The sequence below is a fragment of the Furipterus horrens genome, unplaced genomic scaffold (genome assembly GCF_987537825.1).
Source record: "Furipterus horrens unplaced genomic scaffold, mFurHor1.1.pri manual_scaffold_6, whole genome shotgun sequence".
In the NCBI taxonomy this organism is placed as follows: domain Eukaryota; kingdom Metazoa; phylum Chordata; class Mammalia; order Chiroptera; family Furipteridae; genus Furipterus; species Furipterus horrens.
The window spans coordinates 84,599,701-84,716,783 of NW_028327176.1; the positions used below are offsets into that span (position 1 = coordinate 84,599,701).

Below are 117,083 nucleotides of genomic sequence, written 5' to 3' on the forward strand. Positions count from 1 at the left end.
TCTCTTGCTGCTTTTAAGATTTTCTCTTTATCTTTAATTTTTGACATTTTGAATATAATGTGTCTTGGTGTGGTTCTCCCTGGGTCCAGTTTTTTGGAACTCTCTGTGCTTCCTGGACCTGTAAGTCTATTTCCTTCCCCAAGTTAGGAAAGTTCTGCTTCATTATTTTTTCACATAATTTTTCAATTTCTAGTTCTTCTTCTTCACCTTCTGGCAATCCTACAGTTCGAATGTTTGCCTCTTATAGTTGTCCCAGAAGTTCCTGAGCTTCTCCTCATTTTCCTCACTTTTTGTTTCCTCTTTCTGCATGGGTTGACTGTTTGTTCCTTCCTATGTTCCGATTCGTTGATTTGCTCTCTAGTTCTCCTTCCCTCACCACTTGTTTCGTATGTGTTTTCGTTCATTTTAGCAGGATTAGCCTTCATTCCTTTCCCATCTTGATTAAGTCCCGCTGTTAGGTCTGTAAGCTGTCTTATAACTATAGCTCTGAACTGAGCCTCATAAAGGTTATCTATGAGTTCGTCTGTTAATTCATGTATTTGCTTTCTGGTTAGCTGCGTGATTGGGATCTCTATCATTAACCCTGCCAACCTGGCAGTTTTTTGCTTCCTGGGTGGGCTGTGACACCTCCTACGCTATAGGGTATGGAGCCCCATGCACTCTTCACTACCAGGCGACCCTTCTCACCACACTGTGGCGCTTTACTTGGGGGCGCGGGTCCAAGATGGATTCCTGCCATTCTTTCCCCACTGAGAGACCGGGAGCCTCCTTCTCCATCCCCACGCCCTCTAGGCCTCACCGTCCGAGGCATTGGGGGTCTGCCTTCCCCAGCATTGAAATCATGAGCTGATGGGTTCGGTCTGCAGCCAGGGGTGCTCCCAGGCGCTTCTTGCCTCCCCTTAAATACGGGCATCTGTGCTTACCACAGTCCTGCTGTCCCGTCGCTGCAGCTGCCACCACCAGCACATCTTGACCTCTCTGCCCTGACTTTGCCTCTCCTACCAGTCCAGATGAGCACCACTTGTTTTTAAAATCATACTCTGGACTCCCATGTAGCTTTATTTTCTGGAACTTCTGGTGATTTCTGGTTTTGCAGTAGTTGTAATCCTTCTTAGTTGTGGAGGGAGATGGAGCATGTCATTCTAGGCCTCCATCTTGACTGGAAGTCTCTGATCCATTTTTAATTAATTTTTAACTGTGCTGTGAAGTACGGGTCCAACTTCACTTATTTGCTTAGGGGCATCCAGTTGTCCTAGCATCATTTGATAAAAAGACTATTCCTTCCCCATCTTGATTAAGCACCTTCTTTGAAAATCAATTGATCACAAATGTAAGGGTTATTTTTGGACTCTCATTTCTATTCTTATTTAATTTTTTAAGTATATTTTATTGATTATGCTGTTACAGTTGTCCCAAGTTCTTTTTCTTTTGCTCCCCTTCATCCATTTACCCCCCTTCCCTCCAGCAATCCCACCCCCTTTAGATCATGTCCATGGGTCATGCATATAAGTTCTTTGGCTTCACCCTTTTTTATATTATTATTAACATCCTTCTGTCTATTTTGAGCCTACCAATTATGCTTCTTAATCCCTGCACCATTTCACTCTTTCTCCCCCTTCACCTCCCAGCTGATACCCCTCTAAATGATCCTCATACCTATGTTTCTGTTCCTCTTATGGTTGTCTGCTTAGTTTTATGTTTGTTTGTTTGTTTTGTTTGTTTTTTTAGGTTCTGTTGTTGATAGTTCTGAGTTTGTTGTCATTTTACTGTTCATAGTTTTGATCCTCTTTTTCTTAAGTAAGTCCTTTTAACATTTCATATAATAATGGCTTGGTGATGATGAACTCCTTTAGCTTCACCTTGTCTGGGAGGTACTTTATCTGCTCTTCCATTCTAAATGAGAGCTTTACTGAATAGAGTAATCTTGGTTGTAGCTCCTTGCTTTTCTCCACTTTGAATATTCTTGCCATTCCCTTCTTGCCTGCAATTTCTTTTGAGAAATCAGCCGATTTTCTTATAAGATAGAAATCAGCTTATATTCTTATAGGATAGTTACCTTTGTAGATAACTCCGTTTTTCTCTTGTTGCTTTTAAGATTCTCTCTTTATCTTGAATCTTTGGTACTTTAATTATGATGTGTCTTGGTGTGGGCCTCTTTGGGACTAGCTTGTTTGGGACTCTCTGTGCTTAATGGACTTGTATGTCTATTTCCTTCACCAAATTAGGGAAGTTTTCCTTCATTATTTTTTCACATGTTTTCAATTTCTGCTCTTCCTCTTCTCCTTCTGGCACCCCTAGGATTCGAATGTTGGCATGTTTAAAGTTTTCCCAGAGGTTCCTAAGCCTCTCCTCATTTTTTTTCAATTCTTGTTTCCTAATTCTGTACTGATTGACTGTTTATTTCTTCCTTATGTTTCAAATCATTGATTTGAAAACCCCAGTTTCCTTCCCTTCACCATTTGTTTCATGTGGATTTTTCTTCATTCCACTTAGTATAGCCTTTATTTCTTCCCTTATGCATTTGCTGTGCTCAATCATGTCTGTGAGTGTTGTTATCACCAGTGTTTTGAATTCTGCGTCTATTAGGTTGGCTATCTCCTTATCGATTAGTTCTCCTTCTGGGGCCTTGATCTCTTCCCTCTTTTGGGCCATACTTCTCTGTCTCCTCAACTTGACAGGCTCCTGTGTTTGCCTCTATGTCTTAGGTAGAGTTGTCACACCTGTTACATTGGAAAGGGGGGCCTTAGCTATTAATCAGTGCTGGATGACCCGATTTACCACCTTGTGGTGCTTTATGTAGGTGAGGGGTCAGAGAGGGAATAATGCTGCTTTCTCAGCACTCGCCCCTTTTCCAGTCTCTTCACCCACTTCCTGTAGGCAACTGGTATTCCTCTAGCTGTTGTTCTGGTGATGGTTCCCAGAGTGGGTGGGTTTACAGATGTTCTAGGACCATGGTGGCCCTCTAAGCTGACTCTCATTTTTAGGGAGAGGGAAAAAGAGAGAAAGAGAGGGAGAGAAACTTTGATGTGAGAGAGAAACATTGATCAGTTGCTTCTCACAAGCACCCTGACCAGGGAGCAAACCTGCAACCCAGACATGGGCCCTTGACCAGGAATCAAACTTGCAACCTTTTGATTTATGGGTGGATGCCTAACCAATTGAGTCACACTGGTCAGGGATAACTCATATTTAATACTACTCCTTATTATTATATATGCAGCTACTTCCTTATTGATATTTAGGTGATTTATTTTATTACTACAATGAATAAATATCCTGTAGATATTTTTTACAAATATATTCTTATACAGCCATCCCAAAGTCTTTTGATTTCACATAACACTATACCGTGGTAGCTGAACTGATGGTCTGACTGAATAGCTAGATGGAGTGACTGATTGAATGAAATCCTATTTCTGTTGTGTACGATTTCAAACAATAACTACATTTGAAACTCTGATTTTACAGCCCCGGCCACACTTAATCTTTCTCAGTATGAGAGGTTCCCTTTCTGTCTCTAAACTTCTCTGTCCCTTAAACGACCCTTATACTCCAGTCCAAAAGGTTTCTAGTAAGTCCTCTGACCCTAGTCCTACACCTGCTGGCTATGTAACCTAGAGAAGGGATTTACCTCCATTTATTTCACATCTAGTTATCAACTCTCCACATATCTCTTGCAGGTTGCATTGAAAATATGTTTGTGCTTCATATTTCTAGCTATTGTATACACCATCATAGCATTTTTTCATATCATCTACTTAAAGATTTAAGTTCCTGTTGTCCAGATAATCTACATTCCTGAGCTCCTTGCACCCTACAGATCCAAACTGCCTCCCACCTGGGGAATACATTTCTGCCACTAAAATCTCCTCACCCTCCCCTACTCATGTCATATTTTTCTCTGCTTTGGTTCTCTGTTCATTCTGACCCTCTTATCAATTCTCCAGGGTCAGCAATGACCTCTAGTTTTAAATGTAATGTACTTTCTTATCTTCATTTCCCTCAACTTCTCTAGGCCTTTCTCCAGGCTAAAATCCTTCTTCTTGAAATGCTTACCGGTATTTTGGCCTGAATACTATTCCACTGTAGGTAGATCGCCTGGCAGAAGAGAGGCTCAGTTGAGTTATTGCCTCTAGGATTCAGTTCCTCTTCTGCCTCAACTGGCCTTTCTATTATAGTGATATCATGGTCAATAAAGTATTGGAACGAGGGAGATGCAGTATTTGAGATTGTGATTGATAACTTTATTTAAAATCACAATTGCATGACAACTGGGATTTATCATAAACTCCAGCTCCCTACACACAACAAAGTATAGATCTGTCCATGGTGCTGAAAGACTTAAACTGGACTGTTCCACTAATTCAATGAATGGCATTCTTATTTTGGAAAACTGCTAATACGAACTTTACATTTGAATTTTTACATTTATTACTTATAAACTTAGACCATCTAAGCTACTGAAAAAACTAGCAATAAGTCAGAAATATAACTTATAGAAAGACCCACAAAATATTCTCTTTATATTCCCTATACTAAAATGTACAAACAAAACAAAACAGAAGTGAGAAGTTTTTTGAATTTTTATCAGAATATAACAAAGTAAATCTAGTATTATGGAGAACAGATATAAATAATCTAGAGTTTAATTAACTCTATCTTATCCCAACTTATATACTATCCTTTTTAACCTCACCAGACATTTTTTCCATAGTTAATCTTCATTCAGTTTCATTCACACATTTACCCTTTTTAAAAAAAGTTTTTGCCCTGGACGGCATGGCTCAGTTAGTTGGAGCATCATCCCATAACAATAAGGATGGCTGGTTTGATTCTCAGTCAGAGCACATGTCCAGCTGGGGTGCGTGCAGGAGGCAGGTGATCAATGTTTCTCTCTTGCATTGATGTCCCTCTCTTTCTCCCTTCTCCTCTCTCTTGAATTAGAATAAAATAAACCTTTTAAATTTTTAATTTTTATAATTTTTAAAGATTTTTATTTATTTACTTTTAGAGAGAAGGGAAAGGAGAGAGGGGGGGAGAGAAACATCGGTGTGTGAGATGCATCAATCAGTTGCCTCTTGCCTGCCCCTAACTGGGGACCTTGTTGGCAACCCAGGCATGTGCCCTGATTGGGAATTGAACCAGCAGCCTTTTGGTTCACAGGCTGGCACTCAAACACTGAGGCACACCAGCCATGACTGAAAATTTATTTAAGTATAGTTGGTATACAATCTTATATTGGTTATATTAGTTTGAGGTGTACAATATAATGACTCAACATTTTTATACCTTACAGTGTGATCACCCCACTAATTCTAGTAAGTATCTGTCAACATACAAACATCACAAAATTATTGACAATATTCCCCTACCCCTTTTCATTCTATGCCCCCTTCATTCTGGTAAACAGCCTTTCGATCTCCGTTTCTATGAACCTGTTTTTGTTTTTTTGTTTTGTTTGTTTTAGATTTCACATATAAGTGAAATCATACAATATTTATTTGTCTTTCTTTACCTGCCTTACTTTTCTTAACATAATACCCTCTAGTTCCATCTATGTGTGGCAAATGGTAAGACTTCATTCTTTTTCACACTGGTCAGTGTGGCTCAGTTGGTTGGAGCATGTCCCATAACCAAAAAGTTGCTGATTTAATCTCCAGTCAAGGCACAGGCCTGGGTTGTGGGTTCAATCCCTGGTCAGGGTGTGTGCAGGAGGCAACTGATTGATGTTTCTCCCTCACATCAATGTTTCTCTCTCTCTCTCTCTAGAATGATAACAAAATAAACTTTTAAAAAGTATTTCCTTTTTATCACTGCATGATATTCTAGTGTGTGTGTGTCACATCTTCATACATCCATCAACAGACATCTAGCTTGCTTCCATATCTTGGCTATTGTAAACAATGCTACAGTAAACATAGGGAAGCATATATCTTTTCAAGGTAGTGTTTTCATTTTCTCTGGATAAATACCTAGAAGTGGAATTGCTGGGTAGTATGGTATATCTATTTTTAATATTTTGAGACATCACCATACTGTTTTCCATAGCGGCTGTACCCAATCCCTCCACAGTACCGAAGTATTCCCTTTTCTCTACATCCATGCCAACACTTGTTATCTGCTGACTTTTTGTTAATAGCCATTCTGACAGACATTTCCCTGATAATTAGTGATGTTGAGCATCTTTTCATAAGGCCATATGTATATCTTCTTTGTAGAAATGTCTTTTCATGTCCTCATGCCCATTTTTTCATTAAGCTGTTTATTTTACTGTTTTTGAGTTGTATGAGTTTCTTATATATTTTGGATATAAACTCTTTATCAGATATATCATGTGTGAATATATTCCCCCATTCAGTAGGTTGTCTTTTGTTCTGTTGAATATGTCTTTCACTGTGCAAAAGCTTTTATCTGAAGAGGTTCCATTTATTTTTGTTTTTGTTTCCTTTGCACAAGGGCATGTATTCAAAAAAAAAAAAATTACTCAGACTGGTGTCAGTCTACTTCCCAAGTTTTCTTCTAGGTCTTTTATGGTTTCAGGCCTTACATTTAAGTCTTTAATCCAGTTTGAGTTTATTTTTGTATATGATGTAATAGGTAGGACCAGTTTCCTTCTTGCTTTTTTTTTTTTTTTCATATACCTTTCCAGTTTTCCAAACACTATTTGTTGAAGAGACTGTCATTACTCCATTGTATATTTTTACCTCCTCTGTCATAGATTAGTTGACCATATAAGTGAGTGTTTATTTCTGGAATAGCTCTTCTGTTCCATTGACCTATTTGTATATTTTTATGCCAGTACTATGTTGTTTTGAATACTATAACCTTGTAGTTTGAGTTCAAGGAGTGTGATACCTCCAACTTTGTTCCTTCTCAAAATTGCTTTGGGTATTCAGGATCTTTTGTGGTTCCAAATAAATTTTAGGATTATTTGTTATAGTCTTGAGAAGAAGGCCATTGGTATTTTGATAGGAATTGTATTGAGTCTGTACATTCTTTGGGTAGCAAGGTCATTTTAACAATATTAATCCTTCCAATCCATAAACATGGTATATATTCCCATTGATCTATGTCTTCAATTTATTTCTTCAATGTCTTACAGTATTCAGAAAACAGGTCTTTCACCGCCTTGGTTATATTTATTACTAGGTATTTTATTCTTTTGGATGTGATTGTAAATGGGATTATTTTTTAATTTCTCTTGATTGCTTGTTATTAGGGTATAGGAATGTTGACAGATTTCTGTATATTTTGTATCTTGCTACTTTAAAATTATTTTATTAATTTTATTTTTTGGTGGATTATTTAGGGTTTTCTATAAATAACATCATGACATCTGCAAATAGTGACAGTTTTACCTCTTCCTTTCCTATTTGAATTCCTTTTATTTATTATTCTTGCCTGATTGCTGTGGCTAGAACTTCCAGTACTGTATTGGATAATATTGGTGAGAGTAGGCATCTTTGTCTTGTTCCTTATCTTAGAAGTTTTCAGCTTTTCACCACTGAGTATAATGTTAGCTGTGGATTTGTCATACATAGCCTTTATCAAGTTGAAGTAAGTTCCTTCTATACCCATTTTTTAAAATCATAAATGAATGGTGAATTTTGTCAAATGCTTTTCTGCTTCTAGTGAGATAATCACATTACTTTTATCCTTAATTTTGTTGATGGTATAAATCACATTGTTTTATGGATGTTAAACCACCCTTGCATCCCTGGTATAAATTCCATTTGATTATGGTGTATTATTCTTTTAATGTCTTGGTGAATTTGATTTGGTAGGATTTTGTTGGGAATTCTGGCATCTGTGTTCATCAGGGATATTGGCCTGTAGTTCTCTTTTTCTTGTAGTGTCCTTGTCTGGTTTTGGTATCAGAGTAATGTTGGCCTCATAGAATAAGTTTGGAAAGGTGCCTTTCTCCTCAAGTCTTTGGAATAGTTCAATAATAGGTAATAATTTTTTCCAATGTTTGGTAGAATACATCTGTGAAGCTTTCTGGTCAAAACTTTATATGTAAAAAAAGTTCCTCAATTCCATATATATTCTCCTCCATTTTTCTTTTGTTGCAAGCACACCCAAGCTTCTTGAAGATTATAAAATTTCCTCCTCTACCTCCACTTCCTTTGTCCATATTCCTCAACCCCCTGACAAGTAGGATTTCTGACCTCACCCGTCCAGTGGAACTGCTCCCACTGAGATCATAAAGGCTCAGTGTTGCCAAATCCAATGGACACTCTTCACTATTCATGTCATTACTTCTCAGCAGCATTCCACACTGTGCCCTTCCTTCCTTCTTCCCCTGGCTCTCATCTCACACTGTCTGCTGGCTTCTTTCCCTGCCCTCCTTTTAACGTTCTCCACTTTCTTCCTCAGCTGTCTTTTCTTCTCATGTTACACACTTCCTGTGGATGATGTTATTCTCCTCCTCCTCTATGTTAATAACACCCAAATCAGTGTCTGCAGCCACCACCTCTCCTCCCCCAAGCTCCACTTGTATAAACCCTGTCTCAGGAAACAGCCCAGCACCCACTCTGTTGCCTAGCCAGAAACATGTGGTAGACCCTTGACTTGTCCTCCCTTACCCACACAGCAAAAACAATCCCCTAGACCTGTCAAACTCTACCTGCTAAGTACCCCATAAAATTATTTCTCTTCTCTCAATCCGCTACCACCTTCATTCTGTTTTCTAGTCTTTCCCTGGGATTGCTGCAAAAGCTTCTGATCTCTCCCCTTTCCAAACAAGTCTCCACACAGCAACCAGAATAGTCTAAGGCACAAATCTCTTCTTAGGTTTGGGCTTAAGGTTCTCTAACGTTCCTCTGGGTAAAGCCTGCATCTTTAACATGGCTGAAAAAAACAGCAAGAGCTAGCCCAAGCCTACACCTCCAACTCTACCTTTCCCCATATCTCCCTTTTACCCTCTGCCCCAGCCATGCCTACTTTAGTGTGCCAAAACCGTCATGTGCTTGTTCCTGGACCTTTGCTGTCCCCTCTGGAACGCTCTTCCCCTCTCAATGCCTGGCTGACTCCAGCTCAGTCTTCAGGCCTCAGACTCCCTGGTCAAGTATCCCCATAGTGGACGTTACCAAGGCAAGAGGTGTGTGAGGACAGGGTCCTGCCTGGGTATTTCAGCATGGAGGGGAGCTAGGCCCCTGATTTCCTTTGTCCCTTTCAGTAAGTTTCGACCTGAGCCTCAGGCCCTGGTCTTGGGGTATTATTATCCTTTCTTTTCCTCCCAGACATTTGTTGCCAAGATAGTCCTTCTCCTGGTATCCCTTTCTTACAGTCAGTAAGTCATTGGCAGGAGCCAGGAATGAATCATTTAGTCTAGCCCCTTAAGGATGTTAAGAGTTCCTGCTTCCAGGTTTTCAGTATGAACATGCCCCCACCTCAACTTTCTCTCCTGCTCCATTCTCAAACCTTCATCCCCACCCCAGACACTCCCCAGGGCCCCTTTTGACTTGAGACAGCAAAATACAAAACAAGGGAAGAGAAACTCGTTTTTCTCCTTTTCCATGTTTTGAGATGACTTCCCTTAAAAGAAACTGAGCTGAGACCCCCTTTCTTCCATCAAAAGACCCATCCCTGAGACTAAAGAGCCCCAACGGAAGACAGGTTTTTCTCTCAACCTGGACTTTTTCTTTTATAGCACATTTTGGGCAGCCTTCAAGCACATTACAGAATGGGGGGGTCCGGGGGTCCCCAGAGCCTGTAGGCTGGGGAAAAGAAAGCAGCTTTAAAATGCCTTTGCATGCCTGGGGCTAGTGTCTAGTGTCTTTATTATGCAAATGGCTTTGATACTTCCAAGGCCCAAGAAGATGGAAGGGGTCTTGGACCTTGGGATGGTATGGAAAGAGCACACAGAGCCTGTGTGAGGTTCTGTGAATGGTCAGAACTGGGTACCATGCCCACTGTGTCACAGGACGCAGTCAGGGATTTAAAAATAAGCGGCAGACATTTTTAACCGGGTACACCATGCGGTTTTGAGAAGGGGACACCGTGTGGTTTTGAGAAGGGAGAACTCCATGCAGTTTACAAGGAGGCTGGGAAATCCACACGGTCCTGGATTAAAAGCTGGCGAGCACCATAACAGACAAGGCCTCCCCAATCAGAATCGAATGATTGGCAGCTACCGGTAAAGCTTAACTGTGCCTAGGAAGTAGGGAAATGGTATCTCTATAACTTTTCTAAAACTAGCCTGGTTTGGTAGGGGGAGGCAGAAATATGTTTGTGGGTGTCTTAAGGAACATAAGACTTAACGGTAGAAATCCGCAAATAATCTAAATCTATATAACTATTAAATAAACAATTCTTTTTCTTTTCACTAAACTCTGGTATTGTTATAATTCTGGCAGCAGGCAATCGGGCCCCTAACAAAAGAGCCTGTGGGTTCTGTTTCAATCGGAGAGCCCAGGGGTTCTGTTATATATCCACACATTGGTAGTATTTAAACTTGGCACTGGAGTGCAGATCCAAGGACTTATGACCTCATGGGGACCAACAAAGGGCAGGGCTTGAAGGAATGTGTGGCCCCAATACCTCAGCCTCTTTTGCTCCTGGGTTGACAGGGTCTTTGCTGGCATTCTGCCCAGAGACCTGAATGAGATGCTCCAGTGAAGAGAGGGAATCTGGTACTGCCCTTTAGCCTTACCCTTACACCTAATGGTCAGCCCATCAAACAACACTTTTTGCTACCACCCAACCCAGACAACACTATAGCAGACAATAAAGCAAACATTAAATCTTGGCATCCAGCTGCTTGCTTGACAAGGGAGACATATAGCAAAGCCTTAGGTGCCCTGACTCACAAGAGAGTTAATTGCTGCTGCAATACACACACCACCTTAATACAACTCATACCCTGCACTGAGTCACCTCGGCTGTATCCTCAAATCAGGGAAAATGGGATTCAGGAGGCTGGTTCTGTGTCCTCCCTCCTGAATCTCACACACCCTTAGTGCATATAGGCTTTTAAATAATAAAACTTAACACTGTACTTAAAAGGCTGGTCTGCTCAATCATAAATGTGCACACTATTGCCCTGGCCAGTGTGGCTCAGTGGTTAAAGCGTCATCCCATAACCAAAAGGTTGAAGGTTCGATTCCTGGTCAGGGCATGTACTTAGGTTGCAGGTTTATCCCCGGTCCAGACGCATACATTCCCCAATCCCCGTGTGGATCCTGAGTCTGGGTGCGTACAGAGGCAACTGATCAATGCTTCTCTAGCATCAATGTTTCTCTCTCTCCCTTCCTCTCTCTCTCTCTAAAAAAAAATAAAATAAAATAAAATAAAAATAAAAATATCCTCAGTGAGGTTAAAAAATTGTAAATAAAATATGCACACTATTTGTTGCCAGTAATTAAGACTAGTTGGACACATTTAATCAACATTTTCATAAGCATTTAGTCTTAACTAAATATTTTCAACAACAAGAAGTTCTAGAATTATACTGTATGAGCCCCAAGAATTTGGAGAACAGTACACGCCCTTTTTAATCCAAAACTTCGGATAACTGATAATGGGGTCTTGGTCACGGACAGGCTGCAAGTTCAAGTTAGACCCTATTTGTGCATTGTTATGTGCTCAGTGCTTAGCAAAGGCCCAAACACACAATCAATGCTAAGTAAATATTTGCTGGATTTGAATAAATCTTGTAAAAATCTCACTTGGAGATATCAGGATGTAACACCTCTTCCTGCTTCTCCCAGGAGCTTCTGGTATAACCCAGGCCTGGCAGCAGGGGCCACCCAAGGCTGCTGCTCAAAACTGAGAGGGTATGGTAGGAACTCAGATAGAGGGCTGTATGAAGACCAGGCTTCAAAAGCCTGATGTGCCCTACACTCTCCATGTTGATAATGGGATTCCTAAGGTGCACGTAGCAGAGTGGGCAGAGAAAGCAGGTCTCAGGGCCTTAGAACCACTGAATTAACTCCTAAGAGGACTTTACCTTTGCAGAAAGAATGCACAAAAAGAGAGAAGAGAAGCCTCCCACAGCTGTCAGTCTCAAAGAGCCGCTCTCACCTCAATCCATGTGGGGAAGGGGCTACAAAGCAGACAATCTTTATTCACAGTTGGGGTGGCAGAGCAGAGATACCCCCAGGTCAGTCCAAAAGCAAAGACATTGGATGGGAAAGACAGCACAGGACATGGCCTCAGCATTCATCCTCGCCCAGCAGGGCGTAAGGGTTTTTCGAGGCCAGGCTGGACCCTGGAGCTGAGGTTGGGGTGTCCTCATCCCCTTCCCCCTCCTCATCCGCATCCCGGTCCTCCTCTCCTTCCTCCTCACAGGAGCTGCTCAGCTCTTCTTCCTCCTCCTCTTCCTCCTTGTCACCTGCTGGCCCCACCCTGCCCTGCAAAACCACCAGCTCCATGGTCTCCGGATGGGATTCCCAGGTGCCTAGGGAACCAAAAACAAGAAAAGAACAGAAAAAAGTTTTGAACCAAGAATTAAAGCCAGAAGAATATGGCGAAGAGGCAAAGACTAAAAATAACAGTAATTTTTGTAACTGCTGGCATGCATTCCTTCATTCATTCATTCAACCTCCCACGTGCTGGGCATTGAAGAGCTCTACACACATTAACTCTAATTTTTGTCACCACCTTGCCAGGGGGCAACTAGCAACCTGATTTTGTAGATCAGGAAATGACCTCAGAGACACTTGAAACACAGCACTGGCTGACAAGTGCAAAATCCAGGCCTACCCCAGCTCTGTGTAGCCACAAGTCCACGCTCTCTTGCCTACATATAGCAGGGCTAGGAGGCACACTGGCAGGCTGACCTTTCTGCTCACTATAGCCTGGGGGATGAAAGCACAGGCTGAGGCGGCCATCCAGCGCCAGCCGCAGGAGGCTATTGGCCGCTCTGTACACATCGTTCCGCGCTGCCTTGGCTGTCTTGTAACCACGTTTCTCTGCCCAGGCTGGAGAGAGAAAAGCATAATGGGGAGGGAAGCCCATTAACCCCACTTCCCTAACACAGTCCTTCCAGTTTCCAGAATATTCCAGGTCAGAGATCTTGCTGCCCCATGAGAGAAATCTAGAGGTGGCCAGCTATTGGGTCAATGGCAGAACCTCTCAGGAGAGGAGAGGGGACAGGATAGAGTAAAGGGCAAGGAGAGGAGCCAGGCACATGGAACTCACCTTCACAGATGTCCCAAGCACACCAGGGGTGTTCTGCCGAGGGGTCCTCAGCCTCTGGATGGCGCAGGTGGAGCAGGACATGCACAGGGATTCGGGAGGCCAGGTAGCCCACAGCAGTGTAGGGCTCCTGGATCTGAGCGATAGGGAAGATCCCTGCCAAAACCTAAGGGGAAACAAGAACCCTCAACTCCTTCATTGATCTCCTGCCTTCCCCCTCCCTCCTCACTCTGCCCTCATACCTGCAACTGCTTAGGCAGAAGGGAGGGAAATATGAGGCCCGGGCAATCACAGAGCTTCACAGAGGGTGTCAGAAAGTAGGTCTGAAAGTATCGAGTGTGACCCGGGGTTCTGGAGACACTCACGACCTTCCTCCCTACCAGCCCATTGATCAGAGAGGATTTTCCCACATTGGGGAAACCTGAGGAAAGCAAGGAAAGTTAACACTTGACAGGTCTTCACTCTGTTACAGGGAGGATATGGTGCTGTACCTATAGATGAAAGGGGAACTAAGGCTCAGAAATTAATGAAGTGGTTTAACATTGCAAGTTACAAATCAAGCTCTATACTTCCAGGGTTGAATCCTGGCCTCTCCACTTATCAGCTTTGTGACCTCAAGGCAATTGACTTAACTTTCTGAGCCCCTGTTTCCTCATTTTACAGTGCAGATGCCTCCAATCTCAGACCAGTCAAGATTAAATGAGAAACAAATACAACTACATAGGTCAGTGCCTACAGTGGACTAAGCCCCCAATTCCAGTGAGACCCGCATCTCATGATTATCCTAAGTTTTCCAAGGAGAAGCCTGGAGCCCTTGGGCTCACTGCCACTCTTGTTATGACCACCACCTTCATTCTGGCCAACTTCAGTATCTGCACAGATCTCCTGTTCAGCACTCTGGCCTCTCAGTGCCAGGATGTCCCTCCAAAGGTTGTTTCCTCCACCCCACCTCAGCATGACCTGGAGCTTCACACCTTCAAAATCTCAACTACAAGCATCCTCCTCTCTGACTTGACATCCCAACTTTCCAGATCACTTATCCTGATTCCTCCATTTTAATCGAACTTTGACAATGACTCTAGCATGGGAATACAATTCAACACCCAAATCCCTCACTTCCCTCTTTCCCAACTTCTATTTCATGATCCCACTCTACAGCCAATCCCTGTCATAGACCTTGAACTCTCTGGTCCTACCTCTCCCCTCAACCTTACCTGGCAAAACCCAGCCCTATAAAATACAACTTTCTGTTCAGCATCTGCTCCTGTCAGCTGGCTGTGGCTGGGGAAAGGTGCTGCCTGCGCTCTACTTATGACCCCAAAGTATCTCCTTTCCAGAGGAAGGAGAGAGGGAGAAACAACCCTCCTCTGACGACACCCACCAGCCCCATTTCTCCTTCCCTTTTATAGTGAAACTCCTACAAATACTTGTCTTTTTTTGGTCACCACTTATTCACACCCTGTTCTTTATGACTATAAACTATTTAACATACAAATCTCCTCCTTCTTTGTCTCTCAAGGTACATTTCTCTCTCTCCCCCTAAGCTCCAACAAGACTTCTTTTGCTGTAACTTGTTTCCTGAGCCCATTTATTCTATGGCCCACTTCTACCTCTGTGACCTTCTAAATAAGTTTTCTCTTATAGCTTGAAAAAAAAAACCTGTAACATACACAAAAATGCATAAAATATAAAAGTGCCAGATGAACCCCTTATCACTCACTCCTGGGCCCAGATTGTGATGTGCGTCCTCAGAGGCCCCATTGGTTCCTTCTTGATCATAACCCTCTCCCTCTGTTAGCCTTACCCTGAGTTGTAAGGGATTCTGTTGTTTACATTTTATTTTCGATTTATGATCTGTGTATCCCTGAATGATGCAGTTCAATTTTGCAGCTTTTAAACTTTACACAAATGGACTTATGTACTATGGAGCCTGTTGTGTCTTGCTCCTGTCTCACACAATGTTACACAAAGCTCTGCCATATTGTTCTCCATTCTCTCATGGGCCTACCCCAATCTAGCTTTCTCTCCTCCACTCCACTGAAACCATTCATGTTCACATTGCCAAGTCCGCTGAGCAAGTCTCTGCTCTCATCTCAGCTTGTCAGCAACATTTGATACAGCTGAGCCCTCTTTTCCCCTCCAAAAACTTTTCACATTTGACATCTAGGGATCCCTGTTCCCTCTTTCTTTGCCCATCCTCTAAATACCAGTTTGGCCTCCACTTTCCACCTACCTCCTCTCCCATGTCTCATCCAGTCCATGGCTCTAAGTACCATTTATACCAGCAGTCCCCAACCTTTTTGGTACCAGGGATGGGTTTCATAGAAGACAATTTTTCCACGGAGCAGGCTGGGGGGGACGATTTTGGGATAATTCAAGTGCATTACATTCAAGCTCACCTCCTGCTGTGCAGCCTAGTTCCTAACAGGCCCGGACTGGTACAAGTCCGTGGCCCAGAGGTTGGGGACCCTTGATTTATACTCACCATTGGTTCCCCAATTTTAAATCTGTCCCAAATTCAAATCTCCAATCCTCTTCCCTAAGCTCCAGGCTGGTATACCCACTACCTATTCAATATCTCCACTAGGGATATATTTTTTTAATCTAAAATTTTAATGTCTGAATCCCCTTCTCTTCCCAACCCCTCCAACCTGCTCCTCTCCCAATCTTCCTGTCTCAGTGTTCCCAGTTGCTCAGGACAAAAGCCTGGAAGTCCATTGCAATAGCCTCTAATGCACACTCTCTGCTTCCTTCCTTGCCTGCCCCCATTTATCATACATTCTCTTGCTCAAAGTCCACCCCTGGTTTTTTATCAGACTTGGAATAAATCCTAAACTCCTCTTAGCCACGGCACCTTACATGATGTGGTGCCTGGCAGCCTTTCTGACCTCATCCCCATTTCTCTTTTCTGGCTCCAATACTCTAATCCCCCTGGCTGGTCCCACGCTCAACAAGCTTATTCCCAACTCCAGACCCTTTCCCCACATCTCCACAGCCACTTCTCTTCATCATTCCAGGCTTTTCTCAGTAGTCTTTCCCGAAGGACCCCTCCTCTTTAAGTCACTCTCTATCCCCCTTTCATTGTCCCCTAAATAATGATTTCAAATAATGACTCAATTCAGTCACAAGAAAAGAGCTCCATAAAGGCAGGGGCCTTTCTGCCATTTTCATGGCAGTATCTCCTCCCCCTGCACAAGCACCTACTCCTGGTGCTCAGGAGTGGATGAGTGAGAGCAGCATGGCAAACCCAAACCCCAGTGGCCTTTGCCACACCACCCTGAACACAGGCTGCCAAGAGAGGGCAGGGGGCCTCCAAGGTGGAGAGCTGGACTCAGAGTCAAGGGAGCGGAAGTCAAAGGGAAATGATTGGAATGGGGAACAATCTGTCAGCAGTCAGGCAGATTTTCTCCAACACAAAAAGGAGACTGAAAGCTAAGTCAGGAGCATTTCCACGAAGCCAACTATTCTACTGTCCCTAATTTCTTCTAGGCTGGGCCTTTTTTGGTTTCAATAACACCTTAGTACCACATCTTTGCTAAAGTCACTTCTCACCTCTCCCTCCCAAAATGAATAGGGACCCTGGGCCCCTTTCTCCCCAACCAAGACCAGAGACAAATCTCTGGATTAAGGGAAGATTCTCCTTGGCAACAGACTTAAAGGGTTAAGATTCAGAAAGAAACTAACAGTTACTAAGCTCCTACTATGATTTAAAGACCACTCTACTATGGACTAATTTCTACAACTGAAAGAGTTAATACATGTAAGTCACTTAGAACAGTGCCTGGCACATAGTAAGACCATATAAATTTTAAATTTTAACAATTATCATTCTTATTGTCACTATTTGTCAGGCTTTGTTAAGAGTCTCTATATACTCTCCCTTCATTCCTTACATCTGTTCTTTTACTTGGGTATCACTGTCCTCATTTTTAAAATAAAAGTACCTAAGACTCAGAGTGAGTAAATACTTGCTCAAGATCAGTAACTACTTAGAAGAGGTGGAATTTAACTCAGGCATGCCATGATCCTTCCACTACAGCAGAGGGCCTCCAGAGACACTGGAGCCTAATGAGACCTGATTGGCTTCCCTCTTCCAAATATTGACACTGCCCTGTATGGGCCACCACTTCCTTACCCACACAGCCGATGGTCACCACCCCGTCCTTGTAGCGCTCTCGGGTTGGGCCGGCTGGCTCCATTGCTGAGTCTGACTGCTGCTCTACCAGGACTGCTGGCCCATCATCCTCTTCCTCCTCCTCACCAGAGCCATTGCCCCAGGTGGCCCCAGCCACATCCCGGGCAATCTTCTCGCGCCAGCTGCTCAGATCCACTGCTCAGGGAAGGAAAAGACGAAGAAGGTTCCAGGGCCACCTTATATCATGGCACAGACTATAATGACACAGCTGGTATAACCAATGCCCTCTGGAGTTGGATAGTGCGAACCTGCACCACAGACAAGTTTCCCCAGTCTTCACTGGACCCCACCCTGGAATCACATGCATTTCTCGGTCCAAGTTTCCTGAAAAGTTCTGGGAAGCCTGAAGGCAGCTACACTAGGGCTCCTGCCCTCTCTGGTCCCACCAAGTCAGTCTTCCATCCTTCCCCCGGCCTCTCGCCTGTGTCCATAATAGGGGAGTTGATTTCGACAAAAATGAGCAAAATAACTCTGGGCCTTGACACACCCATGGCCTGACACACCTCCCTCTAAGGGGCACAAACCTTTCCCTGCAGTGATGGCTTCACAGGCTCTCAGCAACTGCTCTGGCCCCAGGGCCCGAGTCCATCCTCTCCCCCGCCTCCGACGCTTCTTCAAGACTGAGATCCAAGGGTACAGAAGGGTTAGCACACCCTATCTCTGCCACCATCCTCAGGTCCAAAATCAGGTACTTCTTTGTCAACAGGCCTCTCTCTTCTCCCCTTTGTCCCCTGCCATGCCACCTCTCCCATCCTGCCCTCCTCATTGCCCACTCACCACTACTAGGGTCCTGTGGGATGCGGGGGTCCCGAGGGAAAGAGGTGAAAAGGACGACATGGAGCTGGGGAAAGTGCTGGTGGAAATAATGCTTCCAGGCAACCACGAGAGCCGGTGGGGCCAGATCCACCTTGTTCAGGACCAGCACCAGGGCCAGCCCAAGTTCTCCAGTCACATACTCGTAAAGTGCTGGTGGGAAATTCACAACCTGGGATAGGGTTGGTAAGGGGATGAGCAATGAGAGGTCAACCCAGAGTTCTCTGCCTCTAGCTCCCCACTCAGCAGGCACAGCTTGGAGACAAGACCCTGGTGGTAGCAGATTCTGGGACAAAAAGGGTAAATCAGCCAAACTGAACTACAAAGACAAAACAGGAGTAAGTTATACCTATGGACTTGTGTAGAAGTGTGTATACAACTCATTAAGGACCGCAAACCTAAACGTCTTTCATAGACCTCCCTTTCTCCCACTGGAAGACAGTAGTGATGTGGCAAAATAGGTACACACAAGGGCCATCCAGCAACAGAGTCTACAGCCTTAACCACCACACCACATTCCTGGTGAGTCCTCTGCTCACTGATGTGGTAGGGCAATGGGAAGCTCCCAGCTGCCTTCATGACATCCCCAAGAGCTCCACTCTGGGACTTTCTATTGGTTTAGCTCAGCTGGGCTGGGACACAGGATATGGAGTTTTCCTTTTCTTTTTTTCTTTCTTTCAATTTTTATCCTCACCTGAGGACATGCTTATCGATTTTAGAGAGAAGAGAAGGGAGAGAGGAAGAGAAACATCTATGGGGGACCAAACCTGCAACCTAGACATATGCCCTGACCAAGAATCGGACCTGCCATCTTTTTTTGGTTGACAGGATAACCAACCGAGCCATACTGGTCAGGGCAAGCTATGCAGTTTTTCATCAAAGGAATAACAGAAAGGAGAGTCAGTTGGCCAGGGAAGGAGTGACAAGCTATGACCCTGATGAATAAAAGGACTGAGCCCCTGACTGCAGACAACAGCACAGGATAGAGGAGACTAGAAAGGAAGGTGGATACCTCTCTGTGCCCCAGCTCCTGCCTCTGCCCTTTATCCCACAAGAATCTTTCTCCCTCTTCCTGCTTGCCCAGCCTCATCCCAATACTCACTGGATGTCGGACATCAGTGATAAGCAGGACAATGTCAGACATCTCTAACACTCGCCACAGTTGCCTCCACGTCTGAAAAGACAAAGTCGGTGGCAGAGAACCTGAGCCTAGAGTCCCTTTCCTGCCTTATCCCAGACCAATTTGACCCTGGGTCACTATGCTCCACTCCTGTCCCCTTTCCATTCTCACCTCCAGATTGTGCTCAAAGTAGCTGAGTTTCTCTGAGGAGTAAGCCCCATGAATCTTCCCAAGATACTCCTGGAAACTCCGTTCCTCCTGGCTCATTAGTTGCTCCTTAGACATCTCATAGCTCCAAGGGGGACGTCGGGGAAAGTCCAATACTGCGAAATCAAGAAAAATCCAAGTAAGTTTGAGAATAGTTTCAGGACTCCAGGATGCATCCCAGACCCCTCCTTCCTCACAGTTTTTACTCTTCCACATTCCTTCCCCAAGTCCTGTGCCTGTCCCAAACATCCAGGTGTTGAGTTCTCACTCACCTGAACCAAGTTGGTAGACCTCCTGGATGTCCAGCTCCAGCACCTCAGCACTGACCGGCTGTAGCACTTGCTCCCGGGCTGCTCTCTTTCTCTTCTCCACCTCCTCCCGGCTGTCCCGTTCAAAATGCAGTCGGTATCTATGGGGACAGGGACAAGGCATCCATCTCAATCCTGTGGCCACAAACTCCCCTCTTGTACAGACAACTTCCCTAAGATTTCTCTCCAAGGTTATTTGCGTCCTCTCTGAAACAGCCCTCCCCCAAGTCCCTCTTTCATGTAGTATTCTCACCCTTCTACAGGCCAAACTCTCTCCACCCCTGCCCCCCGCCAAGGGAAGATTGTGGCCCGCTCCCGTGAGCCCAGCGGCCTGCGGAGAACCATGGCATCCCAGTCCCACCACCTCCAGTTTCAAGCCTTCACCAGCCGCAGCCAGCTTTCCCCCCACGCTCTGACTTCCTGGTAAGCGGGGAAGGCCCACTCTCACCGATTTGGGTCATAGCTTCGCGGGCCCAGACCCTGGGAAGGCTGCTGGTTGAGCCTACGGATGTGATGGGTCACAGACTCCCCGTCCGAGGTGTCGGTCTGCTCCTCCCGCCGCTCCCGGCTCCCGCTGCGGCTGTTAGAACTGGATCGCAGCCCATCTTGAAGTCCTGCGGGGAGGAGCCGGTGACGCCAGCGCTGGTCGGCTCTCAGGAGCCAAAAGAACCCCTCCCCCTCACCCCACACCCACTTCTTTTGAGGCCCGATCTCTCAGACAACCTGCTCAGGACCCTCCCGGCAGTGCATGGGGGTACTCACTCCTCCTCCAAGGATCTCGGGGGATGGAGCCCGTTGGAGCAGGAAAAATCCCCTTCCCCCAACTCTCCATCCTTCCCCACCCCTTTCATATAGAGGTGTTGGGGTGAGAGAATCCCCTCCGCAGTCGCCCGCCAGCGTGGGCGCGCTGCCACCGCATCCTCCCACGCCCCCCAGAGGTGCAGTGAACACACCCCTCCTTCCAGCTGTGCCGGAGCCCGAGCCCCGCCCCCTCCTATTACCCCACTGACCTCGCTTCCGCTCCCGCTTGTCCTGCAACTGCTTCTTCTTCTGCTTCACGCTGAAGGGCTTCTTCCTCGGCATGGCCCGGACCAGTCACCTGGCCCGCCCTCCTCCGAGCTCCCGCCGCCTCAACTGATTCCCCCTCCGGGGGCAGCCCGGCCGCCGAGGCCCGGGACCCTCCAAGGGGCGGGGCTATGCGGTGACGTCAGCGGGCGGTCCCGGCCGATTAGCCCCAGTAGCCAGGCTGGAAGGCTAGCGGATGGAGGGGAAATTCAGTCACTTCCCTCCGGGAGCGAGGCAAGAAGATGTGGGGCGGGCTCCCCAAACGTGAGAGTCAGTGGCACTGAGAGGACGCAGCGGCGGCGAGGAAGGAGGCGCGCGTGGGAGGATTGTGCTCACTTCGTCACGGACGCTACCACCTCGCGATCGGAAGAGGGGCGACGCGTCTCAGAAGTACCTTGCGCGCCTTGGAGAAGCTACCACTCACCTGGAGGGGCGGCGAAGCGGCAGGCGGGTCTTACCACCTGGGGAGAGGGGGCGTGGACAAGCCAAAGCTGCCTTCTCAGCCGCTGGGCTTGACATAAAAGGGCTGAGACTGCGCGTCCGGGGATTGGAGCCCAGTTCTGCCTTACACTGTGGGTAGGGTCAGAGGTCTGAAACGGTGGTAGCGGTCTGAATCATCCTGGGAGCTGCCCTGCCGGGACCCAAATTCCTGGTGGGAAGAATGAGAAGGAGCAGATTTACAGATCATAAGGGCAAGCGCGGGCGAGGAGGGAAACCCAGGTGTGACTAGGTCTTTGGGAGGGAGGTCAGAGATCACGAAGTTGTGCCTGCAGCTGTTACCACAGTAACCAGGGGCCGGATGTGTCGGTTTTAGGGTGCGAAAGCCCTCTTCTCAAACCTTCTAGCTCGAGAGTCTGACGACTCTAGTGCACACTGAGAAGCTGGTAATGAAGGGTTTTTCATCGAGAAGAGAAGAAAGGAATTTTTAAAGCACTTATAGAAGCGCAGCGAATGGAAGGTTTGAGATTGCCGCTGTGCCTGGCAGAGACCGAGGGAGGCAGTTGACGTGAGAAAGAGCCGCACAAAGGCTCCCACATCCTTCCGGAAGCTACATGGAGGCGCCTCAGCCTCCCGGTCTACCGCCCCCCGGAAGCGGAAACACAATCCCAGCGTGCCCCTTCCTCACAGCCCTCCAAATCCCGCTGCAGCCATTGCAGCAACCACGATGCCCAAACGAAAGAAGCAGAATCAGCAGCCGCCGCCGCCGCTGGACCCCCAAGTGCCAAAGCGGGAAGAGACCAGAAACGAACACGATGGGAGTCCTACGGGTGAGGAGCCCGGGAGGAATGTGCACATGCCTGTCAGCCGGTGGTGGCGAGGACTTAAGGGCTGAAAGATGCGGGGGAGGGGGCTCCAACGTTAGGAGGAAGGGTGCTCCAACGTTAGGAGGAAGGGTGCACGCACTGATGTGGGGGTGTGGCGTTGAGGGCCGATCCGAGACGGAACCCTGAAAGAGTTCTCGTACTTGAACCCTCAACTTCAGTCCGGCCCCTAAACCTTTCTAAGGAAGGCTGGGGAAGAGAGGATAAAGAGCTCCTTTGCGCAGCCGCAGAACGGCAGCGGGTGGGGCACTAGAGAGGTTGCAGGTTTTGATGACTGGGTGGGATAGCAATTTGTGATTTGTGACCAGGCGTTCACAGGTAAGGTGGAAGTGTATCCTCTAAACTACTGGGGGCAAGGGGAAGCTATTTGGCCAGCAGTTAGAAAGAGGGGTTGGATTACCTCTGGGTATTTTGGATAGCAACAGTGTCAGGGAAAGAGAAAATTGTAGATATCCCTTCCGCATTATCTCCCTTGACTGAGTCTCCACTTTCTACAAATCCTGAAAACTTGCAAAGGGAAGAGCAGATAGATGGGGTGAAAACACCTAGCACTGCCAAAAATGTACCAGGTTTTACTGGTTGGATTACGAAATGAGTAATACAACCAAAACATAAGAACACGATCATCAGTCCTTTAGTTCATTATAATGATCATATTTTTGTGTCTCCTCTTAGGACAACCCAGCCTTCTGGGCCCTCCCCCCATGGCCAATGGAAAGCCTGGAGACCCCAAGTCAGGTGAGGAGGAAGGGACCCAAATCCTTTGATTGTGTCCTAGAGAAGGGAGCAAGGGAGGAACTAAAACCCAGGAAGGACTTAAAAGCAAAAGATCAGGGATTCAGTACCTAAAAGGAGAGATGTTGTGTATTCACAGCTTGGAAAACTCAATGTTGTAAAAATGTCAGTTCTTCCCAAATTGATATGTAGATTCAATGCATTCCCAGTTATAATCCTTATATTTTTTTGTGTGGAAATAAACATCCTGCATTATTATATGGAAATGCAAAGGATTAGAGTGAGAGATTACAAAGATGATCTTGAAGTGGGAGGGCTTGCTCTGAATATCAAAACTTAGTGTAAAGCTAGTTATAATAATGTGATGTTGTTGCAAGGATAGACGTATAAGTCAATAGAACAGCATAAAGGGTCCAGTAATAGGCCCACACATATCTGAAATAGTGGTCTTTTCAGTTAATGGTGCTAGATTAATTGGATATTCATGGGAGAAAAATGAAATTTGATTTCCTATTCATACCATATACAAGCGTCAATTCCAAGTGGACTCTAGATTTAAGTGTAAAAGGTAAATAATTCTAGGAAATAAATATATTACATCATCTTAGAGTAGGTACAAGTTCTTACACAGGAAACATACACTAACCATAAAGGAAAGATTTATAAACTGATCTACATTAGAAAATATAAACTTCTATTAATTAATGACACCATTAAGAAATTAATAAAGTAGAAGATACTTGCAAGAAATGTAAACAATAGAGCTCATATCTAGAATATAAAAAGAACTCTTATGAACAGGCTGTTAGAAAAATGATAAAAGACTGGAATAGCCCCCTCATAAAAACTGAAATCTAAATGGCAAAAACAAGTGAACAAAACCATCATTAGTTGACAAATAAACGCAAGATAAAAACATACCACTTTGAAATGGAAATGCTTGTGTGCTGTTGGTGAGATTATAAAATGATACAACCACTATGGAAAACAGTATGGAGGTTCCTCAAAAATTAAAAATAGAACTATCATATGATCAATTCCACTTATTAGTATATATACAAAAGAAAGGAAAGCAGAATCTTGAAAAGACATTTGTACACCCATGTTCATAGCACTATTCACAATAGCCAAGAAATGGAAGCAACCCAAATGTTTGTTGACAAATGAATAAACAAAATGTGACATATTTATACAATGGAATATTATTCAACCCCCCAAAATAAGAAAATTCTGTCACATGCTACTGCATGGATGAACCTTGAAGCCATTATGCTAGCGAAAACAAGCCAGTTACAAAAAGACCTATACTGTGTGTTGACACTTTATATAAGGTATCTAAAATAGTTTAATTCATAGACACAAGGTAGAATGGTGATTGCAAGGGGGTGAGTAGAGTGGGGAAAGGAGTTGTTTAGTAGCTACAGAATTTCAGTTTTACAAGATGAAAAAAGTTCTGGAGATGTGTTTCACAACAGTGTGAATTAATTAACACTACTGAGATGTACACTTAAAAATAGGTAAGTCTGGCCCTGACAGGTGTGGCTCAGTGGATTGAGTGTCAGCCTGTGAACCAAGGGGTTGCCAGTTCGATTTCCAGTCAGGCTGCGGGCAGAATCCCCAGCTGGGGGTGTGCGAGAGGCAACCACACATCAATGTTTCTCTCTTTCTCCCTCCTTTACCCTCTCTCTAAAAATAAAGTCATTTAAAAAAATAGGTAACGTGGCAAGTTTTATGTTACATGTTTTACCACAAATTAAAAAAAAAATCCACACTCAGCAGAATTGCAAAAAATGAAAAAGATTGACAACACCCAATGTTGTCGAGGCTATGGAACAATTGCTAGTTGGGGTACAACCACTTTGGAAAAAGTTTGACTTTATTAAACTTGAGCATACATACACTCTAGGACCCAGTAATACCTCTACTGGGTATATACTCAACAGAAATGCATACATAGGTGAACAGAGATATGTATAAAAATGTTCATAGCAGCATTTTTCATTATAGCCCCAAACTGGAATCCGCCCACATGTCCACCATTGGTAGAATGGATAAAAAAAGTTGTGTGTGCATGCAGTAAGACACTATGCTGCAATGAAAATGAAATCCTGGGGCAGGTAACCTGGATGAATCTCACAAACATGATGTTGAGCAAAAGGAGCCAAACACAAAAGAATGCAGACTGTATAATCCCACCTATGCAAAGTTCAAAACCAGGCAAAAGCTAACTTATGGTGCTAGAAGTCAGGACAATGGTTACCTTTCAGGAAGAGGGTGGAATAGTGAGGAAGATGGGACTTCTGAAGGTCCTATTCCCTCACCTGGGTGGTGAAAACAAATTGTTTACTTTGGTGATAAACGAGTTGTGCACTTGAAATTGGTGTATTCTTTTGTGTGTGTGTATAATGTAGTACTTCAATAAAAAGTAAAAAAAGAAAAATTTTGGGCTGCTTTATCAGATTTAAGTTAGCCATTGATCACCTTTCCATGGTCTCTCTCTTTCTCTAGCTCTTCACAGAGGTCCTCCAGGATCAAGGGGGCTGATGATTCCACCACTGCTGACTCTCCCACCTCCTCCCCGAGGCAGAGGCCCAATTTGGGGAGGCTTAGGCCCCAGGTTTGGCCCATATGGTCGTCGTTGGTGGGGGATCAATGCTGAACCTCCTTTTTCCGGACCAGGGCATAGTAGTCCCTCCAGGGGAGGCTTTCACAAAGAACAGAGACATCCTCGAAGGCTCAAAAGCTGGTCGCTTGTCAAGGATACCTGTCCGCCCAAGGATGAACCCCAGGTTGTGGAAGGTGAGACCCATTTTTTTATGCCTGTATAGACTTAATACCCATCACTCCCAGAGTAACCATGACTATTCTCCTTTGGGCTGTCCTTTGTCCTTTTGAAGTGGGAGTAGCCCTGAATGTTTCTTTCCCAGGAGGAACACTACTGTTCCAGAGTATCTGGAAATGGTAGGGAGTAGGAAATCTAAGCACCCTCTCTTATCTCTACTTTTTGTTACATTTATTTTCTTTCTTACATTTTAAATTGCCCAATTTTTCCTTGCTCACAGACAAATCTGATCGCCCTGTTTGCCGACACTTTGCCAAAAAGGGCCACTGTCGATATGAGGACCTCTGTGCCTTCTACCACCCAGGCGTCAATGGACCTCCTCTGTGAGACTGCCTTTCCATCCAAGCTGGAAGGAGCTCTCTGTGACCTAGCAGCCACATATTTCCCTGTGGCCCTGTGACAGCTACTGTGATGCTGTTCCACCCACCACCCCCAGCCAGTGACACCCACCCCTGTCCACCACCTCTCGCATTTGGAGTCCAGAGTTGTGTTTCATCACTGGTGCATAGTGTGCACTATTCTGATCAGCCTCCAGAGCCTTGTCTTCAGGATCCCATCTTTGCTCCCTTCAACTGCCTCCTGGATCCTCTCTCCCTCACCAGCTGACTGCTGAACAGGAAATTTATTTGGTGCTGTTTCTTGTGCAATTGTCCATCCAGCCCCCAGTATTGCCCTCAATTCCTGAGCACTGGAGCATTCCCTTCTTCTAGCTGCTTGTTTTAAGTCCTTTTTATGTGATACCTCCTACCCCCAATATTGGCAGCTGCTCTGTGAAACATCCTAGGTTGTCTGACCTGGGGTTAATATTGAATGACTGGTACAGAGTCACTCCCTGAAAAGCTATTCTCCTTGCTTTTGGACATTGTAGTTTCGCCATCAGTAGCATAGCCTCCACTGCTGTGGTCTGTGATCACTGTGCTTTGTGAAATGTGCATCCCCTCATAGCCTTTCTCAGTGTCCATGGCATTTCTGTGGCTTCCCAACACTGGAGTATTTCTGCCAAAATGAGTGAGGCTCTTGGTGCCCTCTAGACTTTCCCCACCTCCCAACACAGGATGTACAACAGGATGACTACTTTCCTGGCCTCTTGAGATGTCCTCTAAAGCCTCTGGTGGGCCTGCCCTATCCCTTCCACAGCCCATTTTAGTTAGACTGCATCATTGTGAGGCCATTAGGCCTCCTTGTTTGAATTCTGTGAATCTCCACCTGACCTATCTTTGGGTGGAACCTGGACAGTACTGTCATCCTCACTCAGCCTCTGTCCCCTATATCTCTGGCACTGGTTGTTTTCTGTGAAAACAACAGTGAACAGGCTCAGTTTTGAACTGGCCCTGAGGAACTGTGTCAGGATTTGTTTGGGCAAGAGCGAGGGATGAGAGCTGTTGAAGAACTAAAAGTGAATTTTTCTTTTTAACATTTTATATTAGTAATAAATGCAGTAGAAATGAGCACTTTCTTTAATTCTGACGTTCCAGTAATCTCTGGAGGTGCAGATGCTATTCTTGTTGAAGTGATTTATTCTTTTAGTTCATACACAGTGGTGATGGAGAAAGGGAAAGCTTAAGTTTCTTCCAAGCTGAAGGAAGCAGTAGGGAGTCATTAACCAGACCAGCCTGCATTATGTTAAACATTTTATCTGTGTGTGTAGAGTGCCTGTAGGCCAGGCACTATATTAGGCACTAGAGATAACAGCCAAAACCAGTAAATTGAAAATCCACATGTTCGTCCAAAAAATCACAAATACATGTAAAGTCAGATTTTTCAATAGTGCTATAAAGAAGTAAGAAATGATGAAAGGGGGAGTATGTGATAGAGGGAACCTCAGAAGCTGACAGCTGAGGCAAGCTCTGAAGGGTGAGTAGGAGGGAAGATAGGAGAGCTTAGTCTAGGCAAAGGTGAATGCCAAAAGGTGGGAGAGAATAAAATTGCAGGAATATAAAATCAATGTACAAAAATTCAGTTTTCCTATATACTAACAAAAGTTCAGAAAAATGAAAAAAATTTCCTTTTGCTACCAAAATAATAAAATACCTAGGAATAAACTTAGCAAAGGACATGAAACACCTATACGTATACTGAAAACTACAATGTATTAAAAGAGGGCCATGACTGACATGGCTCAGTGGATTGAGCACCGGCCTGTGAACCAAAGGGTTGCTGGTTCTATTCCTTCACCACTTGCCTGAGTTGTGGGCCAGGTCCCCAGTTGGGGCCGTGCAAGAGGCAACCACACATTGATGTTTCTCTCCCTCTCTCCCTCCCTTCCCCTCTCTAAAATGAAGTTTAAAAAGAAAAGATAACATGGAAAGGTATTCTGTGTTCATGGATTGGGAGAATGCAATATACAACTTTAATGCAATCCCTATCAAAATACCAATTTTTTTTGAAGAAATAGAACAAAAGATCGTCAGATTTATATGGAACCACACACACACACACACAAATTAGCCAAAGCGATTCTAAGAAAAAACAAAGCTGGAGATATAACACTACCTGGCTTCAAGTTATACTACAGAGCTATGATAATCAAAACAGCATGGTATTGGCAGAAAAACACAGATAAGAGGAACAAAATTGAGAGCCCAGATATCAAACCACTTGTATATGGACAGGTAATTTTTGACAAAGGAACTAGAAACACACAATGGAGGAGGGAAAGCCTCTTCAAAATGATGCTGGGAAAATTGGAGAGCCATATGCAAGAAAATGAAACGACTACAATTTGTCCTCGTGTAAAAATATTAATTCAAAGTCGATCAAAGACTAAGATCTGAAACGATATACAGAAGAACACATAGTTACTAAATGTATGGACCTTGGTTGTGGAGAACATTTTATGAATTTGACCCCGAAGGCAAGGAAAGTAAAGGCAAAAATAAGCAAATGGAACTATATCAAACTAAAAAGGTTTTTGCACAGTAAAAGAAACGAACAAAACAGGCAACTGACTGAATGGGAGATGATATTTGCAAACAGCAGCTCTGACAAATGTTTAATATCCAAAAAGAACTTAATAAAACAATATCAAACAATCCAATTGAAAAATGGGCAGAGAACTTGAACAGACTCCTCTCTCCAAAAGACATACAGTGAACAGATATATGAAAAGATGTTCAACTCGACTAGCTATTAGGAAGATGCAAATCAAAATTACAATGAGATACTACCTCATACCTGTTAGAATGGTTATTATCAAGACAGGTAATAACAAGTGTTGGGGAGGTTATGGAGAAAAGGGAATCCTCCTTCACCGCTGGTGGGACTGTAGACTGGTACAACCACTGTGGAGCATAGTCTGGCGGTTCCTCAAAAAATTAAGAATAGAGTTACTGTATGACCCAGCAATCCCTCTCCTAGGTATCTACCAAAAAAACCCTCAAAAACATGCATTTGCAAAGATATATACTCCCCTATCACTGAAGCATTATTCATGGTGGCCAAGACCTAGAGACAACCAGTGTCCTTCAATAGAGAACTGGATAAAGAAATGTGGTAAATATATACAATGGAATACTATTCAGCCATAAGAAAAGACGAAACACCATTTGCGACAACATGGATAGACCTTGAGAATATTATGCTAAATGAAATAAGTCAGAAAAAGCTAAGAACCATATGATTTCAATTATATGTGGGATATAAAACTGAAACTCATGGACACAGACAGCAATGTGGTGGTTGCCAGAGGGAATGGGTGGGGTGGAGGGTAGGAGGTGGAGGAGACCTAATATATAGTTACAGAAGATGGATTGACTTTAGGTGATGGACACACAGTGCAATACAAATCTAGTATAGAAATGTACATTTGAACCCCATATGATCTTGTTAACTAATGTCCCCCAATAAACTTAGTTTTTTAAAAAAAGAAGTGGGAGGGGTGTGAGGTTAGGCAGAAGAAAGGAACTAGACCACCTGGGGCCTTGCAGAACAAGGGTTAGGGGCTTTTAAGAATGAAGCCTTAGAAGAGCTTCAGGCAGGCCAGTATCACAGGTTAGATTGTTTTTTTAAAAATATCAAGTCCAATGTAGGGAGTTGGCCAGGCTTGGGGGTGGAGGTTAAAAGTTACTTCAGTAATCCAGGTGAGTCACAGTGGTGGCTTTGACTATGGTTGTGGAGTTGGGGAAGAGTAGAGATTTGGAAATAAGAGGTCAAAATGAAAGTATGTTGGGTTTTTGGGGGTAGTTTGGCTTGCATTACTAAGTGCCATTTAAAAGGAAAGGTATTGAAAAAAAAAAAAAAAAAGACAAGCAATACCGCTAATTTCCTTTTGACAGGGTTGTGTCTGAGTTGGCTTTTTAAAGACAGGGAAGGATGTTGTTGGATATACAATTTTGGTATTCAGATTAAAATGCATAAATCTGAGTTATCTGCATCTAGGTGGTGGTTGAAGCCATGAGCATGGATACATTTATTCACTGTAAATATTAAATACTATGGCCCAGTTTATCAACTTTAAGTTCAATTGTAACAAACCAAATAAGATAGAAGTTTACTTCTCTCACAAGTCAAGAAGTACACAGTCCAAGGCGTGTGTGACAATCATGCTGCCACAATCTTGGGTTTTACCTCCCAGATTTCAGCTCCACAATTCCTGGCATCAGACCCTCCTATTCACAGTCCAAAGCAAAATTCCAGTTTGCTTATCCATGCTCCAATCCTCAGAATTGAGGAAGGGCAGAGCACACCAGCTGTTTTCAAGGAAATTTCCTTGAGGCTAACATACAGCTCTTCAGTTTATATGCCACTAACCATACCTTAGTTCTGTGGTCAATACTAGTGGCAAGTGAGGCTTGGAAAAGTACTCTATTCAGGCAGCCACGTGCTGAGGAAAATGTTGGACTTCCAGCAGGTGAAAACGGTGTAAGATGAGCACCCTCTACCAGCCACTCCCTGCTAAAATTTCAGGATGCAACAGAAAATAAGACAGTAGCCCTGGGTGATGTGGTTCAGTGGACTGAGTGCCAGCCTGCAAACTAAAGGGTCGCCAGCTCTATTCCCAGTCAGGGCACATGCCTGGGTTGAGGGTCAGGTACCCAGTTGGGGGTGCACAAGAGGCAACCACACATTGATGTTTCTCTCCCTCTTTCTCCCTTCCCCTTTCTCGAAAAATAAAATTCTTTTTTAAAAATAAAAGACAGTAATAGTGACAATGCCCTTCCATCTAAAGACCACCAGGAACACACCTATAGTCAAACAGAGTTGGGTTTATTTAACTCTAAAGACATTATCTCATTACAAGAGAGTTAGAAATGACAGGATTAGTGTTAGGTGATTGGGGGGAAGGTTCAAGGAAGAGGGGATTTGTTCTAGATTGGGAACTGTTGGGAAGTAAAGGCAATTCTATGATTGTACATCTTAATAAATCTCATCTAACCCTGGCTGGTGTGGCTCAATGGATTGAGCGTCGGCCTGCGAACCAAGTGTCGCTGGTTCGATTCCCAGCCAGGGCACAGAACTAGGTTGCACGTCAGGTCCCCAGTTGGGGGTGCGAGCAAGAAGCAACCACACAGTGATGTTTCTCTCCCTCTCTTTCTCCTTTCCCCTCTCTCTAAAAATAAAGAAACGAACAAACAAATAAATAAGTTATAAAAATAAATAAATCTCATCTAGAAGGAAAATGAAATGAAATATGACTACAGCTGTAACTTAATAAAAAATAAAATTAAAAAGCAGCCATCACTCATTGTATCCAAGAGGACGCTGTTTACTATTGTTTAGTATTTATAGTTTACACAGTGACCTTGTTTTTGTCTGTGCTTAGAGAAGATTATGAACTTTGTCTTTATCACTGTCACAGAATGACTTTACCACTGGTGTTCTGTGAGGTTCATGATGAACGTGAGAGTACATGGCCTAGCTGTGAGAATCATGCCATTTCCCAGTCATTAGGGCCTATTTTTGTTTTTGTTTTTTGTTTTTCAAAAACAAAAACAGATTGTGATTAATGATATAAAGGAAATAAATGGGATATTGCACAAAGAATAATGCTTGGCTGCTACTTGAGACATAGCGATTAGGAAAGACCTGTTTGAAGAACCTGTAGCTAGTCACCAGGAAGGAGAATATCAGATAGAAAGAAGAGAGGGCCCAGAATGAAGCCTTGAGGAAACTGATATAATTGGGCAAGTTGGGATGGACAAGGATGAGCCAGACAAGGAAACAGGACGGATGGCCAGAGAGGCGGGAGAGATCTCACAGTGCAGTATCTGGTTACTCTGTGCCAGGTACCATGTTAAGTTCTTCATATGTATTGTCTTATTTAAGCCTCACATTCATTCAATGAATACGTTAGTGCCTTCTCTGAGCAGGCACTGTTTTAGGGGCTGGGGGTGTATCAATTAAAAAGACAAAATTCTTGCTCATATGGTGCTTACAGTCTTTTGAGGGGGATCAACAATAAGGACATGTGTAATATAATCTCAAGTAATAAGTGCTCTGAAGAAAAACAAAGTGAAAGAGGAGGCTAGAGAGTGACAGGTCAATACTACAATACACAGGGCTTTTTTTTGTTGTTGTTGTTGGTAGGACAGACTTTATTGTGGCTGCTCGTGGTAAAACATTCAACCCTTCAACATGTGCATTAGGTTTTGTTGTTGTTGTTGTTGTTTGTTTGTTTTTTGCTGATGACCACAGTGTGATGCTCAAAGGCCTTCAGCCTCATCTTTGTCAGTATAGTCAATGGTTATTTTAGTTATAGGGAAAAGTCAGGAAAATCTGGTTTAACATCCCAATTTAAGGACTGCAGCATCTGCAAACCATTCATATAAAGTGCTATGTTCAGTGCAAAAAGGGCAGACTCAGAAGGGCAAGCAGATGCCAGGGAAAGGTGTTTCCTGGGAGACAGATGCATTCTATGACTCAAAGAAGGAATAACCCCTTGTCAAATTTCGAATAGAAGTTTGCGAATAGAGCCCAAAACTAAATGAGAAGTCAATCCTATCAATATCTGCGGAAAATGCATTCCAGGCATAGAAAACAGCAAGGGCAAAGGACCTGAGGCAGAAATGAGTTTTAGTGTTTGAAGTGAAAATGGAAAGTCAGTATGACTAGCTAGACTGTGAGAGATGAGATCAGAAAGTTTGACAGCGGCCAGATCATAGAGAGCCCAGTAAGCTGAAGCAAAGCATTTGGATTTTATACTGAGTGATTTGAGCAAATGGTTTACATTTTTAAACTACTACTGATGGATAGATTCAAGAATGAGAATAACAGCAGGAAACCAGTTAGGAGGTCACTCTTGTGGTCCATGGGAAAGATAGTGGCTTGGTCTAGGGTAAAAGTAAAGGGAATTGGGCAGATTTAGGATGTGTTTTAAAGTCTCAGTTTATGGCAAGAGTGGGTATCCTTGTCTTGTTCCTGATCTTAGAGAAAAAGCTTTCAGTGTTCACCAATGAATGTGATATTAGCTGTAGGTTTGTCACATATGGCCTTTATTGTGTTGAGGTATGTTCCCTTTATAGGTGGTGCAACTCTTTGATGTGGGGAAACCTGGAAGAGACAAAGGTTTGAGGAGTAAAACCAAGAGCTCAGTTTTTGTACATATTAATTTGAAATATTTATCAGAGATCTCAGAGAGGATGTCCAATAAGCAATTGATTCCTGAGCCTGAAGCTTAGGGCAGAAGTTGAGGGCAACAAGAGACATGTAGATCTTTATCAATTATGTATGGCATTTAAAGTCAAGAGACATAGGTAATAAGTCTAGATAAAGAAGAATGTCAAATAATAGTCTCGGAATACTTCAACATCTAGATTTCAGAAGATGCCAGGAAGAGAGGGGAAAGGGAGCAGCCACTGAGATGGAAATAAAACCTGGAGAGAGCAGTGTCCCTGAAGAAAACAAAGGAAAGAGAGATATATTACATGACACTGGAAAAGTGAATAGGATAAGGACTGGGAACTGAGCGGAATCCGCTGACCCTTGGAAAGAGTGAATTCAGGCCATAGCGGGGACAAAAAGCATGATCCTAGTGGTTTAAGGAGAGAATGGGAGCTGAGGGACTTGATAGGCACCTGCTCCCGACACTTATCAAGTGGTAGTGCTAGAAGTGGAGCTAAATCTTGATGGTGGTGGTTGTTTAATGGGTGTATATATGTCATAACTCACCAAAGTGTACACTTTGCACTTTCCTTGCCAATGTATTACATGTTCATTTTATTGTATATTATACTTCAGTGAAGCTTTTACCAAAAGAAAGGGTAGGGGCAGGAGGATTTAAAGCTGCAGCGCACCGTGATTTCTGTTGGTTAGGCTAGAGTACTTCCTCGTCTACAGCTCTAAAAACTTCGCGGGTTTGTGATACATCTCAACACTAGACCGACAAGTCCTTAGTAAGAAGACGGACTGCACCTTCCTGTCCCTAACCAGACGTAAGAGGCTGGTCGAAGGCAGCATCCACTTAAGAAAAGGACGCCTCCAGTCCTTCGTTCTAGTCGGAAATTAGTGATGTAGCGTCTGGGAGTCACCGAGAAGGGCTTCCAAGACTATCATAAAAGCTCTGCCTATGCGGGGAGTAGGAGGACTCCGGCCCCGCCCCGTCGTCGATTATGACCCCAGAGGCCGCAGGCACGCCCCTCAGATGCCAGCGAGGGGTGTACTTGCACCGCCCAGGGGCGGAACCGACCAAACCTGCGTGGAGATGCTGTTGGTTTCGGAGCCCCACGCTACCGGAAGCGGAAATAGGAGTCTGCGCCTCCGGAGTATCCGTAACTGCGATCGTGATGCCGAAAGGTCCCAAGCAACCGCAGCCTCCGGAACCTGAGTGGATCGGGGACGGAGAGGGCACGAGCCCCGGAGGTGAGGCCCGGAGCAGGGAGGGAACAAAAGAAGGAAGAGAAGAGAAATAAGAATGCGCCTGTTTTAGGAGAAGGTCACGGAACGCGAAACTGGCCGGGCCTTGCGGGGCTACTGCGCATGCGTGCATTGGGGAGGAGATGCGTTTTCCCGGTCAGCAGTGGGTTTAGGGTGGGGAGCGAAAGAAAAAGTGATGCGGTCGCGCATGAGCTTAAGCGGGACTGGGCAAGAGACGAGGGAGGGTATTTGGAACCGAGGGAGAGATGGGAAGAAATGAGAAAGTTCTCTTCTGGACATCTTACGCACCGCACTATATTCTACACTCCAAAGAAATGTATAAGCTGTACGTGAACCTTTCGCCGCGCCGCCGCGTCGATATATAGACACACACCCCTTAGGAGCCCATGATCCCACCTACTACTCAAGAGAGGATGGATCCTTCGTAGGCTCTTTCATAAGGCACATCTGACTCAACTGGAGCACCAGGGAAGACGCTGGGTGTTGGAATAGGGGTTAAGGTTGACTTGGAAACAGCAAATGTTTTCTGAAAACGTGTTTTTAATTAAGCACTGTATATACTGTGCTTTGGCGGGGGTGGGGAGGATATGAAGACATCCTGCCAGGCTTGAAGACATTTCAAGAGGAAGATAAAATGGGTACAAATAATTGCAGTAGGTACACAGTGACCAATTTTACAAGTATTTGTTGAATGCGTCCTGTATACCTGGTACAGAGCGGAGGAACTGGGAGTATAGTGATAAAAGATAAGCCTTTTGCGTGGCTGGTGTGGCTCAGTGGATTGAGCGCCTGCCTGCAAACCCAGGGGTCACTGGTTCAATTCCCAGTCAGGGCACATACCTGGGTTGCAGGCCAGGTCCCTGGTTAGGGACGTGCAAGAGGCATCCACACATCGATGGTTCTCTCCCTCTCTTTCTCCCTCCCTTCCCCTCTCTCAAATAAAATCTTTAAAAATTTTTTAAAAAACATTATATGCCTTGCCTTGAAGGGGCAGCCAGTCCAGTGGAGGGAACAGAGCATTAATTAGTCAGTGGTTGACAGAGTGCTATGAGTGTGCTTGAGAATGCTACCGGACTGAGAAGACAGAAGAGGCATTTTACTCAGACAGGGTAGGAGTGTTAGCAAAGACTTCCAGGAATATGTGATACCAAGTTCATTCTTGGAGGATCAGTATGAATTAGCAAGGAGAAGAACATTCCAAGCAGAGGAAGAAGTGTGTGCAAAGCTGGTTCCCACTATTTGTTGACTAGTGTGATGGAGTTGGAAAGATGTGGAGGAGACAGATAGTTAAAGGCTTTATACACTATTCTGAGGGACTTAATCCTAAAGACATTAAGGAGGACCTGTTGAAGTGCATAAGGAGAGAGACAGTCAGTTCACCCTGACAACACTGAGCAGTGGAGAATGGATTGACCTGGTGGAGAGTGGAGGCAGGGAGACTGTTTGGGAGGTTCTCAGAATGATTCAGGGGAGAGAGTAAAGCCCCGGCTGTGAAGACTAAAGAGTTATTAAGGAAGGTGCATTGACCAGAACTGGAAACTGACTAATGGAAGGGAGAATGACACTCACTTGAGTAACCTAGTAGGCAGTGGGTATTAATTGAAACCAGTATGGGCTGTAAGCTGAGGAGTGGGGAGAGATAAGTTTTGAATGCTGTGTTGGAGCTTTCTGTGCAATTTCTAAGAGGCTATGGCAGGGAGAGAACTTGTTTAGTGGCTGTGGAGAGAGACTAGGCTAAAGGGGAAGACACAGGTGAGGGTAGTTGAAGTGTTGGCTATGGATGCAGGTTGAAATAAAGAAGGGCATAAGATGGGAACCCAGAAGAATCTCAACAATTAAAGTAAGGTAGAGAACAAGGCTGAGGAAATTGAGCCTGAGAGGCAAGCAGCCAGAGTTACTGAGGCAAACCAGGAGCAATCAAGATTCCTGAAGTTAAATAGTGACAGAAGAGAAGTAAAAGGTAGGTAGCATGGAATGTTGCAGAGAAGTCAAGCAAATAAGGACTAAAAAAATACTTTTTGGGTTGAGCAACTAAGGGGACAGTAGCAACTTTGTCAAAAGTAGTATTCATTAGGATGTGATACCCAAAGTAGATTGCAGTATATTTGAAAAGGAATGAGATGAGGAAATGAAGCTAGTATGGACTGTGGTTTTCAGACCCAGGGAAGACAGGATAGAAAACAGCTATTGAGAGGAGATTTTAGGATTAAGGAAAGTTTTGTTTTTTTGACTTTGAAGTTAGGAGCTGCTTAAGTGATGTGTAGAGGGGAGGAGCCTTTACAGGAGGAGAGATGGAAAATACAACTTAGTTACAGCCATACTTAGCCTTATTCTATTCCTTAATTAATCACACTTCCTCCACAACTGATCCTTTGCAAGGCTTTTCCTCTCTGGTCAGGAGGGTCAGAGTGATATTTAAAGTACAAAACAGATTTAAAGGAAGGAGAGATGGGATGGTTGTGTTAGTCCTTGGGTGTTGTTAAGGCGAGTTGATCATGTTCCTTTTTTTTAAGTATATATATATATATATATATATATATGTATTTTTTTTTTTTGGTGAAAAAAAGAATTGTTTATTTAACAGTTATATAGATTTAGTTATTTGCGGATTTCTGTTGTTAAGTCTTACGTTCTTTAAAACACCCATAAACACATATCCTGCCTCCCCCCCTACCAAACCAGGCTAGTTCTAGAAAAGTTAGAGAAACTGTTTCCCTACTTTCCAAACACAGTTCAACTTTACCAGTAGCTCCCAATCATTCAATCCTGATTGGAGAGACCTTGTCTGTGTTATGGGGTTCACCAGCTTTTAATCCAGAACCTCATGGATTCTCAGCCTCCTTGTAAACTGCATAGTTAGTCCTTTTGTAATCCACATGGAAATTCTTCTTTTACAAAGCAGCAAGGTACATCCCTTCCTTAACACTGCATCATCAGTCCCAGTTAAATTCACATGATCAGCCTGTCCCCAGTTAAATCCACACAGTCAGCCTCAGCCTCAGTCAAATCCGCACAGTCAGCCTCAGCCTTGGTCAAATCCGCACGGTCAGCCTCTAAGTATATTTTATTGATTATGCTCTTACAGTTGTCCCAATTTTTTCCCTTCCCCGCCTCGGCTCAGTACCCCCCTTTCCTACAGCAGTCTTTCCTCCCTTAGTTTATGTCCATGGGTCATGCATGTAAGTTCTTTGACTTCACCCTTTCCTATGCTATTCTTAACATCCTCCTATTTTGTTTCTCCCAATTATGCTTCTTGATCCTTGCACCATTTCTCCCTCCCAGCTAATAACCCTCCAAATGATCCCCATACTTATGATCTGTTCCTATTCTGGTTGTTTGCTTAGTTTATTTTTTTTTTTTACTTTTTAGATTCTGTTGTTGATAGTTGTGAGTTGTCATTTTAACGTTCGTGGTTTTGATCTTTTTTTTTCTTAAATAAGTCCCTTTAACATTTCACGTAATAATGGCTTTGTGATGATGACTTCCTTTAGCTTTACATTGTCTGGGAAGCACTTTACCTGCCCTTCCGTTCTAAATGATAGCTTTGCTAGATAGAGTAATGTTGGTTGTAGGTTCTTGCTTTTCATCACATTGAATACTTCTTACCAGTCCCTTCTTGCCTACAAAGTTTCTTTTGAGAAATCAGCTGATAGTCTTATGGGAACTTCTTTGTAGGTAACTCTCTGCTTTTTTCTTATTGCATTTAATATTCTCTCTTTATCTTTAGCCTTTGGCGTTTTAATTATGATGTGTCTTGGTGTGCTCCTCTTTGGGTCCAACTTGTTTGGGACTCTGCTTTGTGGACTTGTGTATCTATTTCCTTCGGAGTTTTCTTTTATTATTTTTTCAAATAAGCTTTCAATTTCTTGCTGTTTCTCTTCTCCTTCTGGCACCCCTGTGATGTTGGCACATTTAAAGTTGTCCCAGAGGTTCCTAATCCTCTGCTCATTTTTATCCACCACACATGGGTGAGGGACCAGCTCTTCCAGTGTCTGTGTCCCTCCTACCTGTCTCAATGGGTGTGGTTTCTTTAATTCTATAGTTGTCAAACTTCCATTCAACTCAATTTCTGACAGTTCTGATGGTTGTTCTATATTTTAGTTGTAATTTTGATGTGGTTGTGTGAACAGGCAACCCATGTCTATCTATGCTGCCATTTTGACTGGATCCTCTTTATTTATTTATTTATTTATTTATTTATTTATTTATTTATATATTTAGAGTGAGGGGAAGGAAAGGAGAAAGAGGGAGAGAAACATCTATGTGTGATTGCCTCTCTCGTGCCCCCAACTGGGGACCTGGCCTGCAACCCAGGCATGTGCCCTGACTGGGAATCAAACCAGCAACGGTTTGGCTCTCAGATCGGCGTTCGATCCAATGAGCCACACAAGCCAGTGCTCCCTTTTTTTTTTTTTTTTTTTTTTTTTTTTAATGTTTCTTCCTATGCACTTCAATGAATCCTCCTTCATAATGTCTTTAGGAATTGACTCCTTGGAATAACATATCAAGCCTTTTACTATTTCTCCTGCACATCTTTTCAACTCCATCATAGTAGTCACCCAGTACTGAGGTCAGATTGTGATGTGCCTTCTAGATGGAGGACTTCAGCACGCCTGGGAATAAATCAGGGAGCTAGGAGAAGCCATTGTCCAGAACATGGGTGTAGGTAGAGACAAATATAGCAGAAAAGGTAGGATAGGGCCCTTTCAATCTGAAGTCCTAAACTGTAAGGGTCGTCCTCAGTAATCACCAGTTTTAGGCATAGTAGATGTACAGTAAAATGTTCCTAGATAAATGATTACTATGGATTACGTGGAATTCTTGTCTGAGAAGTACATAATGTAGTAGATAGCAGAAAGCCATTGTTTTTATTTTTTAGTTTTTAATCTAAATTATTACGGAAGTGCTTTTGGATAAGATGGGTGGTTTTGGAGGAAATGTGATGGTGGCTAGCCTGGACGTGAGGAGAAATGAAGCAGCTGGCTGTCTTCCAGACTGGTAGTGGGAGGGAGATACTGAGTTAGACATACCCTCAAGGAAACCAAGATGGACAGAAGGGAGGAGCTGGAATTTATTTAATCAGTAAATTTTTAATTTATTGATTTGAGAGAGAGAGAAACATCAATTTGTTGTTCCACTTATTTATGCATTCATTGGTTGATTCTTGCAAGTGCCTTGACCAGCGATTGAACCCGCAACCTTGGTGTATTGGCATTATGCTCTAACCAATTGAGCTACCCAGTCAGAGCCAGTCAGTAAACTTTTATTTACTTCCTTCTTTGTTGCCTGGCAACACAAGTTAGATAGTACCACAGGTAGCTAAGATGAAAGACTGTGTTGTGTATCACACAGTGTGATTTGAGCTAGAATGTTGTACGAGTAGAACAGATGGGGCAAAGATCCAGATGTTCAGTACTTAACCAGACACTCATTTACATGGCCTGCGGGTTTCATGAACAGCATATCTCAAAATGAATTCGTAGTATCTTTGTCCTACCTTGGGTGGCAAGGGTTGGGAGAAGGAACCTTCTTTTCCATTATCTTGAGTTAATGGTACCAGGAGCCCAACTAATTTTGCCAGCTACATACATAGAAGTCACCTCTGGCTGCTCTTTCTTCCTTCTCACCTCTACCTTCACCCTCTGAATTCTACTTTCTCCCTCCCCACTGCCACCCTAGACCAAGCTACCATTGTCTGTCTTGTGGGACAGTGCAAATGTGTAGGGAATGGTAGTTGAATTAGAAAAATAGTAAAATAGGATGGAGGTCATTGAGGGCTTTGCAGAACAAGATGCTTTGAAATTTGCAGATAAACATTCACAATGTCTGCTTAACCTTCTAGACAAAGTGGTGAAGAAGGGGAAAAAGGACAAGAAGAATAAAAAGACGGTGAGAAAATGAGGGTTGAAGAATGAGAATTGATTGTGAGTGTTTCCATGTGAAGGTAGCAGGAGGTCTGGGGGGAGAAAAGGTCTTGTCAAGAGAGGAAGCAAGGCATGAGTGGAAGGGAGGGTCAGTGGGCCTGTGTGTGGCAGAGGATCTTGGTGGTTCTCTGAGACATTTTTACCTATATCTGAACTCTGTAGTTCTTTGAAGAGCTGGCAGTAGAAGATAAACAGGCTGGGGAAGAAGAGAGACTACTCAAGGAGAAGGAACAGCAGCAGCAGCAGCAGCAGCAGGTAACAAGTGTCAGGGTCCCACTGACCTCTCCGCAGTCCACATCAGTTCAACCAGGTGATGGGGAACTCTCTGTAAGGCAGAGATACTATAGGGACCAGGGCTTCATTCTCTCACTCTCTTTGCTGGCAGCAGCAAAAAAAGAAACGAGACACCCGAAAAGGCCGGCGAAAGAAGGATGCAGATGACGATGGAGAGGAGAAAGAGCTCATGGAACGTCTTAAGAAACTCTCAGTGCCAGCCAGTGATGAGGAGGGAGAAGGTAAATGACCTAAGGGGAATAGGGGACTGGAATTCCTGAGCTGTGAAGAGTGAAGTGCCTCATTCCTTGATCTATGAGTTGGTTTAGATCGAGGAGCTAGGTAGGCATCATTCTTTCCTGCCCCATCTTCTTTTCTTGTCATTTCAGTACCTGTCCTGATACCCCGAGGAGGGAAGAAAACCAAGGTAAGCCACCTGCATGGTAAACAGAGACCTTAGGGGTGCAACCTTGACCATCCAACTGACTTCTCTGGCCCTTTCATTCTCCAGGGAGGTAATGCTTTTGCAGCTCTGATTCAGGATCAGAGTGAGGAAGACGAAGAGGAAGAAAAACACTCTTCTAAGCCTGCCAAACCGGAAAAGAATCGGATCAATAAGGTGAAAGTGGTGGCCCTGCTGGGCACTCCTGCTCCATGTAGCACCTTCTGGCCATGGTGTGCTAATTTCGTAGCTTGATTCCCTGCTCTTGAGCCAGCTCTTCTAGTTCTGTCTTCCTTAAACTGTCAGAATCAGCTTTTTCTTTTTTTTAAAGATTTTATTTATTTATTTTTAGAGAGGGTAGGGAAGGAGAAAGAGGGAGAGCAAAACATCAACATGAGAGAGAAACATCGACCAGTTGCCTCTTTTACATGCCCCCTACCAGTGACTGAACCTGCAACTGCAACCCAGGCATGTGCCCTGACCGGGAATGGAACCGGCGACCTTTCACTTTTTCAGGATGACACACAACCAGCTGAAACACACCGGCCAGGACAAAAAAAATCATCTTTTTAAAATACTCTCTTCATCAGTTAGAAATCTACAGTAATTCTGTTGCTTTCAAACTGAAAATCTAAAACAGAGGCCTTTAAGTTTTTGCTCCTTCAGCTGGGACTCTTCCATATATACATTTCAGATTGGCCTGACTGTGTCTTGGCATCCAGCTGACTTCTCTCTGTTTAAGCCTTTGTTCCTTATGCTGTGTCCTCCATCTTCCCTAGAATGGCTTCTCCAAGCTCATGTCCATTACCTCCTCTTCCCAAGATTCACCCTCTCAAGGAAGTCCTCTCACACTCTGTCCCCCTGCCCATGGAGCTCACTGCCTGACCCATAGGCAGATGGTTTCTCGTCCTCACTGTCTAGTCTCAAGTTGGAAGCTAGAGTTTTTCTGGGTGTCATTTCCTCCTTAGTACCACACAGTACAGTTAACTCCTATTCCTAGACTCCCTAGAAATGCTTGTTAAGCAACAGGGTAGCAAATTAATTTGTGTGTGTGTGTCTCCATGTCTTATTCAGGCTGTATCTGAGGAACGACAACCAGGACTCAAGAACAAAAAGGGAAAGGAAGAGAAGTCAAAGGGGCAGGCCAAGGTGAGGGAGTAAATTGGCAAGAGGAAATGCTGGGTCTCAACAATTTGAGCATTTCATTAGACCTGCTATCTTTTCCCTTTAGCCTCAAAATAAATTTTCCGCCCTGGACAATGAAGATGGAGAGGATGAAGAAGAAGAAATAACAAAAGAAAAACAGCCACCCAAGCAAGGGAAGGAGAAGGCCAAGAAGGCAGAGCAGGTATGTATTTTGGTGTTGAGGGGAGGGGGCCAGGATCTGGGGGTGCTGTTACTACGCACAGCAGGAGTTTTCAAACTTCTATAAAGGATTGCCACATAGTTAATCCTTAGCTTTGCAGGCCACATACAATCTCTGACACATATTCTTCTTTCTCTTTTTTTTTAACAACTCTTTGAAAATGTAAAAATGATTCTTAGCTCATGGCTGTATGAAAATAGAGCTCAGGTCAGATTTGACCCATTGGCCACATTTTGCAGCCCCTCATCCAGAGAGAAAAGGACCTGGCATTAGCTTCAGACCATCTGGCTGTGTGGCCTTGAATACAGCTTTTCCACCTCCTTGGTTCTCAGTTATCTCATCTACATGGTAGAACGGAATCTAGTGATCTCTACAGTCCCCTGTACACTTAATGCTTTCTCATTCTGGATTCTGCTCTATCCCTCAGTGACTATATGTTAGGACTTCCAGGCCTTTTCTTTGCATGTTAACGTGTAAGCTACACAGTAATGCTTGATACATGAGGAAAAGAACCTGTGACATTTATTCTGCCCTCATTTACATTGCGTTGGTAGTTCTGTGCACAGGTCTGTGTACATTGTTTCATATGTACTCCTGCTATCTTCCTTGTACCATTTGTGGTGGCAGAAATACATAGGAGACAAGGGGTAGGTATGAGAATGAGAGAGGGTCCACCACGATATCTCCAGACTCTAGGCACAGAAGGAAAGAACTAACTGTGGAACTAGAGATGGATGACATGAAATTTGAGTTCTCGAAGGGGACCCTCATTTTTCCCCATCCCCTAGTTCTCACCAGGTTCAGAGGAAGAAAGAGAGGAGGAAGAAAGGGATTCTAAGGCCGATGATCCCTATGCTCACCTTAGCAAAAAAGAGAAGAAAAAGTTGAAGAAACAGGTAAGACCTTGGGTTCTTAGTGGTCAAAGGCAGGAAAATTATTTTAAAGCTTCAGCTAGAGGACTTGTTAATTGGGACAAGAAGGAGAGCTTTGAGTGCTCTTGAAGTAAAACTAACAGAGTAAGGAAAGGACAGTGTTCTGTGAGCTTTGTCTAGGTGTCTGATGACATGGGGCTGATCGTGGTGACAGGAAACTGGCAGACAATGGTTTTTCCCTCCTTAGATGGAGTATGAGCGTCAGGTGGCTTCATTAAAAGCAGCCAATGCTGCTGAGAATGACTTCTCTGTGTCACAAGCAGAAGTGTCCTCCCGCCAAGCCATGCTAGAAAATGCATCTGACATCAAGGTAAGAATGGGCTTCTCCAGCTCACCTGCATGACCCTGGCAGCCAGGGAAGTGGGGTGTGAGTGCCTTAGTCCACTGTAGGAAAGCTTGGAGGCATTTTCCATTCCTTGAGTAAGAAGAGAGAAAAATCAGTGGAAGTGTGCAGTGTACACCCTTGGAGGGAAGTAGGTGGCACAGGCTGGACTGGGAGAGCCCATTGAAGGCACTGGGCAGGGAAGCAGCTGGCCTGGTAGGAGGAGAGGATTTTGCTGGAGGTCTCGATTTGGCAGAGGCTTACCTGTAGGGAGAAGTTTGTAGCTACTGTCTTGAGAGGGAAAATTCTCACTGTTCCCCTTCCTTCATTCTGCGCTGCTTCCTTTATGGCTGCAGCTAGAGAAGTTCAGCATCTCGGCCCATGGCAAGGAGTTATTCGTCAACGCAGACCTATACATTGTGGCTGGCCGCCGCTACGGGCTAGTGGGACCCAATGGGTGAGTAAAGGAGGGGCTGGAGGTGTAAAAGGGAAGAGGCCGGAAGCAGGAGTAGAGATTTCTCATTGGTGGCCTGGTCCTAATAGTTTTCATTCCCCAGCAAGGGCAAGACTACTCTTCTCAAGCACATTGCCAACCGAGCCTTGAGCATCCCCCCCAACATCGATGTGTTGCTGTGTGAGCAGGGTGAGGCCCTTGGTGGGGAAGTGGTTCCAGGGATGGGCGTTGTGGTGTCCAACCAAGAAGGGAAGCAATTGTGGTGGGGTTGGAAAGCTTATGTGGGGAGCCTGGGGACTGGGACTGGGAAATGATGCTAAAGAAAGAGGGAGGAAGTGAGGATGGAGGACATTTCATTTGGGACAGGTGAAAAGAGCTGGGCAGGGTCAGGCAAATCAGAAACAGAGCTAAAGGGCAGAGGCAGCACGATCCCTTTACATTGGGGTGGCCTGACTGTCCTCCCCACCCCCAGAGGTTGTTGCGGATGAAACTCCTGCAGTACAGGCTGTTCTTCGAGCAGACACCAAGCGATTGAAGCTGCTGGAAGAGGAGCGACAGCTTCAGGGGCAGCTGGAGCAGGGTGACGACACAGCTGCCGAGAGGCTGGAGAAGGTAGAGGACAGGGCGCAGAGTCATGGGCTAAGACTTGGGGGTTCCTGCAACTTCAGGCGTGACCTCTTCTCCCCCCTCCCAGGTGTATGAGGAACTGCGGGCTACTGGTGCCGCAGCTGCAGAGGCCAAAGCCCGGCGTATCTTGGCTGGTCTGGGCTTCGACCCTGAAATGCAGAATCGGCCCACAGAGAAGTTCTCCGGGGGCTGGCGCATGCGTGTCTCCCTGGCCAGGTGGGCTGCCCCACTGTCACCCTCACGTCAACATCTAATGACCAGGCCCTTTTCCTTTATCCTATTCTTCCAATGCCAGCAGGGCAGTTCAGGGCTTACTTCTCTCTCCCTTACCATCTGTTGAAAGACTTTAGACCTCTTCTCTAGTTCTCTCCCTACCTGGTGGACATTCTCATTGTTGTCTCTTACACAGGAACTTCTTTAAGAAGAGATGGGGAAGGCATGTTCATGGTCTCAGGCTGTGCCTACCGGTAGCTGCTCTGGGATTCTGTGAGCAAAGATCTACCCTCCCTGACCCTACACTTTGCTGTCCAACCCTCTAGGGCATTGTTCATGGAGCCCACACTGCTGATGCTGGATGAGCCTACCAACCACCTGGACCTCAATGCTGTCATCTGGCTCAATAAGTAAGTCGCCCTTAAAGCCTTGGCATCAGTGGTTCTCATGCTGCCTTGTTTCCTCCAGCTTGTCTCCACTCTGCCCTTGATGCACTCAATCCAGCTGGCCCTTTCCCTCCTAGTCACTGTCTGTTTCCTGACTTAACCTGAACTTGACCATTGTGACCTTTCCACTCTTCTCTAAAACCTAGCTACCTCCAGGGCTGGCGGAAGACGTTGCTCATCGTCTCCCATGACCAGGGCTTCCTGGATGATGTCTGCACTGATATCATCCACCTTGATGCACAGCGGCTTCATTACTATAGGGGCAATTACAGTAAGCAGGGTCGTTTGTGGGTAGAAGAGAGAAATGGGGCCCGAAAAAGAGGCCTGGGAGGGAGGGCCGTAGGGATGTGATGATGAGCTTGGTATTTCCAGAACCCAGACACTGATGCCCATCCATCCCATCCTCCTCAGTCCTGATTGTTCCTTTGTCTGCTGGGGAGAGGACACCTACTGATGCCTGTCTCCCTTTTCTGCCCCAGTGACCTTTAAGAAGATGTACCAGCAAAAGCAGAAGGAACTGCTGAAGCAGTATGAGAAACAGGAGAAAAAGCTGAAGGAGCTGAAGGCGGGTGGCAAGTCCACCAAGCAGGCGGTGAGGTCTTCCTGGAGTCTTCTTGGGATGGGGGCTCTTCTCAGAAGAGTAAAGAAAGAGCAGACCCTGGGGATGCAACCTGCATTTCAGGGACCGCTGTAAAGGTGCGACTTTTCTTTCCCTTTTCTCTCCAGGAAAAGCAAACAAAGGAAGCCCTAACTAGGAAGCAGCAGAAATGCCGACGGAAAAACCAGGATGAGGAATCGCAAGAGACCCCTGAGCTCCTGAAGCGCCCTAAGGAGTACACTGTGCGCTTCACGTTCCCCAATCCGCCACCACTCAGCCCTCCTGTACTGGGCCTGCATGGTGAGCCACTGCAGCCCAGCAACACAGGGTGAAGTGTGGGTACCTCAGGCCTCTTCTCTAGAGCCAGGACATAGGGGAGGAACATTAAGGGTAATTGAAAAGAAAAGAAACTGCTTCCTTTTCTGGCTCTCAGGTGTGACGTTTGGCTATGAGGGGCAGAAACCACTCTTTAAGAATCTGGATTTTGGCATCGACATGGACTCAAGAAGTGAGTTGGTGTTGGGTGGCCCAGGAAGTGGAACAGGAGCCACAGGGAGAATGTCTGGGACCTCTTTGACCATCTTGCTTGCTTCTTGCAGTCTGCATTGTGGGCCCTAATGGTGTGGGGAAAAGCACCCTGCTCCTGCTCCTGACAGGCAAGCTGACACCGGTGAGTCCAGGAGCCAGACGGGAAGGCGTGTTGGCGGGAGTGCGTGGGAAGTACGAAAACGTGCTCTTTACCCTAGGCTAGAATCAGGGAGACCCTGAGCCCCTCATCACAGATGACTCATTGCCCCAAGGGTTGCTGTAGAGAACAGTTTAGATCAGTTCAGGGAGGAAAGTCAAGAGAATGAGATTTGGAGCCAGGGTACCCCCATGTGTGTTTTGGTTATATAAGAAACACATTACTTAGAGAGTGATTCAAATTGCATAAGCCAAAGGAAAATCTAGAGATAACTAGTATTAATTGTGGTGGATAGCTTTCTTCTTTATTCCTTTGCAGATGTGCGTATTCTTTTTTGTTTTTTTGACAAAAAGGTGAATTGTTCTATAACCAGCTCTTTCCAGATAATATATATCAAACACTTTTCTATGCCAATAATTATATGGATCTACCAGATTTACTTGACATCAGTTTAAATAATCAAAATACTTATTTTGATTTTCACCAAACAACAATACTATAGCAAGTATTCTTATTATAGATCTTCATAAATTTAGTTTTTCCTAAATTCATTGCCTTTAGGACTTTGGCAGTATATTGCTCCTATAGTGCTTTAGGTAGGTTGTGGCCACCTCTCCTCCCTCTGTCTCTCACCCTCCAGGTGAGAGGGTCCTTTCCTCCCACCACACAGAGTAACCTTTAGGAAGGTGCTTTTAGATCCTCCTGCAACCTGTTCTTAACCCCTCTGTGAGGTGGTACCCTGAGAATGGGCCATGCGTGAGTCTCTCTTGGTGGGAAGGGGTATTTTTTAGTTGTGGTCAGTCCCTCCCTGGTTCTGAATCTGCTTTTGTCTCCCCTCCTTCATTCTTCATCTTTTACTCCCTTTTGCCCTGTACTCTGATTTCCTGGTGTGCCTTTGTCACATTCGGAAGAACATCCATGTTCCCTTTCTCACACTGCCCTATTCCCAGCCCCATTCTTGTATTTGTCTCCCCTTCAGAAAAGTTGGGATGTGGGCCTGCAGCACCTTTTTCCTTTCCCTTGTCTCACTCTTTGCGCTTTTTTTTTTTTTTTACCAGACTCGTGGGGAAATGAGAAAGAACCACCGGCTGGTAAGTCAGTTGGCTTTGGGAATTGGGGAATGAGTCCGATAGAGGAAGTAGAACTTTGACCACCTCCCTCTTCTCTGGGGCAGAAAATTGGCTTCTTCAACCAGCAGTATGCAGAGCAGCTGCGCATGGAGGAGACACCCACTGAGTACCTGCAACAGGGTTTCAACCTGCCCTACCAGGATGCCCGGAAGTGCCTGGGCCGCTTCGGCCTTGAGAGTCATGCCCACACCATCCAGATCTGCAAACTCTCTGGTACTACCACAGGGGGCTGGGGAAAGTCCCCCTCCTGGTCCTTGGTATTCATATCCACAGACTGTACCTAGAGGCAGAAGGGAAGAGGGGGCCTCAGCAAACACACAGACACATCAGAATTGACCTGCAGAAAGGCAGGGCGGTCAGAGGTGTGACGGACCTCCTTTTCTCTGCTACAGGTGGACAAAAAGCCCGAGTTGTGTTTGCAGAGTTGGCTTGTCGGGAGCCTGATGTCCTTATTTTGGTGAGTGAGCTGGACTGTAGGAGAGGGGTAAGTTACAGGTAGAAGTCCTAATGCTCAGTCATGGAATGCCTCCTCCACAGGATGAGCCCACCAACAACTTGGACATCGAGTCGATCGATGCTCTGGGGGAGGCCATCAACGAGTACAAGGGCGGTGAGTTAACTCAGAACCCTGGGGATCAGGCTGCAGTGGCCTTCATGCTCTGATTTCCCCTCCCTCCTTTCTCCCCACCCTCATTGTCACCATCTTTCTTCAAAGCTGTGATTGTTGTCAGCCATGATGCCCGACTCATCACAGAAACCAACTGCCAGCTGTGGGTGGTGGAGGAGCAGAGTATTAGCCAAATCGATGGTGACTTTGAGGACTACAAGCGGGAGGTGCTGGAGGCCCTGGGTGAAGTCATGGTTAACCGCCCCCGAGAGTGATCACCCTTCCTGGAAGACCAGATTTTGTGACCTGGATATCCCCTGTTGTCTGTCCGTCTCCACTCAGAAGTCTGCCTCCGGTCTGCAGCTGACAGGGAAGCGGAGGTGGTCTGACATGACCATGATGCCACTTTGATTGCTTCCTTTCCTCTGAAAGATTTGTCTTTTCCCTTTTCCTTATAAACTGGTCTGGCCTTACTTTTGACATCTCTCTGTGCCAAAAGAGATGACCTTCCTGATCATGGGTTCCATCCATCCAGACTTAGGTAGCCAGTTGTCTTGAGTGTGTCTTATCACTCCGCACCCTGCCTCTGGTCCACTTTAAAGCTTTGGGTCCTGTGGCCCCTGGTCTTTGAGTGGTGTTGCTCCTTTTTTTGATGGATTTTAATGTTGACTTTATGGTACAAATGGCTGTGGCAGTTCAGCTGGGCAAGAAGTCTGAGGCCTCTGCTGTTACCCAGGATTTGGTGTGTGCAGTCTCTTGTCTAGTTGGAGACTTGGGGACAGGAAAGGAATGCTGCTGAACATGAATTTCCCTGTACAAGGGGAAGGAATAAAAGAAAGGAATTGTTTTCACTGTGTTTGGAGATTCATGGGAGCTGGAACTGTTTTTGATCTTGAGATCTTGATTTGCTTTTCAGTTTTCTGGCAGCATTTAGTATCCTTACTTCCTCACTAATACAGATGGATCTAACCTGTACTCTTATTGCACCTATCATGGTGCTTGCTCTTTGAGGATCCTCCCTCTCTTCCTCACACCCTTCAGATAAGGAGAAGGGAGAGTGGTTCATCTCTGCCATCCAGGACACTCAGGTCTCTCACTCTCCAAGGTGTGCCCTCTGGTCAGGGGCCAGCTGCTAAATCACCTGACATGTAGACCACTGGGGGGTATACAAGAAGGGGAAAGATAGGGTCTGCCTTCATGAATAGTTAGAGAAGACTTAGAAAATAAGACATGAATGTACATTGTGATAGGATTAATTGCCAGTGCATGATTTTCTAGATATTACATGCTCCTAGAAGGGAAACATTATCTGGAACTTGATTTTTGGCAGGATCACTTGAGGGTGGACCTTGAAAAAGAATAAGTATTTGAATAATGAGGGAATGGAGAGCCATATTTGGAACCTAGAAAAAGAGCAGATCTAAGGCTTCGAAGGAAGAAAACCAAAACTGGGAGTTAATGAGAGTGTGGCTGGAATGGTTACTTTTCTTAGACTGGAGAAGTGGGTTTGGAAAGTAAAATGCAAGTGGTGGGTGGTGATTTTAGGTAGTGACTGGTGTAGCTCAGTAGGTTGGGCTTCATTCCGCTGACCGAAAGGTCGCCAGTTCTGTTCCCAGTCAGGGCTCAAGCCTGGGTTGGAGGCCTGCTGGAGGCAACCAATTGCTGTTTCTCTACCTTTCTTTCTCCCTTTGCTTATCTCTAAAAATAAATAAAATCTTTGGAGGAAAGAAAAGCAAACTGCAGAAATTTATTTTATTTTTAAATAGTTATTTACTTTTAGAGAATGGGGAAGAGAGGGAGAGAGAAACATGGATGTGTGAGGTAATCAATCAGTTGCCTCTCACATGCACCCAAATGGGGACCTGGCCCACAACCCAGGCATGTGCCCCTGAGTGGGAATTGAACCAGTGATCTTTAAGTTTGCAGGCTGGTACTCAATCCACTGAGCCACACCAGCCAGGGCTAAAACTATAGAAATTTAGAGGGTGGACCCCATAGCTTCTGTGGGGATGAGGCAGTCCTGAACTAGACAGGGTTGGAAAGGATAGGACAGATGGAAGGACCAGGTATGGGAGCTGAGGACAGTTCCAGGGGTGATATGAAGAGCTGTTTGGTTAAGACTGAGGTTGGAAGTTTAATTTTGGGAAATTTTTTTCTGGCCAAGTGAATTAAGTAATACTGGACATGCAGTGAAAGGATTATAGTGGAAGTGCAGGTTTGGTGTGGAGGCAGTCACAGAGGTGCCATAAAGGTACATGTCCAATTTAGAGATAAAGCAACCCCCTCTTAACATAATTGAATGGTAAAAAATCAGGGTCTTGAGTAAGATATTATGTGTCATTTCCACAATTCCCTGAAGTATCATAGAACAGTGGGAGCCAGGTTTCAGGTTCCCTTAATAACGGTGTGACCTTGGACAAGCCTCTTGGTACCTGTTTTCTATAAAATGAAGGTGATAAAAAGTATCTACCTCACAAGTTTTTTAAGAGATTCAACATGTAATTTGTAAAGTGCTTTTCAGCTTTGCTTCATGTGTTTCTTGTTATACTACATTTAAAATTTTTGGTTCACTGGTCTAGATGAGATGATACATAAAATAATAGGAATGTTATTTACAAAATGAGTATCAGATTTTTGATATCAAGTTTTTGATCACTAATTTTACTACAGGTACTTCAGATGCTCCAAAAATAACTTTTATCCAGGGGCACAGATTTTGTATCTTTCATCAATATACACAGTATATAATGTAATGAAATTAGTAATATACCTAAACATGGGCAAAAGGATGCTACCTCTCCCCCCAAAAAACAGCAACATTGAAATGGAACACAGGGAAAAACTTAACAGATTTACATGGTACAGTGTATGGGTAACCCAAAGCCTGGAAAAATACAATTTCATTAACTGAGTTAAATATTTTTATTCATAAACCGCTTTTAGTACCCACAAATCTTGCACTAATGTATATAATGAGCAGCATGGATGTTTCCATAAAGTAGTGATTCTGCATATTTTTCTAATGAGGAAACAAGACTCAGAGGACACTAACTGCCCAGCCTTTGCAGGCCGTGGGGGGCTGTACCTGGAATGATGGCCTGGTTATCTCACTCCAGGGTCTTGGGTATTCTCCCTAACATGTAGAATGTGGACAAGAGGACCAAAGCATAAGTCTTAGAGGGGTGTGAGGGCCAGGGTGGGGCTATTTCAGGAACCCTCAGGCATTTTAGGGATGACTTGTCAGTGTTATGATTGAAGCCAAGGAACAAGGCGTGTGGCCATACAGAACTCCAAAGAGACCTAGGAATGGAAGAAGTTGCCCCAGAGAGTTTTAGACAAGCAAAGGTGGGAACTGAGTTGTGCCCTGGAGCATCTCCTGGAGGCAAGGAGAGAAGGGGTGTCACCTTTACATGGTGTGAATAGGAGAGACTTCTTGAAGGAAGTAATATTAGAGTCAAGGCCTGAAGGAGGTGAACCAATCAGATGAATGGGAAAGAAGAGCCTTCAGGGAAGGCACCAAAATGTGTAAGGTCCAGAAGCTGCAAAGATGCTTGAAACCTATATAATGTCAATAGCCGATGTCACCCCAATAAATTCAATGAGAACGTTTTTTAAAAAACAAGCTGGAAAGACCTTGACAAAAACAAAGAACATGGCTTATGGGGCCAGGACACATGAGACTTTATAAAAGGGAATTGGGATGTGGTCCGAGGAGCAATGGAAGGCCATTGGCAATGTTTATACAGGAGTGCAAGTTGAGCTGTTTTTCATTTGTGCAAAATTGCCCTAGGTGCTGGGTCGAGAACAGTGGGTGGGGCAGACAGGAGAGGAGACGCCAGAAGTTAGATATTGCCTTAGAAAGGAGAAACCCTTCTTCCACTAAGAAAGGAAGGAAAATGATGTAGACTTGTGTGTTTTTAGGTGAAGAGAATGGGGCTCACCTTAGGAGTTTTAGTGCCAGAGAATCAGGAAGAGTTAGGAAGTTTGCCAAGTAGCAGTGAATGTTGAGTTAGTACAGTACTGATAATTTGTACTGGGCCGAGATGGTAGGGTTTTGTAATTTTTTAAATTTATTTTTAGAGGTGGGGGAAGGGAGGAAGAACAAGAAGGAGAGAAATGTGCGAAGGATGAAAGATACGTTGATTCATTGCCTCACACTCCCAACTGGGGACCTGGCCCCTAACTTAGGCATGTGCCCTGACTGGGAGTCGAACTGGCAACCTTTAGGTTTGCAGGCCTGCACTCAATCCACTGAGCCACACCAGCGAGGGCTAAAAATTGGCCTTAGAGATAGGAAGGTGGGGAGAGAGAGAGAGAAACATCACTTTGCTCTTCCACTTACTTATTCATTCATTGCTTTTTATATGTGCCCTGACTGGAAATTGAACCTGTAACCTTGGCATATGGGGATGACACTGCCTGGCTGGGGTGGATTTTGCAAATTTTCAACATTAGATTCTTCAGGAACAGAAATAAGAAAAATAATGATGACTTAGAATTGGAAATGAAATTGATGCACCCAGGGAAGGGTTGACAGACATCTGCAGTTGAATGGGTAATTCGGGAAAGGAAGAACAGAGCAACCTAAATGGGAGAAAAGTGCCTACGGGGGCTTAATGGAAAAAACAAATGGGCCAGTGGGTTTGGTGAAATGGGTGAGATGCTTAGCCTTCCTCTCCCAGCAGCGAAGGAAAATTTGGTAAGTAACAGGTTACTTTGGATTTCCATGGAGAATTTGAAAGAAAAATGACTAACTTTAAATTAGGAAAAACTTTAAGCTCTATTTAAAGTTTCTTGCCCTGAACAGTGTGGCTCAGTTGGTTGGGCATCATCCTGCAAAGCAGAAGGCCACAGGTTCAGTGCCTAGGTTGTAGGGTTGGTGCATGGTTGGGGCTCGTATGAGAGGCAACCAGCTGATGTTTCCCTTTCTCCCTCCCTTCCCCCTTAAATACATACATACATACATAATTTAAAGGGTCTCTTGTGGCCTGTTGTAGGTGATAGAGGGAAGAAAGTGAGAAGCAGGCATTGGACCAGAAGGAAAGAGATGCAAGTTCAGGGATGACCTACTGGTGTGCCTCAGTGGCTTGAGTGCTGGACTGAGAACCAAAGGGTCACCAGTTCGAGTCCCAGTTAGGGTACATACCTGGGTTGAGGGCCAGGTCCCCAGCTGGGGGACATGCACAGGGCAACCACACATTGATGTTACCCTCTTTCTCCCTCCCTGCTAAAAATAAAATCTTTAAAAATAAAATGACCTACTGGGTTGACATGTTCATTGTTTTTTCACTTGAGCTGTGTGCTTCCTTGATATTTCATGTCTCACTTTGGCCTTTAGATTATGTCTTCCTCTCAGGTCCTCTCCTAAACAACAATAGACTGACTGCCTGACTCTCACTCCTGAGATTGGGCAAAAGAAGAAATCTGTCCCACTGGCCTTACCTGTGTAAATGAGGCCTGTTAAATTTAGGAAGTGGTTGCCCTCAGGTTTCCTCTCTTGGAGATAACAGCCAAGAAACTTGTAGGGCAGTGACTTTTCGTTGTTTTCCAGATAGCAGCACCAGGCACAGAATTATTAGAAATGCAAAATCTCAGGATCCAGCCCAGACCTACTGAATCAAAATCTGCTGTCCCCAAACCCCAATCTGTCTTTTAACAGGCCCTTCAGATGTTCTGATGAACGCTAAAAGGTTGAAAAACATTACAGTATTCCCTCACTTATCACGGGTATTACCTTCTAGAGCCCCCGCAAAGTAGGAGCCTTACATTTATTCTACACTCTTAAACCTACGTAACTTTAACAACATACGTATACAGTCCCACAAAATTCCATGATATAGGGAAAAATCTGCAGTAATTAAAATTTTAGAAATCCCGCGATAAGTGAACCGTGATCTAGAGGGCCTGCTGTATTCTCTCCCTCCAAAATGTGATGTGCTTCTAATTTCTAGTTTCAAGAAAAGCAGGTTTAGCCCTGGCTGGTGTGGCTCAGTGGATTGTATGCCAACCTTCAAACTGGTCGTTGGTTTGATTCGCGGTCAGGGCACACGCCTGGGTGTGGGCCAGGTCCCCAGTTTGGGGCATGGGAGAGGCAACCTCTCAATCACATCAATGTTTCTTTCTTCCTCCCTTTCCCTCTTAAAACTAAACCTTAAAAAAAAAAAAAAAGGTTTAAGTAACTTCCTATTTAAAGTTAATCCTATCCTTCCATGTCCTGGTTTCCAAAACCGGTCTTCCCAGGAATCTTATTCCATGAACTAGGCCCTCAATTTAATACACATCCATAAGAACTAGGAGTAATTTGGATCCTACATTTGCTTGCAGCAGGTCTTATTTTCCTTAAAACTCTGCAGCCACTTTTTGGGAAGAGCAGTCTACACTTTCCCTTTCTTTGCTTCTCACTTTATCCATTAAAACTTCTTTCAAGACAGTTCTTTGGTTTCTCCTTCAGCTACTCTCCCTCCATCCTCACTTAAACTCTTTCCCTGGGCACTTCCACAGGGCTAGCAGGTCCAACCACTGCTGTGCCCACACTGCCTGCAGGTCCAGCACTGAACTCTGTTCCAGAGGACCCATTTCTTGCTCTAAGAATGCTGGAATGCTGGTCCTGGGGTTTACTCTGCCAGTGGGGCTTTCTATTACAAGTATTTCACTTTAGCAGCCTTTCACTTAGTATCAGGTCTGTGACTTGAAGGTAGAACTTTAGACTAGCTTCACTCAAAAGGACTGAAACAGATTTCTCCAAGGTTTGTATTTAATGTACCTAAATTGATAACAGCTGGCTTCTGTTTTTTAACAAGTCCAAACACACCAGGGGTTAAATAAGCTGCTTCTCTTTCCACTGTTTATTATTAATGTACAAAATATACAAAACCAAAAGAAAAAAATACTCATTCTCAAATCCATTGTGGCTCTAACACAAGACCCTGCACAAAACCCAACCAATCCACTGTTTTCATAGAAAACAACTGATGCTGAGACAGGTGAAGGAGAGGGCTGGGTAAGGACCAGGTGTGTTGTTCAATGCACCCAGGAAGGTGCTTGGCGGGGATTCGGAAGTAGCCTTACTCCAACAAGGTCCCAGGTGAGGATAGGAAGCGTGCTGACTCCCAAGGTGGTGCATGTAGTGTGACTGTTGGGCCCAGTGTGCCAGGTTTCAGTTCATGAAAAGCTGGTCTGAAGTGTTTTAGTTTCCAGAATGAGCTAATATATGCAAGGTGGACCAACACCGCCAGCCAAAATCTTCACTGGATGCAAATGTTAATTTTCCATCACTGAACCCAGCAGACCCACAATGCAGACTCTGTGCTCGCAAAAGGTTGCAAAGTCTTAACTTGAGAAAGGACTCAGAATGTGTTCAGCCTCTGTTGAGGGGGGAGGAGTGGGGAGCTCTTTCAGTGCAGTGGGATACCCAATACCCCTTTTTACCATCTCCCCACCCCATGAGGAATAATGAACTTGGCTTGCATGACTTCGTAAGTGCAACTGATACCACGCCAGAGCTCTATGCATAGGAAGGACTCAAAATAGGAGGGTACAGGTGTTCTCCAGGTTCTCAGACATTAAAGGTAATACTGGGATGGGGGGCTTGGGGTTACAGGGCAAATCTCACAAAGTGAAGCCAACTGAGTCTCCTCTTGAGCAGTCAGGGTACAGAATGTGTCCAGTCTCTCCTCCCCAGACTGGGGGAGAGTGTACATCAATGTGCACCAGTGATCAGAAAACCCCCAGGAACAGGAGCGGGACTGAGGAGGCCTGCTCCTCCTCAGCTGGGAAAGGGACAAACGGGCCTCACAGAAGCCATAACAGGGCGGAGGAGCAAGGCTACAGCCCACAGGGGTGTGGGAGGGCAGGCAGGGTCCCTAGGGCAGCGGGGGCCCATTAACCCCAGGGTGGTAGAAGGCACAGCTGTTCTCATAGCGGCAGTTGCCCTTCATCATGAAGTGTCGGCAAACAGGGCGGTTTGACATGTCTGGAAAAGAAGGTGAGATGGTTAGATAGGTCAGTACCACCCTCACCCACTTCCAAGTCCATGGCATCCTGAGAACCGTCTTTCAGAAACAGAGCCTTTGGGATTTGGGGGATGAGCATAAAGGTAGGAATAGCCATGCATGCTAGGCAGAGATGACCTCATATTCTGCCTGGCATATCTAGGGCAGTGACACTCCCAGAATCTTGAAACAAAAGCCATATAGGGGGCAGGGACCATCCTTACCTCCTCCATGGCTGTGGCCTCCATCGTGCCCTCGGTGGCCCCCTCCTCCGTGGCCAGGGCCATCATGGCCGCGGTGCTCATGAGGTGGTGGCCCTCGATGGTCATGGACTCGGTGACCAGGGACATCATGAGGCCGGTGGCCATGGGGTCCCCCATGTCCAGGACCTTCATGGGGGCGATGTCCACCATTTCCACCCATGCTCCCACCAGGACCTTCATGAGGACGATGGCCACTGCCACTGCCCATGCCACCACCAGGACCTTCATGGGGACGATGTCCTCCACCCATGCTACTGCCAGGGCCTTCGTGGGGACGGTGCCCGCCACCTCCAACCATGCCCCCACCAGGGCCCCCTCGTCCATTTGGGGGTCCTCCTCCAGAGCGACCTCCTCTGGCCCCTCTAAATGGAGGAGGAGGAGGAGGAGGAGGAGGAGGAGGTTCATTTCCTCCTCGGCCTCCACGACCTCTATGGTATGGTCCAGGACCAGGTCCTGGACCCCCCCGCATTGGGCCACCCCGCATGGGGTCACCAGGGCCATCCCAGAAGGGATCACCCCCCCGAGGAGGGGGTGGGGGACCCAGGAGACGGGGACCCACTGGCCCACCAGGGCCCCCAGGGCCTCCATGAGGACCTGTTAAGAAAAAGGGAAAGAGACAATGTCAGCGACCTGTTATATATTCAGGAACTGCTCCCTCCCAACCCACACCACCTTCCACCTTTTGGTCAATGCTATACTATCACCAGGCCAAAATGAAGCAGATAAGCCCATTCCAACATGTCACTCACCACCTACCTGGCATAGGTCCCCCAGGGCCTGAAGGAAAGTGTTGCATTCCCTTAGGGCCTCCAGGGCCTCCTTGTGGAAAACCATTGGCTATTGGGCCAGGGCCTAAGAGTCCATGAGGCACTGTTAATGAAAGAAAGGAGTCAAATAGTCAGCAAGAGGATTCTAGAAGAGTGACATGACTTCTCAGTTAGGTGTGTCCAATTGATCCTCTAAGACCAATCTGGCAGAGCAATGCTCTCTGGATCTAGTCCTACCTTTTGGCACCGAGTGGCAATACTCCTGTTTCCCCAACCCCACTGCAGACTTCCTCCCCTAGCCCTGGGCTGACCCTGATTATTACCCAGCATCTGCTTGATCTTGTCTGAGTAATCTGGTTGCTTCAGCAGTTCCTCTGACGGATGACTATTTGGGCTACCCTGAGAGGCAAGATCAAGAGATCAAGGTCAATAAAGAGCAGTAGTCCTCACCAACAGAGAAAGGGAGAGCCAAAAGAGGAGGTAAGTGGGAAGATGAGGAGGACTGGGATAAAGAAAAGGGGCATTCCAGACAAAGTGGAAAAGAGGAAGGAGATCTCATACCATAATGGAGGTGAGGATCTCCTGGACATTGATGCCTCCTCCTCCAGGACCCTGGGGGCTTTTCCCAGCACCCATGCTTCCCATAAGATTGGCTAGAACAGGAGGCAACTTTGAGCCACCTGCCCCATCAGGTGAGCCACTGGCCTCCCCAGGCTCCAGAGTCTCAGCATATGGGGTCTCGTCCATGGAACACTCCTGAAAGCAGAACAGAACAATGTGGACTAACTGCAGAACACAGAGAATGGCTCCATGAAAGCTGTATTAACCTCAGTCACAACCCCCATCACCACCTCACACTCACTCACCTCATCTAGGGGGATGAGCTTCGGGGGTATAGGTTCATAAGACTCAGGATCAGGTTCATGAGGGCTAGCAGAAATGCCACAGGTCAAGCAAAAGAAGATTGATAGTCAAATTATTTATTCAGGCCCTGGTATTTCTTCCTAACGTCCAGGCTCTTGAAATTACCCCAGGGCATGTTCCCTCAAGAGCCCGAGTGCTCAACACCCCAGGCATGAACCCCATTCTGTTTACCTTTCCTTGTTCAAGAAGAGCTCCTGAAGGATTCCTTTCTCCCGCTCAGCCTGAATGTATCGCTCCTGGCTGTTGCTTCCAGGGGTCACAAGAGGTGAGGGCAGAACAAGGGGCCGGGGGCACACCCATGGCACCTTCTCCTCCATGTTGTCATGGCTCAGACGCCGGGCTGTCTCAAATGCGTGTCGGTCTGATAGTATCTCTCGCTTAGCTGCCTCACCAAAGTCCTTGATCTTATTCACATTTACTATTGATAAGGAGGAAAAAAGCAGGAGGGAAAGTAAGTACAACCATGTCCTTTTTAAACTCTCTATACGCCCATTATACAGAAAACTTGACTTCTAACCTCGTTCAGTTTCATCCAGTTCAAAATAGAAATATTCTCTCAGTTTGCCCTCCTCAGGCCATGTCACAGTTTTCCTTTTCCTGCCTTTCCGGGTCAGCTGGCTGGTATCACCAGGACTCTCCACTGGCTTTGCATCCAGAGCTCCTGGCTCCAAAGAGGCTGTAAGCAGGAGAGGTTTCAGACCCAGGTTCTTCTTCTTAGAAAATCCCCAAACCTGAACTACTTTCTAGACTTACCTGTATCAAGGAGCTCTGGGACTTCCACAGAGGGAACTGGGGTCCCTGGACGGTCTGTGTCCATAGCCTCAGGAGGTGCTGGCTCTGGGGAAGAAGATTTGGCTGTGCTTGGTTCTGTGCTTGTTTTCCCTTCAAATGGGCTTGGCTATTGTGAAAGAAAAAGTTAATGAGCTACAGGAAAGCCAAGGTCAAGGCAAGGCAATTAGTCCACGGTTCTAGGCAGGATCCCCCAACAGTTCATGTAAATGAAGATCTACATCAAATGCTGCCCACTGCCAACAGTCAACATCTGAAGACAAACAAACTCCTCTTGCCCTCCTGACGCTGAGCTGCTAGGCTCTTCCTTCAACTCTACCTTTATACCCTGTCATTGACACCTGCTACGTTGGGCCCATACCTTGGCAGCTGTAGGCGACAGCACCTTCTTCTTCTTCTTAATTTTGATGCCTGGAACAGGTGCTGAATTGAGTGCATCCAGGAAGCCCAGGCCCTCCATAGCTAAAAAAGGAAAAAGTATAAATGGAATCATTATACCTCCTTCACAATCATATTTCTATAAAGCCTGGGCAGAAAAGTGGGTCATTGGAGAACCTGCCTCAACTTGGGACACAATAAGCTCAAAGTGACCAGCAAGCATATGCACAAGAAATTCTTCACATTATTTTCTATTAACCCTTTGAGTGCCACGAGTAATTGCTAAAATTCGTGTGAGAAATGCCAGGCTATTTTGCTGAGAAATGCAGTTTATGAAAAATGTCAATAAAAATATTATTTATAATAATTTGCTGAAAATTTCACGACATACGGTAAATACACTCTTCTTTCGTAAGCAGTGTTCTTTGATGCAATTTAGCAAAAAATTTATTGCATAAAATTATTTCATAACTATTATTTTAGAAAAAGTAAATTTGTTCCTTCAACATGGCTTTTGAAGTATAATATATGGCATAATATAAAACCAATTATTATAATTTGAAAACACATAGTAACATGGATAACAAGCAAGAAGTATGCCAAATATTGCATAAATTTTTGAAAAAACCAAAACCTTCAGAACGTACCAAAAGAATGAAGACAAACAGCATTCACACTAGAGACATATATCAATAGATATCAACAGTGAAAAACAGTTTATAAACAAAAATGAAATGCAAAAACAATACAATAATAGTAAAATGTTTATATATTAACATTTGTGGTTATTGACGCATCTTGGGTGCAGTCCTTTGTCACATCTCGCACATACTGTTCTCGACCTGATTTTTCTTTCCGGTGCTGAGCATTTCTTACACAATCTTAGCTTTCTTTCTGGAAGCACCTTTACACCATATACGTGAGTGGGACCTGGTGGGTTTTCTTCATTGCTGGATTTGTTAACAGTGTCTCTAACCTCATGCCATTCTCTGGCAAGCTCTTCTGTTATGGAGGTGTTGAAGTTCAGTCAAGACATTGGTTTGTTCCCACCTAAAAAATTTTCCTTATAAAGAATGTATGCATTCAGCAGCATTCTTGATAATACATTGAACACAACCTTCTTCCAATACTTTAGTGTTCTTCTTTCATCCAAATACACGTAAAGCATCATATCAGACGTGTCTATGCCTCCCATGTATCTGTTGTATTCCATTATATCTGGCTTGGAAATTGATGTCATATTTCTTTTTGATGCTATGTTCGATACTGTTGGACCTGAATAAGAGCTAAGGAGCAATGCCTGCTTTCTTTGAGATTTCTTTTCGCTAAAACCACACAGTAACAGGAAGGCATTTTTAAAAAATCTTACCTCTCCCACGTTGAACTTTTGTAGAATCTGGTGAGGGAGAAGTTTTCGATTCCTACAAAGTGTTTCTATAATGTATGTCCCTACTGAGTAGAGGTACCTAGCCAGGGGAATCAAACTAAAAAAATTGTTGCAAAAGATGTGGTAACCTTTATTTGTATAATTCCCTATGGTAAGCAATTTAGTTACTACAGTATAGGCCATACCATGTTTTTCACATTTTCTTTGTCTGTATTACTTTTTGCTCCCAGGCAAGCATAGAATACAAGACAGTAATTTGAGACTGCATCACACATCATCTAAATTTTACTCCCCAGCGATGATGGTGTTTATTTGGCAAGTACTGCAACAATGTGCTGTGACTTTTGGTACCAACCAGGCTCTCATCAATGCTCAATTGTTGGTGGGGAGTATAGTAATGCCGAAAGATACAATTGGTGTGATCAACTATTGGCTGAAATTTAGCACATGGGTCATAGGATAGATCATCAGGAGTGGGGATTTTGGAATTGTCTACAAGATGAAAAAACCACAGCAATAACTGAAATCGTTTATGAGAGACCATGTGCCGGAACCAAGGAGCTGACAAAGATTTTTTTTTTGACCAGTAGTTGTACATGCTTGGTTTGGTAATTATGCCCATGTTCAGTACACAAGCTATAAAAGCTTTTATTTCTGCAACTGTCATTGGTGTCCAAGAACTCACTCTAGAATTAGGGGATAAGTTTTTGTGTGACTGAAGGTGCTGTTGTGCATATCTGTTGATTTCAGTGACCATCAGCTTCAGCAGCACTTCAGTGAAGAGATGAAACTAAAACAATTGGCTTAGAATCAGTCGGTGGGGCTGCTTCAAATCTGGAAGCTCTGCAAACTGATGTTGAAGTTGTGTTGTGTCCTGCCCATCTGCGTCCCGCTCAGCCCAACAGCTTTCACTAGCATCACTTTCAGAAGAAGATGGTTCAGTTTCATCTTCACTTACTTCATCTTCAGATGCACTGCTTTCAAGATCACTTATCACAAAATTGCTGTCACTAGATTCATCACTGATCAATTTAGAAATTTCTTCTTCACGCAAAGTGTCCTTTCTCTTCATTGGGGCACTCATTTTCAGTTTTTCTATAAATATCTTTCCAATATAAAAAAGCACGGGCACAAAGTGAATGAATACTGGCTGTAAGAGTCGTATAAGTTCAACTGAGTCCTTTTCTTCATCTATGACTCTAGAAAGTAGTCTTGCTCTTGCAGCACAAAAAAATGATCCACTCTAGTATGATAAGAATATCGCTTCACCCAGAGGATACCAACTTTTTATTCAAAGCAAAAGAAAGTACGCGTTTACCGCAAACACTGTCGGGCAGTGGTGACATCCGAATCTGCTCCGATGCAGAGAGAGACACTAACCTTCATTGTGTTTACAACCTACTAGAGGGATACCCTGAGAGCCAATGCAGCACTTCGCATTTCTGCAGTAAACAATGTTCCCCTCATTCCGAAAAGCTGACTCATTCTCAGAGGATATCAGGTTCTATCCCTCTAGATGAGGGGGTCAAATGTTTCAAGGATGCTCCGTGATTCTGTCTCTGGTGAAATGGACCTAAGATGCAGCACTTCGCATTTCCTCAGTAAACAATGGCCCTTCATCGGAAAGACTGATGGTATAAGGTTCCCCACTCTATATCATATCCATACTCAGGTTCCTATCTCTCCATATGAAGTGGTCAAATGTCTCAAGGACTCTCTGCATTTCCATCATGAGAGCAATAAACCTACTCTGTTGAGACACCAGAAAAAAATGCTAATGCTATACTGTGAAGCAATGAAAATGTCCATTAGCAAAAGCTTCCATATCATGCACTCTGCATAGTTTTGACAATTATTGCAAAGATAAATGAAATTAAAAGGACCATTTAAAATATAAGTAAAAATTATAATGGAATTAATCTGTCAGTATTTGAACAAGCGTAGAAATTCGAAATTTGGATCTTCATGAGAAAAAGCTTTAACAATATATAACCTGAGGTACAAAAAGAGGAACAAAACATAAAATACGCATTATTCCATTGTTATTTACATTCATAGCCATCGAAAAAAGAGTCGGTGGGAGCCGATGCTGGCACTCAAAGGGTTAAAGGCAGGCAAGCCAGGGTTTGGGATATGAATTAGAGCTCAGGTAATGGACAAAACCAGCCCTGTGGACATGACAGATTTCTGCCAGCTGACAGTGCCAATAATCAGCCACTGAAGCGCACACATCCAACCTCATCTCTAAAGTTACTCAGAAGAATTCTAATAAAAGGAGAGTTTCAAAAGTGCAAAAATTAGAGACTTCTGGCCAAGATGGAGGCGTAGACAGACGCGCTGCATCTCCCTCCACAACTAAGAAGGAATACAACTACCTCAAAACTAGAAACAACCAGAAGTTCCAGAAAATCAAACTGCATGGAAGTCCAGCAAACAAAGATATAAAGAAATACTCATCCAGACAGGGAGGAGGGGCAGAGAGGACGCGGTATGGTGGCGGCAGCAGCGGTGGCGGCAGTGGCAGCAGCGGCAGGCCAGCAGAAAGCGCAGTCACACATTATAAAAGTCAGGAGGGACACCTGGGGAGTGTTCCCAGCTCCTCACTGGACCTCGCAGCCCATAGTCCCAGCACCGGGGAAAATCAAGCCTCATTGCTTCTGACTGTGCAGACCAGTGGGGGTTGGGGTGGAGGCAGAAGCTGCTGGTCTCAGCAGAGTCCGCTTGTTTAAAGGGCCCCCACTGTCCTAGAACATCAGCAGACCCACCCACTCTGGGAATGATGGCCAGGGCAGCAGCTAGATGGACACCAGTCCGGTGTAGAAGTGAGAGAGGTGCCTGGAAAAGGGGCGAGTGCTGGGCAGGTGGCATTGTTTCCTCTCAGACCCCCCGCCCCCACATAGAGCGCCAGAACGTAGTAAAACATGTCGTCCTATACTGTTGAATCCCTAAGGCTCCGCGCCTTACAACGTAAGTGACAGCTCTACCTCGGACGGGGAGGCAAACACACACAGGAGCCTGTCAGAATGAGGAGACAGAAAAGTATGGCCCAAAAGGGGGAACGGATCAAGGTTCTAGTGGGAGAACTAAGTGATGAGGAGATAGCCAACCTAACAGATGCAGAATTCAAAATGATGGTGATAAAGATGCACACAGGCTTGACAGATATGCTAGAGTATGGCAAACGTATAAGACAAGAAGTGAAGGATATGCTAAGTGAAACAAAGGAAAAAATGGTGAAGGGAAGGAAACCGGGGTTCAAATAAATGATTTGGAACATAAGGAAGAAAAGAACAGTCAACCAGTACAGAATGAGGAAGCAAGAATTGAAGAAAATGAGGAAAACTTCCCAAATTTTGTGAAGGAGATGAACATACAGATCCGGGACGCATGAAGGATCCCAGGCGAGCTGGATCCAGAGGGAACCACTCCAGGATGCATCATGACTGAGATGCCAAAGGTGAAAGATAAAGAGAGTCCTGGGTGCAGCAAGAGAGAGGCAGAGAGTTGCCTACAGGCAGTTGCCTATAGGACTATCAGCTGATTTCTCAGAGGACACTTCGCAGGCAAGAAGGGACTAGCAAGCAGTACTCAATGCGATGAAAGGCAACCTGCAACCAGGATTACTCTATCCAGCAAAGCTATCATTTGGAATGGAAGGGCAGATGAAGTGCTTTCCAGACAAGGTGAAGCTAAAGGACTGCATCATCACCAAGCCATTACTATATGAAATGTCAAAGAGACTTACTTAAGAAAAAGAAGACCAAAACTATGAACACTAAAATGACAAACTCACAACTATCAACAACTGAATCTAAAAAGTAAAAACAAAACCCAACTAAGCAAACCAGAATAAGAACAGAATCATAGGTATGGGGATCATTTGGAGGGTTATCAGCTGGGAGGGGAGAGGGGGAGAAATGGGGAAATGGTGCAGGGACTAAGAAGCATAATTGGTTGGTACAAAATAGACAGGGGGATGTTAATAATAATATAGGAAAGGATGAAGCCAAAGAACTTATATGCACGACCTATGCACATGAACTAAGGCGGGGTGGGATTGCTTGAGGGAAGAGGGGTACTGGGCAGAAAGGAGCAAAGGGAAAAAAATTGGAACTACTGTTAACAACATAATAAAATATATTTTTTTTAAAAAGGCTTAAATTTTTTTTTTTTAAAAAGTGCAAAAATTAAAGGACACCAAGAAATCAAAGGAAAATGGAGGAAAACATGGAAGAGAAGGAATACTCCCCATATCATTCCCATGAAGAGTTTACTCCCAAGTTAAACACTCTCCCACTTTGGACTCACGCTGTGGTGGGATGATCTTCACTTTGATCTCTTTGGTAGCGTTGGGTGTTGTGTTGAGAGGCTTGTACTTCTTCTCTGCATGGGGTGCAGCATCTCCTGGGGAGGCTGCAGAACTGTTAGAAGAGGAACTGTCAAGAACAATGTCCTCTTGGCCCTTCTTTCTTTGTTCTCAGACCCCGCCCATTCAGAAGTCCAGCTTCAGAAGCCCAGCACACAGTCCATACCTCTGACGCTTGAGGGGGATGGGTTTAAGATTGTACTTGTCAGAAACCACCACCGCACTGGCGTTCTTCTTCACAGGCACCAAAGATGGGGTCTCCAGCTCTAATCCTGGAGAAGAGGCATGGTGTCGGGTTCAAATCACAGCCCACCCTCTTAACTTTTCCTCTCAGTTCACCTAGCCTTGTATAAGCCTCAGAGCTTTACCCACTAGTCCTCCCTCCTTCACGTGTCATAATGCAGCCACCCCGGGCAGATGACAGCCTCACCAGTGGAGCGGAACTTGGCGTGGCTAGGTGCTGTGGTTCGAAGAGACTTGGGCTTCTCCTTCTTCTTCTCTGGGGCCTCCTCAACCCGAGGCTCAGCCTTCACCTCAGTGAAAGGTCGCTCAGGAGGGGTGTTTCGACTCTTTCCCTCTTCTTTACGTTTTTTCTTATCTTTCTCTGTCGTGGGAAAACAAAGTAGGAAAAGATTTTATTTAGATAAAGGGGAAGACTGCCAGGCAGAGGTGAAGCAGGCTGAGGACACTGAAAGCCACATTCCAGCGGATAAAGGACTTCAGAGCTTACCAGCAGGCTGGGTACTACTCTGGGAGCGGATGACAGCCATCCAGTCACTGACAAGGACAGAGGCCAATTTCCGGAGCTCTGCAGGTGACAGAAAGGGGAAATGCCTAAATAATTTAAAATATTATTTCTTCACCTGGCTGGTGTGACTCAGTGGGTTGAGCGCTGGTCTGTGAACGAAAGGGTCAGGGGTTTGATTCTCCACTGGGGTACATACGTGCGTTGTGGGCTGGGTCCCCAGTTGGGGGCGTGTGAAAGGCAACCACACATTGATGTTTCTCTCCCTCTCTTTCTCCCTCCCTTCCCCTCTAAAAATAAATAAATAAAATCTTTAAAAAAATATATATATATAAATTGAGCATCGGCCTGCGAGCCAAGTGTCGCTGGTTCGATTCCCAGTCAGGGCACATTACTAGGTTGCACATCAGGTCCCCAGTTGGGGACACGAGTGATAGGCAACCACACAGTGATGTTTCTCCCCTCTTTTTCTCCTTTCCCCTCTCTCTAAAAATAAAATAAACAAATAAATAATTTAAAAAATAAGATTAAAAAAATATATATAATTCGTCCATTAACAGATATACAGAGTATGTTGTTAAAAACTACATTAGTACCTCACATATACAGGGGTTGGCAAAAGTAGGTTTACAGTCGTGAGTACATAATACAGTTTATTCTTGTATTATTTATTTGTATTATTTGTTAACCTACTTTTGCCACCCCAGTGTATCCCATGTAATTGTTACAACAACCTAAAGATTTTTATTTATTTACTTTTTAGGGAGGGGGAAAGGAGGGAGAAAGAGAAGGAGAGAAACATCAGTGTGAGATACAACATCTGGGGAACCTGGGCTGCAACCCAGGCATGTGCCCTGACTGGGATTCAAACCTGCAACCTTTTGGTTTGCTGGCTGGCGCTCAATCCACTGAGCTGCACCAGTCAAGGCAATCTGAAGATTTTTTATCTCCCTTCAAAGACACAGAAGCAAAGATTAAGATTCATAAAACTAGAAAGTGGCACAATAAGCCCAATACCTATGCTCTTCCCTTTCTGTTAAGAGAACAAAAACTAAAATCAGGAGAAAGGCAGGCAAAGTTCAAGTATCTGAAGGGCTCCTAGATTTTAAAATAAACAGCATCATTCTGTATTGCCCTAAAGGCAAACTTAACGCAACGTTTCAAGGAAGCTGATTTAAATCCATGTTATAAAAGACTTTCTAGGCAATATTTTTTTCTAGAACGTTGCTAATGATAATGGCCTTTTAATTACGTATAGCAAGGGTGAAAAAAGAGCTTAAAAACAGACTAATTTAGGGTTGTGGTTTATCTAAAGAAAAAAAGTCAGAGAATTTTAAAATAAAAAACAGAATTTGTTTGTAAATATATGAAAAAAATTCCTTTGTAGCGCTTTCCTGTTGTACTTGGCAAATGACATCTCTAATCTATGGCATCTCTCTTCGTGCCAACATTCCACTTCCAGACTCATTTATTTTTATTTTATCTTTAGTTTTAGTTTTTCTATTACGGTTGTCCCACTTTTTCCCCCATTGCTCCCCACCCCACCCAGCCCACCCCTCAGACTCATTTATTAATAAGATTGCCATATAACATTAAAACATAACTTTTCAACACAGTCACACAACTGGCAATTTCTGTACCTAAGGCAAGATGAACCCCAATGTATCCCCAAATCAGGAATACCCTAAAACCTTTTTGGAGCAATTGATACTATGGTCCAGTGAGACTTCAGTTGATAAAAAATGTAACATTTCAGTATCCAAAGGAAGTACAGAATAATAATTAAGTCTATATTCAAAGAAGGCATAACAGTTGAGCCAGCTGGAAAACAGGGGACAATATACCTGAGAGTGAAGAAACAAAAGATGGGCAATGACTTACTGGGCTCTTCTGGGATATATGTTATACAACATATTATTATTAAAGATACTCTGAGATGTAACAAAAATAGTTAAGTGCTCTATATCTAAAAGGGCCTAAAAACTGGGAATTAATATAACTAAAAAAGTTATGGAATATTTTTTACCTAAACAAAACTGTAGTTTAAACCCTTTACCTAAGAAAAAGTTCCCAGTGTTTTCTCCTATAGCTAAAAAGAAACTTTAGATAGACTGACCCAGGCCTAGATGCTCCTTTCACACCAAATGGTCAAAGCCTCTTTCCAAAAGGACCTACTATACTGTTCTCTTTAGACAAAAAGCAAACCTGAACTCTAACCAGGGGCTCAAGTTCTGCTATAATACAGCTCACATGTGGGATACTAGTGTCTTGTGCTCCCGATTTATGCAGTGGGTGTAAAGTTTTTGGGTATTAAAAAAAAAAAAAAGCTGTGACTTTTTGGAGCCAGGCTCTATCTTCAAGCCAGGACTGCATGGCCTCTGCCAGGAGTTCCAAAACCCTTTGTTTTAGCAAAGGAAAAGAATCTGCTGCTATGAAGCTATGATAAACTCCAGGAGTTGGGATTCTGCCCATGCCCTAACAGGAAGGTAATCACTGGCAAAACTATTCTATCTATTGTTAGGAAAGTAGACACTGAATGTTCCAGAATATGCTATATTTATATAGAAGAACAAAAGTCAAGGTTGATGAGACACTCAACAATACTTTATTCCCCCCAAAGAATTTTAAGTGTATGACTTTTACACCAAGAGATCTTAAGAATCAGCTTCTCGTTAAAAGTGTGGTACACCTTATCTTACATTCATTAGTAGAGAAATGAACAAATCCCATTCAAAACTGAGACTAGAAGAGAAGGGATAGGTTAGAGGAACTAATTTTTAAAAGAGAAAAGCAAGGTAAAGTAAAAAGAGAAAGGAAGAAAGGTACAGTTTAAGGATGGGATAAACACAGGGGAATTAAGTGGAAGTAATGGAGGAAGGCCCAGAGAAAGGAAGGACTGGCCCCTACCTTCATCCTCACTTGACTTGCTCAGTTGCTTCACCAGTTTGGCTGTGTTGTTCTATGAGAGACAGGGAGCAGCAAAAGGTAAATGCCAAGCAGACAGTAAGACCACTCAAGAGCTGATAACCCCGTAAACTCACAATCTATTCATAGTCCCTTAACAGTGACTAACATTGATATTTTATTTACCTTTTAAAAAACCTCTGTGGGCATAGTCTTACTTAATCTTTAGTATAATCCAGTTAGGTAAGTACAATTATTCCCATTCTTTAAAGTACATTTTATTGATTATGTTGTTACAGTTGTCCCAATTTCTTTTCCCTTTACTCCCTTCTTCCCAGTACCCCTCTTCCCTCCGGCAATCCCACCCCCCTTGGTTCATGTTCATGGGTCGTGCATATAAGTTCTTTGGCTTCACCCTTTCCTATATTATTCTTAACTTCCCCCTGTCTATTTTGTACCAACCGATTATGCTTCTTAATCCCTGCACCATCTCCCCGTTTCTCTCCCTTCCCCCTCCCAGCTGATAACTCTGCAAATGATCCCCACACCTATGATTCTGTTCCTGTTCTGGTTGTTCGCTTAGTTTGTTTCTGTTTTTATTTTTTGGATTCAGTTGTTGATAATTGTGAGTTTGTTGTCATTTATTCCCATTTTATAGATGGAAAAAACTGAGGCTCAGATATATGGAACCCTTATTAAAGGAGATACATTTGAACCAAGCGTTCTGATTCCAAATTCCTATTTTTTCTGCCATTCTACTTCACAGGCCCAAGATCACAGCCACATCAGAGTCAGTTTAAGTTTTTCATTTGTCAGGCTAAACCAAAAAGGAAGCACTGGGGTGGTAGAGACCAAAGGTACCTGCTTGAGATGGTCCACGGTGAGTGGTAGGTGCTGCAAAGTCAGTAAAATTTGCTGCAACAGGGGAATGTTGTTGGTTGTCTTTGAATATGTCAACCAATTATTAAGAAGCTTGTAGCCACCAACGTCAATAAACCTGTAGGCAGGCAGAAGAATCTGATGCCCTTCCTGAGTTTTGGAAGGACCACATCCCATACTCCTAGTTCCCCATCAACAACCCAGCCTCACCTCCCTCTCCTTCTAACTACATCTTCACATTCCACCCACCCAGATCCCCACTTACTTGACCAATATTTCTGGTGACCGGGTCTGCAGGAGAATGTTCATGTAAGTGCATCGACTCACCATCTTTCGTGCTTCCTTCATTAGACTATAGGAGAGAATTAGTTTGGGAATGGAGCAGCCAGAGAGTGCTTCTTCTTCTGGCAGCAGAACCTCTAATTTGTGAGTGTCTGGAGATTCCTGGTAATTTGGGACATTGCTACAAAGTGGCTACAAGGGCCTCTAGGAGAATGGGATGGATCCAGAATGAAATAAAAACCCAGAGAAGGATGGAAGACAACTGAGGAAATACTGAGTTTCTGATCTGGGGATGAGCATCACTGCTTCCCTAGCACACAGGACATATCTGATTCTGCTTGCAGGTGAAGAGTCCTATCCTTCCACAACCAGCCTTTAGTAGTCTGTTTAGGATTGGCTTAGCCATTTTTTACCCTGGGAAACTTGAGGGTACCTGAAGGAAAATGACCGCTTGGGGATGTGAAATGTGACTCAAACCAGAATCAAGAATTCTGTCACCTGGCTCCCCACTTTCTTCCTTCCAAAGGTGACTCCCTTGAGACTGTGGATGTAAAAATATCTAATTCCATTACAGCCAGGAACCAAGGAATCACTTTTTCCTATCACTTATCCTGAAATATTATTGGATTTCAATCCTATCCCACTGACTTTTCCTTTCCTCTCCAGGAACACTCGGTCCTGTCTGCCTTAATTAGAACATACAATACTGTCTATTTGCAATGAATCCAAAAAAAGGGTACACTCACCCGAAGATCTTGGAAATTCCATCCACATTCTTGACTTCTCCATCTCGGTTAAGGAAGCTATCCAGGCCCTTGAGCAGCTCTTTGGGGTCTATGGGACCCGAACCCATGATCGAGGCTTCTGAGAGAGGACAAAACAAACCCAGAGAATAAATGTGTGTCAAGGACAGTGCCAGTATGCTTTCTAATAAATTCCACTTCTTTATTTGACAAAATATAGTGACTAGTTATTCATGTTCAACTACACTCACCATTTTCAAGATAAAAATCAAAACAGACCATTGTCAGCACTAAGAAAATAGCACTGGCAAGTTAAGCATGGTGCTGCTACTAGATGACTAAATGGGAAAACAATTCAGTTGGTGGACTGGGGCTAGCCACCTCTCCCCCACTCCTAGCTACATCCTTCCTATGACAGCTGAACTTCATTAGTGTTAAGAGCTAAGATTCACATTCCTGTAACAAAATGCTCAATTCTCCAAGGTATTTTTGCTTATTTTTAGGTTCTTGTCCCTCCTTAGTTGCAAGTAAATCTGGTTTGAAAAAAAAAACTGTGACTTGATAAGAACTGCATCAATCTTGGGTGTTGGGCTAAATGTCTTCTAAGATTAATCAATTCCTTTTTATTATAGCTCATTAAAGAGTCATAATCACAAGTGGCAGGATTTGTACTGCTTGCACCAGTAGACAATCAGTTCAAGTGACAGGTGATGAAAAAAAAAAAAAAACAACTTGAAAACAGAACCTTTCCTCAGGGGAGTATGGGTAGCTCCCAGAAATGGAGACAAATGGATGTAAACGAAATCAAGTAGGCCCTCTGAAACCTTAAATAGAATGTCACTCATTGACCAAACACTGCACAAGTTTTTATTATTTCAAAGTTAAGAGCAAGATTGGTTTGTGATTTCAAAAGCAAATATGCAAATCTAACCCCCTATTACCCCACCAAAATAATATCACTATCTAAGATCCTCAAAGAAGGCCTAAAATTAGAATCAATGGAGCCAGAAAGAATGGAATAAAGGCAGACACTGGAAAAATGCCTTCAAATTTTTAGTTACTTTAGTACCAGGTCAGAAAAGGAGTTAAAAGTTAAACTGCTTTTATGGGACAGATAAGTGTAAAGCAATTTCTAGGCCAGAAACCAAGTTCCAGAGAGGTAGTTGAGAATCAGTATGGCTCAGATTAGTATCTTTATCCACAATGCCTCAAAACACCTCTGAGAACCAAAATAGAAAGCCACCTCAGTAATATCTGCATTTGGGTAATCAGGTTAACATTGGGTAGGAAGGAGGCAAGGACAACACCACTTTGAGCACCCTGCTTCTAGTACAGCTAACAGATATGATCCCACCAGAAGTGTGGGAAAACCAGGGTTTTATGAAGATGACTATATTTTGTGCAAAAATGAGGGCAGTTTTCTTATCAGGTAAATTAGTTCTTAGACAAAAAAAAACAATGTCAACCTTTAAATCCTCCCAACAAAAAAGGTCAGTAAATTTCTAAATGCAAAGGTCCTAACAACCTAAACAAGAAAAGGTAGAAGCAGGGACGAGATTGGTTCTTGAGATTGTAAGCTGTGGGCTGAATATAGGGAGAGGAGATGAGTTTAAAAATGCTGAGAGGCGAGTAAATCAGGGTTAATTGTGCTGTGACTGCTGCCCTGGAACCTCCACAAGTACGTACAGGTAGAACCTGAAGTCAGAGGAAAAAACACTGAAGTAGAATACCAGATGATATTAGAAATGTACAAGCCAAATCCACTGAACTGTGGTGACTCTTAGACACAGACACAGGGATAAAGGAATTTTTCCCAGGTAGTAAGATACTATGTAATATATAGACACTATAAAGAGATATATAGATACAAAAAAGGAATATAAAACAATTTCCCATCTATTGGAACCGTAAAAGCAATGAACAAATCCAAATAACATATATCATCAGCAACTAAGATATATACAATTTGACAGAAAGCCTTCAATTAAACTAACTTCAAACCAGCCCCCCCAAACACAGCTGACCCCACTGATTCAAAGCCAGAGTTGAATGTACACCACCTTGGAGAACTCCCTTATACATATCTAACTATCAGCTAAGCCACAGGACTGCTACCCCTTCCTTCAGAAACTCAAAAAATTATCACCTGAGCTCAAATGTTCCTTCACTTAAGAGGGTGGGAGATGAGAGCTCAATTAGTACAAAACTAAATTGTCTAGCGCCTTCTGCTGGAAATAAGACCCAGGAACTTTTTCATTCTCATTCATAACAAGCAAGTCAAGAGAAGCTAGGCAACAAAGCAGAAGAAATGTTATTCAATTTCTTTTTTTTTCCTATTATATTTTGGAAATACAATTAGAAAAACTAAATTTTGTCTCACAAGCACCAATCTTCTGATTAAAAGGAGTTTCCTTATTGCAGCTTTGCTTTCCTACAGGAAGATTAGTTTTCACTCATTTAAGGACCCCAAGTGTCTGACAAGCATTTTTCCTTCTTTTAAAGTCAGTATATTTTGAAAGAAGTTCCAAGGCACTCAAGTGGAAAGGAACAAAGAGCCTAAATTCCTAGAACAGGACTTCAGTAGAAAAGGCAAATAAGTTGACCAGGGAAGGAGGAGCAGTGACCAAGTGCCATAACCTTGCCTATAATATGGAGCCTGCAATGAAAGCTTGAGGATGCTTTCTGAAACCAAAAATAATCCAGGGCATGATATATTTTAACTTTATGGAAAGCAGTACAGAGAGTTGGGGGTTGGGGGGCAGCAAGCCCTGGCCTATCTCCATCTTGCCCTATGCTGTGTTTTCCTTACAGAGGGTGTTGCAGGCAGACACCAGCATCACTAACACAAGACAATGAGTTTTCTATTTTTACCAGAGATAAAATTTTAAAGTCCTTAAGTGACACTGACTTCTGCCTCCAAAGTGAATTTTACTTGAGTGTTATTCAATTAAATAGTGACAAATATTTAGCTTGTATAGTTATTCCATACCGATCACCAATGAAACAGAACTAGAGTGGTTCAGAACAAAAATTCTACACAAGTCAGAGCCCTTTTTGATACAATCCCAACACTCCTCTAACGAAGGAGGAGCCTGAGTTTACCTTAGAGGATTTAGCACTTAAGGAAATAAAAATACTTTGTACCTAACCCCTTGTATACCACTTCCTTTCTTGTGTTTGAGGCATTTCCTAGAATAACTCAGCAGTGGCCTGAATTATGTTTCTCAGGTGATTCTCGAGGTTGTACCTTTCTACTAAGTATTAAACTCCCATCCCTCGATCATTCTGAAAACCTCCCCAAAAGCTTATTTGTGAAATCACCATCCCCACCCCAACAGGAAAGGATCCCAGAGTAGAACTCTGATCACAAACTACAAAGACGAGGTTCTCTGGATTGGTCTGGTTTCCCTAGGAGACTTTGTTTCCTATCTCCCACGTTAATTAAGACTTTATTTATTAATCCCCTGTCCATTAGAGATCAGGAACCCCAGTGGGCAGAATGTTCAGCTCCCAAGGAAGGTATGCTGCAGAGGCACATGGCAAACTGCTTAGAAGATAAAAAAAAAAAAACTTGTGGTCAATAGATATATGGAAGAGCCCCTCCCATCCAATCCAGAAGTTTAATAATTTGAGAATTCATACCCAGTAGAAAATTGGCCCTGAAGTCTCTTCCAAGTCACCACATGGCAGTTGTACAAAATGGCTTTCCAATTCTGTCTAGAACTTCCATGCTTCAATGCAGGACTTTAAAAAAGTAAAGTATATGAAGAGTCTGATAAAGATTTGATTTTGAAAAAGTTGGGGAAGAAAGGGACAGGGCACGAAAATACCACCCTCAGATAGGGTATGGCTTTCCAACATGCACCAATTGCTATAGCACTGCACGAGTTGAAAAATGAAGACATTATTCTCCCATTGTTTTTAAGGGATTTCTCTTAGAAGGAAATAGAAATTCAAAAAAGGTGGCTCTTGGGGAAAAAAATGAAAATTGCAAAATGTAATACCAGAAAGATTTTGCTTACCAGAAACCGTAGCTTGATCCCCCCTGCCTTGAGTTTACAACTGCCGCCTCCTTTCCTAAGATTCACTTCTCATCACAGTACAATGTACAGGAGCTAAGCAATTGGAGAACGTGACACAGCACGGAGTTTATCCCAAAACCCAAGTGGGAATAGGGTGGTTGAGAAGAAATTCCTTAAGTACCCATTCTCCCCCATTATTCTCATTATACAACACAACCAAATGCAGGAGGCCCAAGGATTGAGCAAAAATGGCAAATTTCAGTGTCAGTAGGCCCCATTTGTCTCGTTATTTTCACAAGTCCTTGTGTCTTTCTCCAGTATGCCCCAACACATAAACATACACACAAGCTCACACACACCCTCCCCCAAAAGTCTCCCAGTCTTATAGTTTAACTGGTTTTCTACCCCTGGAAACTGAAGTGGGGAAAACTTCCAAGCAGTTGTTCATGAGTGAAAGGTGAAAAAGCAAGCATCAGGCTCATTGTTACAACAAAAACAAAAACTAGTTGCCGCCCAAGGAGATGAACAGCTTGAAGACCTAATTTGTCAGTTATTTCCCTTTTAAGGAAAAAGGCTATGAAAGATAATATTCTAAAGAAAACACTGAAAATGTCTTTTGCTGGCAGCGTGCACTGGGAGTCCAGAAGGCATAAGCTCACGGGTGGTTTCGAGAGGGTGGAGAAAGAAAGCGGATTACATCACCTTTCAATGAAGCTCCTCCCCCTTGACCAAGTTTCTAGGGCGGCCCTAGGCTCTGGATGGCAAAAGGGGAAGAAAAACAACAGAGGCAAGGACGCCATTTTGTAATGGAGAAGAAAATTTTAAAAAGCCATGTCAGCTCTGCCGGCAGCTAGTTACCTTAAAAAAATAAAATAATTTTGTAAAAACAAAAACAAAAAAAACCGTCCCCCGTCCTTAAGTCTGACCTATTTTCAGTAAGAGCATTGTGAAAATAAAAGTAATTAAAATATAAAATATAACTATTTCCTGCGGGAAAAATTTAACTTCCACTTGTGGTTCAACCTACGATCGACCACCCCCATCTTCCATACAAAGGGCAAGGGGGAGGATTTGGACCCCTCTCAACAAATAGGGTTGAGGTAGGACAAGAGAAAAATGGGAGACACAACCTGCAACACCGCTTGGAAGACAAAAGGACAAGGAAAGTCGCCATATTGAAGCAGGGAAGAAAAAAATCCTTTTAACGACACAATCTTTTAAAAAGCTAGCATTCAATTGCACTAAATGGCTTTTAAAATTATACTCCTGAATTTCACATTTCCCAACCTTTCCACCCTCTTACTGTAGTCTCATCAAAAAGTACCGTTAAAATGTTAAGCTTGCTTTTAAACTATGCAATCTGCAACAATTACAAAACATTTACGTCCCCAACTATCATCTTGTATGTACTGGAACTAAAACTTTGTCCTGACTTGTCTTGCAATCTTTATTCCTAGATTGCCACCTATTTTAACCACACAAATATACCCAACATATTACATTAAAATTGAGGACTTAACAATCTTAAAAGTCATAGCCAGCTAATATTTCTCTGCACATCTCCTTACCCTGCAATCTTTATGTACAGATTGCTTATTAATCTGGCAAATTGAAAGGCGCCCTGCTTGTCTCACACACAAAGAAGTGGGACTTCTGGGCCACAAGAGCCACCGTCTTTTGTATGTGAGCTCATTAACCCTTTTTGAAGACTGCTGCTTAAGAAGGTAACCATCCTTCCTTATAAAAAGCAAATTTAGCGCTTTTGGCAGTCTGGAAATTCGCTGGATTACTAAGGGTTAACCATCAAAATCCTCACTTGCTGGTCCTCCCTCCACCCTCTCCTTGCCGGCAGCAGGGCAGGGAAAAGGTAGGTGGTAGGGGAGAGAACTAGACTGTTCAGACCCAAAGGCCCTTTTTAATGGAGATTAAGTGACCAGTTTGGTCCTTTCTCCAGTTTGTTCTATGGTCTCATTTCTTCCCCTCATTTTTGGTTTCACAAAGGGAAACGTTGATTTCTTGTTGCAAGGCTCGTTTTTGAAAATTCGACACTTACTATCCAATTTTTTTGCGACGTCAGCACCTCGGGCTCAGGGGGGAGGGGGTTGAAATTTTGGAGAAAAAAAAATTAAACCACCAACCAGGACCCAAAACTATTTGGGGAGCCTCATTGGATCAAAAAGTCTCTCAAAAAAACAAAGGCCAACTCAGTATTCATCCCCCCCCCACCCAACTCCATTTAGGGAGGGGGGGGTCGTAGAAAAAAAATTCTGAGTGGATTAAAAAAAGTAAACGCTGGATAAGTGAATTTGCGTGGGTTTGGGAAGGGAGGATGGTTGATTATTTTTGAAGTTATGTGGTGACGGTCCTTCGGCCACAGATTTCAAGTCCCAAGCAGCGTGGGCTGGTGGGGTGGACAAGATAGGTGGGAAGGGGAAGAAGACACAAGTGGTTGGGCTGGTGGCTGCTGTTTTCCCTTTCCCCCCGCTCAGGATCCTTTCAAGGGCTTAGATGTTGCTGCGGCTTGTTTCTTTTTTCCTCGTGCAGGCCTCTCTTTCTCCGAGAAAATTCAAACCTGGGATAAAAGGAACACAAAGGAGAAAGATACAATCAGCATTGGGTTGCTTTTAAACACGCCAAATTGGCATTTTATCCCAAACATCTCAATATCCAACCCCTAACTTGATATAAGTTGTGACTCAAACCTACGCCAAACCAACGCTCTCAAGAAAATCTTAACCCCCAACCGACAAATCACCGAAACTTACCTTTAAACGAACCCGACAATGGCGGCTAGCTGCTCGGGCGGAGTCTTTTATACCAGGACGCCACCCAACACGTCCAAACGTGCTAGTGCGTTTCCCTTGTCGCGAGACATTGTGCGCGAGGCGTAAATTCATTGGCCAACCCGAAACACAACTCGCTAACTCATTGGCTATTTTTCTTCGTCTTCGATCAGCCCACTCTCCCCGCCACCTTCCGCACCTTTCCCCACCTCCTTTCTGGGGAGGAGCGGGGCATCTGCGCCTGACCGGAAAGCCTAGCACCTCCCTTTCCTCTGCATCTACCACTTCCGCTCTCCAAAACATTTCTCACCCTGGGTTGGTGAAACAGGGCCTGCGCATGCGTACTGAGGAAATCTGGGTTAAAATCGCCTTCAAAATTGCTTAAACGGCAAATTCAAAGTATAAGATTTAAAAGTCGTAGTGACTGGTGCATCAATAACTTAATTTGGAGGCCGAATTCCACTGTGACGCAGTTGCAATGAGCTTTTCCTCCAGGCGCCCCCCTTTCTCGCTTCCGTCCTGACGCAAATGCATGCCTGCCCACCGCACTGCGGGGTTGTCCTTGGCCCTGCCCAAGTCAGTTTCCAGGAGCATGCGCAAAAGCCTTCCCGGTCGTTCCTGGTTTAGGTGTACATCATGATGGCGGCCTCCGTGTTGAATACGGTGCTGAGGCGCCTTCCTAGCCTTTCGTCCTTCAGGGGTGCCTGCGGAGTTCAGGTAACTCCTTGGAGTACGTTTTGTAGAACCATTACTTAGTTATACTTGCTCTAGTTCTCGCTCCACTTCTAGGAATCTGGGAGCAGAGGCTTTTCCAAGTGATTATGCCTCCGCTCTTTAGGCAACATCTTGCTCCCACAACACTCTCCCTTCCCTTCACCCTCCTTAAATCTCCGTGCATTTAAAAAATACCAAACCGAGTCGTGCCCTGGTTGGTGTGGCTCAGTGGATTGAGCGCACGGGCCTGTGGACCGACCCAAAGGTTGCCAGTTTGAGTCCCCGTCAGGGCACGTGCCTGGGTTGCAGGTCAGGTCCCCTGTTGTCGTGCGCGAGGCAGCCCATCCGTGGATGTTTCTCTCGCTTTCTCCCTACCCCTTCTCTAAAAATTAATAAGTATGTATTTTAAGTCCCGAGCTGAGGGCAAAGGGCTAGATTTAGATTTCATCATCTTCCAAAGTTATCATCTTGGCTAAATAGGTGAGTGATGCCCCTACCCCACAGGTATTGTACAACCAACTCTTAACTACACAGATGGTGTCTAAATCTGTGGTGCCCTGGAATGCCCTTGGGTTCAGAGGTTGTAACTTATACTGGGAGAATGACTCCCAGTAAAGCCCAAATACCTTCTCGACCTGGTAACCGGTTTCTCAGCCCTCCATCTCACTAAATCAGTTTATTGTCAGCATATATGGAAGTTTAACTCAGTTCTTTGGATTGAGGTTTCCCTCCAGCCTCATATACTCACCATCATGGAGGTTCTTGGTAACGCAGGGCAGTTTCTTAGTGGGGCAATGTGAGATAGGAAGGCTTGTCCAGCTGCCACTCCCTAAAGTGGGACTTAGGAGTGGTGACAGGGATCATTGCAAAATTAATGACAGACCTGGTAGTTTGAAGCTAGCGTTAGGACTCCTTTGTTCTTCACTATGGAATGTTGACCTTCAACTTTTTATAAAGCTGAGCAACTCAGTGATTCTAGATTGGGTTTAGTTGGAGGCTTACCTGTCAGGGATCTATACATCCTCAGACTTTTCCTTTCTTCATCTTTTTCCCTCCAGTAGACTCAGTTCAGTCCAAAAAGTATGAATACCTTGTGTCAGTCACCAGTCATAGTTATCCTCCAACATTAGCTTCTTTCAGAATACAGTTGGAGATAGGGAGAGTGGTTGTTGGTGATGTCAGTTTAACCCCAACAAATATGCTACCTTTCATATATATTCCTGCTATATTCCATTAATACAGTGGGTGTGCATTCCTCTTCACCCTGAAGTGTCAGTAGCAAAACAATCGGGTTCCTTCTTTGAATTCATTTTTTAATTTTCACCCTTTTTTATAGGTTCCCCTCCAGACTCTTTGCACTGAAGCCCCCCTTGAAGAAGATTCTTTGCCCCTGGTCCCCATTTCCCCTTATAAGGATGAACCCTGGAAATATCTGGACTCAGAAGGTAACTGTAGGGGCAGGGTCATGTGGGGTCTGAAATAAATGGACAGAGACATATCCTCCACCCTAACTTGTGTGGTCTTTCATTTCAGAATACAAGTCCCGCTATGGTTCTCGCCCCATCTGGGCTGACTATCGTCGCAACCACAAAGGTGGAATACCCCCACAGCGGACTCGAAAGACATGTATTGTGAGTTTCTGAGAGTAGCATGTGGATGGGATGTGAAGTGGGGGTGGAGACCATGGTGACAGTGGCAGCAGCACTTTTTCTGACAGGGCTTCGAACATCGTCACCTGCCAATTTCTTCTCTCTACAGCGCAAAAATAAAGTTGCTGGGAATCCCTGCCCTATCTGCCGGGATCACAAGCTGCACATTGACTTTAGGGTAAGGAGAATCTTTTCTCCAGGATGAAGATTTGGAGCCTTTTTGCAGTGCTAAAGAGATTGCCTCACTTTTCTTCTGATCTTGGTGCTCCTATACTCCATATTGCACTGGTTCCCTGGCACTGTAAAAACATCCTTCCCTCTAGTCTTCTGCTCTCTACTATGGATTATAGTAAAAAGTTCCATCCCTTTACTGTGGAATTGACAGTCCAATTTGGCAGGCAAGAAAAATGACCATTTCTAATGGGAGAGCAATGCCCAAAAGTTTGTTTATATCCGTCACAATTATTAGCAAGTAGATTGGACTAATTTTTTCTGTGACTTTATTTCCTTGTCATTTTGATGTTTGGTGATGTGCAGCTAGGGGCAGAAACATGAACCACAATATAGAGACTAGTTACTTTTATGAAAAACCTTCATTGTGAGAAGGTAACTTCTCAATTTCAATTGTGTACAGTTGGTTAATAAAAAGGTATTTAAACAATTTTACACAGTTTATAAACACATAACAAGGGAGAAAAAAATTACAAATTCAATAGTGTGGATAATTCTGCCTGCCATTCCAGCTCCACAAGGATACCTCTTTATTCCTTGGGTCTCACTTCCTGTGCTTAACTTGCTAGCTGAGAGTCCTTCTACATAATTATCTTTAAAATTGATCTGAGTAAATGTATACATTATATACAGCATGCTATTTATATGCCGTAGTCATTTGTACATGCACATTACAAAATATACTGTATTTTTGGGGTGATATCAGGGATTGCCAACTGACCACCTGGTTTTTTGCATGAGGGCTGATTTTAGAACCTAACCCCTGAAGAAGAGAATTCTGTATGACTCTTGGTGACAAGAGTGTAGGATGTGCATGTGAAATGGTTGAAAGGCCAAGAAACAGGAAATGTTTGGCTAGAGTTTTCACAAAAGTGTTCAATAAAATGCTGGGGCTAAACCTAGGACATAAAGGAGGGCAACATCTGGAGAGACATAGAAGGATTAAGGTCATATGTGTGGATGTGTAGGGATTGTGTACTTTCAGTCTCTAAAGGTTTTCTTGCTGTCTTCCCCGCTCCTTTCTCCACCATTTTCCCCACAGAACGTGAAGCTCTTAGAACAGTTTGTCTGCGCCCACACGGGTATCATCTTCCATGCGCCATACACAGGTTAGCCCATCATCCATGTCCCCACCAGAATAGCTTTTCCTGGGAGCACTTCTCTTTATTCAGTTAGAAAACAGGTATTTGTTTGGTGACTTCTACCTCGGCATAAAAAGTATGATTGAACCTTTTGGAAATCTTGATTTAATGGGGATACTCACATGCTAAAACATTGACATGTGTATAAAAGATAGGCAAGTGTCATTGTAACCAAACCATCTAAATGTAGCTCTTGAAAGATAAATGGTGATTATTTTTTTTCTTTAAGGCTCTTCATGTTTACAAAAGGCTTTCTCATAAATTGCTCTATATTTGTCTTATATGGTTGACAATTCAATTAGATTTCCCAAATTTGGAATTTTGAGTTTTAACAATTCAAGATTACATCTATTACCTAATTATAGCCACAGGCTTAATCTAGCTCACTGCTGTGTCTGTTTGTCTTCATAGTGTCTACAACTGCTTCCAGGCTACAATGACAGAGTTGAGTAGCTGAGACAAAGACTCTAGGACCTGCAACGTGTAAAATATAGGACCCCATACAGAAAAATTTTGCCATCACCTGCTAAAGCAAGATATATTTGCAAAGGATAATCTGAATTTACCATTTTGGAGATGGCAGTATGATTAGTGGAGTTTGATTTGTCAGGGAGTTTTAAAAGTAGTTTTAAACTCCTGTCAAGCTGTAAAAAACTGAAGAGGCTATTTTACTACTCTCTCAGATTGCCTTCCCAATTAAGCACACTTGTTCTTTGAATTGTGTTCTGTTTCCTGTTTTGGAGCCTTTTCCAGTAAATGGCTTCTCTATAGCAGCTAGACGCAGGTAAGTTTTTATTCCAGCTCTCAAAAAAAAAAAAAAAAAAAAGGATTCTTTCCCTTGGGAAACAGGTCTGAGGAGGAGTTAGGAGAATGGGGAGCCAGGTCTTCCAAACCAGCCCTTTCACCATGTAGAAGCAGTTTGTATTCTTTTCTTACTGTGCTTGATGGAATGAGCAGAGTACCCTTTTTCCTTCCTGCAGGAGTCTGTATGAAGCAACACAAGAGGTTGACCCAGGCCATCCTGAAAGCCAGGGATCATGGTGAGTTTGAGAAGGGGCCCAAAGAAGTTTTGTTAGACATCAGGAAGGTGACTTGGGACTAGAGGATGTATATAAATGCTCCCAGCTATCTGAGAAGTTAGCATGCAACGTGTTTTTTCCTAAGAATCTCTTCTTTCATCACTCCACTGTCCCTTATTTCCTCTCCCCAGTGTTAACCTTGTCATTGTCCCTCTTCTTTCCTTTTTCTTCCCTCTTGTTTAATAACTATTAGTCCCAATGCCATAGCTAGATTATAGGAAGCTTTTTGTATAAATTTTTGGCCCTGTGCTCCTTGATACCTTTGTACAGATTAGGAAAAAGTACGCCTCCATTAGGGCAGATGCAGGTTCATAGCCCTGGTGCAGAGCTGCACAGCTTGATACGCAAGAGTCCAGGCTCACATTTGACCCTTTGGCTAATTGGCCTTTGTGCAGTGTACAATATGTATAAATGTACCCAGTGGCTATGATTGGTTCCTTCCTCCCTTTAGAAGTTATTTTCCTTCTGTGTCTGAATCTGAACTACCGTATCACCTTGCTCCCTTCCTTAACTCTCTCTCTCTTAATCCCCTAGGTCTCCTCAGTTACCATATTCCCCAGGTTGAACCTCGGGACCTTGACTTCAGCAACTCTCATGGAGCTGTGAATGCTACTCCGCCAGCCCCCACTCTGGTTTCAGGTGACCCGTGGTACCCATGGTATAGCTGGAAACAGCCACCAGAGAGAGAGCTGTCCCGCCTTCGTCGTCTGTATCGAGGCCATCTCCAAAAAGAGAGTGGCCTCCCACCTGAGTCAATGCCGGAGGTGCCATTCACAACACATTCCCAGAGCCCTCTGTAAGAGCTCTAGACTGGGAAGGGTACCAAAGGATTCCAAGATAATGCCTAGGAATTAGATGATGATATTCACCCTGAAGAGTTTCATCTGTTTTGTGGTTAATGGCAGATCCAGGGTCAGTGAAAGGAAATGATTGTTGTTGAAGGGGATAAATACATCTGAGGCTGAGGGAGGTCAGTACAGATATATGTGGGAAACCCTAATCCCCATATAATGTAAATAGATGGGTTCAGCCTTCTGTTGCTGTTTCAGATTTATGCCAACTTCCCTTTTCCACAATAAAGCTGTGTCTCCTGTCTCTGGACTGAGTCTTGGAGGAATGGGTGCTCTATGGGGAGAGGAGTCAGTTAGGCTGGAAGCAGCCCAACCAGTAACTCTTGGGACCAGAAGTCACCTGGAATTGGCAATTGCACCATTCTGCCTTGATCACCTTGTGGAGCCCCCCGGTGCCTGAGGCAGTGTTCCGTGGTCTACCGCACCAGCTGCTCACCAGGGCTAATAAGCTGGAGAAGATGGCACTCGGTCCATGGAAAATGCTAAGCACCCACTGCCTTGGGAGTTGCAGGGGTGTGGCATCACTAAGGAAGGGACTGCAAGTCTGACTAGAACAGCACCAGACTAGGGCGAAGGGCGGGGTTTGTGCTGGGCGCTTCCCAGATGAGGAAGAAATAAAGGGTGGCGGGGGCTGACGGAAGTGACGTATGAGGGCGGGGCCAACCTCGCACAATGGGCCATGGAGTTCCCGTTCGATGTGGACGCGCTGCTCCCGGAGCGGATCACCGTCCTGGATCAGCACCTGCGGCCCCTGGCCCGCCGACCTGGAACCACAGCGCCACCCCGGTGACATCTCAAACCCGCCCCAAGACCCTTCTCTCCCGGTTCCTCTAGAAACCCAGTCCAGGCACCACGCCCCCTTCTCTCTGAATAATGGCCCACCCTCCTTTTGATGCCCCAGCATGACCTGTTGGTGACCTTTGACCCTATGCTTAGTGGGGTTGATCTGTGCTTAGATCTAGAACATTTCACCCGTCAGCCAAATATGAAGTCCCAGCCAAAGGATGTGGTTGACCCGCCCTTCCTGCTTCCTCACAACCTCAAGGGAGGAGGGAGTGTGGCACATTGGAAGGGGGTGTGGTAAAAAGTTTGGGTACCAGAGGATGGGATGGAAAAACCAGATTGGAATACGCCAAAGCAGAGTCAGAGAGTCTTTAAGTGCTGAATCTTGTAGTTTTGGTCCAGGTTCCTGAGAGTGATTGTTCAGAACCCTCATTCAGTGATTATCTGACTCTATCACCTCTCTTTCTATAGTGTTGATGTGCAGCAGCAGATTATGACCATTGTAGATGAACTGGGCAAGGCTTCTGCCAAGGTACTGGGGACACCTCTCTAGGAACAGTAGATAAGGGAGGGCTGGGTCTTTGGAAGGGACCTGCAGAAAGTCTGTCTTCAACTCCCTGGCAGGCCCAGCACCTTCCTGCACCCATCACCAGTGCATTGAGGATGCAGAGTAATCGCCACGTTATGTATGTGCTCAAAGACACTTCTGCCCGACCGTGAGTGCCAAATGTTTTTCCATCCTGTATCCCTTTCTCCCCAGCCTCTTTCACGTTTTCATTCTACCTCTCTCAGATAGCTGCTACGCTTCTTCATCATTTTCCCCATCCTGTAGGGCTGGAAAAGGAGCTATCATTGGTTTCCTCAAAGTTGGATACAAGAAACTCTTTGTACTGGTGAGTGCTATTGGAAGCTGAGAGTTCATATTGCCTTGATTCCTGAAAACAAAAGTGCTAAAGTTTAGGAGGTGGCAATAATGTCTTGGTCCTAAAAGATATTTGTTGTTCTTTACCTCTTAGGATGATCGTGAGGCTCACAATGAGGTGGAACCACTTTGCATCCTGGATTTTTACATCCATGAGTCACTTCAACGCCATGGCCACGGACAAGAACTCTTCCAGTATATGTTGCAGGTATCACTTATCTCTTCACCAGTCTGTCCAAAGAGAAATTAAAGGCCCCTTTGCCGTAAGCTCTACCAGAGCCTCTGCCTTTCCCTCCCCAATGTCCCCATGTCTTCCTATTCCCTTTTCAGTCTCAAGTTCTGTTGGCATGTTTCCCCATGCCTTCTCCTACCCTGAGTCCCCTGTCCCTGCAGAAGGAGCGAGTTGAACCACACCAACTGGCTATTGACCGACCCTCACAGAAGCTGCTCAAGTTCCTAAACAAACACTACAACCTGGAGGCCACAGTCCCACAGGTTAGAGGCTTCAGAAGGTAGATCCCCACTAAGCATTCACATTGAATTTATTATTTTGGGTTTGGTACAAAGAATTGGCACCTTCTAAGCACTTCTTATTCCCTATTATATAGGATTCATTTTATACAACTGATTTTGTTGTTGTTGTTGTTTTACCATGTCTCATTCTGCAGCTACTTTACTCTCATCTATTTTGATTCTTCTCATGGCTGTTTTGTATACTTAATAATATGTTTGTGTCCCAAACATAGCCAGCTCAATTTTACCTCCTTGTTTTCACACAGGCCATTATTTATTCAATCAACATTTCTTAAGGGCCCAGAATTTCCTGTCCTTGGGAGCTTTGGTCTAAAATAGGGAAGGTGATTGGTTTATAACTAAATGCAATATAATGTTACTAATGCTATCCATTCATTCAACAAATATCTTGAGCACCAGCACTAGGAATACTTTACTCAACAAAACAGATAAAAGTTTCTGCCCTTGTGTAGCTTATATTTTAGTGGAGGAGACAAATATAATAAACACGTATATCCTATGGTTGATTATAAGTGCTCTGGAAAAAATGAGAGCCAGTAGAGGGCTTGGGAGTGGAGTGCCATGGTGGGGATGGGAATGGGACTGCAAGTTTAAATGGCATAAGTAGGGAAGGCCTCACTGAGGAAGTGTCATTTCAGCAATAAGTTAAAGGAGGTGAGAATAAGAGCCAAGTAATATCCGGAAAAGGGCATCACAAAGGGAATGGCTAGTGCAAAGGCTATGAGGTAGGAGTGTGTCTGGAAGAATGAACTGACTGGTGTGACAAGAGCACTGTGAATGATAGGAGTGTGGGAGGGGTAGTTGATGAGATCAGAGGCAAGAAGGACATTTTGGGCCTTAAAGGCCATTTCAAAGGCTTTGGCTTTTACTCTGTGGAAAAAAAGAAAGCCACTGTAGGGGTTTGAATAGAGGGATGATATGATCTGACTTTTAACCAGATCACTTTGACTTAAAAATAAGGAGAAGGGGAGCAAAAGTGGAAGTAAACAGACCAGTTAGGAAGAAACAATCCTGATGAAAAATAGTGGTGGCCCAGATAAAGACAGTAGCAGAAGAGGTGGTAAGGAGTTGTTAAATTTTAAATATTGTGAAATTAAAGCAAGTAGATTTCCTGATAGATTCTCGGTGGAGAGCGAGGGAGTTAATGGTGATTCCCAAGTTGTTGGCCTAAAAACTTGGAAGGAGTTACATAAACTGAGATGATAGGTGGAACAACTTCGGGGGAAATAGTAGGACTCCAATTTGAATATGTTAATTAGAGATATATGTGATAAGTCCAGGTTGAGTTGGCAGTTTCATTTTCCCTGGAGTCAGAGAAGAGGTTTGGGATGGAGAGTTTTCAGCATATATAGGGTATTGAAAGCAATGAGACAGGATGACATCACCAGGGAGTAACAGAGAAGTGGTCCAAAGACTTGAGCACATGGGTACTCTTTAAGAAGTCAGGGAGGAGAAAGAACCAGCAAGTATGACCAAGGAGTAACTAATGAAATATATGAAAAATTGAAAGTTGACCTGGAAGGCCAGTAAGGAAAGTATTTCCAGGAGGAAGGAATGGCTTACTGATTCAAAAGGTGCTCATCAGTGAAGTAAGAAGAGGTCTGGGAAGTGAGCATCTGATTTAGTTGCCTGAGGCCATTGGTGATTCTGACCAGCGATTTTGGTGCAGTGGTGGGTGGAAATCTGGATGAGGAATGGGCTTAGGAGATTGAGAAACTAGAAACTGGAGACAACAAGAATAAACAAACAAGAACAGGCCACTCTTACTTAATTGAAGTTCCTTATTGGTCAGTTCTCTTATGGGCCCAACTGGGGATCAAACCCACAATCTTGGCATATCGGGATGCTCTAACCAACTGAGTTACTTGGCCAGGGCCTAGGCCATTCTTTTATTACTTTTTTCTTTTAAAAATATTTTATTTATTTTTAGAGGGGAAGGGAGGGAGAAAGAGAGGGAGAGAAACACTGATGTGTGAGAGAACATTGATCAGTTGCCTCTCACATGCCCCTAACTAGGTACCTGGCCCGCAACCCAGGCATGTGCTCTGACTGGGAATCGAACTTGCCACCTTTTGGTTCACAGGTCGGCAGTCAATCCACTGAGCCACACCACATGAGGCTAGGCCACTCTTTTAAATGCTCCTTTAAGGGGAACAGAGAAATAGAGCAAGAGCTGGAGAGGGAAGGGGATCGAGAGCAGATTCTTTTCAGTTGGAAAAACTTAACAGCCTAAGAATAACTTGTATAGAGAAAATCTGATGATGTCAGAGTCCATGTGGAATCAGTGTTGATGAATGGGTAAGAGAGGCTGGGATTGGATAGAAGCATGGACAGTAAATCCATTGTAACATGATCTGATCGATATACTTAGAGGCATAAGGACATGGTGGTGAGTACTGCCTTGGAGTTGAAGTTGGGTAAAGAAAAGTGTTTGTCAGGGGACAGAAGTGGGTGGGTTAAAGTGCTTTTGATGTGTAAGAAACAGCATGAACAAGGTCAGAGAGGTATTAAGCTACCTGTTAGGGCACTACAAAGTTTGGTGTGGCTAGAATACTGGGACTGTGCTTGGGGGCTGGATGAGGGTTGGTTGGAAGACATTATAGCAGGATCAAGGCAGGAGAGAGACAGGGTCTACTTAGTGTCCTCCCACATATATTTTCTCATTAAGAGGCAGCAGAGAGCAGTGGAAGGAACATAGTATTTAGCAGCAAACACATTACCAGGTGACATGTAACACTAGAACAGGATAGAGTATAAATAATAATGGCTAATGTTTCATGAGCTCTGTGTGGTATTGTAGTTACATGCACCATCTCAGTTGATTCTTGCACATCTCTTCGAGGTAGGTGCTACTGTTAAGTCTGTTTGGGGTTTATACAGATGAGCTACTTGACCAAGTTCACATAGCTAATAAGTGGCAGAGCTCAAATTTGAACCTATAGCATACACTCTTAATGACCAAACTGTATTCCTGGCTGAAATACTGCAGCTAGAACCAAGTGTCTGGGACTTGAGGCCCAGCTCTGCCACTTGTAGCTACTTGGCTTTGGGCAAGCCATGTCTCCAAGTCTCTCTTTTTTTTTAATGTATGTTCTTATTTATTTGTACCTCATTTTTGACTGGACTCAGATTTAGAGATAGAAGCTCTCAGAGGACAACCCGTATCTGTTGGCACTCTGTTCCTGGCTTTTTTTTTTTTTTTTTTTTTTTGGCCTCCTTCATCCTTTTAGCCAAAAGTTTAGCATATTCTGCAGTCTCTTCCTTATTTTTCTTAGTACATTGTTTCTTCAAAGCAATATGCCGATGTTTGTGTTTCAAGACACGTGGAGTAACAAGACGCTGAATCTTAGATGCTTTGGTCTTAGGTTTCTCAGCTTCTTTGTTTAGGGGCTTTCTCACATGAATTGGTAGACATCATCTTCTTTAGAGAGGTTGAAGTTTGTGGATCCTGCTAGTTCTTTTGGGCCCCATGCAACAAGGGACAGTAGTATCAATGAGACCAGGAATATCTTTCTACCCCGCTTTCTTACAATGACCAAGTTGAAAACACTGAGATTGGCATCTACAATGCAACACTGAACAGATTTGCACTTTTGCTCTCCACTCCTCCTTGGTCTATAACAGGAATGCCCCTTGCTCAGCAGTAGGCAGACACGTCCATGGGTCAAGACACTCTGCTTCATGGGGAAACCTTGCTTGTCATTCCCACCACTGATTCAAACCCCATAAACCCTTCCATTCTTCACCCAGAACATCAGCAGCAACTTCTGTGACCATACACTTCTTATAAAAGGTACAAAGTGTGCATTCATCATCAACTTTAATGAGTGTCCGGCAGCCAGTGTCTGGGAAAGAGATGTTCACCTTCATCCTGTGGCAGCTGACTGCCTCTGAGGTGCCACAAGAGTTCAAGTCTTTTTTAATTTTTTTTAATGCCTAATTTTTCTTTATTTTATTTTATTTTATATTTTAGAGAAAGGGGAAGAGAGGGAGAGAAACATCAGTGTGTTAATAATACATCGATCCATTGCCTCTCACACACCCCCAGCTGAGGACCTGGCTCACAACCCAGACATGTGCCCTGACTGGGAATCAAACCGGAAACATTTAGTTCACAGGCTGGTGCTCAATCCACTGAGCCACACCAGCCAGGGCTCTCTGTAGTTTTGATTTGTGTCTCCCTAATGACTAGTGATATTGAGCATCTTTTCAAGTGCTTGCTGGCCATTTAAGTATCTTCTTTGGAAAAATGTTCTTCAAGTCCCATGCCAATTTCTAAATTGTGTTTTCTTCTTGTGTTGTAGTTCTTTATATATTCTAGATACAATATCCTTATCAAATGTATAATTGCAGATATTTTGTCCTGTTTTGTTTGTGGGTTGTCTTTTCATTTTCTTGATAATGTCTTTTGATGAAGTCCAGTTTATGTTTTTTTCTTTTGATGTCATATTTAAGAAATTGTCTGAAGTCATAATTTTCCTCAATGTTTCCAAGGGTTTCATAGTTTTAGCTCTTAGAGAGGGGGTAGGGAGAGAGGGAAACAGCAATGTGCAAGAGATACATCAATTGGTTGCCTCACACGCCCCCAACTGGGGACCTGGCCCACAACCCAGACATGTGTCCTGACTGGGAATTGAACCAGTGACCTTTTGGTTCCTTTTGGTTCACAGGCCAGCGCCCAGTCCACTGAGCCACACCAGCCAGGGCTGGACTGACCTTTCCATTGGTCTCTATGTCTATCCTTAGGCCTCTACCACACCATTATGATTACTTTGGCTTTGTAGTATTGAAATCAGAAAATGTGAATCCTTCATTCTTTTTTTTTTCTCAAGGTTCTTTGGCTATTTGAAGTCCTTTGCAATTCCATATCAACTTTGGGTTCAGCTTGTCAGGGTCTGAGTGTTTGACTGAGACTCTCAAGAATAGGAAGGCTGACTTTTGTTCCTCCCACTGTGGTTTTTCTAGCAGAGTTCTGTACTCAAATATGTCGAGTGGCTGAATGGACAACTATATTTTGCTTGTTTTGTCTTATAGGTGAACAACTTTGTGATCTTCGAGGGCTTCTTTGCCCATCAACATCGTAAGTCTTCTCACTTTGTGTGTGTTGGTCAGGTAGTTGGGGTGAGGGAAAGGAAAGAGGTGGATTCTTGGTCCCACTGGTCCCCTCACTGAGAGGCACCACTGCTTCCTTCTTCACAGGGCCCCCTGTTCCCTCTCTGAGGGCCACTCGACACTCTGGCACTTCTGTGGTCGATTCTACACCTGCTGGTAAAGCTGCACTGAATTGGTATAACTGTACTGCTGTGGTGGCTAGTTATTCTGGAGGCCACAGAGCACGGTGTGAGCTGTTGGCAATGTGGAAAAATTCTAAAGCAACCCAAGTTTCCCAGCAGTCATTACCCATTTGCCTTTACCATCATGGTAGCTCAGTGCATTTGAACTTGTCAAGACTTTTAACTAAGCAAGCTTATTGGGAGCCTGTTTGATGATGACTGTAATGTTGATGGGGCCTCTTATTGCTCGAGGTCCATAGAAGTGGGCCAGAGTCATATTCCTTTGTAAACCCCTCAGGTTTCTGTCAGTCAACAAGGGACAGTCAAGTGCAGTCAGCCCTTCCATTTCCAGTCATAGAATATTGACATGAAATGCCCAAAGTTTAAATATTGGTTTGAGAAGATAATGCTTAGAATTTATAACATTTCCAACCAAATAGTGAAATTGATCTGGAGAAACCAGACCTAGAAGGTACTGAAATGCTGCCTGGGTTCCCCATTTCACCTTCATACACACACACTCCCCTGCCAGTTCTTTCTCACTGCCTCCCAAAGGTAGGGAAGCACAGCTATCTGCTAGCTATGTGTATACTGCACGGAAGAGCCCCTCTCCTGAGCTGGCTCTGTGACTAGCTCTCACCTCTTCCATGGTCAGGAAAGGGAGGAACACTCACTCAAAAGAACACAGCTTCAGCCAGTGCCAAGCACTGAAGAGGCAGTTCATTTACATGACTTGCTTTGGTTTCCAAGGCTTTTCCCCACCTGTCTCCTGCTAATGTACAGGCTGTGAGAGGGACTGAAAGAAAGCCAATAAGGACAGTGAGGACTCAGAACCACAGTTGGGGGCTGTGGATAAAACTTTAGATTCCCTGTGAAGTTTCATTTGCTAAACATGATAGAAAACCTCTTGAGATGGAAAAGGAGGGAACAAGTAGAGAAGCGAGGGGATGGGAGGCAGAGCCTTGGAAAATATGTTTGCCTCCCATTTACTCTGATAATGCCTTTCCAGATGTCTGTTTTCTTATCTTTTTTTCTTTCCTAATAAAACTTATATCTCTTCCCATCTTTGCACCAGTAGGAGAGGTTCTGCCACACCCCAACCTCTCCTGACCTATCTAAAGCAATTCCTGATTAACCAAGGATTTTGTCCGTTTCATCTAGAGGGACCTGGGGTCCTAGTTGGCCCAGCTGGAACCATTCCACTGCCCCAGAATCCCAGGGGGGGCCTGACAGCACCCACTGACAGTAAGAGCTTGGCTGCCCTTCTGCACCTCCCAGACCCCAGTCTCCCCTTGGATCTTTTCCCCCTAACTCTGCATTCGGCTTACTCCTTCTGGCTCTCCTCAGAAGTGCCCCAGCATTCTCCCTGAATTTCCTTGTGGTGTGATAATATTGTCACAGAGCTGCTTCTGTGGTGGAGCAGAACTCTTCTCCTTCCCCAGGAGGAATTGCAGTGTCAGGCAGCAGAGGTTTGGGGTCATAGTATAGTAGTTGGGAGTAGTACAAAGTGTCTCCATGTGCTTACCTTGTCTGTGTCTTCTCCCCCGTTAGCTCCAGTAAGGAAGCTGCCACCCAAGAGAGCAGAGGGAGACATCAAGCCATACTCCTCTAGTGACCGAGAATGTAAGACTGGGATAGGGTGTCTGGGCTTGGGGCACCTTAACTCGGGAAGAATTTGTTTTCTCTAAAGGTTCTAATTTCTCTTTTCCTATCCTAATCTTTGCTGACTTTTCTTTATTCTCCCTCTCCTCAGTTCTGAAGGTGGCTGTGGAGCCTCCTTGGCCCCTAAACAGGGCCCCTCGCCGAGCTACACCTCCAGTCCACCCGCCCCCCCGCTCCAGCAGCCTAGGAAACTCACCAGAACGGGGTCCACTCCGCCCCTTTGTGCCAGAGCAGGAGCTACTGCGTTCCTTGCGCCTCTGCCCCCCTCACCCTACTGCCCGCCTTCTGCTGGCCACTGACCCTGCGGGCAGCTCAGCACAGCGTCGCCGTACCAGGTAATAGGAGTTGGATGGTTAGGGAGCCTCTAGACTATCAAAAAGTATTAGAAATGGCAAGGGGCAATTTGAGTCATGAGACCTAAAGCAACAAAAGAGGTGGATTGGAGAATATATTGGGAAATATTTGTAGGAGTGGTGTAGAAATAAATGAGAGTTGGGGAGCAGAACAGGACTTATTATATATATATAAAGCCTATGGACCCCAGTTTTACAGTGAGAGTTGGGAGGAATGGCAGGAAGAACCCAGATCCATGGGTGGGAGGAACTGAACTTTTAAGTTGGGGGAAATCTTCTAACAGTTGCTGGGAAGATGCAGTGTCTCTGACACTGTTTGGGGGGGGGCCACTAGCCACGAGTCAGTGCATTGTATGGCAGGAGCCCATCAAGCAAGCAGGGAATAGGAATCTCTTATATTTTTCTCCCTAGCTTTCTCTTCATCTCTGACTTCTCTGTTTTTCTCTTCCCCAACTTTCCTTTTCCCTACCTCCTGTCCATAACAGCTCCCTTCCCCGCTCTGATGAGAGTCGATACTGACAGACAGCTAACCTGCTTCCCTCCCTGGGAGACCTTGAGTGGGCAGAGACCCTCTCCCCAGAACCCCCGACCTACTCTTCCAGTGCTTCCTCCAGGATCCAGTGGAACCTGACAGAGCCCATAGGATTCCCTCTTCCAGCTTTCTTGGACAACTGGGTTGTGAGAGTCCCAGATGGTCAGATACTTGGTAGCTTTTCTTGCCCGAGAAAGCATCCTAACTTGGTCTCTGAACATTCCCAAGACTGTCTGAACTGCTGCCAGACTCCTTGGTTGTGCACTCATACTAATTACTCAGAGCAGCACACTCTGGCTTGCCGTCAGACTGCAGAATACCATGGAAGGTCCAAGGGCCTCCACTGCCGGAGAAACTTTTTAAGGAATCTTGTCCATGGAATAAATCCCGTATTAACACTACAGTGTCTACTGGTGGCCCTAATACTGCTTTATGCTACCTAATATACTTACCTTTCAGCCTGCTGATGCCAGCCAATGAGATTTGCTTCAGAGCAGTCCAGTTAGGTAAGACAGGGACTTACAGCTCCTTAAAGGGATCCATTCAACATTGCTGAGCTCTTCATTACAACATGTTTTATTTGTCACGGAGCCCCTGAGCTGATGTCTGCTTTGGGGCTCTAAAGACTTGCGACACATCTGAAGACACCACTACTTCCCCCAGACCCAGATTCTGTGAGGGACTTTGTTTCTTGGCAGTAGATCTCAGCAAGCACCCTGGGATCATTCTTTGCCATGTTTCAGAAGATAAGCCTGAGTCTCAAGGCTCTGTTAGCTCCCAGATCCATCCTTCCCCAGTATCTAGATGCTGATATATTCCTATTTTGTGAGATTGCCTTGAGATGAAGGGGCAACTCCTCTCTGGCCTTCCTTTCTTTTTTCCTCCACAGCAAGAATGTTTTTCCCTGCTCCATACCCATGTTATAAAATATTCTCTTCCCTCCCTACCCTCTGGTAGATAAGATACCGCCACTATGTTCCCCCAAATCCTTGGGAGCAGGATCTCCCATTCTCCCTACTCATTTCCTCCTTTTTCTTCTCCCTCTCAGTGTTGTCTGAATAAAGTGTGAATCCCTTTGTGTTTTTTAAATGGACATTTTAAATGGAAAAAAAAACCCAACTAAAAAACCAACTTAAGGCCTCAGCCTCGTTTGTGTGTCACCTTTTATTTTCCTTGGTTCTAATGGGCTTATGTCCCTATCGTCTTCCTCATTGCTGAGATCTGCAGATCTTCTAGCAAGGAGTCCAAGAGTTCCCCTTGCAGGATCTAGTGTCCCCCTTCCCTGTCTTCATTGCTAGATCTTCTGTGGATTCTGTCTCCTCTCATGTAGTTGCTGGATCCCTCTCTGTAGGCTTCTACGTCTACTTCCCCATTCCCTTCAGAAACTCTAGCTCTCCCCAGTGATTTCTACCCTTCACCCCAGCCCAGCCCTTGCTGAGATGTCAAGATTTACCAATATCCCTGGGATCCACTGATCGCATTCCTGTAACAACCCCTCATTGATCCCTGGGTTCCTCTTTCCACTCTGATTTCCTGACTTCTCCCCCACCAAACCCTTGGACCTCTCCCAAGATAGTCCCTGACCTCTGTTGAGTGTCCAACACATTCTATCACCTCCTTTTAAAGGCTCCCTCCCTTTTCTTCTTAAATCAGCTTTGCCACTCCCTATAATTAAGGTAGCCATGGTTTCCACACCAAACATCAGGGCACCTTGTCCAACATCATCAGAATTGCACCAGAAAATCTTTGGAGTATAAAATGAACTCCCTCCCCTTTTCTGGGGCCCAGCTTAGGTTAAAAACCGCTAGGAAGGGTAATTACCTCTCTCTGTGCTCCTGCGCTATTCCTTTCATTCCTCTCCTCTGATTCCTCTATACCCACTCATCTTTCACCCTGTAGCCACTTCCCCATCATCTCATTTCTTCTACAGGGGGACTCCCCCAGGGCTGGTAGCCCAAAGCTGCTGCTACAGCCGCCATGGGGAGTTGAATTTGTCATCCCCCAAAACAGGTAGGTATTAATCCCTCCTTACCCTCAAATCAAGTAGGCCATATTCACTATCTTCTCCAGGCTTTCCATGCACATGCATGGTATTTCCACAGGCAGCCTAGAATGGAAGCAGGAAGAACAGGAAACAGAGAATAGGTGAGGCCTTATCCCCTTCCCTCCAAGCCTCCCAGCACCGGTCTTCCTTCTTAACATCACTCTCAGCTCCTTCCTCTGAATCTTCTCCCAACTGGACGCCACCCCTATTCCCCTTCACATCTTTCCACCTAACATCCTATAAGCCTGTTTCCCCATAAGTTCAACTCTGGTGTTTTCCTTTGGCACTGAGGGGTTTCAAATTTGGACATAGCCCAATGGTTCCAGCTTCACACACCGTCATTTGTCCTCCTCTAGTTAAGAGCCAGACAGACCCTGAGAGTCTGATCTTAATTCCATTTCAGTGCCTCTCTAACCCATTATCGCCCTCCTACCTACCAGGTCTGCCAATGAGGAGCAGGTCTTGTCACAGGATGGGTATTATGGGGAGGAACCCATGCACACAGTTCCTCTACAGGCCCAGACCCCGCCAGCCCAGTACTGGACAATGGCTGGGGACTTGTTCAAAGCCAGATTCATTCGAAACTTGCGGGAACGTCGCAGCACCAGGCCTTGGTGACTGCAGCCCAGTCACACCTTTCGAGTATTTCTCTCACTACAGGAGGCAGCCAAAGCCCACCTTCATAAAAGATGTATTCATTCATTTGTTCATTCAACAGGCTCTCTTAGCAGTGCCAAATCATCTGTATCTTATTTCAACGAGAGCAATAAAGTATTTTTATCACGAATGCTACTGAGAAACTTAACTCCTTATTTCAACCTCACCCCTCACAACACCCAGTTCAGCCCTTTTCTCGCCCAGCTTTTTGCGCAAGTGTTCAGGTGAGTGAGCGAAGCCCGCGGCCGCCAATTTACTGCGCACGCACTCTAAGGCAGCCGCCGATCCGCTAGCGCAGGCGCACTTACAGCAGATCGAGCGCCTCACCGCTTCCCTGGATCTCGCCGCAGTACGCAAGCGCGCTACATCTCCGTTTCCCTCCCCTCAGTTCCTGAGCACCCCCCACCCCTCCTCTCCCCTTCAAGAAGCCGGCACCGGGGCGCGCTCACTCCGTTAGGAGGCCGAAGGCCGCACTCGGGAGGCGCTTTCTCTGCTTCCGGAATATGTACCAGCCCACGCGAGGCGCAGCCCGGCGTCTTCGCCCCTGCCTCCGTGCCTACCAAGTTCGCCCCCAGGTGAGAGGAGGGGAAGCAGCAGGAATCGAGGGGGCGGGGAGAGACCCTTCTCGGAGTCGGCGCGAGGGGCGGAGCGCGGGGCCCGTTCCGCGCAAGCGCAGTGACGCTCTGTCTTACCTGTGCAGGGCGGTACAAGTAGGGTCTGGGGTCGCGGGGACCACGGAGGCAGTACTGCCAGCCGTGGCGCGTCCGGAACGTAGTTTCTGCCGGTTGTGGGGTGGGCAGGCAGGGTTGAAAGTGGGGTGGCGGGACGCGACCGTACTTCGCCTGGGTCTCCGCAATTATCTGTGCCTGGAAGTCATTTGAAGGGCAGAGGGCGGAGAGATTCGCAGCCTGGCCGCGGCGCCGCTCCGGAGTTTCCCGGTCCCGAGCAGACCTACCTGCGTGCGAGCTTTGCAGCCCACGCGTCTTGCACCGGGATATCGGTCCTGGCGGGCAGGCTGAGCGGGGTGGACTCAGCTCAGACCCCTGCCCCCGGGTGGGAAAGATGGCCACGCCCCCGGCGGAGAAGGCGCCTTGGGGACGGAGGTACCCATGCGGCCCGCTTGCCGTCCGGAATAACCACTCTGGTTCTTGGGGAAGCAGAGGGACTCGGGTCAGGCCTCACTTTGGGAAACCACCTCGTCATCGTGGTTTCAACGTCAGTAAAGCAGGAGTGAAGTTTATCTTTTCAGTCACCTGGGCTTCTTTGTCATTAGTGGGGCTCGAAATAATAGCTTATGTTTGTATAATACTTTATAAGTCGCATATTTTCATTTACATTTAGTTTCATATAGTACTCACAATAACTCAGTATGACTTCATCATTCTCGTTTATAAGAGGGCAGTTACTGGAAACTGAGGGAATGAGAGTGCCCAAGGGTTCAGGATAGTCTTGGTGCTCAATGTCTTCTATTCCCGTTGGATTTTTTTTTTTTTTTTTTCTCTATACAACATCTACCTCACACACTTGTGGAGTTGTGTTATAACTCACATCATTTTACCCACAGTGAAAATAAAACCTGTTATTCATTTGTTCATTCTTCAAACATGTATGTTATCCTTGCTGTAAGACAGGTGGAGCTGCTCCCAAAAGTATTGGAATCTTAAATGTAAAGGTATTTGTTAATGTTTTGGGGAGGTGCTTGTCATAAGAAACTTTCCTGGAAATGGAGGTAGATGCATCCCATTCTCCTCCAGTAATTCCATTGCTTTTGTCAGGAGCAGCAAGCATGTAAGGTTGGAATTGTGTTAATGAGCAGTTTGGATGAAGGGCCATTAGGCAGCTGGATTCTTACCTCTTTCCTTTTGTTCTTCTTCCTTAGGATCAGCTTTCTCCATTCCCACCCCTGTGGCCCCACTCCACGACTTCCACTTCTCCATCTTCTCCTCTTCTCTGGTCTCTCCCAATTCCACGCCCTCCCACTCGGCTGCTTCCTCTCTGGTCTCTCCCAATTCCACGCCCTCCCACTCGGCTGCTTCCCCGGGCCGCTCCACTACCTCTCCCTCAGATCCAGGCCCTCGGCTCACCAAGGGTGGTTCTCCCTCCAGGAAAGGGGGAGGAGGGACCAGGGCCTGAATTGCATAGCGGCTGCCTGGATGGGCTCAGGAGCCTATTTGAGGGAACTTTCTGCTCCTGTCTTGGGGCTTTGGTATCTTTCCAAGCTCCTGTGACTGCCCGCCCTTCCCCTGCCACTCCTTCAGGAGATCCAAGTATGGAGGAGCACCTGGCTGTTATGTATGAAAGACTGAGACAAGAGGTAAGTCAGTTCAAAAGTGACCTTCATTGACAGTGGGAAGGAATGCAGGTAACACTTGGAGATAGAGGATTAGTCAACTGGATTCTTTCTTGGAACCACAAAGCATACATAGAAGTGTTACAAACATTTCCCAAGGAAAAAATGATGCTCAGTTTGGATTAAGGGGAGTTAAACATGGCACAGAGATGACCTTTCACTCAGAGGGGGAATAAAGAAACACTAAAAATAGAAAACATAAGTAGGATCATCTTTCCTTTCCCATTGGGTTGACACCTTCTTCTTCCACCTAGCTTCCCAATCTCTTCCTTCACTCTCATGACTACACTCTCTACTCACCGGATGTGGAATTCATCAATGAGATCCTGAACATACGTACCAAGTGAGAATCCAGGCATGGGCAGGGTGGTGGGGAGGAAAAGGTCCTAGTATTATGTATAATACTTGACCCTTTTCAGTTACTAGAGAAGGTACTAGGCTGCTTATCTACAACTGTTCCTCATTCCTCAGAGGCCAGTTTGGTTTTCTGATTCTGCCATCATAAGGTGTATTTCTCTTCCCTTCTGCACAGGGGCCGGACATGGTATATTCTGTCACTGACCCTCTGCCGCTTCCTGGCCTGGAACTATTTTGCACAACTTCGGTTGGAGATTCTACAGTTGACCCGCCATCCTGAGAACTGGACTCTGCAAGCCCGTTGGCGGCTGATGGGACTGCCCATCCACATGCTCTTTCTGCGTTTCTACAAGCGTGACAAGGAAGAGCTTTACCGGTAAGAGAAGTGAGGAAGAACTCATGCTACAATCTGTTTCCTAATTGTACCCTTTCAGGATTGATGATCTAGTCTCACAGATAATAGTGCAGGGATCTTATTTTAGTCTACTTTAATATAACAAATAGGGACTTTGAGTACATTAAGAAATCTCTGAACTCAGCTTCTTCATGTGTATTACCTGGCACATAGTAGGTATTCAAATACTTATCAAATGAAAATTCCTGCTGTCAAGCTTTCCTTCCCAGGAGCCTGCCCACACTTTTCCCTTCCCTCTATTCTCCCTCCACAGGCACAGATCTCCAAAACTCTGAAGGATCCCAGGAGACTTATATCCAGGGTAGTAATGGGCAGTGGCAGCTTGTCCCAGGCTAACCCCAACCCTGTCCCCAAGGCCCTCTTTTCTCTGACTTCCCAGTAAGCTAACAGCAGCCCCATCTAGGCTCTCCTTTTGCTTCTTCCACCCTAAGCTCTTCCTTGTTTCACTGTGCCCAGCTTTAATAAATGTACTCTCAAAATAAAAATAAAGAAAAAAGAATCCTGCCTTATATGTTGAGCCTTACAATCTTAGGTAAAGTACTTGGTAAATTTTGGCAAGGTAGAATCCCAAGAAATTGTTAGGCTTGCCTCAAACCAGCAGTTCGTCAACTTTGCTGCACACTGGGAGTGATATTGGTGCCAGACATTCTGATTTAATTGGGGCAGGATACAACCTGGGCATCAAGATTTTTCAGAGTTCCCCAGATGGTCTAATATGTGGCAGTTAAGGAATTGCTAGTTTAAACAAATGCTTGAATTAAACTTTGGGATCATCCACTTTACCCCTCAGTAAGCTTCTCTTCCTTCACCAGGACCTATGATGCCTATTCCACCTTCTACCTGAATTCCAGCGGCCTCATTTGTCGCCATCACCTAGACAAAGTGAGTCCCAGGGCCGGATGTGGTAGGATGAAGGGGTAGCATGTCCTGCTAACTAGCATTAACCTTTCTCCCTGCAGCTGATGCCTTCACACTCACCCCCAACACCTGTGAAGAAGCTGCTTGTGGGAGCCCTGGTGACTCTGGGGCTGTCAGAGCCAGAACTCAACTTACACCTGTGTCCCAAAGCCTGATCCAGGAACTGGGGTGGGGCAGCACCGAAAACTTTGCTATGCACATGAGGAGGATGTGGAGGCAGCCAGCTTCATCCCCTCTCCCTTCCTTCCCATCTCATGCTGTGTAAAGCTGCTGTGTAATTTAACTTGTAAATAATAAAAGTGTAAGTGAAGCCCTGGCTGGTGTTGCTCAGTGGATTGAGCGCCGGCCTGCAAACAGAAGTGTTGCGGGTTAAATTCCCAGTCAGGGTACATGCCTGGGTTGTGGACCAGGTCCCCAGTTGAGGGTGCGTGAGAGGCAACCAGACACTGATGCTTCTCTCCCACTCTCTAAATAAATAAAATCTTTAAAAAAACAAACAGCCCATTAAAAAAAAAGTGTAAGTGAAAATATTACATCAAATTTTCATGTCACTTTATCTGGATTCCAGAAGTTCCCACAAGCTTTATTCCAAAACTATTTTTATTAATAGATATTAAATTAAATAATGTGTAGAAGGAAAAGGAGCTGGTGTTGGTTCTGATTATGTCCCCTTTTCTTTACCCTAGCTCTTCACGTGTCTTGCCTGTTTTTTTGGGCATTTTCTTAGCATGGGGATCTTCTAGCTCCTTGGCCTTATAATAGTGAGGTGCCACCTCCAAAAGCCAACTGCTCTCAATCTCTAATACCTAGAAGAGGAAAAAAACAACAACAGTAGAGTTCTTGTCTTTCCAACCTAGATTCTAATGTGTGTATGCTCAAAAAAGTTCTCCTCCTTCCCCTTTGACTGCAGGGCTCTAATACCATATGAGTGAGGACCCCCACCCCCCCAAAAAACGGAATTATCTTCTGCAGGGCGGGCCCCTGTAATACAGGCTTCCCCTGCTAGGTGAGTGTTCTAGGAGCCCATCTGAATCAGTGTACCAGCTGGCATTGTTGTGAGAGGCTGTGTTTGGCTTCATTGAAATTTTTTGAAGACTGCCAACACGTTTGCCCATTTCATGATGGGTGATTAATGAGCGCACCTGCCCACACTATGCTCAGCAGTTCAGCAGTTCAGTGTTCAGCAGTTTTTAACCAAAAATGGCATGACCCCTGTGTCTCACCCTCCCTATTCACCCCAGGTAACTTTTTATTTCCCCAGATGAAAAAAGTCAGCTTTTTTTTGGTTTGTTTGTTTTCCTGGATGAAAAAGTCCTCAAAGGGAAATTTTTTGCCGATGTAGAAGAGGTAAAACAAAAAGCATCAGAAGCACCAAAAGGCATCAAAATCAATGAGTTCAAAAATTTTTGAGCAGTGGAAAAGTCTCAATAGGTGTACTGCATCAAATGGAGAGTACTTTGAAGGTGACTGAAGTTTAACGTGTAAGAATACATAATTTTTTAATAAATAAATTCCAGGTCTTTTTGGGCCCCACCTCGTATATTCCAAAGGCTGTTACATTTCTACGTGTTATTCAGGATCCCAAGTAGGCTATTCTTAAAAAAAAAAAACTTGAACGTAAAGACTGGAAAGTACACTCAGGTTATCACCCAACACCCAAAACACCAAGACAACAGCCATTCAAACGTTCATTAAATATACAATTATCAGATCTTAGGAGATGCTGAGTCAGCTGTTAGGATGTCTTTCTATTTTATCCTACCTTAAACCAGTATGTTTTCCTGTTTCTCTGCCAGTCCCAGCAACTTGAACCTGGGATTTTAGCTTGCCAGGAGACCACTTGTCCCTATAATCTCCACCTGCCCGAGCATCCCCTCACCTGTCTCATGAACTCCTTGGTGGTCAAAACAAGTTCATGGTAGAGCAGCCAGCGAGGCTGTTCCTCAAAGAGGGAGGAGTTGGGGTGAACAAACACTGTCTGCTGCTGTTTCACGGTGCGGTAGCCACTGCGAGTCAACCGTGCTGTGTGGTAAAAGTAACCGGCAGTGATGGCCTAAGAAGCGGGTCAGAAAGAATGTCAACAGGAAAGTCAAGACACCCAGGGACCCTCAGCACTCACTACCTGTTTTTAGTTCAGGCTTCTGGAGAACCAGGAAGATAAGGAATGCACAAAGAACCCACTGAGAAGAAACCTCCAGTGGTTTGGGAATAAAGCACAGGAGAGCATGCCTTCCACAAGGGGAAGAAGGCACAATTTTAGGCTGGAGGGGCTGCCATAGGCCCCAGAGGGAAGTTTGCTCTTTGGGATACCCTGGGTAGACTAAAGAAAGGCTGACCTTGTGCTGGCCAGGTGACTCAGTTGGAGCACTGTCCTATACACCAAATGGTTGCAGGTTCCATTGCCGGTTGGAATGCATAAGGCAGGCAACAATTCAATCTATCTCTTCCTCTTTCTCTGCCCCCCCCCCCCATACACAAACACTTCCTCTCTCTCTAAAATCAGTAAATATATCCTTGGGTGAGGATTTAAAAAAAGAATGAGCCCTGGCTGGTGTGGCTCAGTGGATTGAGCACCAGCCTGCAAATCAAGGGGTCACTGTTTCGATTCCCAGTCAGGGCACATTTCTGGGTTGCGAGCCAGGTCCCCAGTTGGGGACACACAAGAAGCAACCACACACTGATGTTTCTCTCCCTCTCTTTCTCCCTCCCTTACCCTCCCTCTAAAAATAACTGAATAAAAAATATATATTTTTCTTTAAAAAGAAGAATGCTAACCTTGCGTACACGAATATAGTCCTCATGGCAGGAACTGAGACCAACTTCCACACGCTCCAAGAGTCCCTCTAGTTGTTCCCGCACATCCCGGGCTCGGCGCATAGATCTGAACTGGACAAAGTTCTCATAGCACCACTGGGAAGAGTAACCACTTTCAGCCCACTGTGAAGAGGGTTAAAAAGGGTCAGGGTAAGCATACAGTAGGACCAGAGTCCCTCATGTCTCCCTCATTCCCACTCATCCAAGCCCAGTGACCTGTGTATAAACGTTTAGCAAAACCAAGTGGTCCCCACCAGGGAGGAAGAAGTTGACACGGGCATTGTCAGCATGGACAACCTTGTCCTTGGGTCGATAGAAGATGGAGTTGTTGACAGAAAGCATAGCAGCCACTGTCAGGATCTCCTCTGAACAACTGTACCTGGGTCAGAAAGGGAAAAAGCATGAGAGTTCAAAGCAAGCTGTAAGAATAGACACACACTGGGGGAAAGTGGCATGTGATGGATGCGTCTTCACGTGTGGACTGCTAATCAGAATAATGGCTACAAATCAGAGACTATATAGATTTGGTGGCAACAGCAATAGCACAGGGGTCAAGGAGGCGGGACTATGGATTACAATGTTATAGAGGAAAAGAATGGGACCTGTGAGCTGTCCACAGTAGGCAAGTGTGCATTAAGTGCACTGGGGAAAGATCACTTCCTTTAAGTTCACATGATAACTTCTGATCTCAGCCACTTCTAGTCTGCAGCCTTAGGAATGAGTTAAATCCCCATATCAGCCCTTACTCAGCACTCCTCACTGATGGAAAGTCTTCCACTTCCGTTCATACTCCCAAATTTTGTTTCCCATTTGATATCATGATCAAGGATACAGCACAGTGTCTTACAGAGAGAAAGAGCAAGTTAACAGAAGTGGCCCCAGAGACAGGAGGAGGCATGGTCAGTTTGTGGGCTGGAGGTCCAGCCAGAGTGGGAGACTTACTTCTCAGAGGCCAGGATCATTTTTGACAGCATGGGGTCCACTGGCAGCTCTGCCATCTTTCGACCAGACTAAGGAGAGGAAAGAGAGGGCTGAAGCCAGTCTTCCCTCAGGTGTCCTTCCACCCTGACCCCTTTATCCTGCCCCAGCCCACTGCTCTCCCACCTCACCGTGGTGAGCTCCCCAAGGTGATTTAGGGCTCCCAGAGCATACAGTTGCTCCAAAGCCAGCAGCAGGGTTTCATATGGTGGAGGATCCAGGAAATCAAAGTGCATGAGGTCATGGATCCCTGCAGAGATGTGAGGGGTAGAACAGAGTCCCTTTACAAGGACCAGTGATTCAAGCCCCACTTCCCTCCTCTCTCAGGACTGGGGGACCCCACTAACCTAAGCTCTTGAGCAGCAACACAACATTGCCTAGGCTGGTCCTTTGGATCTCCGGCACTGTGGTCTCCTCCAGCTCATGCTGATAGGCCCAAGCAGTATACAGGCGGAAGCATTTCCCAGCAGCCACCCGGCCTGCCCGACCAGCTCGCTGATTGGCTGAAGCCTAGAAAGAAAGGAGAGGCAGGCTGGCTGACAACTGGATGAGGGAAAGAGAAAGGGTAGTATTTATGCAAGAAATCTAGGAGGGCGTAGTTCCATCCTCTAAGGAGCCCCCAGAGGCTTCTGAGTGGGACTTTCCTGTGGGCCCATTCCACCTCCCACTCCCCCACAGAGACCCCACTGGAGCTCAGGCTGACCTTGCTGCAGGGTGTGACTGTGAGTGATTCCATGCCTGTGCGGGGGTTGTAGCTCTTCTGCTTACAGAACCCTGGATCCAGCACATAAATAATGCCCTCGATGGTGAGTGAAGTCTCAGCAATGTTCGTTGCCACAACCACCTGAGAGGATATGGGGTCACTCAGAGAAATCAACCTCCTAGTTATGTAGAAAAAGTAATCCTGGGCCCTGGCTGGTGTGGCTCAGTGGATTGAGCACTGGCCTGTGGACTGAAAGGTTGCTGGTTCAATTTCCAGTCAGGGCACATACCTGGCTTGTGGGCCAGGTCCCCAGTTGGGGACGTGCAAGACACAACCAATCAATCTCGCGAAGCAATGTTTCGCTACCTCTCTAAAAATAAATTAAAAAAAAAAAAAAAAACGATCCTAGAAGATTTGGAGTAGACCAGCAGAGGCACATAAGAGTTAGGAGCTGAGGGAATTAGTGTCCAAAGTCAGAGAGGGGAACAGGCCAGAAAAAGCGTGAGGGAGAACTAGGGCTCAGACAGAACACAAGGTGGAAAAGAAATAGAGAAGAGGGTTGATGGGTTTTTCAGAGATGGGAGATGGGGCTATCTAGGTCCCTGCCCTCACCTCCCCAGCAAGCACTTTACATTCACCTTCACTCATTACTGCCTGCAAAAGCCTCCCAACAAACCTTCCTGCTTCTACTCCTGCCTAGGTTACCAGGCATCCAGAATGGTCCTTTTAAAATGTACACCCGTGCCCTGACTGGTTTAGCTCAGTGGGTTGGGCACCATCCCACAAACCAAAAGGTCACCTGTTGATTCCTTTCAGGGCACATGCCTGGGTTGTGCACCAGGTCCCCCAGCTGGGGGCATGCAAGATGCAACCCATCGATGTTTCTCTTGCACATTGATGTTTCTCTCCCTCTCCCTCCCTTTCCCTCTCTCTAAAAGTAGATAAAGATCTTTTAAAAAATAAAACAAAATGTACACCTGTCACATCACTTCCCTCACATCACTCCCCTTTCTTCCAATGGCTCCCTATCCTATATGACAATTTTATCCAAGCTTGTTCAGGCACTGAGTCCTCTAGCCCTCAGCTGCCTTTCTGTATTTCCCAGTACTGCGCTCCCTGGCCAGGCACAGAACACTTCTCAGTCCATGCCTGGGTACTTTTCAAGAGGCCATCCCTCTGCTGGAGCACTCCTCTCTGATACCAACCGGGCTCCCTCCCTCACCCAGATAAGGCCTCTGCTTCAATTTCACTTTTTTGGAAAGGGAGAGGCCTTCTCTACACTCCCAGGAAAGTTCTTCCCTGCCATTTTTCAGTCCTACCAGTCAGCCTCCATCTTCCTATGCTGCAATGTGTCTCTTCATAGGACTCGTCACAAATTGACATTATGTATTGAATGCCCATTGTCTCCTAATTTACACTAGACTGGGAGCTCTGCAAGGCCAGGAACTTTGTTTCATTCATCATTGTATTCCCATCCCCCAGAACAGTGTCTGGGAGGAACCTGGTCAATATTCATGGATGAAAGTTATACCTTTGCTCAAAATCCTTTGATTGCCATTCAGCTATCTAAAGTCCAAACTCTGAATCTTGCACGCAGACCTCATACACACCTTACTTAGGCTTTCCTTGGACATTCCTGCCATTTTTCTTAAAGGTGGAGATAAGCCCCACTTTCCAGCTCACCAGGGCACCCCTTCTCATGCATTCAGCTACCTCTCAGTCCATGCCATATTCATCCTCTCTCTAAAGGTCAGCAACTGACTGCTCCTCGAACTGTGGCTCAGGGGTACACCTTGCACAGGGCAGGCACACCCTTGCTTTCTCACTGCTACTTGTAGAACTATAGGGGTGAAGAAAGTAGGTTTCTGCAACTTACCTTTCGAGCCCCTGGTGGCGTGGGCTGGAAGATGCGAGCCTGCATGTCGGAAGGCAGGTTGGCATAAATGGGCAGCACCAGCAGCTCCCTGATTTTGGAGCCCAGGCGGCGGCAGCGATCCTGAAGCATCTCACAGGCAGCCTCAATCTCCTCCTGGATTTGGGGTGGGGAGAGCAGCAGGGACCCAGAGGCACAAAGGTCAACATGACAGCCTCATCTTCCCCTGGCAGACAAACATCACCACCCCTCCCCCACCTCACTCACCTGCCCTGTCAGGAACACGAGGACATCCCCAGCAGGCTGGGTCACATGAATCTGTAGCACAGACACTACACAGGCTTCCAGGTAGTCAGCCTCTGGAGCCTGGGGTGGAGGAGAGGGCACAGGAAGGCCACTTGCTCAGGCAAGCCTCTTTCCCTCCTCCACATACACTTAATCCCAGGTCCCCTTTGGACTCTCCATTCCATCCTACCCTCCTTGGGACAACCTCCCCCAGCTTCATGCCTCACACTTAAACCTATCTTCCCTGAGTGGGGCACCTTGGTATAGAAGATGTCAACTGGAAACCGGCGTCCAGGAATTCGGAAGACTGGGGCATCATCAAAGAAAGTGGAAAAACGGGCAGTGTCCAGTGTGGCTGAAGCCACCAGAACCTTGAGCTCAGGTCGGAAGCGAGCAACATCTTTGATCAATCCAAAGAGAATGTCTGTGTGCAAAGTCCGTTCATGAGCCTCATCCACCATCACCACACTAGGAAAGAAACAGGGAGCAGTGAAAGAGGAGAGCTGGGAAATGCAGGAGTGGACACTAGGGTTCTCTGGATGAAGGGACAGATGGAGGCAAAGAGTCCAAGGGTGAATGTGGGAGGAGGGGGCTCTAAGAGAAACCCATTGCCCCAGTTAAGTAAGACCAACAGGAAGTTGGAGAAGACAAGGACACCACAGTCTGCAGCCTCTCAGCTTGGGCAAACAAGAGATTGGGAGGCTGGAATTGAGGCCAAAACAAATCAGACATCCCCTCTGAATCAGAGTTAAGAGTCTGCTAGAGTCAGTAGATGGAAGAATATGTTTTAACAGGAACAAAAGTAAAGGCAAGGCCTCTTTCAATAAGGCTAGTCCCCCAGACTGGCTGGGGATGAACAGATGGATCTGTGTCACCAGAACAGCCCAGAAGCTCCCAGGCTTCTGTGGGGCTGCTGTTGCACATCCCTGTTGACCCTGCCACCTCTTATGGAGAGGACCAGTAAGCCTTTCTAGCCCAACCTTTGAGGACTCTGCAGGTTGGTCTCCTAATTTAGTTACATGTATGGACCTTCTTTGTCCTTGCCCTTTTCTTTGGTTTTCTGGTGGTAGCCAAGCCTGTAGGAGCTCACCCCCAACCTCAAACCTTTGTGCCTAATCCTGACCCTGATGGTGAAGCTCCCAGCTGTTTGAGGCTGGGGTTAATGGGAAAGTCCCATGCCCCAAACACTTTTGCATTGGTTTGTCTTCCATGGAAGGGCTGTGAAAAGGTCAAATCATATCTGTCCTATGGCTGCACTCTGATCATCTAGGACCACAAATTCACAGCCTCTTACTCAGCTGGACTGGCCCCACCCAGATCTCATGCACGATTTCTCCCCTCAACACATGCTCATCATGCAATCCCTGCTGGGTCAATGCAGCCCTAAGAATTCACTATTAACAGGCCCTGCAATCTCTACCACTCTATAGAGTCTTGGTATTGAGCTGATATTTGTCTCCCTGTGACATCGGTTCCTAGATGTACCCTCTGGGGTCACATAAAACAAATCTGACCCCTTTCCCTTTCCATGTTATAGCCCTTCACATTTCTAGAGGGAACTAGGTTGTCTCCCTTGAGTTTCTCCCCTACTGTAAGCTGAACATTCTAAGTTTCTTCAAGTGGTCTTCATGTGGTTTTTCAAGTCCCCACTGCTCCCACCCTACCATCCTGGTCGTTTTCTAAACTCTACAAACAATTGGCAAGGGAAGGAGGGACTTTCTCTCTGTATCTTCTGCCCTCTAGCTCCACCTATATGGTACCCAGAGGCCAGCTCTTGGACTGCCAGGATCATAAAGATGTAAGAACTGGTAGATTCATCTAAAGACAATGGCCAATCTAACTTGGGGGGTGGGGGGGTGGCAGAAAGGAAAGGTCAAAGCTAAGAACACACTGGAAGGCACAAAACGGGAGGAGGGCAGCAGAACATGGGGGAAGAGGAGGTGGTAGCTCTCCTATGGGAGATGAGACCATTTGTATACCTGTAGCTTGCAAGGTCAGGCTCAGAGAGGAACTCTCGAAGAAGCATCCCATCTGTCATGTAACGGAGGACTGTTCGCTCTGACGTGCAGTCCTCAAAGCGGATGCTGTAGCCAACCTGTCAAGGGGGTCATGAGCTATAGAAAATGGGCTGGTCTTCCCTGAAGGGAGTGCAGGACTAGGGGACAAGGAGTCAGTACCTGGACCTGTGGTGCAGGGACCTGAGGGCAGTATGGGCTGAGTTCCAGACCCTTGGGGGTCCCCTCATCCCTCAGTCACCCCAGACCTCACCTCATTCCCAAGCTTCACACCCATCTCCCGGGCCACTCGGGCAGCCACACTCATGGCTGCCACTCTCCTGGGCTGAGTGCAGGCAATCTTCATACCGTTCTTGGTATAACCCTGAATGACAGGAGAAAGGTCTCCCTTTTACTAAATATGGTCCTGGGGCCCAGGACAATCCAGAGAAAAAAAAATGTAAATGCAGGGCAGGGGGAAAGGAGGGAACGGATGGGGGCTGAAATCCAGACAAGGAGGGCAAACGGACAGGATGGCCGACCCAGGGCCCTCAAAGGGGTCTTCACCCAGCCCTGGCAGTCCCAGCCCTTTGAGAAATCAAGTTCTGGGCTCAGCTCGACTTGAGCTGGCAAAGGACAGAACAGGTGTGGCAAACTCAGAAGCAATGGGGAACAAAGTAAGGTACAAAAGCAGGAAAACAGGTCCTTTCACTCCTCGTGTTTGGACCCTGCACAGGAACAGAGGCCAAGCTGGATTGGAGTAAGGGGTCCATGTTTACACACACCCCATCATCTAGTTGTCTACACTCCCTTCTAATATGAACACAGAGAATACCTATCGGTCAGGGGCACTGTGACAGGAAGTGAGAATAGAAATGTGAAAAGGATATAGTCCATATTCTCAAGGACCTCAATGTTTAGTGGGAAAGGCGAAATGACTAAAATGGAGGTGAGCAACTACTAACATTATCAGGGAAAAGGAGCTCTCACATAACTGTGCTTGTCAATGGATGAGACCCCCACAGCCTGGAGGGTGTGGGTGACTCACCTCCTCAAAGAGATACTGTGGGATTTGGGTGGTCTTTCCCGAGCCTGTCTCACCCTCGATGATGAGAACCTGATGATTAGCAATAGCAGCCAGGAGCTCCTGACGGAACGGGAACACAGGGAGGCTGCAGCGGACGGCCTGGATGGACTCCTTCTGCTGGACCTGGGTAGAAGGGGGTGGAGCTGATGGCTCCTTAGGAGGAGAAAAAGTAGCATGAGCTTCACGACCAGCTTCCCATTCTCTTCACAATGTCCCAGAGCTTGCCTTACCTCGTCACCCTGGAGCTGAGTGGCCCGGACAAACTCGATGGTCTCCTCTTCCTCTAGCACCAGCTGATACTTGGGCTCCTGGGAAGCAGCGTCTCGGGCCCCAAACTTCAGGGAGGCAGCCCCCAGCCGGGCCTCCTCCCAGCGCCGCTGCTCCTCCCCGGGGGCGCCCGATTCCTCCTCCACCAGATCAACAGCTCGTGCTGGCTGTGCAGAGAAGGGCGCGTGAATACACAGGCTGCCCTCTCTGCCCAGTCTCCTCCTTTCCCATCAGTACTTAGGCCCACTGGGAAAAGGAAGACAAGGAAGCAAGGAAGGGGCCAGTCCCAACTCCCTGACACCAAGGCACAGCCCAACACCCCAATACCTTTCCTCCCTCAGCTCGGAGACCAGGGCTAAGGTGGATGCCTCTTCGCCTCACCTGTCCTCGGGTCTCCTCTGGCATGTGGTAGCGATTTGTGGCCTCCAGCTTCTCCTGCTCCCCAGCTGCTCGGTACTCCCGGGCCAGATCCCGTACTCGCTGTTTGTATTTGAGCTCCCGCCGCTCATGTTGGCTCAGCTCCACATCCCCAAAAAGGAACTCCTCATCCGCCAGCTCAGCCTCCAGGTCCTCAAGCTTCTCTCGCTCTCGCTTAGCTAGGTACTCTCGGCGAGATTTCTTTCGCAGCTCAGGGACCTAGGTAAGCACGGGGCAGTCAAATCCTCCTCCTGCTGGAAGGGCAACCCTTTTCTCTACCTACTTTTAACTAGTGACAGGACTCCCGGACAGACTGGTATGAGAACCTAAATATCAGTCCTTCATCTTTCCTCTGCAATGTATGCGACTAATGGTGGCCCCAAGTGGGGCCTATGAAGGCCACACACAAACTCTACACACTGCCTTCCAGCAGCAGGATCCAGCCAGAGGTCCTCTTGAGGCAGCTTCACCATCTTAGTCAATGTAAATGTATTAGGGCAATTATCTGAATATTTTATATTTTACCCTTACTATTTGAGTTAGTGAAAGGGAGAAAACAAAAGGGCTGATACCAGCATTCAGAAGCATAGGTCTTGAAAGACAAATACCATATGATCTCACCTAATACAGGAACCTAATGAACAAAACAAACAAATGAGCAAAACAGAACCAGAGGCATGGAAACAAGGAACAGACTGACGGTGACCAGAGGCGAGAGGGGAGGAGAAGGGGAAGGGTCTAGTATCAATGACCCATGGACATGGACAACAGGGTGGGGATTGACTGTGGGAGTTGGGCGGGGGGCGGGGGGACGTCATGGCAGTGGAGAGCAACAGGGGAAAAATTGAGACAACTGTAACAGAACAACAATAAAGACAGTTAAAAAAATAAAGTAGAATTCTCCCTGAAAAAAAAAAAAGCAGCACAGGTCTTAAACTGAAAACAACTAAGACAAATGAAAACCGCTAGGGACACCAGTAATAGGTAATCTTCACCCCAGTTAGATGCTCCCTGATTGTAAACAGAATGACTGTAGTTTGGGGAAGGGAAAAGACAGCTTCAGAGAATGGCTTTGAGACAAGATGCAATTGGGATGCGGAGCTGTCTGAGACCAACCTCCCCTCATACTGTGCACCATTTGGCTTCTACCAGTTCCCTTTGATATATGCTTTTCAGGACACACTGTAGATGACAGAAGACAGGCCATATCCTTTAGGCCTTTCTCGGCCCTCATCATGTCTCTTTCCTGTGATTGAGATAAGCTTTCCTACTGCAGTGGCACAACCCTGCTGGAGCTGCCCCTGAGGGCTCCAGTTCTGTCTACTTGCTTGGCTTTTCTTGTTTGTTCTATGAAGACTTAAAATGGAGTTTATGTTCATGACCTAATCTGAGAACCACAATCAAACACTCCTTCAGCCTGATGGGTGCAGCAGATGGATGTCTTCAGAATATGGGCAAATGCCCTGACCGGTGTGGCTCAGTTGGGCATCGTCCTGCAAAGCAAAAGGTCACTGCTTCCATTCTGTCAGGGCACATGCTATGATTGTGGGTTCAGTCCCCCGTCAGGGCACATATGGGTTCCTGGTCGAGGTGCATACAAGATGGGTCCATTGATGTTTCTCTCCCTCTCATTCTCACTCCCTTTTCCTCTCTCTAAAAATAAGTAAATAAAATCTTTAAAAGATAAAATAAAATATGGGAAGAAAACCATGGCAATTATGCACCAAAAAAAAGATAAGTAATTGTAAAACATTTAAAAATAAAAATTCATGAGTAGCATGTGTACACACAAAAAATGGGAAAAAAAAACCAAACAAACTTCTGTCAGCAGTGAAGTGACTATTACACCTAACTTCTTACTCTGAAAATTAGTAATTAAAAGGAAACAAACATTTGCCCTGTTTGTTAAGAAGGAATTGTAGCTCATTTCTAGTTCTCAAGGAAAAGCTGTTCTTCACATAAAAAGGACCCCCAAACCACCATTTTATAATCCCCAAAGAAATAACTGATTCAGTGGTTGCTGGACCCTGTAGATGAAAGGCAGCTAGAGAAAGGACATCTGCATTGAGAGATGCATAACTTGGTAGTATGTCCCCTGGACAGGACTCAAGGGAAGTGCTCATCACCACCCAAGAGGTGTCACTGCCACAGCTGTTTAATCTGCATCTGGACAAGCTTTAGACCCAATTTCCACTTTAAAGAAAGCACAGGACATAGAAGAATTTAACACCACAAGATATGGATGAGATAAATCCAGAACACAGGACATGGTAAAGATGAGACAGAAAAAGAGAAAATGAAACAAACTTAAGAGACCTAACAACCAAATGCACAGCATGACCTTTACTGGAGTCTAGTTTGTAAAGAGTCATTAAACACATTTTGGGATAAGCGGAGGGATTTGATTGCAGACAGGTTCTTGATTCATATATGAGAATTACTGTTCATGTTCTTGGGGCTGACAATGGCACTGTGATTTTAGAGGAAAATGTTTTTATTCTTAAGAGGTACATGACAATGATAAAATGCTATGATGTCTAAAACTTTTTTAAATGGTTCAAAAAGGAAAAAAAAAAGCCCACATTTACAGAGACATTGCAAATAATCACACAAGCAATTTTTTAATCCAAACAGTCTGTATGAGTTTTCATTATACTATTCAATTGTCCTATTTTTTCAAAAGTTTTCACAATTGAAAAAGAAAAAAAAACACATTTAAATTCAGGCAAATAAAAACACTACACGAGTACTGAGAGATGTCTCAGAAGTCTCTTGACAGTCATTTTGCGGCATGGGACGTGAGATGGGTTGGTCAGTCAGGAGAGACCTAAAGGCCACTAGGCCATTCTTAGGACACCAAGAGCCTCAAAATTCTTTTGGGAAATCCAAGTGTGACCTTACTTGGGAAGACCGGGCCTTTGAAAAATTGCCTACCCTACCTAGACTCACATCAGAACAAATCAAGTTCATCCATTACAAGGGCTCTGTCCCTGTGTGGTGGAAAGACCAACCTAGGAAACCAGAGGGAGGTAACAAGGCCACATGGGAGATGGAGGGTTAGGTCGCAGGAAGGTATTTGGAAATGGTGTGCCAGAGCTCAATGGTCAGCATATTACTTGGCGGTGGGATAGCTGCCCTGCCCCACCTTCCAGGTGCCTTTTGATTACATCTTATTAAGTCTCATATTTCTCTAACACAAAATATAATTTGATCTAAGAGTCAAGGAAGGTTTCTGGATAGCTTTCTTCCCTCTACAATTTAAGTCCATCCTCAGCAGACTCCTGTCAACTAAGCCCACACCTCCAGGGATCCAACATCCCATCAGCAATCTCAATGCACTTCCTTTGTATCTCTTCTCCTTACCCCTAACCATGCCACCAGAAAGTCTTTCTTTCTGCCTTCTGATTTTGACTTCCTGGGCACTGGGACTCACCATGGCTTTCCGGTCTTCCTCAGCCATCTTGAGGCGCTTCTGAGCCTCTTCATAAGCCTAGGAGAAGAAACCAAGAGTGGAGGAGTGTGAGGCCAAAATTTCCGACAGCCACAGCCACTCCTCCTCCAGAATCTCAATGATCATTCAGATGTTCCCTAGTACAAAGAAATGTCCCCTCTCGCCCTGGCTGGGTGGCTCAGTTGGCTGGAGCATCGTCCCATACACCAAAATGTTGCGGGTTCGATTCCCAGTCAGGACACATACCTAGGTTGCAGGTTTGATGCCCAGTCAGGGCGTGTGCTGGAGGCAACTGACTGATGTTTTTCTCTCACATTAATGTTTTTTTCTCTCTCTCTAAAATCAATAAACATATTCTCAGGTGAGGATTTAAAAAAAAAGAAAAAAAGAAATGTCCTCAGCAGAAGGTGGCCTTAGTTAGCTAGAAGACCCAGAGGGATTCTCCCACCAGAGGTGAATATTCCACTAGAGACATCCCCTTGTCTTTCCAGATAGCGCCATCTCTGCAATCACACCACCTTCCAATTTGGCCCAGGGATCTTCCTGGGGATTACAGAACATGCCGTTCCTATGCACCTTCTTGTCTGACCGCTCCAGAACATTGCGAGTCCGATCCTTATCCCGCTGCCGAACCCGCTCAGCGAAGGCATCACGTTCCTCCAAGTCCTGAAGGCGTTCTCGCTCTGTACGCTCCCATTCATCCTCCGACTCGGGCTTCTCTGTCTGCTGTTTGCTCCCCCTGCGGTCCAACCCAGAGGATTAAATAAGGGCATCCAGGTTTATCATCCTATCATCCACCTGCCCCATCCTCTGTCACCCTACTTCTGACTTACCCTGTCGTCTTCCCTTTCTTAGAAATCTCTTCCTCTTCTTCCTCCTCTTCCTCCTGGCGTTTCTTCCTGAGATGTTTCCGTTTTTTACGCTTCTTCTGGAGACTGCTCCCAGACCTAGTCACAGTCTCCTCACTGCTCTCCTCACTGTCTTCCAGCAATCTATAAGATTGGTTCTTCTCTAACAGGGCTCGGGCCTCTCGCTCGGCTGCCCGAGCTGGCTTTTCGACCACTGTCTTCCGTGGTACCTGTCAACAGAAAAGGGGATGTGAACAACTCCTGAACTCTACCCACCTACTTTGCCCTGTTCCTAATTTAAGGATTGACTTGATCTTAAACTAGCCTTCCTTCACACCATGTTCATCAGCCTGAGTGGGAACTCTCAGCTTCTAAACTTCCTCTCAGTCACTCATTTAACAAACATTTATTGAAACCTGTTCCAGAATTTGTTAGGTATTTATTAGGGTACAGAAATAAACAAGGCACAAAAATCCCTGCCCTCATGGAGTTTACATTCTCAAGCCCTATTTTCAGTTGCTCAGCCTCTATTATTCCCAACGGTTGAGTCAGTCCTACACAAGAACTGACACACTACAAGGACTGTTTTGCAGAGCCCTGTCACAGGCCTGGCACTGTACTAGACTCCAGGGATACACTGGTGAATGGATTAATGTAAAGTTCCTACCTCATATCACACTCTAACCTCATCTCTCACTGAACGTCATATGAAACAGCCAACTAGGCTACCTGCCATTCTCTGAACATGCTGAACACCGGCACTCTTACAATATACCTTCTGAGTACCTGTTCTGTAAGGTGCTCTATTAGGTGGTAGGAACACAAAGACAAATACAGTTCTGTCCTCCAGGATCCCATCTTTTATACTTTTACTCCCTCCTTCTCTACCTGACAATTCCAGGGAATTTTTGGACCTGCTTTTCCGGATCACTACCCCCACCTTCTATGCTCCCACAGCACTTCCCACACCTCTCTTCCATAGCCTCACTATTCAACTGTGGTCCTTGGACACCACCAGTATCAACTGGAAATACAGAAAGTAAGACCCCAACCCTGACCTACCGAATCGGAATCTGCACTTTAACAAGGGCCCTGGATGAATGTACTGCATGTTAAAGTTTGAGAAACACTGCTATTTAACACTTAACCCAACACACTTGAGCCCTCCTCGATCCTAGCACAGTACCCAGGCGAGAGCGGACAAAGGATCAGTGTTTGTGAACTGAGCTTATTACTTAATTCACGGATGCACCGTCAGCCCCGCCACACCCGGACAAATAACCTAGGGCCCCTCCCCTGCTCCACCTCCTCTCTCGCCTCTCCCACGCCGGCCCTCCCCTCCAGATACCTTGTTCCACAGTTTAAGCGCGAAATCCCGGGCTGGCCCGCTAAGGTCCAGGGTATCGGTGTCTCGCAGGCGCTGCACGAACTCCTCTGCCGAGCTGCAACGCTGCGCGGTACAGATCAGGAACTGAGCCACGTGCCGCTCGCTTAGTCCCAGCACTGAATGCAGCTCGTCCTGCACCCAGCGCTCCAGCCCCGCCGGCGTCGCCATGGCGACCCACGCTCCCTGTCTCCCGTCTGAAAGGGTCTCGAGCAGCAGCGCTGTCGGCGGGGTGTGTCAGAGGCCTGGAGCTGGGGACCGAAGCCTCAACTCCGCAAAGGAATTGCCTTACGACCTTACGATTCGATTTCCAACAGTCCAAAGCCGTTTTTCCGGACCGCGGAGGCCGGAAGCAGCCGCACTTTTCCGGCCTGAGTAGTACGGTGGCCGAGCGAGTTCCAACCTCGCGGAACAAAAACGTAGTTCGGTAAAATGTTTTCATTTCCGCCCTACAGAATCTCTGTCGCCCCCTGATGATCAACGTGTGGGTGCGTCCCTTGCCCATTCATTCAACAAATGCTGAGCGCCTAATGTGTGCTAGATACAATTGTAGTCGCTGGGGATATAGCAAAGAACAAATCAGACAAAAATCCCTTACTGAACTTACATTCGAGGGGGAAGGTAAAATACATAGTAATTAAAACATCTAAGTTCTATGGAGCGCCCCCCACAAAAAATGCAAGGTGTATGTTGGCATTCCATTTTATATCAGATCA

At 45.2% G+C, this 117,083-nt stretch overlaps 8 protein-coding genes and 1 long non-coding RNA gene across 29 annotated transcripts; 5 read left to right on the forward strand and 4 right to left on the reverse strand.

Moving 5' to 3' along the window:
• Positions 1-11,998: 11,998 nt before the first annotated feature.
• On the reverse strand, positions 11,999-21,282 carry GNL1 (G protein nucleolar 1). 2 transcript variants are annotated; one of them, XM_090282000.1, is made up of 12 exons: positions 20,794-21,281; positions 20,232-20,397; positions 19,748-19,884; positions 19,440-19,591; positions 19,251-19,322; positions 18,113-18,320; positions 17,860-17,955; positions 17,276-17,470; positions 13,383-13,561; positions 13,144-13,306; positions 12,783-12,923; positions 11,999-12,400 (listed from the first exon to the last, which is right to left on the reverse strand). In XM_090282000.1, exons 1-12 carry the CDS (start codon positions 20,864-20,866, stop codon positions 12,156-12,158), a joined length of 1,827 nt encoding a protein of 608 aa, XP_090138126.1. In that variant the 5' UTR covers positions 20,867-21,281; the 3' UTR covers positions 11,999-12,155. The 2 variants fall into 2 exon arrangements, with proteins under 2 accessions (XP_090138126.1, XP_090138127.1); XM_090282001.1 differs by lacking the exon at positions 19,251-19,322 and having other exon boundaries at positions 20,794-21,282.
• A 547-nt stretch (positions 21,283-21,829) lies between these two features.
• Positions 21,830-28,070, forward strand: PRR3 (proline rich 3). 2 transcript variants are annotated; one of them, XM_090282003.1, is made up of 4 exons: positions 21,830-22,116; positions 22,846-22,908; positions 25,414-25,704; positions 25,968-28,069. In XM_090282003.1, exons 1-4 carry the CDS (start codon positions 22,014-22,016, stop codon positions 26,072-26,074), a joined length of 564 nt encoding a protein of 187 aa, XP_090138129.1. In that variant the 5' UTR covers positions 21,830-22,013; the 3' UTR covers positions 26,075-28,069. The 2 variants fall into 2 exon arrangements, with proteins under 2 accessions (XP_090138129.1, XP_090138128.1); XM_090282002.1 differs by lacking the exon at positions 22,846-22,908 and having other exon boundaries at positions 21,950-22,116; positions 25,968-28,070.
• A 6,343-nt stretch (positions 28,071-34,413) lies between these two features.
• On the forward strand, positions 34,414-49,428 carry ABCF1 (ATP binding cassette subfamily F member 1). 2 transcript variants are annotated; one of them, XM_090282005.1, is made up of 25 exons: positions 34,414-34,543; positions 40,401-40,447; positions 40,645-40,737; positions 40,868-40,997; positions 41,145-41,182; positions 41,267-41,374; positions 42,272-42,346; positions 42,429-42,545; positions 43,352-43,459; positions 43,683-43,805; positions 44,174-44,274; positions 44,375-44,460; positions 44,744-44,883; positions 44,966-45,114; positions 45,438-45,521; positions 45,704-45,828; positions 46,037-46,149; positions 46,284-46,455; positions 46,589-46,663; positions 46,755-46,825; positions 47,899-47,931; positions 48,015-48,183; positions 48,363-48,427; positions 48,508-48,580; positions 48,686-49,428. In XM_090282005.1, exons 1-25 carry the CDS (start codon positions 34,468-34,470, stop codon positions 48,850-48,852), a joined length of 2,538 nt encoding a protein of 845 aa, XP_090138131.1. In that variant the 5' UTR covers positions 34,414-34,467; the 3' UTR covers positions 48,853-49,428. The 2 variants fall into 2 exon arrangements, with proteins under 2 accessions (XP_090138131.1, XP_090138130.1); XM_090282004.1 differs by having other exon boundaries at positions 34,420-34,543; positions 40,871-40,997.
• Positions 49,429-55,394: 5,966 nt separating this feature from the next.
• Positions 55,395-77,851, reverse strand: PPP1R10 (protein phosphatase 1 regulatory subunit 10). Its single transcript, XM_090282006.1, has 20 exons — positions 77,783-77,851; positions 77,071-77,589; positions 70,999-71,116; positions 70,236-70,322; positions 69,953-70,088; positions 69,095-69,146; positions 66,173-66,250; positions 65,873-66,046; positions 65,609-65,714; positions 65,385-65,497; positions 59,673-59,773; positions 59,276-59,420; positions 59,040-59,198; positions 58,694-58,940; positions 58,465-58,528; positions 58,160-58,354; positions 57,922-57,997; positions 57,588-57,701; positions 56,793-57,425; positions 55,395-56,549 (listed from the first exon to the last, which is right to left on the reverse strand). The coding sequence occupies exons 3-20, from the start codon at positions 71,103-71,105 to the stop codon at positions 56,440-56,442; spliced, it is 2,697 nt and encodes an 898-aa protein (XP_090138132.1). The 5' UTR covers positions 71,106-71,116; positions 77,071-77,589; positions 77,783-77,851; the 3' UTR covers positions 55,395-56,439.
• A 529-nt stretch (positions 77,852-78,380) lies between these two features.
• On the forward strand, positions 78,381-83,709 carry MRPS18B (mitochondrial ribosomal protein S18B). 2 transcript variants are annotated; one of them, XM_090282025.1, is made up of 7 exons: positions 78,384-78,517; positions 79,851-79,959; positions 80,048-80,145; positions 80,273-80,341; positions 81,437-81,503; positions 82,517-82,576; positions 83,150-83,709. In XM_090282025.1, exons 1-7 carry the CDS (start codon positions 78,437-78,439, stop codon positions 83,413-83,415), a joined length of 750 nt encoding a protein of 249 aa, XP_090138151.1. In that variant the 5' UTR covers positions 78,384-78,436; the 3' UTR covers positions 83,416-83,709. The 2 variants fall into 2 exon arrangements, with proteins under 2 accessions (XP_090138152.1, XP_090138151.1); XM_090282026.1 differs by lacking the exons at positions 82,517-82,576; positions 83,150-83,709 and adding an exon at positions 81,948-82,510 and having other exon boundaries at positions 78,381-78,517.
• A 55-nt stretch (positions 83,710-83,764) lies between these two features.
• ATAT1 (alpha tubulin acetyltransferase 1) lies at positions 83,765-96,508 on the forward strand. 13 transcript variants are annotated; one of them, XM_090282011.1, is made up of 14 exons: positions 83,766-84,252; positions 84,721-84,781; positions 84,874-84,965; positions 85,082-85,142; positions 85,266-85,379; positions 85,565-85,666; positions 90,740-90,785; positions 90,905-90,973; positions 92,140-92,223; positions 92,530-92,601; positions 92,732-92,975; positions 95,456-95,535; positions 95,628-95,670; positions 96,010-96,253. In XM_090282011.1, the coding sequence occupies exons 1-14, from the start codon at positions 84,146-84,148 to the stop codon at positions 96,185-96,187; spliced, it is 1,353 nt and encodes a 450-aa protein (XP_090138137.1). In that variant the 5' UTR covers positions 83,766-84,145; the 3' UTR covers positions 96,188-96,253. The 13 variants fall into 13 exon arrangements, with proteins under 13 accessions (XP_090138133.1, XP_090138136.1, XP_090138141.1 ...); XM_090282007.1 differs by lacking the exon at positions 95,628-95,670 and having other exon boundaries at positions 83,765-84,252; positions 96,010-96,508; XM_090282013.1 differs by lacking the exon at positions 92,140-92,223 and having other exon boundaries at positions 83,767-84,252.
• Positions 83,765-97,311, reverse strand: LOC150006691 (uncharacterized). 3 transcript variants are annotated; one of them, XR_016511986.1, is made up of 4 exons: positions 96,919-97,311; positions 95,558-95,632; positions 85,259-85,402; positions 83,765-85,184 (listed from the first exon to the last, which is right to left on the reverse strand). It is a non-coding gene; the product is annotated as an uncharacterized LOC150006691 (long non-coding RNA). The 3 variants fall into 3 exon arrangements; XR_016511985.1 differs by lacking the exon at positions 96,919-97,311 and adding an exon at positions 96,676-96,874; XR_016511987.1 differs by lacking the exon at positions 96,919-97,311 and adding an exon at positions 96,535-96,603.
• Positions 96,651-100,576, forward strand: CUNH6orf136 (chromosome unknown C6orf136 homolog). Of its 3 annotated transcripts, none has more exons than XM_090282021.1 (6): positions 96,651-96,801; positions 98,106-98,540; positions 98,831-98,919; positions 99,109-99,309; positions 100,161-100,230; positions 100,308-100,576. In XM_090282021.1, the coding sequence occupies exons 1-6, from the start codon at positions 96,730-96,732 to the stop codon at positions 100,419-100,421; spliced, it is 981 nt and encodes a 326-aa protein (XP_090138147.1). In that variant the 5' UTR covers positions 96,651-96,729; the 3' UTR covers positions 100,422-100,576. The 3 variants fall into 3 exon arrangements, with proteins under 3 accessions (XP_090138147.1, XP_090138148.1, XP_090138149.1); XM_090282022.1 differs by having other exon boundaries at positions 100,287-100,352; XM_090282023.1 differs by lacking the exons at positions 100,161-100,230; positions 100,308-100,576 and adding an exon at positions 99,602-100,143.
• A 272-nt stretch (positions 100,577-100,848) lies between these two features.
• Positions 100,849-116,717, reverse strand: DHX16 (DEAH-box helicase 16). The gene is made up of 20 exons (XM_090282027.1): positions 116,332-116,717; positions 114,969-115,213; positions 114,712-114,874; positions 114,118-114,174; positions 110,649-110,903; positions 110,231-110,434; positions 109,962-110,153; positions 109,188-109,298; positions 108,899-109,014; positions 107,177-107,387; positions 106,902-107,000; positions 106,638-106,790; positions 104,762-104,902; positions 104,406-104,568; positions 104,190-104,308; positions 104,023-104,090; positions 103,297-103,459; positions 103,042-103,203; positions 102,146-102,319; positions 100,849-101,072 (listed from the first exon to the last, which is right to left on the reverse strand). The coding sequence occupies exons 1-20, from the start codon at positions 116,536-116,538 to the stop codon at positions 100,944-100,946; spliced, it is 3,132 nt and encodes a 1,043-aa protein (XP_090138153.1). The 5' UTR covers positions 116,539-116,717; the 3' UTR covers positions 100,849-100,943.
• Positions 116,718-117,083: the final 366 nt, after the last annotated feature.

Excerpts from the sequence above, each read along its gene's own strand:
- GNL1 (XM_090282000.1), bottom strand. The coding sequence starts at position 20,866 with ATGCCGAGGAAGAAGCCCTTCAGCGTGAAGCAGAAGAAGAAGCAGTTG. Across the intron at positions 19,592-19,747 it reads GGTCTACCAACTTGGTTCAG|TATTGGACTTTCCCCGACGT; the intron begins GTGAGTGAGAAC and ends TTGATTTCGCAG. Across the intron at positions 13,562-17,275 it reads GGTGACCATCGGCTGTGTGG|GTTTCCCCAATGTGGGAAAA; the intron begins GTAAGGAAGTGG and ends TGCTTTCCTCAG.
- PRR3 (XM_090282003.1), top strand. The coding sequence starts at position 22,014 with ATGCCCAAACGAAAGAAGCAGAATCAGCAGCCGCCGCCGCCGCTGGAC. Across the intron at positions 22,909-25,413 it reads GCCTGGAGACCCCAAGTCAG|CTCTTCACAGAGGTCCTCCA; the intron begins GTGAGGAGGAAG and ends CTCTTTCTCTAG. Across the intron at positions 25,705-25,967 it reads TGAACCCCAGGTTGTGGAAG|ACAAATCTGATCGCCCTGTT; the intron begins GTGAGACCCATT and ends CCTTGCTCACAG.
- ABCF1 (XM_090282005.1), top strand. The coding sequence starts at position 34,468 with ATGCCGAAAGGTCCCAAGCAACCGCAGCCTCCGGAACCTGAGTGGATC. Across the intron at positions 40,448-40,644 it reads ACAAGAAGAATAAAAAGACG|TTCTTTGAAGAGCTGGCAGT; the intron begins GTGAGAAAATGA and ends TGAACTCTGTAG. Across the intron at positions 42,546-43,351 it reads AGGCCAAGAAGGCAGAGCAG|TTCTCACCAGGTTCAGAGGA; the intron begins GTATGTATTTTG and ends CCCATCCCCTAG.
- PPP1R10 (XM_090282006.1), bottom strand. The coding sequence starts at position 71,105 with ATGGGTTCGGGTCCCATAGACCCCAAAGAGCTGCTCAAGGGCCTGGAT. Across the intron at positions 59,774-65,384 it reads GAAGATCATCCCACCACAGC|CTATGGAGGGCCTGGGCTTC; the intron begins GTGAGTCCAAAG and ends TTCCTTTTTTAG. Across the intron at positions 58,355-58,464 it reads AGCTCATCCCCCTAGATGAG|GAGTGTTCCATGGACGAGAC; the intron begins GTGAGTGAGTGT and ends TTCTGCTTTCAG.
- MRPS18B (XM_090282025.1), top strand. The coding sequence starts at position 78,437 with ATGATGGCGGCCTCCGTGTTGAATACGGTGCTGAGGCGCCTTCCTAGC. Across the intron at positions 79,960-80,047 it reads GAAATATCTGGACTCAGAAG|AATACAAGTCCCGCTATGGT; the intron begins GTAACTGTAGGG and ends CTTTCATTTCAG. Across the intron at positions 80,146-80,272 it reads GGACTCGAAAGACATGTATT|CGCAAAAATAAAGTTGCTGG; the intron begins GTGAGTTTCTGA and ends TTCTCTCTACAG.
- ATAT1 (XM_090282007.1), top strand. The coding sequence starts at position 84,146 with ATGGAGTTCCCGTTCGATGTGGACGCGCTGCTCCCGGAGCGGATCACC. Across the intron at positions 84,782-84,873 it reads TGGGCAAGGCTTCTGCCAAG|GCCCAGCACCTTCCTGCACC; the intron begins GTACTGGGGACA and ends ACTCCCTGGCAG. Across the intron at positions 92,976-95,455 it reads GCACAGCGTCGCCGTACCAG|GGGGACTCCCCCAGGGCTGG; the intron begins GTAATAGGAGTT and ends TTTCTTCTACAG.
- CUNH6orf136 (XM_090282021.1), top strand. The coding sequence starts at position 96,730 with ATGTACCAGCCCACGCGAGGCGCAGCCCGGCGTCTTCGCCCCTGCCTC. Across the intron at positions 98,920-99,108 it reads ATCCTGAACATACGTACCAA|GGGCCGGACATGGTATATTC; the intron begins GTGAGAATCCAG and ends CCTTCTGCACAG. Across the intron at positions 100,231-100,307 it reads GTCGCCATCACCTAGACAAA|CTGATGCCTTCACACTCACC; the intron begins GTGAGTCCCAGG and ends TTCTCCCTGCAG.
- DHX16 (XM_090282027.1), bottom strand. The coding sequence starts at position 116,538 with ATGGCGACGCCGGCGGGGCTGGAGCGCTGGGTGCAGGACGAGCTGCAT. Across the intron at positions 104,569-104,761 it reads CAGTCACACCCTGCAGCAAG|GCTTCAGCCAATCAGCGAGC; the intron begins GTCAGCCTGAGC and ends CTTTCTTTCTAG. Across the intron at positions 104,091-104,189 it reads ACCTTGGGGAGCTCACCACG|TCTGGTCGAAAGATGGCAGA; the intron begins GTGAGGTGGGAG and ends TCCTCTCCTTAG.